Source organism: Schistocerca nitens, chromosome 5 (assembly GCF_023898315.1).
Source record: "Schistocerca nitens isolate TAMUIC-IGC-003100 chromosome 5, iqSchNite1.1, whole genome shotgun sequence".
Classification (NCBI taxonomy): Eukaryota; Metazoa; Arthropoda; class Insecta; order Orthoptera; family Acrididae; genus Schistocerca; species Schistocerca nitens.
Genome location: NC_064618.1, coordinates 88,367,427 through 88,511,605, shown reverse-complemented (window position 1 = coordinate 88,511,605; position 144,179 = coordinate 88,367,427). Strand labels below are relative to the sequence as shown.

Genomic DNA, 144,179 nt, shown 5'->3' with positions numbered 1-144,179 from the left:
ATAATGGATATAAACCCACAATAATAGAAAAACTCCACAACAAAATGCAGACAAAAACCACAGATCCACTTCACAGCAGTCACTTCAAGCCAAATCAGTGTGAAGCCAAACGTAAATATGCTACTCTCCCATACATAGGTCCACTTTCATACCAAATAGCAAACTTATTTGAAAACCACGTGGGCCTACGGTTATGATGTTGAGACCAAGGTTCAGTCTTCACAATGGGTCAGAAAACGTTTTCCAAGAGGAAAAAATGTCAAAGGTCAAATGTCAAAGCCACGCTGATAGTTTTCTGTGGCTTTGAATTCTTGACACGGGGACAAACTCTTAAATTATATTAATATCGGGATATGTTGCGACGCCTGAGAGAAAATGTGAGAAGGAAATGGTCTGAAATGCGGTGGGATAATTCATGGCTATTACATCACGATAACACGCACACATGCTCCCCACATTTGGCCCCTGCGTACTTTTTTTTTATTTCAGAAGCTGAAAACCCCGTTGAAAGGACGAGGATCTGCAACGATAGACGTGATAAAGGAAAATCCGCAGACTGCGTTTCGTGCGATCCAGCAAGCGGCGTACCAAGACTGCTTCCGGAAGTAGAAACGGCGCTGGGATTAATTGTGGATGAGAGACCATGCACAATAAGTAAAAGGTAAGCGTAGAAAAATTTTTTGGACAAAGTTCCGGAATTTTTTTGAAAAGACCTCGTAATTTTCGGAGGGAGGCATTTAGAACAAAATAACACGAATCCCTGTCCACACCTAATCGTTGTGTCTTCCATTCCATAACTGATAAGTCGAAATCTCCCCTCTGTTACTATAAAATAATCAAAACATTTACGCACTATTTTCTGCAGGTTTTCCGCGAAGAGTGTGAGTCTTTCCATGGACACTCATGCAGGCAACTTCTTCTTCTTCTTCCTAGCTTTATTCCGTACCTTCACGGGGTCGGCATGTTATTGTGGATTTGGAAATATTAGTGGTATGGGATGTTCGGATACCCTCTCTGTCACCATATCCTCTCTCCTTGGTTTCCTTTACTTCTTGCTTAATCAGTGTTCTGATAGCGGGGGATAGGGTACAACCCCTCTCTCCATTTGTAATTACTGCTTGTCTTTCATATCCTTCGACTCTTGTAACTCCAGTCTGTTTTTTGTACAAGTTGAGGACGAATTTTCGTTCTTTGTTGATGGTAAGAATATATTGCATTCTTGTTTAGCTTGAGGCTTTCACGACAGACTGGTTGTCTCGGACGAGGCATCGAATGTCATTATGAAATTCACACAATGTTTCATCGGCGCAACCGAACGACATTTTCAGGTATGACGAACACACTGCTGAGCTCTATTTCTTTATGTGGTATTTCGAAACAGCCCCGGACCTACGATATTTCCGAACCGGAGCAAAAACTTTACATTGGCTACCCCCGCCCCCAAGAGCGTTTGAGATAGGATGTAAAAATAAAAAAATAAAAAATAGATTTTTCAAAAATATGTTCATTTCGTAGCGCTCATCTTTCTGAAGAGTTTGTACTTACTACATATACGTTCGAGGAAGTGCAAGACCTGTTACTTGGTCTTATGTGTGCCGAACTGCAGTGCCACGCCTCTTCACTCAGCGTTCTTCTACGACACGGCACTATATTTCGCTCTGTGGAATTCAAACGCGTATATTTTGTTGTGGAAACCATGTAAGCCTATATTCAGGACGGTGGAAATTAAAATGTCATGTGGTGATGTGGTGCCTCTCCTGCTCCCAGTGTCAGCCGGTTTGACATCCTAACACCCTAACACCCCCCCACCCAAAAAAAAAAAAAAAAACTCAATTAATACTGGGTGGGACTATTTGAGACAGGGAGAATAAGAACTGGCAAAGACAAGAGATAACAACATAGTACACATTTCTTCAATCCTTAGATCGCAGCATTTTTTCTCTCTAATCTTGCTACAGCTTTACACAGCGTGCTTTCCTTTCTGCGAAAGAATCTATTACCTCCTCAAAGTTCGTCAAACGTATTGCTACCTGAAAAATAAAAATGTCGTTGTCTAATGCTGAAAAGCTGTTGATATGATCAGTACCTAAAACGGATGTGATTTCTTGATTTTTTTACGTCTATTTTGTCACTGTCTGCTAGATAAAACGAAATAGGCCTTTCTGACACTGCAGCATTGTAACACACGCCAAATTAACGAGACTATTTTGGTACAAATAGCCATTTTTATGTACCTCATTTACATAAATAACACGGCAGAATATAATTCACGAAGTACCAATATCAAATGACTATTAGGCCTACTACAAGCAAAAAGTTTTATGTTAGGAAATAGTTTCACATTGTCATCACTAATTCTGCAACTGTTCCTGCCATTTTCAAAATTTATTCTAAGTTTAACTTCGCTAGCTCTGCTGGATTCACCGATTCGGTTACCCCGCGTTTATTCTACAGTTAGGCGTTATTATGTGTCCGTGCAACGCGTTTTCCGCACTATTCGGAGACCAGAACTTAAATTGGCTGCTAACCTGTGACTCTACAACTGTTCCTTAGTAGTGTAGCAATCTGGCAAGGATTTTGGTCAACATTTCATTTACTTGGATACACCGAGAAGATAATACGCAATCATTCTTACCTATTATTACTGTTAGTCGTTTATTTCCACTCTGGTAGTCTGAATGTATGTATTTCGCTAGTAACAACGCTGATCGTTCGCACACCTAGTCAACCACATAAATCAACAGCGATTGTCATTCACCCGTTCGGGTTTACTCGGCTCAGCTCGAATAGCACCGTCCCCTTTTGTCTGCGGGAAGTAGTTTTTGTTTCTAGATGCGACGGGGCCGAGACATCACGCACGCTATGCACACATTCAAAAATCAACTTACGAATCGTCCAGAATTCAACTTACAATGTGTTCAAAAATGTTCAAAAACCACCTGGGATGCGTTTCAAAATCATATGGACAATCGAGAGACCAACTTGCGCTGGATGCTAGGTCAAACAAGGTTTTTTCCTTTAAGAATACGAATTTGGCTTCCCCTGAAATTGCCGCCCCCCTAGGTCCAGGCCTGTTTACAAAGTACCACCATTCGTGTCTTTGGACTTCTGGGGTGAAGGCAAATGGGTCAAGTACATTTTTATTAATCTTAAGCAGGATCTTGGGCTCTTTTCCGTAGACCATGCTGAGGTGGTGGTTCCTGGTTTATTTATTTTAACTTTCTTTATTTTTTCTTTGTGTTCACTCGGCTTTAAGTGGACGTCATTGTGGATTTTTCACGTCGGGTCGGGATATCTTGACCCTGTGCCACTGGGCAGGAGTGATATCCGAATCTGTTCCCTGAACAGCGGCATGTCCATCCAGTTTACAGTGGCGGTCCTGGATCCAGGCCCACCGAGGTGCGCGGAGCATGGCACGAGAGCCGCCGTTCTGGAATGCCTAGAGGAGGCAGAAGGACGAGGGACAACCAGCGCCCTATGTCGAGGAGCCCCCTCCTCATTCCTTGACCTGACTCTGTCTCCCCAATCGTCTCGCGGCTCATACTCCCAGCTCGTGATCTCGCGCTCACGACACTTGCAGCTCGCCACGCATTTTCACTTCAGGTTTATGTTTCCCTATTTCGAAATTTCGGTACGTTTGCAGAAATGTGCGTTCATAATTTGATACTTATCAGTAAGAGTCGTATTTCGTTACAGTTCGGACTTTTCTGGTTCGTAGTGATTCGTGTTCCAGCATGTATTAGTAATTTTAACATGCAGAGCAGAATTCTTAAAGTACTGCTGTTCAGTGCCTGATGTATAGTTGCTTTAGGAAGTCTACTCCCTCCTGTATTACCTTCGTTTTGTGACTTCCCGCCTCAAATAAGGCGGCTCCTCCGTAATGTCAGGGAACTTACCTTCAGTCGGCATGCTTCATCTACAGGTAGGCTAGTTTACTTCTATTCTCGTGCATCAGGGAAATTCACGCCGCCTTTTACGTGAGCAGTGGCGTGTGCAGTGATATTTGCGAGACTCGGTTTACTTCGGAAGAGAGTCTCAAACCTATCTGTCCATGTGTTCCTAAATTGCAAGTACACTCATGTTCATAAAAAACTGAACATCTTGAACGACTAGCGATAGGACGTTCATATTTATAGGATATGTGCATTAGTATATTCTGCAGAAATGATAAGCATTCCAGTCATCTCAGTTAAGCAAGTGTTCTGTTGCCTAGTAGGCACAGGGTCAAAAAAAAAAAAAAAAGTGTGTGAAATCTTATGGGACTTAGTTGCTAAGGTCATCAGTCCCTAAGCTTACACACTACTTAACCTAAATTATCCTAAGGACAAACACACACCCATGCCCGAGGGAGGACTCGAACCTCTGCCGGGACCAGCCGCACAGTCCATGACAGCAGCGCCTTAGACCGCTCGCCTAATCCCGAGCGGCGCACAGGGTCCGCCATGGACCCTGATAACTTGTTCCATGCGTGATGGCACTGACGCGTATAGAGGGGGAATTGCGTTTGTATCCATCCATGCTCCACTCACCTGGTTCCAAAGTTCACCTATGGCCGTTGGCATTGGGTCACAGTGCTGCACCCATTGCTTCACCATATCCCACAAATATCGATTGGCGACAGGTCTGGTGAACTGACGGACCAGGACAAAAGGCTGACATCCTGTGACTGCAAGAAGGCACGTGTTCATGCAGCAACATCGGGTCGTGCATTGTCTTGCTGAAAATTATGTCTGGGGTGTTGTGCAGAAAGCGTATGACTACAGGTCGCAGGATGTCATTCATGTAGTTCAGACCATTGCCTTGGGCACGAACTATGGTTGTACCCAATAGCACCCTGTAACACGGAAAATGCAGGATGCATGGCATGACTACCGATATATAATTTTTTTTCTTAATTGTATGTAAATATTTGTAATTTAAATGCTTTCTTTTAATAAGTAAGGACATTGTTTCACTGTATGTGTAAATTTAGGTAGAAGTCTGTTGACGTTTCATTGTGTTTATCTGTGTCTTACTGTGAAACTTATAAACTCTGGGAAAAAAGCCAAAGGATTTGTTATTTGCATCGACTAGCAATGGCAATAGCAGTGCTTGTGCGTTGTAAAATCTTTGGGTAGGGAGTTGTTGCCCAGAGCGCGTGGAGAGAGAGAGAGAGAGAGAGAGACGGGTTCCAGCGCTTGTAGTGTGCGGAAATGTGGTGTTAACGATCTCGCAGTAGAGAGTATCATTTTCCGCGACATCATGTACGCGCGCTGGCCAGATGACTACTAGCAGGACTACGGACAGTGGACTGGCAGAAGAGGCTGTATTAATTACGATTGCCCATTCCTGTAACTAGCCGTGGCTCCACAAGATGCTACCGTCTTCAACAACAGCAGCGGTTCCAGCAACACAGTTTCGTCGTCGGCTACGAGTTTCGTCGTATGCACAGCACTGAAGTAAGACTGTTCATTGGTAGAAAGTATTAATGGCTAACCCAGCAGCACAATTGAATGTGATCTGATTGATAAAATTTATTTAAATAATAATCAAATAAACTCAAGGTGATTGTGTCCTCATTGCTCCCAGACATTGTTACCAAGCAGGATCCTTGTTCCTTTCATTCCTTATCTGCTGTCATAAGAAACAAATTGATTAGTTACAGCCAGTTTATTAATGAATAATTTCACTTTTAAGAATTTTAGCCTCAGTCTACTTTCAATTAACTGTTGTATAACAGAGGTTTCAGTGTATGACGAAAGTAAAGCAATTTCATTTTTCAAGTTTGAGAATTAATCACTGGAAACAATCTGTTGTGTCGATTCCCTAAGGTCTCGACACAATGAGTGGCTAGGTGCACGCGAAACTAACGCAGACGGGCGTAAATTCTGAAACAGGAGACTGGATGAAAACTATAAAGAAAAGAAGAGAGATTTTAATATACTTAACTTTAATGTAGTCTTGTTCTTGTTGAAATACATCTCTTGCATAGTAGTAAGCGATTAGCACAGATACACATGGCGCCTTGCTAGGTAGTAGCGATGGACTAGCTGAAGGCTATTTAATCTGTCTCTCGGCAAATGAGAGGAAGACGTGATACGTCTTGTCGCAAGCTATGTCGTCCGTACAACTGGGGCGAGGTCAAGTCCGTGTCTTGTGACCTGCCCTGTGGTGGCGCTACGTTTGCGAATACACAGTGGCGACACGCGGGTCCGACATGTACTACAGGACCGCGGCCGATTTAAGTTACCACCTAGCAAGTGTGGTGTCTAGCGGTGACACCACATTCCTCCCCCGCAAATCGGCGAACGGTCGTGAGACAAGGCTTCCGCCCGCCGTGGGGAGGACCCCATGTTGACGTATGCGATGAGGTGGGGAGCCTAACAACAGGCGAGGCTGTGCCACCCGCACCCGGCCATTCGGTCCGAGGGGAGCTAGGAAACGCCTGCAAACCTAGTCCAGGGTGCACGTCAACATGAGGTGTTTGCGCACGTAATGATATAAGAGGAGCCGCGGGGTCGACCTCCATGTGGTCGGAGCACCCGACGGGCGAAGACGACATCTGGTCCGGAGCGGGCAAGAGGTCCATGGCGGAGGACGGCTGGTCACGGGAAGCAAGCGGCGGCGCGTGACCCAGGGAGGCGCGAGGCGGCTGCAGCGAAGCGTCCGCTGCTGGCGGCGCCGGCGGCGGCTGCGGCGGCGCGACGCCATGAGGCAAAATGGAAGGCATCGTCGGTAACACCTGGGGATGAGGCGAGCCAGTAGATGGGTCCCCAAGGCGCTGACCGGACGGCTCCGTCGCTGAAAGCAGACGGGGAGCGGCAGAACCCAGGCGACGACAGAGGCGCAGCTGATTGAGATGCCGACGCACCTCACCAGAGGCCCCCAAAACCAAATACATCGCGCGGCCGAGGCAGCGAAGAATGCGCCCTGCGAGCCAACGCTGGGAACCGCGATAGTTGCGATAATAGACAACGTCGCCAGGAGCAAAAGCAGGAGTCTGCCGCTGCACAGGAACCTGATGTGGCGGATGCAGCAAAGACATCAGAGTTCGATGAGGACGACCATGGAGCAACTCAGCCGGCGAGCGACCATCGCGGGGCTGAGAGCGATATGAGGACAAAAAGAGCAACAAAGCGTCCTCCCGAGAATGCGACTCTTTCAACTTCAACATCTGTGACTTGAAAGTCCGGACCAATCGTTCCGCGGCACCGTTTGACTGAGGCGAAAACGGCGCGGATGTCAGATGTTGAATACCATTGGCCTGGCAGAATGACTGAAATTCTGCGGACATGAATTGTGGGCCATTGTCGGAAACAATAGTCTGCGGAGGACCCTCAATGCAAAAGATAGCAGACAAGGCTTGGATTGTGGCAGAAGACGTCGTGGAAGACATCCGGACAACAAAAGGAAAATTACTGAAAGCATCAACCACAACCAACCATCGAGCATTCCAGAATGGACCAGCAAAATCGATGTGCAAGCGTTGCCAAGGGGAAGTGGCTTTCGGCCATGCAAAGAATTTCCGCGGCGGTGCGGATTGTTGTTCTGCACACGCCACGCAAGAGGAGCACATATTCGTAATCGCAGCATCGATTCCGAACCAAGTACAGTGCTGACGAGCAAGTTGTTTCGTGCGCACGATACCCCAATGTCCTTGGTGAAGAAGCTTTAAGACAGAGGACTGTAACGAACGTGGGACCACGACTCGGGATTGATCATTATCGGAACGCAACAACAAAACACCACGTCGTACAAAAAGTCTCTCCTTGTGAGCAAAAAAACGGCGAACCAAAGGATCCTCGATCCGTGACTTTGACAAGGGCCATTGCGTAGCAACAAAACGCAAAACGGGAGCAAGGACAGGGTCAGCAGCTGTGGCTGTAGCTACACGACGAAAATCCATCGGAAACGATGCGACCACGTCATCGGCTTCCGAATCAATGAACATGCAAGCAAGTTCGGAAGAATCGAATGCTTTATCCTCAGCAACAGGCAAACGGGACAACGCATCAGCGTTTCCGTGCTTAGCAGTGGACCGATACAAGATATCGTAGCGGTACTGCGAGAGAAAAAGAGACCAGCGAATGAATTTCTGCGCTGTACGTGGAGGTACAGGCTTGTTTGGATGAAAAAGTGATGTCAAAGGTTTGTGGTCCGTGATGATTGTAAAGTGACGACCATACAAGAAATCGTGAAACTTTGTTACACCAAACACAAGAGCCAAAGCTTCCTTCTCTATTTGTGAATAATTTCTTTGCGCAGATGAGAGCAATTTGGACGCAAAGGCAATAGGGCGATCATGCAAGCCATCCTTGTGCGCAAGCACAGCACCGATCCCGAAATCCGATGCATCTACCATCAACAAAAGGGGTTTTCGGGGATCGAATGGCGTAAGGCAAGTATTTGAAAGTAACGCCGATTTCAACTGGCGAAAGGCGCGTTCGCATTCCGTCGTCCAGACGAACGGAACACCTTTACGGCGTAAGCGATGAAGCGGAGCTGAAATGGAAGAAGCATTGCGCACAAATCGATGATAATAATTTACCTTACCCAGCACACTCTGTAGCTGTTTTAAGTTCTGCGGTGACGGCAAGTCCTGAATGGCACGAAGGTGCTCTGGACTCGGATGTATACCTTGGGCGTTAAGGACATGGCCCAGGTACGGTAAGTCCCGAGCAAAGAACACACATTTGTCCTTCCTCAAGCGAAGACCATTTTGTCGCAATACCTGAAATAACGTTCGGAGATTTTGCAAATGTTCTGCTTCTGTCTTGCCTGAGATTACAATATCGTCCAGATAGTTCGCAGCCGTAGGGACCGACGCACAAATAGTTTGTAAATATTGCTGAAATAAAGCAGGGGCGGATGCACACCCGAATGGCAGTCTTTTGAAGCGATACAAGCCAAGATGCGTGTTAACCACTAAGACGCGCTGGGATTCTTCGTCCACAGGTATTTGCAAGTACGCATCTGCTAGGTCCAATTTTGAAAAATATTTTCCCGGGCACAGTTTGTCAAAAAGATCTTCCGGGCGGGGCAAAGGAAAAGTAGCAGTCACTAGTTGTGGATTCACAGTTGCCTTGAAGTCCACGCAAAGTCTCAATTTTCCGGAAGGTTTTGGCAAAATTACTAAGGGTGAGGCCCAGAGAGAAGCCTGCACACGTTCAATTACACCTTGAGATTCTAAATCGTGCAATTTGAACTGATACAGGTACAGAAGCACTTGCGACTTTACGGGATTTCCGGCGACGTCGACGCACACTTTGGGTGGGACGAACACAGTCACTGTTAGCTAAAGTGTCACTGGACGGGTGGGAATGTACTACATGGATGTCCATGGGTGAAGGTCCACGAGCCTGATTGTCCTGGGTTCGATTCCGGCGCGAAGCAAAGGGCCTGGAATTTGTGTGATTGTCTGACCTAAGCTTTTTCTGGCAAACACTTTGTACATGTCCTTTCTTTTGACAGTAAAAGCAAATAGCTTGGCGTGACGGGCAATTTTCACGCGAATGTCTAGTGGCACACCGCGGGCAAGATTTCACTGCATTTGCTTGCTTACGCGGCGCACGTGGGTGCAAGCTAGGCGGCCGCAGCGAAGTCGGGCGCGAGGGCCGCTGAGCGTCCCGTGCAGCGGGCCGGGCGGGCCGATTAACGTGACACACTGCTGGCGAAGTTTCAAATGATTCCTGAGCAAAGTCAAGTGTGTCTTGCCTGTCCAATATGTCTATCACTTGTTGCAGGGAGGGATTAACGAGTTTCAAAATCTGTTCCCTTATGCGAACATCAGAAACGTTTTGTGCAATTGCATCACGCACCATAGTATCTGAATATGGGAGGCCACATTCACAGGCAAACGCGCAGTCTCTAGTAAGGCCTTGCAAAGTTGCTACCCACTCCCTGTTAGTCTGACCGGCGGTACGTTTTGTACGAAAAAACGTATACCGTTTGGCAACTACATTTACTGTTTCTTTGAAATAGGCATCTAAAGCCGACAAAATTTCCTCGTAGGACAGAGTTGCTACGTCGCGTCGGGGAAACAATTTCACTATCACACGGTAGGTAGACACACCTACACAAGAAAGCAAAAACGGCTGCCGCTCTTTACCTTGAATTCCATAAGCAGTGAGGTGGAAGTTGAACTGATCGGCCCACTCAGTCCAGCTCTCGTTATGGGCCTCAAAGGGCCGAAATGGCGGTGCGACAGCGTTGTGTGGCTGCGGTAGCGATGAAGCGGCTGCCGCCGCATCGGTTTGCAGCGCACGTTGACCCTGGACGAGCTGTCCAAGGGCTTCCAATAACGCCTGCGTCTGCTGATTCTGCAAGCGAAAAAATTCGGACAGTACATCTGGAGAATGCGGCGAAGCCATGACACAAGCAAATTAGAGCAAGTATAACACAAAGACTGCAACGTGGGCGCGGCATCCCATCCTCGTCGCCAAAATATTGTTGTGTCGATTCCCTAAGGTCTCGACACAATGAGTGGCTAGGTGCACGCGAAACTAACGCAGACGGGCGTAAATTCTGAAACAGGAGACTGGATGAAAACTATAAAGAAAAGAAGAGAGATTTTAATATACTTAACTTTAATGTAGTCTTGTTCTTGTTGAAATACATCTCTTGCATAGTAGTAAGCGATTAGCACAGATACACATGGCGCCTTGCTAGGTAGTAGCGATGGACTAGCTGAAGGCTATTTAATCTGTCTCTCGGCAAATGAGAGGAAGACGTGATACGTCTTGTCGCAAGCTATGTCGTCCGTACAACTGGGGCGAGGTCAAGTCCGTGTCTTGTGACCTGCCCTGTGGTGGCGCTACGTTTGCGAATACACAGTGGCGACACGCGGGTCCGACATGTACTACAGGACCGCGGCCGATTTAAGTTACCACCTAGCAAGTGTGGTGTCTAGCGGTGACACCACACAATCCATATCTAAAGAAATGCACAAATTAAGTGTGTGGAAGTTTTATTTATTTTACATATAGCTAGGTGCACATGGCTGCAGCGGAGTGTGCGCTGGTATGAAGCTGTGAGGACCGGGCGTGAGTCGTGCTTCGGTGGCTCAGATGGTAGAGCACTTGCCCGCGAAAGGCAAAGGTCCCGAGTTCGAGTCTCGGTCGGGCACACGGTTTTAATCTGCCAGGAAGTTTCGTATCAGCGCACACTCCGCTGCAGAGTGAAAATCTCATTCTGGAAACATCCCCCAGGCTGTGGCTTAGCCATGTCTCCGCAGTATCCTTCCTTTCAGGAGTGCTAGTTCTGCAAGGTTAGCAGGAGAGCTTCTGTAAAGTTTGGAAGGTAGGAGACGAGATACTGGCAGAAGTAAAGCTGTGAGGACCGGGCGTGAGTCTTGCTTCGGTGGCTCAGATGGTAGAGCACTTGCCCGCGAAAGGCAAAGGTCCCGAGTTCGAGTCTCGGTCGGGCTCACAGTTTTAATCTGCCAGGAAGTTTCATTTCTGTTTCAGTCTGCGATATTCCTTGGTTTTCTGATGAAATGTCGACTTCGGCAACTGTTGTTGTAGATATAATGAAATGTTTGCTTTGTTTAATGTTGATATTGCTCTGCTTTCTATCAACATCACTAGTACTGTAACACTGGTGTGAGTTACTCGTCGACTAAGCAGTTCAACTACGCTCCATAGCCTCGTGCTGTGGTCACCACTGCACACCTCCAGTCCCGCCCTCTGTTGCTATTAGCAGCCAATATTTTGGTTGCATCTTAGACAATATGTGGGGCGTCGAATGCCGTAAACATCATCGACTTTTTACGACCTCTCACTCAACGGGTTCCTTGTTAGTGGTATTAATAAAACAGAGAAGAAAGTGCAAAGGAAAAACTGAATGAGAATAGTCTAAGAAAGTTAGTAAACAAGGAAAGAAAAAGAAAAAAAGCTAAAGAAGAATGGCTGCAAGCCTTATGTGACAAATTAATGAAAACTACAAAAACGCTAACATAGAGTAGACACACCATCAGATAAGGAAGCATTTTGCAAAAAGGAATACAATACATTAGTTCAGTCTGCTCTTAGGAGGAAAAGATTCTCATAGAAAATAAGTATGTAGCTAACAGATTGGAAAAATATACTGAAAAGTTGTATTTCGAGCCAGAACAGTTCAGTGCAATAGAAGAAGAAGATAAGGTATAACAGATGGAAATGGGACCTGAAATTACATAAACAGAATTAAAATAAGCATTAAATGGTCTGAAAAAAGGGTAGTGATGCTGATTACATCCCAGGTGGAACGATGAAAGCATTAGACACAGAGAGAAAGCATCTGATATATGTGTTGTCAGTGATACATAGAACACTAGTATTATGCGAGAATACTTAAGATAAACAAAATGATTTCAAAGAAAAACAAACCTGCAATATGTGAAGATCACACTTCGAAGACATCAACAAGAATAATACACATAAACTTTAAGAATAGAATTGTAACCACTATATCTGAAGACTAATTTGGCGTCCAAGGAGGCAGAAGTACAAGAGGAACTATCGTATGTCGTCGCAGTGTAACTGAAGAAAGCTTTATGGTCAACAGAAGAACTTATATAGAGTTCGTAGATTTCAGGATGCGTTTGACACTGTCAACTGAAACAAACGGATAGTGATTCTAAAAATGAATGAAATAGGCTATACAGATGGAAGAATAATAAAATAACTATGCAAATAACACAGGAGAAAGAATACAGACGCTTAAATTTGAAGATGACATTATTATGACAGTTCAAGAGAAAAGAAATCGCCAAGGAATCTTAGAAGTCTTGGACACATTACTATGGGAATAGTATAAGTGATCTATAATATGTGTGAGTTTCTACCTAAGAATATAATAAGAAATCCATAAGTAAAAGCTAATTTCAAATTCACCATTATCTACAGGGAAAAATAATCAATAATTACAGTACTGTGCGGGTTTACGTCCCAGTAAAGTCACCATAATAAAGCAGCAGCTGACAGATAGCAAACATCATGCCAAGAAACGTCGTAGTACACGAAAAGCGCACTGGATAATGGGAATTATTTCTCTGAACGCGTGCAGAAAACAAATAAAGCAAAATCGCGTCGGGGAGAAGGAAATGTTATTTTCATTTGTTCCCTTTAACAGAGCACTTTAAATCAATATTTCAATTCTTTGCTGCGTAATTTTTCTTTCTCTTCGCTCCCATTGATTTCATATGTTGTGATCTTTCCTTCCTGAGCTGTTCTATGTTATGAAACTATTTTCTTTTTCTTTCCTGGTCGTCCCTGAAGATAACTTCCTGAATTTTATTCCTTAATAACTTGCTTGTTATGTGTGCAATATGTTTATGTTTGCTTCTTAAGGGTCATTTAGCGTCTGTGTAAAGCTTCCTAGTTGTCCTTCCAGCTTCCTAATTTTACCACAGATTTGCTTCGTCAGTCAGTCATCATCTATTCTAGCCAAATGTCCGAAGAACGTCACCGTTCTTTTGAGCATGGTGCGTACTATGTTCTCTACATTTTCTTATATTTCTTTGTTCGGTCGTCGCGTGTTGTAGTTTCTTTTGTTACTGGGTCAGCTAGTCTTCTAGCCAGTCTTCTTTATATTTGCATGATTTTGTTTATGCCGGATGTCCGCTTTGGCTTTTGTGTTTCTGCATCATGCAGAGCCTAAGGTCTCACTGCTGCATTGCAATCCTTAATTCTGGTGTCTCACGATAAAGCCTTCTTTTTCTGGTGTACTGGAATGCAATGCTCATCTAATTTACTCTTATTTCTAAACTATCCTTCTCACTGTTGTTTATGCATAGCCACTGACCTATATATTAGAAGGATCTGACTTACTTGATTTTTTTTTATTTATGAGTAATTTCAGTGGCCAATTTTTAACATTTTCTATAAATTCTGTCTTTCGGAAGAAACTTGTCAACCGTTTTTCCTGCTTGTTCATATACATTTTCTATTTGGATTTTGGCATTTCCTGGTATGTCTGTGATCAAGACAATGTCATTTGCGAATGAGAAGCAGCCCGCATCTGAGTTATCTTTTTGATTTCCCAATTTGATGCGTTTCGTGACGCATTTTCTCCACTTTCTAATCATCTTCTACCGGTCTCAGTTGGAAAACAAAGATAACAGACAGTCCATCCCCCTGCCTGATTCCTGTTTTTATTTCGAACTTCTGTTCAGAACCTGACTTTAAATGAAGTAGTTGATAACGGATTTAAACCGAATTCTTTCATGATATTGACGTGGGATTCTCTGTCAATGAAATCATATGCTTTCTTGAAATCTGCAGATGTAACTGTTGAGTCTTTTTCTCTCAGTTGTCTCATTTGTAGATCAGTTATCAAATCCAGATCTGTTCGATGCATGATCTATTTTTCTGAAATCTTTGACATCCCCTTAATTTTAGGTGTAGCTGGGTTTCTGGACGATTGAGTAGCAGTTCAGATAAAATTCTGTATGTCACTAGCAACAGTGATGTGCCTCTACAGTTACGCAGGTCTGTTTTAAGTCATTTCTTGGTCGAAGGATGTATGATGTCTATTTTCAGTCCTTTGGAATTTCTTCGTTCTCCCACATTTCATTTATTATATTTTTAAGTTTAACTACACTACACCACGAAGATGACGTGCTACAGACGCGAAATTTAACCAACAGCAAGAAGATGCTGTGATATGCATATGATTAGCTTTTCAGGGCATTCACACAAGGTTTCACGCAAGGTTGGTGCCGGTGGCGACACCTACAACGTGCTGACATGAGGAAAGTTTCCAACCGATTTCTCATACACAAACAGCAGTTGACCGGCGTGGCCTGGTGAAACGTTGTTGTGATGCCTCGCGTAAGGAGGAGAAATGCGTACCATCACATTTCCGACTTTGATAAAGGTCGGATTGTAGCCTATCGCGATTGCGGTTTATCGTATCGCGACATTGCTGCTCGCGTTGGTCGAGATCCAATGACTGTTAGCAGAATATGGAATCGATGGGTTCAGGAGGGTAATACGGAACGCCGTGCTGGATCCCAACGGACTCGTATCACTAGCAGTCGAGATGACAGGCATCTTATCCGCATGGCGGTAACGGAACGTGCAGCCACGTCTCGATCCCTGAGTCAACAGATGGGGACGTTTGCAAGACAGCAGCCATCTGCACGAACAGTTCGACGACGTTTGAAGCAGCATGGACTATCAGCTCGGGGACCATGGCTGCTGTTACTCTTGACGCTGCATCTCAGACAGGAGCGCCAGCGATGGTGTACTCAACGACGAACCGGGGTGCACGAATGGCAAAACGTCATTTTTTCGGACGAATCCAGGTTCTGTTTACAGCATCATGATGGTCGCATCCGTGTTTGGCGACATCGCGGTGAACGCACATTGGAAGTATGTATTAGTCATCGCCATACTGGCGTATCACCCGGCGTGATGGTATGAAGTGCCATTGGTTACACGTCTTCGCAACCTCTTGTTCGCATTGACGGCACTTTCAACAGTGGACGTTACATTTCAGATGTGTTACGCCCCATGGCTCTACCCTTCATTCGATTCCTCCGAAACCCTACATTTCAGCAGGATAATGCATGACCGTGTGTTGCTGGTCCTGTACGGGCCATTCTGGACACAGAAAATGTTCTGCTGCTGCCCTGGCCAGCACATGCTCCAGATCTCTCACCAATTGGAAACGTCTGGTCAATGGTGGCCGAGCAACTGGCTCGTCACAATACGCCAGTCACTACCCTTGATGAACTGTTGTATCGTGTTGAAGCTGCATGGGCAGCTGTACCTGTACACGCCATCCAAGCTCTGTTTGACTCAATGCCCAGGCGTATCAAGGCCGTTATTACGGCCAAAGGTGTTTGTTCTGGGTACTGATTTCTCAGGATCTATGCACTCAAATTGCTTGAAAATGTAATCACATGTTATTTCTAGTATAATATATTTGTCCAATGAATACCCGTTTATCATCTGCATTTCTTCTTGGTGTAGCAGTTTTAATGGCCAGTAGTGTATATCAACATCAAGGACTTTCCATAACTCTGACGTATTTCTATCCTCATCGACTGTTTTACTATTTTACAATAAGCATGTAATTTCTTCCAAAGTGGGGTTGTCGAATCGTCGTTTAAGTTTGATTCAGCTTCTTGAAAGTGACGTAAATCTTCAAAAAATCTTGCCGGTATTTCACTGGTTTCCAGTTTAGCATTAGACGTCAGGTTTGTTTTCAGGTTTACGAGTTTTAAAGTTGGCGGTATGAAATAGTGCTTGCACTGTAGGAAACGCTGCAACCAGACACAAGTTTTTTGGAAGATTTTATTGTACCATTACTAGTTTCGCCCATGAGCCTATCGTCAGATGGTAGCACTGATTTCTGTGCAAGATTTACATTTGTATCCTAAAATACAACAAAGTTTTTTCGAATGCATAGTTTTCAAAAGATTTTACATTTGCGTTCTAAAATATAACAATGTTTGTGTGATTACACTGTTTTTCATTTATACACGTTCTATACGTTATACTTAGTACATGGAAAGCCATCCTTTACATATTTCAAGAAGTAAGTGGAATGTATAGTGGATAACTAAGTGTAAAAGTACGTAATCTTAAATACTTTGCTATATTTTAGGATGAAAATGTAATAGTTTTGTGAATTATGCAATCACAAAAACTTTGTCATATTTTAGGAGACAGATGTGAAACTTGCAAAGAAACCAGCGCTACCATCTGACGATGAGCTGAGGCCCGAAGCTAGTAATAGTAGAATAAAATCATTCAAAAATTTATGGCTGGTTGCTGTATTTCCTACAGTGTGATTTACGAAACAGCTGCGGTGTTCTCTAACCAAAATGGATGAAATGAAATGATACTTTTTCCCATAAGTCCAGACTGGTCAGTAAGCACTTGGACTACAGATACTTTAAGAAATATCGGGAATCCGATACATCGATATTTAAAACAATGTCAATATATGCTATCGATATGTCGAAAAGAACTAACGATGTGTCAATATAACTACGGAACAAACAATCAGCGTAACGGCAAAAAAAGGGAAAAAAAGAAAAAATCGGCAGCACATTGTAAATATACTACCAATTTTAGAGCTGTGTATTTAAGTATTGGCTTATTATTAGATATTCTGTACATCAACAAAGTAGCAGCCTGCTTATCCCCCTTAGAGCAAGGATTGAAAGGAAAACGATGCACGTTCACGCTTGGCAGTAACCACTTTGCTAATAATGGCAACTGCATATAAGTGGCACGGTAAAAGGTTTCCCTTGGGTCTGTCCTTAGGCTTCGTCACTTATCGGATTTGTCTGGAACACTTCATGTCACCAGAATGAGATTTTCACTCTGCAGCGGAGTGTGTGCTGATATGAAACTTCCTGGCAGATTAAAACTGTGTGCCGGACCGACTCTCGAACTCGGGACCTTTGCCTTTCGGAGGCAAATAGTCTACCAACTGAGCTATCCAAGCATGACTCACGCCCAGTCCTCACAGCTTTACTTCCGCCAGTACCTCGTCTCCAAAGCTCCAAACTTTACAGAAGCTCTCCTGCGAACCTTGCAGAACTAGCACTCCTGGAAGAAAGGATATTGCGGAGACATGGCTTAGCCACAGCCTGGGGAATGTTTCCAGACTGAGAGTTTCACTCTACAGCGGAGTGTGCGCTGTTATGAAACTTTCCTGGCAGGTTAAAACTGTGTGCCGGACCGAGACTCGAACTCGGGACCTTTGCCTTTCGCGGGCAAAGGTCCCGAGTTCGAGTCTCGGTCCGGCACACAGTTTTAACCTGCCAGGAAAGTTTCATAACAGCGCACACTCCGCTGTAGAGTCCCGAGTTCGAGTCTCGGTGTAGCACATAGTTTTAATCTTCAGGAAAGTTTCACACTTCATGTCAGCTTCCCTGATTTTTTTCATTTCTGCAAACGCTAGCGTCCTAGTAGCTGTAGTGCTAAAATTGCGTGGTGAAGTTAAACATTGCAGAATCTGTTGGTAGCACTGATCGCCTATTACGTTAGCATTTCCCCTCACATGTCTCCGCCCACCCTTGCCATTTAGATTTTTGTTCATCAGTTTCAGCAGCTGTTTTTGAAGAATGCCGATGTGAAGAAATAGCACACTAGTTGCGTTATAAACTGATTTTTAACGCAACTGGTGTGCTATTTCTTCACATTCGATATCTTGTTACTCCATTCACACCGTCACTCTCCTGTGCAATCGGAATTCTTCTTTGTGCCGTTTCTACTTGCATTGCTCAGTCAAAGAGAAAGACTGGACGTGATGAAAGCTCCAAAAGTAGTAAGACTCCTTCACACAGTGCAAGTAAAGTTATGTTCTACTACAGTTTCAAAAGAACAACTTCAGATATTTATCGAAAATTACGAATAGAATATAATGTAAAATAACAATATCGGCCCCCCCATGAACCATGGACCTTGCCGTTGGTGGGGAGGCTTGCGTGCCTCAGCGATACAGATGGCCGTACCGTAGGTGCAACCACAACGGAGGGGTATCTGTTGAGAGGCCAGACAAACATGTGGTTCCTGAAGAGGGGCAGCAGCCTTTTCAGTAGTTGCAGGGGCAACAGTCTGGATGATTGACTGATCTGGCCTTGTAACATTAACCAAAACGGCCTTGCTGTGCTGGTACTGCGAACGGCTGAAAGCAAGGGGAAACTACAGCCGTAATTTTTCCCGAGGACATGCAGCTCTACTGTATGATTAAATGATGATGGCGTCCTCTTGGGTAAAATATTCCGGAGGTAAAATAGTCCCCCATTCGGATCTCCGGGCGGGGACTACTCAAGAGGACGTCGTTATCAGGAGAAAGAAAACTGGCGTTCTACGGATCGGAGCGTGGAATGTCAGATCACTTAATCGGGCAGGTAGGTTAGAAAATTTGAAAAGGGAAATGGATAGGTTAAAGTTAGATATAGTGGGAATTAGTGAAGTTCGGTGGCAGGAGGAACAAGACTTTTGGTCAGGTGATTACAGGGTTATAAATACAAAATCAAATAGGGGTAATGCAGGAGTAGGTTTAATAATGAATAAAAAAATAGGAGTGCGGGTTAGCTACTACAAACAGCATAGTGAACGCATTATTGTGGCCAAGATAGACACAAAGCCCATGCCTACTACAGTAGTACAAGTTTATATGCCAACTAGCTCTGCAGATGATGAAGAAATAGATGAAATGTATGACGAGATAAAAGAAATTATTCAGGTAGTGAAGGGAGACGAAAATTTAATAGTCATGGGTGACTGGAATTCGTCAGTAGGAAAAGGGAGAGAAGGAAACATAGTAAGTGAATATGGATTGGGGGGAAGGAATGAAAGAGGAAGCCGCCTTGTAGAATTTTGCACAGAGCATAACTTAATCATAGCTAACACTTGGTTCAAGAATCATGAAAGGAGGCTGTATACATGGAAGAAGCCAGGAGATACTGACAGGTTTCAGATAGATTATATAATGGTAAGACAGAGATTTAGGAACCAGGTTTTAAATTGTAAGACATTTCCTGGGGCAGATGTGGATTCTGACCACAATCTATTGGTTATGAACTGCAGATTGAAACTGAAGAAACTGCAAAAAGGTGGGAATTTAAGGAGATGGGACCTGGATAAACTGAAAGAACCAGAGGTTGTAGAGAGTTTCAGGGAGAGCATAAGGGGACAATTGACAGGAATGGGGGAAAGAAATACAGTAGAAGAAGAATGGGTAGCTCTGAGGGATGAAGTGGTGAAGGCAGCAGACGATCAAGTAGGTAAAAAGACGAGGGCTAATAGAAATCCTTGGGTAACAGAAGAAATATTGAATTTAATTGATGAAAGGAGAAAATATAAAAATGCAGTAAATGAAGCAGGCAAAAAGGAATACAAACGTCTCAAAAATGAAATCGACAGGAAGTGCAAAATGGCTAAGCAGGGATGGCTAGAGGACAAATGTAAGGATGTAGAGGCTTGTCTCACTAGGGGTAAGATAGATACTGCCTACAGGAAAATTAAAGAGACCTTTGGAGAGAAGAGAACCACTTGTATGAATATCAAGAGCTCAGATGGAAACCCAGTTCTAAGCAAAGAAGGGAAGGCAGAAAGGTGGAAGGAGTATATAGAGGGTCTATACAAGGGAGATGTACTCGAGGACAATATTATGGAAATGGAAGAGGATGTAGATGAAGACGAAATGGGAGATAAGATACTGCGTGAAGAGTTTGACAGAGCACTGAAAGACCTGAGTCGAAACAAGGCCCCGGGAGTAGACAACATTCCACTAGAACTACTGATGGCCTCGGGAGAGCCAGTCATGACAAAACTCTACCATCTAGTGAGCACGATGTATGAGACAGGTGAAATACCCTCAGACTTCAAGAAGAATATAATAATTCCAATCCCAAAGAAAGCAGGTGTTGACAGATGTGAAAATTACCGAACTATCAGTTTAATAAGTCACAGCTGCAAAATACTTACGCGAATTCTTTACAGACGAATGGAAAAACTGGTAGAAGCCGACCTCGGGGAAGATCAGTTTGGATTCCGTAGAAATGTTGGAACACGTGAGGCAATACTGACCTTACGACTTATCTTGGAAGAAAGATTAAGAAAAGGCAAACCTACGTTTCTAGCATTTGTAGACTTAGAGAAAGCTTTTGACAATGTTGACTGGAATACTCTCTTTCAAATTCTGAAGGTGGCAGGGGTAAAATACAGGGAGCGAAAGGCTATTTACAATTTGTACAGAAACCAGATGGCAGTTATAAGAGTCGAGGGGCATGAAAGGGAAGCAGTGGTTGGGAAAGGAGTGAGACAGGGTTGTAGCCTCTCCCCGATGTTATTCAATCTGTATATTGAGCAAGCAGTAAAGGAAACAAAAGAAAAGTTCGGAGTAGGTATTAAAATTCATGGAGAAGAAGTAAAAACTTTGAGATTCGCCGATGACATTGTAATTCTGTCAGAGACAGCAAAGGACTTGGAAGAGCAGTTGAACGGAATGGACAATGTCTTGAAAGGAGGATATAAGATGAACATCAACAAAAGCAAAACGAGGATAATGGAATGTAGTCAAATTAAGTCGGGTGATGCTGAGGGAATTAGATTAGGAAATGAGACACTTAAAGTAGTAAAGGAGTTTTGCTATTTCGGGAGTAAAATAACCGATGATGGTCGAAGTAGAGAGGATATAAAATGTAGACTGGCAATGGCAAGGAAAGCGTTTCTCAAGAAGAGAAATTTGTTAACATCGAGTATAGATTTAGGTGTCAGGAAGTCGTTTCTGAAAGTATTTGTATGGAGTGTAGCCATGTATGGAAGTGAGACATGGACGATAACTAGTTTGGACAAGAAGAGAATAGAAGCTTTCGAAATGTGGTGCTACAGAAGAATGCTGAAGATAAGGTGGGTAGATCACGTAACTAATGAGGAGGTATTGAATAGGATTGGGGAGAAGAGAAGTTTGTGGCACAACTTGACTAGAAGAAGGGATCGGTTGGTAGGACATGTTTTGAGGCATCAAGGGATCACAAATTTAGCATTGGAGGGCAGCGTGGAGGGTAAAAATCGTAGAGGGAGACCAAGAGATGAATACACTAAGCAGATTCAGAAGGATGTAGGTTGCAGTAGGTACTGGGAGATGAAGAAGCTTGCACAGGATAGAGTAGCATGGAGAGCTGCATCAAACCAGTCTCAGGACTGAAGACCACAACAACAACAACAATATCGGCACTCGATAGCGACCATTCCGATACTGGCATATCGATATGTTGATGTAAAAGTTATCGCCAAGTTTTAGGGAAAATATCTCTATGTATCGATATTTTATCAACACACTAGTGAGCTGCAACTGGTTCCGCGTGGTGACAGGAACCTTCCGGCAGCAACACGTGCCCACACTCGACCGGACCGCCTGGTGGCTGGATGACACGACGGCTAGGCATCTAGCGGCGCACTAGTCACCTTCTCGCTATAAGCGGCTCTCAAGTTGGCAAACAGTGGCTCCGCGTTTTTCCGTCTGTCCGAGCGCGACTCTGCCCACAGACGTGGCTGTAGGCAAATGTCCCACACCACTTGTCTCTGACGCTGCATTTCCCTACAGCTGCCGAGCCTGCAGGCTGCAAGACGGACGGGCAGCTAAGCACATCCCAGCAAAGTGTGTACTCAGAGCGACATCGGCGGGCTCTTCGCCTGACACGTGTGAGAGCTGCCACGTGTCCACTACAGTCAGTTCTGCTTCGCAGTTAAAGCTGTGCACACGAAACACAAGGAGTGAAACAACAAGAATACGGTCTGCCTAAGGCGCGATGCACAAAGAGACGCGCGATCTAAGAGAGATGGCGGTGACACAATTCGTTTCAACGCCTGGACACGCGGCAGCATCGCAGCGATAATGGCGCAGCAGTACTAGAATGGCAGCACTGTCTAATACACAAAGACACTCTCTGGTGCAAAACCTGTTACCGTTTGAAAGCTGGAGCGACACTAGCGCTCCAAGTGGTGCGGCTTTTCGCGGATGATGCTGTAGTATACAGAGAAGCTGCAGCATTAGAAAATTGCAGCGAAATGCAGGAAGATCTGCAGCGGATAGGCACTTGGTGCAGGGAGTGGCAAATAGACGTAGACAAATGTAATGTATTGCGAATACAGAGAAAGAAGGATCCTTTATTGTATGATTATATGACAGCGGAACAAACACTGGTAGCAGTTACTTCTGTAAAATATCTGGGAGTATGCGTGCGGAACGATTTGAAGTGCAATGATCATATAAAATTAACTGTTGGTAAGGCGGGTGCCAGGTTGAGATTCACTGGGAGAGTCCTTAGAAAATGTAGTCCATCAACAAAGGAGGTGGATAACAAAACACTCGTTCGACATATACTTGAGTATTGCTCATCAGTGTGGGATCCGTACCGGGTCGGGTTGACAGGGGAGATAGAGAAGATGCAAAGAAGAGCGGCGCGTTTCGTCACAGGGTTATTTGGTAAGCGTGATAGCGTTACGGAGATGTTTAGCAAACTCAAGTGGCAGACTCTGCAAGAGAGGCTCTCTGCATCGCGGTGTAACTTGCTGTCCAGGTTTCGAGAGGGTGCGTCTCTGGTTGAGGTATCGAATATATTGCTTCCCCTCTGCTTGTACCTCCCGAGGAGAACACGAATGTAAAATTAGAGAGATTGGAGCGCGCACGGAGGCTTTCCGGCAGTCGTTCTTCCCGCGAAGCATACGCGACTGGAACAGGAAAGGGAGTTAACGACAGTGGCACGTTAAGTGCCCTCCGCCACACACCGTTGGGTTGCTTGTGTAGTATAAATGTAGATGTAGATGTAGAAAGAAGACAGATGCGCAATGAGAAAAATGTTTGTTTTTACTTATTTTCAAAAAAATGGTTCAAATGGCTGTGAGCACTATGGGACTCAACTGCTGTGGTCATCAGTCCCCTAGAACTTAGAACTACTTAAACCTAACTAACCTAAGGACATCACACACATCCATGCCCGAGGCAGGATTCGAACCTTCGACCGTAGCGGTCGCTTCTACTTCATTATCAAAACAGCTGTTATATTTTAGCGTTCTATTCGTCACTAAATTAAGAAAAGACATGAATTATCGTGAAATACACGCTGAAGCGCCAAAGAAACTGATACAGACATGCATATTCAGATACAGAGATATGTAAACAAGCAGAATATGGCGCTGCGGTCGGCAACGCATATACAAGACAAGTGTCTGGCGCAATTGTTAGATCGGTTACTGCTGCTACAACGGCAGTTTATCAAGATGTAAGTGACTTTGAACGTCGTGTTATAGTCGGCGCACGAGCTATGGGACACAGCATCTCCGAGGTAGCGACGACCATTTCTTGAGTGTACCGTGAATATCAGGAATCCGGTAAAACATCAAATCCCTCTCGCTGCGGTCGGAAAAAGATCTTGCAATAACGGGACCAACGACAACTGAAAAGAATCGTTCAACGTGACAGAAGTGCAACTCTTCCGCAAACTGCTGCAGATTTCATTGCTGGGCCATCAACAAAATATCATTGATATAGGCTTTCGGAGCCGAAGGCCCACTTGTGTACTCGTGATGACTGCACGACACAAAGCTTTACGCCTCGCCTGGGCCCGTCAACATCGGCACTGGACTGTTGATGACTGGAAACATGTTGCCTGGTTGGACAAGTCTCGTTTCAAATTGTATCGAGCGGACCGACGTGTACGGGTACGGAGACAACCTCATGAATCCATGGACCCTGCAAGCTGGTGGAGGCTCTGGAATGGTGTGGGGCAGGTTCAGTTGGAGTAATATGGGACCCCTGATACGTCTAACAGGTGACACATATGTAAGCATCCTGTCAGATCACCTGCATCCATTCATGTCCATTGTGCATTCCGACGGACTTGGGCAATTCCAGCAGGACAGTGTGACACCCCTCACGTCCAGAATTGCTAAACAGGGGCTCCAGGAACACTCTTCTGAGGTTAAACACTTCTGCTGGCCACCAAACTTCCCAGACAGAACATTATTGAGCATATCTGGGATACCTTGCAACGTGCTGTTCAGAAGAGATCTCCACCGCTTCGTACTCTACGGACTTATGGACAGCCCTGCAGGATTCATGTTGTCAGTTGTCTCCAGTACTACTTCCGACATTAGTCGAGACCATGCCACGTCGTGTTGCGGCACTTCTGTGTTCTCGCGGGAGTCCTGAACTATATTAGGCAGATGTATCAGTTTCTCAGCTCTTCAGTGTACGACGTCTTTCTGCAAAAGGTTAGGTTTTCTCGTGTTCACTAGCAATTTGTTGTTATTAAAGGAAAACACACTATGTACGATAGTCGAGAATAGTAAATAAACTGTCCTGTAATGTACAATTTGGTACCTACCAGTTTCCTTAGGAAACTAAAGAATGAGAAATGTGGGCTCTTTTCCTAGTTTTTTTCGATTTTTATGGCAATACATATAGTCCTGATTGTAAAAACTATGATACAGATCAAAATAAATGTTAATATTCGACTCGTCCGATATCTTATTCAGAAGTGTCGCTTGTTGGCCGCTTAGGGCGCTGCTATCGCTGTGTGTAACGATAACGAGACGGAGTGTCGTGACTGTTGTGTTAGAGTGTGGTTGCAATCAAGGAATATGCGGGTAGGTAGATGGACGCAGACACTGTTGGCTTATTTCATTGATAAATATATTGAAATACGTTACAGGAGGTTTTGGACTCAACCACTGTTATTACTTCGCAGCTGCTGAAAAGAGCGTTCTTGACTGTCTCTAGACATTTAAGAGAAGTAAGTAAATTATTTATTTTGGAATGAAGGTGCAATCGTTTGACGAAGTAACAGGAATACAACAGCTTCGGCGTCAACTATTCATCTTCTCCAGATATCTGGATGCAGATAACTGATCTGCATTATCAATACATAATCGCTCACGCAACACTTGGTGAAACAGGAATCTTTATAAATCTGTGCGCCAAGTTCTGCACATGCCGAAATTCACAGATGGAAGGTGGCTGAAAAATGCCAGGGGTTTTGAAAAGCGTGCTATGTGATATGGACAGTGAAACACCGTAACCCAAAGACGTAATTCATTTAACAGTAGAAGAAATGTTTTCACTGATACCTTATAAACAATGCTGGCAAAGTAACACAGCAAGACAAAATGTGTAGCTAAATCTGGTCGGTAACAATCGTAGTGAATACTGAAGCAATTTATTCCCAAACTATTGAAACATATACTTTGTGGCTGCAGTACAATAATTGATTACAATGAACCAGTTCAGGTAACAGGATTTATTTTGAATTGTTATTGTTGACTGAAGCTTTGTTTATTCCAATGAAAGGATTCTTGCAGGGAGCAAAGTATTTTTCTGCTTAATGCTATTTCAAGTTTTGAACGGCCACACTCGAACACAAACGCTACCTCAAGAAGACAAACATACACTACTGGCCATTAAAATTACTACACCACGAAGATGACGTGCTACAGACGCAAAATTTAACCGACAGGAAGATGATGCCGTGATATGCAAACGCTCAGCTTTTCAGAGCATTCACACGAGGTTGGCGCCGGTGGCGACACCTACAGCGTGCTGACATGAGGAAAGTTTCCAACCGATACCTCATACACAAACAGCAGTTGACCGGCGTTGCCTGGTGAAACGTTGTTGTGATGCTTCGTGTAAGGAGGGGAAATGCGTACCATCACGTTTCCGACCTCGATAAAGGTCGGATTGTAGCCTATCGCGATTGCGGTTTATCGTATCGCGACATTGCTGCTCGCGTTGGTCGAGATCCAATGACTGTTAGCAGAATATGGAATCGGTGGGTTCAGGAGGGTAATACGGAACGCCGTGCTGGATCACAACGGCCTCGTATCACTAGCCGTCGAGATGACAGGCATCTTATCCGCATGGCTGTAACGGATCGTACAGCCACGTCTCGATCCCTGAGTCAACAGATGGGGACGTTTGCAAGACAACAACCATCTGCACGAACAGTTCGACGACGTTTGCAGCAGCATGGACTATCAGCTCGGGGACCATGGCTGCTGTTACTCTTGACGCTGCATCACAGACAGGAGCGCCTGTGATGGTGTACTCAACGACTAACCTGACTGCAGGAATGGCAAAACGTCATTTTTTCGGATGAATCCAGTTTCTGTTTACAGCATCATGATGGTCGCATCGGTGTTTGGCGACATCGCGGTGAACGCACATTGGAAGCGTGTATTCGTCATCACCTTACTGGCGGATCACCCGGCGTGATGGTATGGGGTACCATTGGTTACACGTCTCGGTCACCACTTGTTCGCACTGACGGCGCTTTCAACAGTGGACGTTACATTTCAGATGTGTTACGACCCGTGGCTCTACCCTTGATTCGATCCCTGCGAAACCCTACATTTCAGCAGGATAATGCACGACCGCGTGTTGCAATTCCTGTACGGACCTTTTCTGAATACAGCAATTGTTCGACTGCTGCCCTGGCCAGCTCATTCTCCAGATCTCTCACCAATTGAAAACGTCTGGTCAATGGTGGCCGAGCATCTGGCTCGTCACAATACGCCAGTCACTACTCTTGATGAACTGTGGTATCGTGTTGAAGCTGCATGGGCAGCTGTACCTGTATACGCCATCCAAGCTATGTTTGACTCAATGCCCAGGCGTATCAAGGCCGTTATTACGGCCGGAGGTGGTTGTTCTGGGTACTGATTTCTCAGGATCTATGCACTCAAATTGCGTGAAAATGTAATCACATGTCAGTTGCAGTATAATATATTTGTCCAATGAATACCCGTTTATCATCTGCATTTTTTCTTGGTGTTTCGCGGCAGAACCCTCACAAAACGCTACACGTACTTGCAACCGTGCGGCTCTCCTCTTAATCCTACTGTGATACCCTTTACGAGATACGTCCCATATATCTGAATATTTTTTCACCTCTTCCATCAAAAGTTCCGCGTCCAAAGCGGATGCATCCAAGGCAGGAGGACGGCAGCTGATGCTGCGGTTGCGAGCGAGCACGTGCGTTGCCCCTTTCACCTACGTCAGCGATGCGGCAGTGGCTGGCGAACACGAGTTCGCAACGTCATCTCTGCTGTGTGCTCGGCTCCATTCTCTCACGTGCCTGCTGACACGTGCCAGGAATGATTATGCGAGCGCGCGACAAAAAATCGCTCCTGTGCGTCGAGCCTTAATATTCATATGGATAGCGTGCCACTTTGACTGGACCGCCAACACAGAACTTGGCAAAAAGTGTGGCAGCGCAATTGGGTCCTGAAGCAGAGACACGTGGGTACGAGATCCGTAGCTCAGACAGGGTTACCATATATTAATCTGGCAGAATTCAGATTCCGGTAACGTGATTTATTTCATATATTTCTTATCGCCATCGATTTTTTTCAGGGAATATTTTTACGGATAGTTCTGTCGTAGTCCTGAATCCATGTTACATTTTTCATGTTGTACAGTGCGATCAATAACAGCTTCGTATTTTGAACAGTGAGCTTATTCCGCTCATCCGCCAACTGTACATTTAGATGAGAAAATATTCTCTTTACAGCTGCATTGTGTGCATGTGTAGCAAAACAGTACTGCAATACTTTCAACAAGTCAACACTATCACTCATATATTGACACCATTTTTCAGCAACAATTTTCCATAAAAAAAATTGCAGAGTTCATGATGTATTATGTTCTGAAAGCACTTAATTCATCAAAGAATACAGAGTCATCACAACAATACTAATACCTCTTAAAAATAACAGGTTTTTTCCACTGCTTGCCATTTTGTCCCCTTTTCCGGAGTTAACCACTGAAATAACGACATACCACTGTATTGGGTCATCCTCTTATATTGTACTTAACAGTGTAAGAAGTGTACATTTCACTTTCAAATACTTTATCCAAATTTCCGTCCTCACATTTAGTAATAATTTCCTTCAATTTTAAATAGACAAAATGGTTTTCTGTCCTTTCATGCAGACTAGAGGCAGAGCGCCGTATACCCAGAGTCGACTTCTACAACGGTTTTGTTCTTTCCTTCACTGTGCAGAATTTGTGTTTGCAAAAAGCCATCATACTCTGTACAAACCATAAGTAATCTTCTTGCAATAGATTTTCTAAAAGGAGCCGAATTGTTACAGGACAGTTTTGTTCAGATAAGAAAGAACTTGGTTCATTTGGTAACGCGACCACTTTTATAAGTGATTGATTAGGCGTGACGCAGTACATAACATTTTTTACAGTTCCACCCATTAATAGCCATAGAAACTGCTCGTGTTCCCGTAGACGGGTTCTCTTCAACGTGGCGCAGTACGGTCTGTTCTAGTTCGGGCGCGCGGCGTCTCCTTGTAGCACCACGGTCACGCCTGTTAACGGTGAAGGTACCCTTTCTCGAAGACGTTGCGGAACTGTGGCGAAACGGGTATGCGATGGAGTCGGACATTGTGGAGAACGATCTTGATAAAGGCGATGAGCAGCTCTTCCGTTATCGTGAACCTCGCCATTCAAGAAGGATCGTGTCGGTTTATTCTGCAAACGTGTACTCAACCGCGTTGCTCTAACACTCACAGAGACGTGAATGAGGCTCGAACCAGGTAGAGAGGTAGGACAGACATCAAATGACATCAGCCGATCCGCATAACCACCCCCTATCGTGACTACCCTGTTGCATACCTAGCGAACAAACATGTTTTCAAAACGGCTGTATCACGGAAATGTTACGTTTACATACATGAGTTCCTGTTCAGTATGTTATGTACTCACTCCCCTCTACAACTCCTAGAAGTTTGTAACGGGAATTTCCGAACACCCTGCATTCAACACGTTACGATGGCGTCAGTGAAAGTTAATAAGGATAGAGTTCATATCCAAAATCTATCCAAGAAAAGAATTCGTAACTAATTATAGGAACGCGTCATAGGTATATGTTCTATTATGATATTAACAACAATACGTGTATAATCGAGCAGACAAATGAGTAACAATACGATTATAAAAATAAAGTACCCATTGTGTGCATTTTGCTTTTATTCTGTTCTATCACGGTGCAGAAAAGAAAATTCAGTTCCATAATAAGCTTAAGAATATAATAATTCCAACCCCAAAGAAAGCAGGTGTTGACAGATGTGAAAATTAGCGAACTGTCAGTTTAATAAGTCACAGTTCCAAAATAATAACACGAATTCTTTACAGACGAATGGAAAAACTGGCAGAAGCCGACCTTGGGGAAGATCAGTTTTGATTTCGTAGAAAGATTGGAACACGTGAGGCAATACTACCCCTACGACTTATCTCAGAAAATAGATTAAGGAAAGGCAAACCTACGTTTCTAGCATTTGTAGACTTAGAGAAAGCTTTTGACAATGTTGACTGGAATACTCTCTTTGAAATTCTGAAGGTGGCAAGGGTAAAATACAGGGAACGAAAGGCTATTTACAATTTGTACAGAAACCAGATGGCAGTTATAAGAATCGAGGGAAATGAAAGGTAAGCAGTGGTTGGGAAGGGAGTGAGACAGGGTTCTAGCCTATCCCCTATGTTATTCAATCTGTATATTGAGCAAGCAGTAAAGGAAACAAAAGAAAAATTCGGAGTAGGTATTTAAAATCCATAGACATAATTCTGAGACAGCAAAGGACTTGGAAGAGCAGTTGAACGGAATGGACAGCGTCTTGAAAGGAGGACATAAGATGAACATCAACAAAAGCAAAACGAGGATAATGGAATGTAGTCGAATTAAGTCGGGTGATGCTGAGAGAATTAGATTTTGAAATGAGATACTTAAAGTAGTAAAGGAGTTTTGCTATTTGGGGAGAAAATAACTGATGATGGACGAAGTAGAGAGGATATAAAATGTAGACTGGCAATGGCAAGGAAAGCGTTTCTGAAGAAGAGAAATTTGTTAACATCGAGTATAGACTAAGTCGTTTCTGAAAGTATTTGTATGGAGTGTAGCCATGTATGGAAGTGAAACGTGGACGATAAACAGTTTAGACAAAAAGAGAATAGAAACTTCCGAAATGTTGTGCTACAGAAGAATGCTGAGGATTAGACGGGTAGATCACATAACTAATGAGGAGGTATTGAATAGAATTGGGGAGAAGAGATATTTGTGGCACAACTTGACTAGAAGAAGGGATCGGTTGGTAGGACATATTCTGAGGCTTCAACGCGTAACCAATTTAGCTTTGGAGGGCAGCGCGGAGGGTAAAAATCGTAGAGGGAGACCAAGAGATGAATACACTAAACAAATTCAGAAGGATGTAGGTTGCAGTAGGTACTGGGAGATAAAGAAGCTTGCACAGGATAGAGTAGTTTGGAGAGCTGCATCAAACCAGTCTCTGGACTGAAGACCATAACAAAAACAATAGTACTAACAGTATTTTCTGAAATAAAAACACAATTTAAATTACGACACTTACGTTATACAATTACGAGTGCCGTTTGGTTGCAACTCGTAAATGTATTAATAAAATAATGTAGTATTAATGGCGGTGTGGCAAAATACGTCCGATCTGGAGAAGACCTAGAAAGCAAAAGGTGCCTCTTCTTCTTCTAAGCATCTGACGATCAAAAATCTTCAAATGTTTCCAGCGGCTGGATACAATATTTATACAGCCGTGGAATATATCTATGGCTTCATTACATTACTTATAATCACGTTTGCTGCTAATAAAAGCTCAGCATGCAAATGTGCCTTAAAACTGCCCCCTGAGTTGCGAGGCAAATGGACACACCTGGTTCAAATGATTCAAATGACTCTAAGCACCATGGGACTTAACATCTGAGGTCATCAGTCCCCTAAACTTAGAACTACTTAAACCTAACTAACCTAAGGGCGTCACGCACATCCATGCCCGAGGCAGGGTTCCAACCTGCGACCGCAGCAGCAGCAGCACGGTTCCGGACTGAAGCGCCTAGAACCGCTCGGCCACAACGGCCAGCGGACACACCTGCACGTGAGCACCTCACTCCAGAGCACATTGCATACGTAAGTCTACTAATACACACACATATCATAATATTTACGCAAAACAGATTTTCAATGTTTGAATGCGGCGCGTACGCCTCTAACAGTTTTATGTTGTATTGCGCATACCGCGCATGCGCTGTCGCGTAAAGTTCAGCACTACCGCGGCCGTTGCGAAGCGAGTCCATCACACGACACATAGTTTATACTCAATCCGTCACAGAGGCAACATTTATCATCATGGATTTCACAAATGTGGATTAACATTTAAAACAGGTACAAAATCCTAAAGTTACATCATTCGTCAACATTAAATTACAAATTCTTATGGCTGATTGTCTCTTCGCACAGTATTGCGCTTGAAATGTCTTATTGTTTCAGAAATGGCTCTGAGGACTATGGGACTTAACATCTGAGGTCATCAGTCCCCTAGAACTTACAACTACTTAAACCTAACTAACCTAAGGACATCACACAAGTCCATGCCCGAGGCAAGATTCGAACCTGCGACCGTGGCAGTCGTGCGGTTTCTGACTGAAACGCCTAGAACCGCTCGGACATCACGGCCGGCTGTTTCAGATAAAAGTCTTCTCAGGACGTGTCGTCGTTCACAGTTCCATGAACCGAAAACATACGATAACTTTATAAATGTGTGCATTGTTTATGGCAGTTAAATGTCATAGTTCGCAGTTTTGATACAGATGCGTGTGCGCGATTACTCGTAGCACAGTTTATATTTTTTCACTGGTTACACTGTTTATTTAGACCGATGTCACCGGTTTTTTCCCCCCAGGTCGTACATCGCCTGATAGAAGATTGGTGGATTTCCATTCCACAGCATACGTTCGTGAAGGCATGGAAGCAGGTCCTCTGACGGCACGATGCTCGTTTAGACCAGGTAAGAGTGTCCGTCATTTCCGAGAACATTTTGCTCCCTGAGGACCGGTCCAAAATTTCTCCACCCGTCGAGTGTTCTTCATCGTTTTGGAACAAAGCGACCGTAGGTGCAGTAGGGAAACAATTCTTTCTATTCAGACTTGCAGAGATACAGAGATGCAGCGCAGTAAATGTCAATTTGTGATGCACTCAAAAGTATCGGACCACTTCACTATGACAATTTTTTCACGTACTCAGTTTGTCAGGCGATATACAAATATTCGTACGCAAGTAGTTGTGCCGCAGGACAAATGTCCGTTGACAAGTCTTTACGCTAACAATTCATAACACGACTTTACATTAACAGTTTGTAAACAAATTTGAAACATAAATAGTTCATCACGTCTATATACATGGCAATATATCATGAATAGTCCTTTTCAATTATGCGGTTTTGCACACCAGTTTCCCTCGTAGTTACAAGTTCAACGACGTATGGTAAAAGCCCACAAATAGTTTCAGGTTATGCAAATCTCCCATATGGACACATGTAACAAGTACAGATAACATATACAAGTGAGCATATATCATTTAGCTTTACCTAAATACAGATAAATACCGGATGATCAAAAAGTCAGTATAAATTTGAAAACTGAATAAATCACGGAATAATTTAGATAGAGAGGTACAAATTGACACACATGCTTGGAATGACATGGGGTTTTATTAGAACCAAAAAAATACAAACGTTCAAAAAATGTCCGACAGATGGCGCTTCATCTGATCAGAATAGCAATAATTTGCATAATAAAGTAAGACAAAGAAAAGATGATGTTGTTTACAGGAAATGCTCAATATGTCCATCATCATTCCTCAACAATAGCTGTAGTCGAGGAATAATGTTGTGAACAGCACTGTAAAGCATGTCCGGAATTATGGTGAGGTATAGGCGTCGGATGTCATCTTTCAGCATCCCTAGAGATGTCGGTCGATCACGATACACTTGCGACTTCAGGTAACCCCAAAGCCAATAATCGCACGGACTGAGGTCTGGGGACCTGGGAGGCCAAGCATGACGAAAGTGGCGGCTGAGCACACGATAATCACCAAACGACGCACGCAAGAGATCTTTCACGCGTCTAGCAATACTTTTTTTTTTTGGTTCTAATAAGACCCCATGTCATTCCAAGCATGTATGTCAATTTTTACCTCTCTATCTACATTGTTCCGTGGTTTATTAATTTTCAAATTTATGCTGACTTTTTGATCACCAAGTACATAGAAATATGTTACATATAGGTTTTTACATAGGTATAAATACATACAAAGATATTACGTATTGGATTTACGTAAACATAGAAACATATTACTCTTCTCTTCACACAAGTATGATCGGTGACACAGAAATATTTTTCCTATAGCTTTACATAAGTTTACAATATTTACAATCATTACAAGATTAGATCTGTGTTTTGCTTTTGCAAATGATGTCACCTGTATAGGTGAGAATTAGACTCGATATCCCACACCAGCAATAAGACCAAGTGCACAACTACAAATAAGCAAATAACAAAAGCAATGAACTAACATCAGACACAAAAAATACTCCAGACACGAGTGTAAGTGTGCAGTAAGCATGGCCTTAGCTACTCGTAAGTGTGTGTGTTCAGTGCTGAGATGCGTATCCAGTCAGTTTCACGGTGAAAGTGTAAGGGTGTAGGAAGATTAAGTATTCACGTCAATCAGTCGTTAGTAGTCGATGACTGACGATGCAGATATTCAATCTCGTAGGCTGAAAATACATCTTCTTCACACCTGTATAAAAGTTAATATAAAATTTGCTGTAAGTATTCGGCGAAGACGAATCTCTTCTTTCCCCTTCTGCTGCTGACAAGAATAGCTGAAATAAAACTCATATTCTACGTAGCTTCTCTGTAGAAGTACGGTGAGGTACGGGTACTTGATAGTTGTGTGTTACTGAAGCATGATCCATAGATGTGTTTACTGTTGAGCGTGGTATACTCTAAGATCACGGTGAGCGTATAGTCCAATAATTCTGTTTGTTTGAGGATGCTGCAGCAGATATCCACCAGGATGCGGAATGCTGACAATAACATAAGGACCGTCGTACAGCAGACGCCACTTTGCGTTGCCCCACTGAAGAGCAGACGACTTATGGTGAGTACGCAAAAGCCCTAACATACCAGCTTTAAATTCCTGCTTCCTCTTGAGAGTGCACGTATAAGTTTTGTTCCTAACTTTGGACTTCCCTTACCTTTTCGTCATTGTTTGCCGAAAAGAAAGTTTTGGTAACGGCGTTGTCCAATCGTTGTCTTCTTTACGGTCGAACATGAGCTCATTAGGAGTGTACGGAGATTCATACACATTGAGGTTGTTGGTACCTCTTCAAATAAAAACAAATATGTTACCCAGTTGGCATGTTTGGTAGAAATGTAGGTTCTCATAAATCTGTTAATCTCAAAGAACACACGTCAGTGGGATTACACTGGGGACGGTACCTTGAGATAAAAATACTCTTAATACTATTGTCTTTGAGAATTTTACGCCATTTGTGCCCAGTATAGTATGCAGCATTGTCGTATAAATAGCTTTCGGTTTTCCCAAGTGAGGAATGTAGTCACATGAGAAACGACGAATGATGGGAGTGGCAGTAGCAGACCTTATAACATACAGTTTAACATGCTTGGAGAATAAATCGTAAAATGCAAGAATATATTTCACACCATCACTCCTTGTGGGGTGTGGACCACTTATGTCAAAAATGGCTCTGAGCGCTACAGGACTTAACATCTGAGGTCATCAGTCCCCTAGAACTTAGAACTACTTAAACCTAACTAACCTAAGGACATCGCACACATCCATGCCCGAGGCGGGATTCGAACCTGCGACCGTAGCGCCTCTTATGTCAGAACTTACTAGAACTTACTAGAATAGAATGCAAATCAGTCTTCGTAGACAGGTTCAGTGGTTTAGCTTTTTGACAAATCCCACATGTTTTGAGTATAATGTGGATCTTACGTCTCATATTACTAAAGTAACAGTAGGTACTAACCTTTGGTAGGCACTTCTTGGTACCATAACGACGCCAAACAAAATGTGTGTGCCAAATTAAGTTGCGTTCGGAAGCCTTAGGCATACAAACACGCCAAGTAGTGGCTTCAGGGTGACGGCGATAAAATAACACATCATTATGTATCAAATATCGGTTGGACAGAGGATGGTGAGGTTGATTTGTCAGTAAAACACTTACCTTACTCCAGTGAGGATCAGATTTCTGCAACGCTGACGTATTTCTACATAAGTCGATATAATACTGGCGATATAGCTCATCCTGCATAAGAAGTATTCGGTAATCATTCACATTCTCCATGTCAACTCATTTAAGCCTTGAGGCAGACGAGACAAAGCGTCGGCAGTGATGTTGCCTTTACCTTTAATATATATAATTTCAAATGAATAGTTTTGCAAAGATAAAGTACAGCGTGATAATCTGGGATGTACAAGCTTACAAGTTAACAGAAATGCTAGAGCCAGTATAAATTTTAGTATGCTTACTATACAAATAATAATTGAATTTCTTAAAGGCCCACACTATAGAGAGTGTTGCAAGTTCTGTGTTAAGAGTAAGTGCGTTCACATTCACTAAGTGTGCGGCTCGCAAAACTAATAATTTTTACATGTTCTTGTTCTCCATTCTTTACAACTTGAAACAAACAACAGCCTAAGGCATAGAATAAGGCGTCACATGTCATACAAAAATCTAAATTAAAATCAAGGTGATCCAAAATGTTTGCGTTATCCAAAGCATGCTTGGTACTATGAAAGTCTTTCTGACACTGGTCACACCATATCCATATCTGATTCTTTTTGAGTAGGTTCCATTTATGTTTGCTGCTTAAAAGTTGTAGTGGTAAAAATCGTCGATTAAAAGAACAAAGTTCGAAGAAAGATTTCAATTACTTTCTAGTCCGCGGACTGGGGAAATTCTTGATTGCGTCTAACTTACGTGAGTCAAGTCGTATGCATTGAACATTAATAATATGCCCAAGATACTTAATTTCACTACAAGCAAATTTCGACTTTTTGAGATTAGCTATCACTCCAGCTTGTGCGAATTTATGCAGAATCTTTTGCAAAGTATCAATGTCTTCAGACCAAGTCTTACCTGCTATGAGCAGGTCATCAATGTAGTTCAACCAATTCATCACCAAATACAGTATCCAATAAGTAGATAAACACGCCTGAACTGACGTTCAGACCAAAGGAAAGGACACAAAACTGATAGGTTCACCCCCCCCCCCCCCAATATAAATTCAGTATACCTTCTAGAATCTGGAGTAATTGCAACCTGCCACAAAGAATTGGTCAGATCTGTCGTAGAAAAATACTTAGAATCTAAAAATTTACTAAAAATTTCTGGAGGTGCTCCTCTAAATTCTCAGGTTTCGTGCGAACAGGTAAAATAATCTCATTAATTGCACGATCATCCGAAACAACTCTGATATTCCCGTTGGGTTTCTTTACAACAAGTAAAGGGCCGCAGTTAGGTGACGTTGAAGATTCGATGATTTTCCACTCTAATATTTGTTTCAACTCGTGCCACACAGCAGGTCGTTGTGATAGTGGCTCATTGTAGGTTTTGTGGAACAAAATCTGGTGAGGCTCAACTTTTATTTTATACACATATGTGTTGATCACACCAGGTTGTTTGTTAAATACTTGTATATACTTGGACAAAACATCATAAGTTCATTACGTTCATCATGTGTGACAGCTGTGGTTTCTGATAACTTATTACTAATTAAAGTTTTCAAGTCTTCAAACTCGTCCTCAAGTGTGTGCGTCTGTGTGTCAGCAACATCAGTGTTCTGTATTAACTTGTACCCTGTACAGTATTTATCGTGCTTCAGAGTCCTGGTATCCAGGTCAGTTGAAATTTCACTGCCCTTATCTCTAAGTATACATTTACGTTGGGAGAAGTCAATAGTGCTGTCCTTCTCGCACAAGGTATATCTAAACCTAAAATATAATTAGTGACCAGGTTGTGGACGACGAGGAATGGCCATTGTACGATTCCGCTACCTACCTTGACTGTCACAAAATGCGTTTTTCTTAACCCTACAAGACCTATTGTCTACGGCAGTTAAAATTTTACAGTTCTGGACAGGATACTCTGGTATGGGTTCAGATTCACACATTTTCTTGTAAAAATCATAGGACAGGACTTTAACAGCCGCTCCTGTGTCCAGAATAATAGTTTGGGGAATACCACCCACAACACCAATAATTGAGACCAAAACAATTTCATTGGTCGATGAACGATATTGTGTGTTTTCTAGTAACAGTTCATCAGACAAGTTTTCGTCATGGTTATACCTTATGAATAATAATGGTTGCTGTATACAACTGTCAGGTACGTGATCATTGTGCCGTTGCAAAGTAGGTGTGTCAAATAATAAATTTAAATTGAAGTCGCCCGCCAAATCTTCCACAGCCACGATCTGGGGCACAGTGGTGGCTGTTTTTAGTTTGACGTCGTCACATTTGTAGTGGGTGCAGGCACAGCCGGAGGTCGAGTATCACTAGTTACTTCGATAACATTTACATTTGGGTATTGTTTATTACAGTCTCCGAACTGTAGCGGTTTTCATGTTTTGACTCACCTGCGGGTTTGTAGATGCATTCAGTTCTGAATTTGCATTTGCGGCGGCGGCGGCAGTTGCCATGGCCTGTATTATTCATTTGCTGCGGTAGAGTCGCAGTCTTTTGATATTGAGAAGCGTAGTCGTCGTTGCTCCAGGTCTGTTGCTGGTTTGGTGGGGATTGTTTCTCTTAAAATTTTTGTTTCCATTCAGATAATTATTATTACCGTTGTTGTAGCAGTAGTAGTAGTTGTTGTTGCTGTTGCGCTGTCTCCTATTTGGACTTCTGCCAATAGAATAAGAAGTGTTATAATTGCTGTTTGTACTGTGTTGAGCATGTTGGTTCTGTTGTGTATATACATTTGCCATTTGAAGCGGCTGATTCTGTTGGCTTGTGTGTCCGAGAGCAGCCGGCGCGCCGGAGTTGGGTTGGCTACCCTGCGTATTTTTCATGGCGCTGGTGTAAACATTGTAGCAATTATCAAAATATCCACGGGTGTACTGCCGGTCTACAGTGTCCAACGGGCACAATATTTCGGCGATCGTACATGTCGCCATCATCAGGTGAACTGACGGACTGAGCTCCTGTGAACGTGCCGGCACGGAGATCCGTACACTATGGCTGCTCAGGTGGAACTGGGTTCGGTCGCGGCGGCGGCGGATTTAAATACCCTCCGCCCGCGGCGCGCTCACTCCGCCGTCCGCGCCCCGCGCCACGGTCGCGCGGTGGAACAGATTGCGACGGCGTCTGAGATGACGTCGGTGTGATGGCTCCGTCCGCCGTGGTCGTCACAACTATACATTTGCTCGATTTACTCTTGATTAACCCAATCGCTGGTTCCCAAGCCTTGCTGAGATTATAGCCATAGTCACGATTTATGAGGTCGTCATTGGTGCGAATTTCGATGGCCTCTCTAACAACGCTGTCCCAGTATCTCGACGTCTGTACCAGAATCCTCGTGCGTTCATACTCCATAGCGTGATTTTCCGACAAACAATGTTCAGCGACCGCCGACTTGCTCGGATACATCAGTCGAGTGTGCCTCTGGTGTTCACGGCATCGATCCTCGACGGTACGCATCGTCTGACCAATATACGACTTGCCACATTGACACGGAATCTGGTACACGCCGGCCTTCCTCAAACCGAGGTCATCTTTGGCGCTCCCCACCAGTGCACGAGTTTTATTCGGAGGACAAAACACCGTTCCGACCCGGTGTTTCTTCAAAATGCGGGCGATCTTTCCCGAGAGTGCGCCTGTATATGGGATAAACGCAGTGCCTACCTCCTCCCTCGTGATTTCATCCATATCCACAGGTTGTGCTGTAGTGGTTGGGCGGAGAGCACGTTGAATCTGCCACTCTGAGTACCCATTTTTTCGAAATACAGTTCTCAGATGTTCCAATTCCTGGGGTAGACTCTCTGCGTCAGAGATAGTGCGCGCCCTATGTACTAGAGTTTTAAGTACCCCATTCCTCTGTGAAGGGTGGTGGCAGCTGTCTGCGTGCAAATACAGATCAGTGTGCGTTGTCTTCCGATACACCCCATGACCTAGGGTGCCGTCAGGCCTTCTCTTGACCAAGACGTCAAGGAAAGGTAGTTTACCCTCCGTTTCAGTCTCCATAGTGAATTTGATGTTGGGGTGTATGGAGTTTAGATGTGTAAGGAAGTCAAGGAGTTTATCCATACCATGTGGCCAGATGACGAAAGTGTCGTCCACGTAACGGAAAAAGCAAGTAGGTTTCCATTCGGATGACGACAGGGCTTCCTCCTCGAAGTTCTCCATGTACAAATTCGCTACCACCGGTGAGAGTGGGCTACCCATGGCGACTCCCTCCGTCTGTTCGTAGTATTCTCCATTAAAAAGAAAATACGTGGAAGTCAAGACATGCCTAAAAAGTTCAGTGGTCTTCTCGTCAAACTTCTGACTAATCAATTCTAGTGACTCTCGCAGGGGTACCCTCGTGAACAAGGAAACGACGTCAAAACTCACCATGATATCTGACTCACCCAACGTGAAGCTATCAAGGCGTTTAACAAAATCCACGGAATTACGGATGTGATGAGGGCATTTACCCACGTAAGGACTTAATATTCCCGTCAGGTATTTGGCCAACAAATATGTAGGTGCCCTGATGTTGCTGACAATGGGGCGTAATGGTACCCCCTCTTTGTGAACCTTCGGGAGTCCATATAGTCTAGGCGGTACCGGACCTTGGGGTAACAATTTCTTAGCGTCACCCTCCGGTAATTCTGCGTCCTTGAGAAGCGACCTCGTCTTGTTGTCCACCTTCTTTGTAGGGTCAACGCTGATCTTCCGGTAGGAATCGTCATTTAGCAGGCTCTGCATCTTATCAGTGTAGTCCTTATGGGAGACAACAACTGTAGCATTGCCTTTGTCAGCCGGTAAGACAACAATTTCAGAGCGCTCCCTCAGATCACGAATGGCCGCCCTCTCTTTACTAGTGATATTTGACTTCATCGGCTTGGATTTCGTCAACGCACGACAAGTTTCACGACGTATTTCCTCAGCTGATTCAGGCGGAAGTCGAGCTGCAACCTGTTCAACAGCACTAACAATTTCTGCGACCGGAGTGAAGAATCACGTTGTAGCAATTGTTTTGTCGTACAGAACGCTGGTCCTTGTAAAGCATATCAACAGAATCTAACACTGTGAGAACATACTCTGCGTCGTTGTCTGGGATGTGCAGAAGTTTTTCTTTGTTATAAACGGCAGTCTTGCCTTCAGTGCGCGAAGGATGTCACGCGTTGCAACCGGCTCGTCAAGGAAATGCCCCATATTTAAAAATACCGGCGAAAATTGCCGTGCTTAGGGTTGAATGGTCCAGGATCCACAATCTGCCTACGAAGTCGTTCCTGTACAAATTGTAACCAAAACTTAGATAAAAAGGCCCTCCCAAATTGTTCGTATGTCGGCTTCATTATAAGCCCATACAGAGGCGTCGCCTAGGATATAACCGACAACATAAGATATCCTCTTACGGTCACTCCACGTAGGAGGGAATGTATTTATGAAGGCTTTAAGAAAGATGACAGGATGTACGGTTCTTTTTTTAGGTATGTTGTTGTTGTGGTCTTCAGTCCAGACACTGGTTTGATGCAGCTCTCCGTGCTACTCTATCCTGTGCAAGCTTCGTCATCTCCCAATACCTACTGCAACCTACATCCTTCCGAACCTGTTAAGTGTGTTCATCTCTTTGTATCCCTCTACGATTTTTATCCTCCGCGCTGCCCTCCAATACTAAATTGGTGATCCCTTGATGCCTCAGAATATGTCCTACCAACCGATCCCTTCTTCTAATCAAGTTGTGCCATAAATTTCTCTTCTCTCCAATTATATTCAATACCTCCTCATTAGTTATGTGATTTACCCCTCTAACCTTCAGCATTATTCTGTAGCACCACATTTCGAAAGCTTCTATTCTCTTCTTGTCTAAACTATTTATCGTCCGCGTTTCACTTCCATACATAGCTACACTCCATACAAATATATTCAGAAACGACTTCCTGACACTTAAATCTATACTCGATGCTAACAAATTTCTCTTCTTCAGAAACGGTTTTCTTGCCATTGCCAGTCTACATTTTATATGCTCTCAACTTCGACCATCATCAGTTATTTTGCTCCCCAAACAGCAAAACTCCTTTACTACTTTAAGTGTAGCATTTCCTAATCTAATTCCCTCAGCATCACCCGACTTAGTTCGACTACATTCCATAATCCTCGTTTTGCTTTTGTTGATGTTCATCTTGTATTCTCCTTTGAGCACACTGTCCATTCCGTTCAGCTGCTCTTCCAGGTCCTTTGCTGTCTCTGACAGAATTACAATATCATCGGCGAACCTCAAAATTTTTAATTTCTTCTCCCTGGGTTTTAATTCCTACTCCAAATTTTTCTTTTGTTTCCTTCACTGCTTTCTCAATATACAGATTGAATAACATCAGGGATAGGCTACAACACTGTCTCACTCCCTTCCCAACCACTGCTTACCTTTCATTTCCCTCGACTCTTATAACTGCCATCTGGTTTCTGTACAAATTGTAAATAGCCTTTCGTTCCCTGTATTTTACCCCTGCCACCTTCAGAATTTGCAACACAGTATCCAGTCAACATAATTCAGGTATAAATGGCTAAAATTGTCTGTGTTTTATGAGGCTCTCCTCTTCCTTGGCATTTTAGTAATGTTTAGTTTCAGAATGATTACTGTAAGGTTCAAATGGCGAATGACAAGGAAAATGTTGTTGATAATTATCACGACTGCAATGCAGTGTGTCATGTCGAGGTGTGTACTGTTGTTGTTGTGAGTACGTAGTGTGCCGGGTGTATGCCTCATAAATGTACTTGTATTCATTGCCAAATTGTGTGTTTTGGTTGCTATTACGGTCATTACACACTGGTTGCACGTAGTTGTCAAACTGTTTCGATTGCGTAGCGGCAGATTGTGCTGCTTGACTGATTATGAGTCTGTTGTTATTTATAAATTCCGCGACAGTGTCGTTGAGAACAGCAGGCAATTTTTCTTGTAAGCACTCGTCGAAATATTTATCTCTTTGCTCTATCCAACTGTGAAATTCTCTATTAATGCATGAGAAATGGTTGTCAGTGCGTAGTCTTACTTTATGAGATTGTTTACTTGTGCTTGGACATCTGTCACATCTTTATTTGTGTTTCCTTGTTGTGATGTAAGCTCTGAAAATTTCGCGTTGAGGTCGGACACCTGTCCATTCAGTCTATTATTTATCTCCTCTGCTCGGCTACACACAAAGTGTCGTTTGACGTTTTAAGTGCAGCTAAATCTGATTTAATTTCATCATGTCGTGTTTTTATCTCTTCATGAGCAGTTATCAAAGCGGCGCGTATAGACATTATCTGTGCGTCAGTGGCCTTTTTATGCTGTGTCATTTGATTCTGAATAGATTCCGTCTGATTTTTGTTGTCAGTCATTATGTGTTTTTGTTCGTTCATCTGTTTAATAATAGCATCGAACATACTGGCAATACTAGTGATGTGCAACTGTTCCGCCGGCCAGTGTGACCGACCGGTTCTAGGCGCTTCAGTCTGGAACCGCGCGACCGCTACGGCGCAGGTTCGAATCCTGCCTCGGGCATGGATGTGTGTGATGTCCTTGGGTTAATTAGGTTTAAGTAGTTCTAAGTTCTAGGCGACTGATGACCTCAGATGTTAAGTCCCATAGTGCTCAGAGCCAGACGGTCTATTTTCTAAATTTACGTCACCAGAATAGGTCGCTCATTACTATTCGAGTCAACCGTAATGTCACTTTCATTATTTAATGGCATGTCATAGTCGGTTGGCGTCTGTGTTTGCCGTCTCTGGTTCTCAATCTTTGCTAATTGTTTTCTGGTAAATACCACGCCACACGTAATGCATGACACAATAAAAATTTAAACTCGTATGTGTAATCAGAATAACTTTAAAAATTAATCTCGCTGTGCGACAATGTCTAAACAAGAAAAAAATTGTCGTAAGTAAAGGTGAAATTTTGAACATGCCGTACTACATCTCACAGAATTAATGTCGGCCATACTGTGAACTGATAAAACTGTATTGTTGCACTGTATGTGTAATGAAAATAATTTTGGAAACCGCGATGTAGCTTAAAATCACTGCCAAGGAAACAAAATTGTGATAGATCTACCACCCAGCGCTTGGGCAAGTGTATCCGCGACTGCAGCGTAATTTCAGGTGTCGACATACAATTCGTCCAATGTATTCCAATGGTCTCGTATCCAGTTTGTTGTATCCAATAAACATGTAACGAATGGAAGACAATATAGTACATATAACAATGCGTCCAGACAGGAAATCGCAAATTTAATTTTTTTTGGCTTATTCGTACCTGGATCGAGACAATACAATGAATTATAGTAATGAACATTGAAGGTCATACAAACTCTCGGCCCTTGAACATGGCTTTTTTTTGTTAAAGGTCCGTTCATGTATTTTTTAACCGTGTTTCTTCTCTCTGTGTTTAAAATCGGACTTCATGATAAGACAGCACACGAAGACGACGGTGGATCGAACTGGACGACTTTTTGCTTAGAAGTACGGTGCCTTTTGCCATGTCAAGTCACTTACCTTACTGTGACTAAAGATACAAAATAAAACACACTTAGGTTAGTAACAACAGTATATTCTGAAATAAAAACACAATTTAAATTACGACACTTACGTTAGACAATTACGAGTGCCATTTGGTTGTAACTCGTGAATGTATTAATAAAATAATGTAGTATTAAAGGCGTTGTGTCAAAAGCGACCGATCTGGACAAGACCTAGAAAACAAAAGGTGCCTCTTCTTCTTCTAATCATCTGACGATCAAAAATCTTCAAATGTCTACAGCGGCTGCATACAATATTTATTCAGCCGTGGAGATCGCTCAAATTATTTCTTTATTTCATTACTTATAATCACGTTTTCTGCTAATAAAAGCTCAGCTGCTGGCAGCAGCACAATACGCCACTCTGCAGCCTACAGAAAAGTTAAAAACAGAATCAGGAGATATGAAAAACAAACAAAAGCAGGAGATAAAACGGTGACTGTTAAAAACTGAAACATGGAGAAAAAGATACCGTACGAAGAAAATATAAAAACAAAACGGTCGCGATGCTGATTAAAACACATAGTAGATAGACAAAATTTAAAAAACACGTCGACATTCTGGTTTCTGTTCGCACGAGATAAAAAAAGACAACTAGCGACAGTATAGTGGCTGTTTACAACAGTGCCAGGGGACGCACAACACTGAACACTCACTTAAAACAGCACTATACAGGCGACACGGCGGCAGATGGGCGGAGGAGGGGACCCGAACCGATGAGGGGGAAAAAGGGGTGATGAGGAGAGGAAAGGAAAAAAGGGGGGAGCCGACGGAGGGAGGGGATATAAAAAAAGGGGGGCCTGGGCGGACACGAGAGGGAGTGGGAAAGGCAGTGGAGGGGAGAGCAAAAGGACTCGGGGGAGGGGGGAGAGAAGGGAGGCAGAGAGAAGGTAGGTGGGGAGAGGGAGTTCAGGAAAAGGAGAGGGGAAGGGAGGGGGAGGTGAGGATCAGAGTTGATAGGAAGGATAAATGGAGGGAGAGAGGAAGAGAGATCATCATCTGGGAGGAGGACGGAAGCCACCTTGGGAAAGGAGATGAAGGGTGTAGAGGTGGAGGGTAGGGCGGACACAAAGATGAAGGCGTGGCAGAGGGCAGGAGTTGGAGAAGAGAGGAGGAACCAGGGGATGAGGGGGATCAAGACAGTGGGAAGTGTAGAGGACACGGATATGTTCGAGGAAAAGGAGCAGATGGGGGCAAGGCATCTTGTCATAGAGGATCTGCATGGGGGACGGGAGGTGTATACGGAAGGCAAGGCAGAGTGCACGGCGCTCAAGGATCTGGAGGGACTTATAGAATTTGGAGGGGGGGAGGGGGCGGATATCCAGGTGGGACTGGCATAACAGAGGATGGGATGGATTAAGGATTTGTAGGTGTGGAGGATGGTAGAGGGGTTCAACCCCCATGTCCAGCCAGAGAGGAGTTTGGGGAGTCAGAGGCAGTTGTAGGCTTTTGATTGGATAGAGCAGAGATGAGGGATCTAGGTGAGATGATGGTCAATGGTGAGGCCAAGGTAGGTGAGGGTGGGGGAGAGGCAGGCAGGACCGGTGCAGATGGTAAAGGAGAAATCATGGAGCCGGAAGGAGTGACTGGTATGACCTACGATGATCTCCTTGATCTTGGATTGATTTTTAGGAGCCACGGGTTACACTATGCGGCAAAAAGGTCAAGGTGATTCTGGAGAAGGCGTTGGGACCATTGAAGGGTAGGAGCAAGGGCAAGGAAGGCAGTGTTGTCGGCATATGGCAGGAGGTGTAGTGGAGAGGAGGTTGGGGCATATCTACCATGTACAGTAGAGGAAATGGGAGAGGACAGAGCCCTGAGGCACACCTGAGGAGGGGTAAAAGGTACAGGAATCAGCGTTCTGGATGGTAACATAGAAGGGGAGGTGGGGGAGGAAGGATGCAATCAGACGGACGTAGTTGACAGGAAGGGAGTAGGTCTGGAGTTTAAGCAGGAGACCGAGGTGACATACATGGTCATAGGCCTTTTCAAGGTCGAGAGAGACAAAAATGGCAGAGCAACAGGAGGGAGAGGAGATGAGTGAGGTGTAGGAGTTGGTCAACAGCAGTTAGGGAAGAGGTGGTGTAGATGGAGGTGGTGATGGATGCGCTGGGTAAGGATGGATTCTAAGAGCTTGCTGAACACCGAGGTGAGACATACAGGGTGATAGGAAGAGGTGTCAGATGGAGGCTTGTTGGGTTTGTAGAACATCAAGATACAGCAGGTTTTCCACAGGTCGGGGTAGAAGCTGGTGGCAAGGATGACGTTGTAGAGGGTGGCAAGGACTGCAAGGAAGGAGGGAGGGCAGTGTTTGGGGTTGTGGTAGGTAATGCAATCATGGCCGGGAGCAGTGTTGCATTCAGTGCAGAGTGTGAGGCTGATCTCCTGTGAAGTTCAGATGATGGTGTGTGGCCCAAGTACTAGAAGCTAGGAGCAAGGGAAGGAACAGAGGTATCTGTATGGCCGATGATGTCATGGAAGAGGGAATAATCAAATTGGGGATCATCTGGGATGGAAAAAGCAGTAGGTGGGAGGCAAAATTGTTGTCAGAAAAGGGACGGTCGTCAAGGAGGAGAGGTTACTGGGAGGTAGGGCAGCTCCCAGTAAGGCAGTGGAAAGCAGACCAATACTTGGACGAGTTTATTGGGAGTGTGGTGTTGAGTTGTGTACATGTCTGTCACCAAGCACAGCATTTCTTCGCAGTGCTGCGCTAGTATTAGTATTAGTCATAAAAAAGGGGAATTTTCTTAAAATTCAGTAAGGTGCGGTTGGGCAATGAAGTCTGGGGCCTCTGGTAGTGTGTGGTAATAGTCAGCAGCCAGTAGGCCAGACAGAGTAAACATGGCACGGAGCTGCAGCAGCGTGTTGCACGTACGATTTGTTTGGAGTGGAGCAACAGCAAGGCAAAGAACTGCAGTGTTGCTTTAAGTTATTGGGATGTATGAGGTGAGGCAGTAGGCCAGAGCTGGGAGTGGTGATGTGTAAGTAGCTGACTATGTCAGAAGTGAGTGGAAAAGCAGCATAAATAGTCAGGCACTTTTAGCTTGAGAGGTGTGTGCCAGGTAAGTCGAGAGTCGAGTCGGACCTGTGCTGGTCTACACTTATAGAGGCCAGTCTGGTAGCAATGTTGTAAATATTCTGTTTAAACCTGTACTTTGTTTCTATGCACTTGTTCGAGCTGTATTCCACCTCTGGGGACACAACACCAGGGTGGGACGGAATGGCGGCCGGGTACTTGAAGATTGCACAGTCTGCAGCTGATCCAGGACGGGCCTCGTTCGCTTCCCACCTGGCGTACCGGGGTCCAGGCGAGCTGTATGCTGCAGGAGGCGCAGCAGTGCTGAAACAGCATTGGGGACAGCGGCAGATGTTACCATCCGGCAAACACTACTAGCGGCAAGTTGTGGCACAGCGTCCAGGAGGGTCCTGGCCTGGGAGCAGTAGTGGCCAAGGGCCACGGGTGACCAGTACAATCACCTTCGTCCTATGGTCAGAAGGAGCAGGCCAAATGGGCCAGAGGGCGGCAGGGACCAGGGACTGTAACAGTCTCCGGAATCACAGGCAGTAGAGCGGCACACGTTGCTTTACCTCGGCAGGCGGCAGCCGGGCGAGTGCAGCTGACTTCCATCATTGGGCGACCTCGATGACTGCAGCAGCTGTGTCGGCAGTCCAGGAGTGCTGAGACGGCTAGACTTGTTGAACAGCGCGCAGGCGGCGAACCGACATTATACTTCTGTAGACTATCTGAATAAAGGAATACTTCCAAATACTGCTGTCTCACTCTGCACTGCCCCTTGGCACTATTGAACTTGCTCGGCCTCCTGACAAAATACATGGTGGGTCCTGGCTTCAGCTCGGACATCTGGAGCAGTAGTAGCATTGGACTGGGCAATGGGAGGGGTCCACTTTATGACGGTGATTGTATATGAGGGCTTTCTCTGTAAGGAGGTGGTCAGTGGAGGCAGAGGATTCGGTGAATATCGGCATTAGGTAAGTCAGCCCATCATCATTAAAGATTCGATGGGATGGGAGTTGAGTTCCGCCAACACCTCAGCCTCTGTGACCACGGGGCTAAGCTTCATGATAACGGCGGTGAAGGTCGGCGGACTTTGGTGGGGTTGAGGCTGTTGAGGAGAGAATGTGGTGTGGTGGGGGTGAGGGTGGCTCATTGGCCAAATTGGATACGTGGGATTCTGGAGAGGTGATCGGTGTGGAAGGAAGCATTGGGGGGTTTAATGAGGACTGAGTCCTTGCAAGGAATGATAAGGGAGATGGGGGCATTGTGAAAGTATTTACAGATGGCCAGGGTGATGGTGCAGGCATCGAGGAATTGAGGGTCAGGGTTGGAGAGGACAAAGGTGTGGGCAGCAGGTGTGCCAGGGGTGGGGATCAGGGTCACGTCCGTGGGGGTGGGTGGGCCGCAGGGATCAGGGGATCTCTTTGTGGAGAGGTCAGCAAGGTACAACATTAGGGCGTTTGGAAGGTTTCTTGGACAGGACAGGGTGGAGAGGGGGCTGGGGGATGGGTTGCAGGGGGGATGGCGGGGGACAGGTCCTCCATGAAGGGCAGGTGACGCAGGGGGTTAAAAGCTCAGCGTGAAAATGTGCCTTTAGAGTTTCCCCAACTGCTGCAAATCGGGGAGCTCTGCCGAACCTCCTCTGATGGCCTCACATCTGTGCCCATCGACTAACTGAACTTCTATCGACAGCAGGTGCTCCATAGACTTTGCACAAGATTTTGTGAATATTCCCCACAGTTTCTTTCTCTGCAGTGAGAAATTCAGTGATGGCACGTTGCGTGTAACGTACATCACCTACAGACGCCATTTTGGAACTGTCCTGCAGCTGCGCTATCTGTCGGACGTGACGGGAACTTGGCGTGCTCACTCAGGAGACTTCAAGTAATACTTACAGGTACGTAACGTTTAGCATTCGCAGGATTGTGTTCGGTTGAGAAAAAAAAAATGCGATGCATTACTTTCTGGTCAACCCTAGTAACTGTGGTGTAGGGGCAGCGTATTTGCTCAGTCATCAAAAAGTTATCGGTACCAGGTTCGAACACCTCCATTGTTTAAATTTTGAATAAAAATCGTCAGCAGTGGTGGCCGAAGACTTGCAACAGAAGAACCCGTCATTCTGTCAACAACCTTGTCACACAGGGCAGAGAACTGATTCAGTCTGCGATGTTAACCACTTGAAACGTTCCTTTCGTCCACCCCCAGTGCTTCCGTGGCATCACGCGGAATTACCAAAATCCATATATTCTTGGCGATGTGTGCCGCGCGACATAAAGTGCGCGAGGCACTCGTTTGCAGACTTAAGACCATGTTCTTATTCAAAACGGTCGAAAATTCGATTTTTATTGAATTTTTTTTGCAAGGTATGTGTGTTTAGAACGTTGGGACGAAAAGGTTTCTTAGTCCGTGCATTACAAAAGTTTGTACAGCCCATTGTTCGAAGCAGTGTCACGGCCGCCGTGGGACGCTCTCAGGTGGAGACGCCCGGCTAAGGTAGAAAACCTGTCGTGCCGTAACGCAAGTTCACAAAATGATTTATACTGCAGTATGGATGCAAACATATTCGCAGAAGAAGCTGACGAACAACGTGTGCAGGCTGCCGAGCGCAACTTATCGAGCTCAGCGAGACCGGCGTTTTTTAAAATAGGAACCCCCATTTTTTATTACATATTTTTGTACTACGTAAAGTAATACGAATGTTTTACTTGCAACACTTTTTTCACTTATGATATATGGCGCTGTAATAGTCACAAACATATATGGCTCACAATTTTTGACAAACAGTTGGTAACAGGTAGGTTTTTTAAATTAAAATACAGAACGTAGGTATGTTTGAACATTTTATTTCGGTTGTTCCAATGTGATACATGTACCTTTGTGAGCTTATCATTTCTGAAACGCATGCTGTTGGAGTGTGATTACCTGTAAATACCACATTAATGCAATAAATGCTGAAAACGATGTCCGTCAACCTCATTGTATTTGGCAATACGTGTAACGACATTCCTCTCAATAGGAAGTAGTTCGCCTTCCGTAATGTTCGCACATGCATTGACAATGCGCTGACGCATGTTGTCAGGCGTTGTCGGTGGGTCACGATGGCAAATATCCTTCAACTTTCCCCACAGAAAGAAATCCGGGGACGTCAGATCAAGTGAACGAGCGGGTCATGGTATGGTGCTTCGACGACCAATCCACCTGTCATGAAATATGCTATTCAATACCGCTTCAACCGCAAGCGAGCTATGTGCCGGACATCCATCATGTTGGACGTACATGGCCATTCTGTCATGCAGTGAAACATCTTGAAGTAACATCGGTAGAACATTACGTAGGAAATCAGCGTACATTGCACCATTTAGATTGCTATCGATACAATGGGGGCCAATTATCCTTCCTCCCATAATGCCGCACCATACATTAACCCGCCAAGGTCGATGATGTTCCACTTGTCGCAGCCATCGTGGATTTTCCGTTGCCCAATAGTGCATATTATGCCGGTTTACGTTACCGCTGTTGGTGAATGACGCTTCGTCGCTAAATAGAACGCGTGCAAAAAATCTGTCATCGTTCCGTAATTTCTCTTGTGCCCAGTGGCAGAACTGTACACGACGTTCAAAGTCGTCTCCATGCAATTCCTGGTGCATAGAAATATGGTACGGGTGCAATCGATGTTGATGTAGCATTCTCAACACCGACGTTCTCGAGATTCCCGATTCTCGCGCAATTTGTCTGCTACTGATGTGCGGATTAGCCGCGACAGCAGCTAAAACACCTACTTGGGCATCATCATTTGTTGCAGGTCGTGGTTGACGTTTCACATGTGGCTGAACATTTCCTGTTTCCTTAAATAACGTAACTTTCCGGCGAACGGTCGGGACACTTGGATGATGTCGTCCATGATACCAAGCAGCATACATAGCACACGCCCGTTGGGCATTTTGATCACAATAGCCATACATAAACACGATATCGACCTTTTCCGCAATTGGTAAACGGTCCCTTTTAACTCGGGTAATGTATCACGAAGCAAATACCGTCCGCACTGGCGGAATGTTATAGCGCCATCTATCATAAAGCGAAAAAAGTGGTCCAACTAGAACATTCATATTTCTTTCCGTACTACAGGAATATGTAATAAAAAATGGGGGTTCCTATTTTTTAAAAAACGCAGTTGATATTCGTTTGACCTATGACAGCGCCATCTAGCGGGCCAACCATAGCGCCATCTGGTTTCCCTCTTCAACCTAGACGAGTTTCGTTCTCTGTAGTTTTTTCGTTTGATGCTTATTTCGTGAGGCATTTGGTCCGGTCACTATCAATGGACCACCCTGTATAGAATGATATGTAGAGTAAATTAATTTGAAAATAGCGTATTACTTTATTTTTATTAAAGATCGTCCAATATCGAGTGCCAATACATGAAGTACTTGTAGGCGTTTTATTTCTGGAGAAAAATGTTTGGCTGAGCTGGCAGTTTGACAGACAGACAGCAGGTCAAAGCAGGCCGAAGGGCACCATTAACTTAACGCAGGCTGCCGAAGTGATGCAGGCGCAAGGTAGGACAGCGTTACGTGCACTGGGCAGGATGAGCGGACACCCGTAGCGAGCTGACACAGTGCCGACAGCAGGTAACGCTCCCATGTTCCTAAAGCGTCTTTCTGCGGTTAGGGCGTTGGGAAGTACAGTAAAAGATCCCGGAAGGCGGGCAACCATCATCCTTGGGCGGAGAATGCAGAGAAGACGGCGCCAGTCTACCCATAGGAGAGCAATGTACAGGTGGACACTACGCAGGCTGTGTGAAAGCTTCAGGTATTTATGGCTCTATGCTCTCGGCGGAACACGACTGGCAAAGTGAGAAGATTCTTTAGTAAGTGTGCGGTGCGAATGCAGCTTTCTCTTCCCAAAAGCAGTCGCGCTTCCCAGCATGAGAATCTCTAGTCTCTCAGGCAGGGCTTAGGCCGTACGGTGCTCGGCCGCGTGTAATCCTCGCGCCACACAGAAGAACAGGGAGTGTTCGTCGCCAGCGTCGGAAGCGAATGACAGGCGCTGCACCGAGTATTGTCTCAAGCACGCACGTGGGGACGAGCCTGCTGATTCGCGTCTGGGCCCTCAAACAAGGTGACACCGAAAACCGGGAACATTCCAACAATCCGATAAAACTAGACGTGATGAAGGAAAGAAATTGCATTCATGGTAATTGAAACCTTACAACTTCGCCATTTAGGAAACATTGATGGCATTTACCATTTTTTTAAAAAAATTACGTGCTTTAGTTGGCGTCCTCCTGTACGAATACATTCGTGAAATCTGCAGTTGAGATCCCTCATTTACCGCTGCAACATATCAGCTGGGATACTGTGAATTGCATCCCGAATTCTCTGTTTTAACTCATCCAGGGTTCTTGGTCGAGTCGTGTAACCCCACAAGCAAAAACCACAAACGGATAAATCTGGCGATCTAGGGGGCCAGGGAATGTTACCGAATTGTGAGATCACACGGTTGCCAAACACATATGCCATTGATTGCCGTGCCGTGTGTGATGTCGCTTCGTCCTGTTGAAATCAGAATTCTTGAACGTTTGGAAAGTTTTTCAGTGCAGGTGTAACGATCAGCATTGACAGTTATTGTGTTTCCCTGTTCTTTTGCGAAAAAATATGGTCCGATAATCCCATGTGATACTGTCACTTTACTTGCGTGTAGCTGGCCGATGTGGCCGAGCGGTTCTAGGCGCTTCAGTCTGGAACCGCGCGACCGCTACGGTCGCAGGTTCGAATTCTGCCTCGGTTATGGATGTGTGTGATGTCCTTAGGTTAGTTACGTTTAAGTAGTTCTAAGTTCTAGGGGACTGATGACCTCAGATGTTAAGTCGCATAGTGCTCAGAGCCACTTGCGTGTAAAGGTCGCTCGTGAACGTCATTAGGATTTGTGTTTGCCCAGAAACGGTAGTTCTGTCTATTCACATAACCTGTGTGATGAAAATGTGCCTCATCTGACATCCACAACTTGTTTAGAAATTTATCGTCATTGATTATTTTTGTTAGAATTTGTTGACAGAATCCTAATTGTAACCGGTAATCGTTGTCCTTCAATTTTTGCACCATCTGTAGTTTCTATGGATGAAATTTTAAATCAAGATGAAGAATTCTGCGAACACTCTGCCGGGATATTCCAACCACTGCTGCTTGCTTACGAATTGAACGCCGTGGGCTTTGAAGGACAGATTCGCGTACAACACCAATCTCCGCTTTAGAACGCACACTTCTTGGTCGTCTTGTTGGTTTCTTCTTGAGGGCAGATCCAGTCTTTTCAAAGTTATTAATCCAACATTTTACAGCGTGTTCCGACGGAACGGCATCATGAGGTCCTAAACTATAAAAACGTCGAGACTCCCCTTTCGCCGCTACCAAACTATGATGGTTTTTATAAAATATTTTTATGGCTAACGCTCGCTGTTCTCCGTTCCACTTATCCATGATTACTGAAATGGCGAACTGTTTACTGGGTGTTGCGTGCTGTCCTTAGGTTAGTTAGGTTAGTTCTGAGTTCTAGGGGACTGATGAACATAGATTTAAGTCCCATAGTGCTCGGAGCCATTTGAACCATTTTTTTTTGAACTGTTTACTCGCTGCCACGAACCCGTAGTGCTGCCACCTGCCCAAGACTACCACTATTCATTTCAAACATTCCCGTTATCCTGTGCCACCCTGTGTAAAGTAGACTGGGATCTTTGGAGGGTCGTAGGAAACAACATGGTAACGCGCTCCTTTGACGCACCAACAGGTGTAGGCGTCTGGGCGGGAAAATGCGGGGATTACATTGGTCAGCCTGGTCTGACGTGGCAGTTTTGGAAAGTTATTGAGGTGTGGGAGGACGCTCCACGAGAATTGAGTCTTGTGATTCGATGACCACTCGTGAGAGGCTAGGGTTGGCTCTCGAAGAAGGGCGAACATTACGAAGAAAGACAGGAGGAAAAAAGGTAGCACTTCTCCGCTGTTAGCGTGAGAACCACTTCGAAAACTCTGCTCGCAGAATTCTGTGTGAGAAGCCGTCATTTCACTTTTCAGCTCCAACTGGAGCATGGCGTTAAGTTCGCCTTAGGCAGCTTTTCGGGTTTCACAGCCATCGTCCGACGCAGCAGCGCTGCCGGACAACACAACGACGCTGTTGAGAGGAATGGCAAGGTCTGCAATCGGCTTCAGCGTCTGTATGTCACAGTGTACTCAGTAAATGTTAGAGTGTTAATGAGTGGGAAGAAGACGCCCTTCTGGAATGCACAATTTTACGAACTCAAATTTTGGCAATCACTTTCGACAGATCGCGGAAACGGGTCAGAGTCCTAATAGTTTAGTAACCCACTTACCGCTTCCTTGTCTTCAATCTCCGCCAACCTTAGTCACTTGTACCTGTTACAACTTTTGTGATAATTTGTCAGTGAATAGGATATTATTAAACATGTTCGTATCACACTTCAGTGCAACTACTGCGCTCTCTTTGTGTCAGGACTTACAACAAACAACAGAACTTATGTTAACTTTCATTACTTACGTATCTCACCTGGTCACAAAATTAAATTACTGTGTCACTAATTCACCACCCTTTCGAAGACTGTAGGACCATAATTTAGTGTCAATAAAAAGTTCTTGCATAACAAATGATAGTTCACCGTGTTCATTTGGCATCTACATACCGCTACAGTTTAATTACCTACAGGCTTTGGTAGTGGGGTAGTACAGTCATTACTCTACGAAGATCTACTGTGAAGCGTTTACTCTGCAAAGGCCTACAGTGAAGTCATTAGTCCGAAAAGGCCTATACTCATTCTGGGTGCCCGGAGACTTTGCTGCTTTTCGTCAGAGTAGGAACTCGCTCGCCAGTGGTGGCAAAGAAGGCGAGTGCCGATCGGAAAATCTCAAGTGAAGATGTTACACAATCTCCTACTCTCGTATATTTTCTCTGTGTTGAACCAATACGGCTCACAGCTGTGGGGAAAGGCAAAAAATCTCTGCCTCTCCATGGCATAGTTCTGAAATGGGCCTACCCGATGTGTGTATGTAGAAACAGCGAGAATGAGCGGGATCTCCAACCAGGAAGCTGGATTCTTAAAGTTTACACCAAACATTATTCTGAGGTGTCGTAACGGAAATTCACACGCCCTGTGTGGGAAACCACCTGCCTAGAAGTCTCCTATCTTGCTAAAAGCCTTCTGCGAAGTATTATATGTTTCTTTCGACAGAAAAAATCGTGTCCAGTATACCGGTGGGGTGAGGCTGCGAACTGGGAAACGAGGATGGGCGTGAATGTCAGTCTGTCTACCTGAGGCTGCGCCTCTGCTCTGCGCTCAACATTTTTATGACGGCGAATTCCTCTTAAAAGGGCTTCACTCTCGCACAGTCAGCTTGCAAGCTTTCAGCTCTTCAAAACCTCCTCCGTACTACATAAGAAAGGCAGAAAACAAACAGTGAAAAGAAAACTGCCACTGGGGCTGCTAATCCAGATCTGCAGTTGTCGAGCAGTGCAACTGAACGACTACTTTATCTAGGGAATTCGTATGTCATCCTTTGAAATGAGTCAGCAGACAGTTTCAGAGAAAAATGGCCACGTTACACTATCCAACAACGCCCAGAAAGATTCCGAGACCCGACTACTGGACTGGAACACATGTGGCCTAACACTTGGCACGTCGCCTCCAACTGGCTCCTAGCAACTTGCGGCGATAATCTCCACGCCAAAACAGGAATAGAGAACAGAATCAATAGCAAAAGAGTCACACAAAATAACACACTTAAATTTACACAGAAGAATGTAATTTTCTGGCTTAATGAAAACCCCACAAAGACAAATTCCCTCAGTAAACACCACTTTCTAGCTAGCTAATTGACTCCACAACCTAATTTGAGGCAGACTCGCTTTTCGGCAACACTCGCCCGGAAAACCGGTATTACACAACACGAAATTCACGCCTGCACTTAGGAGTGTACTTTCGGATTGTTTCAATTTTCTAGGCTGTAAATAATAACTTGCTTGAACACAGAGGATCACTTTCTCCCGACTGATGAAATACGTTATGAAAACGCCAGCTCCACGCCAGAGGGCAGAGGGCTTGCACTCTGCACGAGGGCTGCTAGCTGACTGCCGATATTGCGAGCTCCCAAAACGCTCCTACAAAGTATTTAGGCTGCCTCTAGCTCACGGGGTCCCGGGTTCGACTCCCGGCCGGGTCGAGGATTTTCTCCGCCGGGGGACTGTGCGTTTGTGTTGTTCTCATCATTTCATCATCATTCAGGAAAGTGACGAGACTGGACAGTGCAAAGATTGGGAATTTATACCGGCGATGATAATTACACAGTTGAGCGCCCCACAAAACAAATATCATTATCATCAAAAACTCGTCAATTTAGCCAATCAGAAGCAGAAACAGGCATTTTCGTCGGTCATATCCTGCTGTCACTTATAGCCGTTCTCTAAGGTGCTGCATCCCTCCGGGAGTTCCACTGCAGTGGATGTTGGAAAGCAATCGCCATAGTGGGCAACCACAAATCTGTAAGCCAACCATGTAGGCTCCAGCCACAGCCCACTCAGGAGGATTAGGGAAAGACTGGACCATCAACTCCACCCTGGAGAACACACCACTCCACGAGATACCGGCTCTGGCATACAGAACAGCACCTTAGTAACTCACAGGCATGGCCAGGAAATGACACACTACGTAATCAAAATTTGTGCCAGTATTTAACGACTTCCGTGTCAAACCGATCCTATACGACAGGACTGGAAACGCTAGTTTAAAGTGACGTAGTTTAAAGGTACATCACGACCAATGGTGAATACTAATTACTGGGAACAGTGGACTATAGCCAGCTTTCTGGCTACAAGTACCCGAAAAGCCATTAGAAGACATTAATATGGGGCGTGTCCACCATCTTTATGACGGCTCGAAGTCTACTGGTGTCACTTTCAACGAGGTGTCTGAACATTTGTAGAGAAACTGCAGCCTATTGTTCCTCATGAGCCGAAGCCAAACAAGGTAATGATGTTGGACGCTGGTGTCTAAAGCGAAGTCGATTTTATGCCACATCCCAAAGGCGTTCCACTGGGTTCAGGTCGGGGCTCTACGCACGCCAATCCTTTTCAGGAATGTTATTGGCAAAAGTATTACCTCATAGATGGTGCCCTATGACAGAGTGGATTGTTACGTTAATACAAACAACTCTCGTCTCTGAACTGTTCATCTACTGTAAACATACTGTAACACAACTTCCTCTTTGCTTGACTGTTTGCACTACACATGATGGCAGGGAACGTTCTCAGGCATTCACCAAACTCAAACAAACCCTTCCATCAGATTGCCACATGGTATATCGCGATTCATCACTCCAACTCGCTAGTTCATTGTCATCGACGGTCCAATGGTGTCACTCCTTACACCGCCTCAAATGTCACTTAACAATGAGGAGCTGCTCAACATTTGTTTCATTCTTTTTTAGCTCTCTAGGCACAGTAATTGTGCTAGTTGGACTGCTAGTAGCATGTTGGATCTCGTGAGTGATTCCTTCCGCTGATTTCATGCGGTTCTTTAGAACCACACTCCGTAATGTTCGAGGGCCTCTGTGCGTCAGTGCATGAGGCGACATCGTCTTCATTTGGCTGTGGTTCTTCCTTCGCTTTTTACTTGACAATCACACCACCGATAGTCGATTTGGGCAGCTTTAGAAGCGTTGGAATGTCGCAGACGGATGTGTTACTCAGGTAACGTTCAGTGACTGTAGTTCAATTAAAATTACTTGGTAATTGACGAAAGATAGATACTGCCTACAGGAAAATTAAAGAGACCTTTGGAGAAAGGAGAACCACTTGCATGAATATCAAGAGCTTTGATGGAAACCCAGTTCTAAGCAAAGAAGGGAAAGTAGAAAGGTGGAAGGATTATATAGAGCGTCTATACAAGGGCGATGTACTTGAGAACAATATTATGGAAATGGAAGAGGATGTAGATGAAGATGAAATGGGAGATATGATACTGCATGAAGAGTTTGACAGAGCACTGAAAGACCTGAGTCGAAACAAGGCCCCCGGAGTAGACAACATTCCATTAGAACTACTGGCAACCTTGGGAGAGCCAGCCCTGACAAAACTCTACCATCTGGTGAGCAAGCTGTATGAGACAGGCGAAATACCCTCAGACTTCAAGAAGAATATAATAATTCCAACCCCCAATTAAGCAGGTGTTGACAGATGTGAAAATTACCGAACTACCAGTTTAATAAGTCACAGCAGCAAAACACTAACGCGAATTCTTTACAGACGAATGGAAAAACTGATAGAAGCCGACCTCGGGGAAGATCAGTTTGGATTCCGTAGCAATGTTGGAACACGTGAGGTAATACTGACCCTACGACTTGTCTTAAAAGAAAGATTAAGGAAAGGCAAACCTACGTTTCTAGCATTTGTAAAGAAAGCTTTTGACAATGTTGACTGGAATACTCTCTTTCAAGTTCTGAAGGTGACAGGGGTACAATACAGGGAGCGAAAGGCTATTTACAATTTGTACAGAAACCAGATGGCAGTTATAAGAGTCGAGGGGTATGAAAGGGAAGCAGTGGTTGGGAAGGGAGTGAGACAGGATTGTAGCCTATCCCCGATGTTATTCAATCAGTATATTGAGCAAGGAATAAAGGAAACAAAAGAAAAGTTCGGTGTAGGTTTTAAAATCCATGGAGAATAAATAAAAACTTTGAGGTTCGCCGATGACATTGTAATTCTGTCAGAGACAGCAAAGGACTTGGAAGAGCAGCTGAACGGAATGGACAGTGTCTTGAAAGGAGGTTATAAGATGAACATCAACAAAAGCAAAACGAGGGTAATGGAATGTGTAAGGGGTCCGCAGGCCCTTACTACTAAATTTGCACTCACACAGGTCGACAGGGTAACTATCGATTAGTGTGTGTCAGGTCGCGAGAGCGAAAGGGGGTTCACCGGAGTGCCGAGTGCTGCTTGGGTAGATTCCCGCGAGGCGGAGAGCAGTAGTGGAGATGTGCCGAGTCAGGGTGTGGTAGGTTCCCGCGAGGCGGGCAGAGCTGTGCAGAAGCCAGCAGTTGAATTAATGCAAATTACCGACAAAGGGAGTGGCCATCGCCGTGGTTTAACCCCTTTGTGTTACTATTATACGGGAAAGTGAGAAAGTCTAATTACAGAGTGGTTTCAGTGATATTAAGTGTCATTATTGAACTTCCGCGTCTACCGCGCCGGCATTACTTGGATTACAGTGATTGTATTTTGCGTGTGACGATTAAAAATAGCTAAAGAAACCTGTGCTGAGATTAGCCGTCATTAACAGTGTATTGACGAAGGCAGTGGCTGTCTCCTTATTTTTGTGCTTTTGCTAAGAATATAGGTCTTGTTTGTGAAACTGTGTTTGTGTCCTTCTTACCACCAAACTGTACGTATTACAGTATTTGCGAAGGACAATACGGAATGTAACATCTCCTGAGCAGTCCAATCCGATTGCCAGCCCATTAGGTACACGGTCACATTAATTAATTATCTAATTTTGGGCTGCTATTCAGATCCCGAACGAGCGGGAACAAAGAATAATAAGGGAGTGTTACACCCTTGGCTTACCGTGAAAGGACAAGTGCAATTTTCGGACGAGTCGTAATGAACAATAGGTAATTTACCTTGCTTAACGCCAGAAAACTAATTTTGCAATGTGGAATCGGGACAATGCATGAACGTTAAAATCGCGACAAGGAACAGTGCATTTTTTGAGCAATACGAAGTAATAATATCTTACGATTGTGACTAAACTGTTTTTCTTGCCATATTAAATAGAACAATAATATCAATAAACTGTGTTGTAAAGTGCAAATGCGTAAATTCGCGCGAAAAACTGTGAAAAGTGGACGCTAAAGAAAGACACGTGTGAACAGTAAAATAGTGAGACGAGCCAAGATTTCGTCATACAAGTTGTTAGAAAAGTGTTTTGTGGTAATATGTTGACCGAAATTGCCTTTTGAACAGTGAAAATCGGACAGTTTCGTGTGGACCCATAAACTGTTATGCTAACGACAAGGTATTGTGGTGACGCAATTAGTGAGTGACGTCACGCAGAGCCGCGTAGTAATTGCACCAAAGAGCTTCGATCCGCGAGGTGATTTCACACGACACCACGGCGAGTGACGCGACTTCGAGACAACGAGCGCAGTCCCGGCATCTAGTGGCCGAACTACAAACTACGCCCGCCTATAGCGCCACAGAGCGGCCGACGGGGAACTACGTCGCCTTGCAGCTGATCTTCAACTTTACGCGAGCTCCAGCGGCGGCACAGCCACGCCCATCTCAAACGTCAAAACATCTCAACTCGCGGTAACGTCGGTTGGTGAGTGAAGATGACGGGTTAACATAACAGTAAATTGCAGTGTGCAGTATTCGCGATAAATAAACAGTTTTTAACTGGTATTTACATTAGGAAAAGTGCTCGATTGCAGTAATTTCAGAAAAGTTGCGAAACATACTCGGAAGTATAGCATGCTTATTTATGCACACTGCACTGTATAAATGGTAATTGTTTTGATGAATTTGCATTTTTAGATTTTGTGAATGTTGTGATTATCTTGTTTAAAACATTTTTACATAAACTGTGTATGTGGAAATAGTTATTGGAAATTATTAGGTTTTTTGAGAGTTGTGATGTTCGATACTCGTGCATGTTGTATCATTTTGGGAATTTACTGAAAGGAATGCAGGTACTGTTTGATTAGTTTCATGATAATCAGGAGTGTTTTGGGTTATTAGAGATTATTTTGTATTACTTGCCTGTGCATTAGAAATAAACCAAACATGTCTACCAAAGATAAGCAGATCTGTGAGGCAGTAGTTGAAAGGAAAGGGATAGGACAGGAAGACAGAGATGATTCAGGAATTAGTGATTGTGGACTGTCATTAGGAAGCCCATCAGCACATTCAACTAGTTACCCTGAGACACCGGAACAAGCGATGAGAGCTAGGCCAGTTTCAGAGGATGCAGATATGCGGTCGATGTTGGCGGCCTTGCTAAAAGAAAGTAGAGAGAGGGAAGAAAGGTTACACAAATTAGTAGAGAAGAGTTCACAAGAAACAAGAGAATCGTTAGAGAAGCGTATACAAGAAAATAACAAATCACTAAAGGAAGATTTACAAGAATCGTTAGTGAAGAGTTCCCAAGAAACGAGAGAATCACTAAAGGAAGATTTACAAGAGATCAAAACATCACAAATGGAGATGGAATATAATTTGAAGAAGGAAATGCAGGAGTTGCAAGAACGAATGAAGATGGACATCGACGAGAGAGAGAGGAAGCTACAGAAGAGCATAGACCAAGTCCAGCGAGACGTGGAGAAGGTAGAAGGAAAGTTAACAAAAAAATAGAAGTCGATATTGAAGAAACGAAAGCCGAATTGGGAGAAAGACTCAACGAGGTGGAAACAAATTGCAATCATCGAATCGCAAAGGTGATGCAGATGCAGAAACAATGCAATGAGGCGGTTAAGGGGATAGGAGATAGGCAGAACCAACTAGCTGTCAATCTGAGAAATGCTATAGCCGTGCAACGAGAAGAGGATAACAAGAGAGTGCAGCAATTGGAGAGCAAGACAGAAGAAATTGATAAGCGAATTAGCAATGCCACCTTAGCCATTGGGGGAGGTAAGGTCGTTACATTGATGAGCAGTGATAATCGGTGCATCCAAAGTAATACAGGGCAGAAATTTAGACCGAAAGGAGGATTGCACCCAATGATATTTATGAAATGGCTAAAAGGAGTTTTCCCAGCACACCTTAAGGACTCAGACAAGATTCAATTTGCAATAGATAGAATGGAAGGTGAGGCCTTCACTTGGGGAGTCAGGAAGAAGGAAGGGACTACTAGTTATGACCAGTTTGAAGAGGAATTCTTGAAGAAATACTGGTCCAAAAGCCATCAATGTGCAGCAATTGAGGACCTACTCCATCGCAAGTCACTTAGTACATGGAGGGGAACGTTGAGAGAGTTTGCTGAACATTTGTGGGAATTGAACGAGACCCTGGAACAACCCCTGAGTGATGACGTAATGATATCTGCAATAAAAAGAAGAATGAGCCAGAGAATGCAAGAAACTGTATCCGGGAGCCTGATTGAAGATAGGGAGGCTTTGATGAAAATACTGGAACAGTTGGAATCTGTTCGATCACAGGGACACAATCAAGCTGATGATCAGAACCGAGGGGGAAGCAATGACCCAAGGAATCATTTTGGTAATTCATCTAATTATAGAGGAAGAGGTGGTCATAGATACAGGAACCATGGTGGTGAACGGCAATGGAGAAATGACTGGAGAAGGAGTGAAGAACCAAGAGATCATGAGAGAAGATGGGATAGGCGAATGAATGACACGATGCATATAGAAGAGGAGGAGAGACCGGAAAACTGAATAACACTCCAGATGAGGTCCGATCGGGAGTGAGAGCTACGAGGACCAGGATAAACCTACTAAGACACGACAATGGTGGAGACCTCAGAGAAGATCTACTGGAGGAAAGAAGTGGGATTCCCAAAGAACCCATGCTACCCATGATAGGGATTAAGTTATGTGGACTGAATATCGAGGCATTAGTTGATACAGGAAGTGAAGCGTGTGCAATATCCAAAAGGTTATATGAACAGGTACTAAAAGCGAATGTTAGCTTGCCTAGTTTCCCAGTGAGTGGAGTGAGAATTGTGAACGCGTTGGGTGCAAAGAGTAAACCTATTAAAGAACAAGTGTTGATTACCTTCGAGATAGAGGGAGAAGAATACGAAGCAACGTTTTTGGTAGTGGCCGGATTGAACACATCAATTATTTTAGGGATAGATTGGTTGAATGAAGTTGATGCAGTAGTGAGTTTTGATGAAGGTACTATCAAGGTCAAAGGAAAAAAGGGAGAAGAGAAGAGGTTAAAGTTTGCTGAGGGGAATGCGATCGAAGAAGAGGAAGAATTCAGAAGAATAAATTTGTGTCACGAAGAGGAACCCACCACGGGATACGGGGAAGAGGAACCAGGAGAAGAAGTGTTGATATACCTTGAGGGAGTAGCACGAGAGGATAGACATAAAGGGGACAAGATCAGAAAAAAATTGGAGGAGATGACGCACCTAGATGAGAGGACTAAGAAGAAATTAGCCACAGTATTATACAGGCGTTGTAGGCCAGGTATCATGCAAGGAGTGGAGTGTAAGTTAAAGATAAAGAACCATAAACCGTTCAACATAAAACAGTATCCCATTCCCCAAGCGAAACGAAGAGCAGTAGATGAAGAAATACAGAGGATGATGGACCTTGGGGTTATAGAACGGGCCAATAGTCAATACAACAACCCCCTATTTGTTGTTGATAAGAAGGATGGAAAGGTGAGGATAGTTTTGGATGCCCGAACGGTGAACAAAATCATCGAACCGGAGAGGGACAAACCAGAAACTATAGAAGAACTGATTCAAAAATTCCGAGGAGCAAAGGTGCTTAGTAGTATCGATTTGACTGCTGGGTACTGGCAGATACCATTGGCCACAGAGTCTTGCCAGTATACAGCATTTATCTATGGAGGAAGGTGCTATCAATTTAGAGTGTTGCCATTTGGACTTAATGTGTCAGTGTCTGAGTTTATAAGAGCGATGGATAAGATACTAGGCGAGGAGTTACTTAAGAAGGTCACCGTCTACGTGGATGACCTCTTGATAGCAAGCGAATCATGGGAAGAACATTTGGATAGACTGGATGCAATCTTGGCAGCTTTTGAAACCGCAGGGGTAACTGTAAACCTGGACAAGTCGGAATTTGGCAAATCAAAGGTAAAATTTCTGGGCCATATAATATCCGAGGAGAGTATCTATCCCGATCCTAGTAAAATGGAGGCTATTAAAAATTTTCCAGCTCCCCATAGTAAGAAACAGTTGCGAGCATTCTTTGGAGTTTGCGAGTTTTATAGAAAATTTATCAAAGGATCTGTGCTTAATGCCGCGAGTATGAGGGAATTGACCAAGGCAAGGATGCCGTGGCATTGGAGTGCAGAGTGCCAAACCGAGTTCGAGAAAATTAAGGAAGCACTATATAATGCAGATATATTGACCCACCCGGATTTTTCCAAGGATTTTTATTTAGGAGCAGACAGCTCTGACTATGGACTAGGAATACATTTGTACCAGATAGAGAGGAGCGGAAATGGTGAGAGTGTGAGAACAATAGCGTTCGGTAGCAGAAGTTTAAATGCTTGGGAGAGAAAATAGTCGATTACTGAAAGGGAAGCATTGGCAATAGTGTGGGGCTTTAAGCGTTTCCGGTATTATTTGGCCGGGAGGCATGTGAAAGTCGTGACTGACCATAAGGCCCTTACATTTCTGACTACAAGCAAATTGAGGCATAGCAGACTAACGCGATGGGCCCTAGCATTACAAGACTATGACTTCGAGATAATTTATGAACCAGGAGCAACACATATAATACCTGATGCTTTGTCAAGATTACCAGCTGACTCAAGAGGAATGTTGGTGGACAGGCCGGAAGGAGAAGGAGTTAGAACTAACCTGATGAAGGGAGTACAGTATGAAGAATTCATAAGGAAGTTCCTAAAGAATGTGCGCAGGGAACAGAACGAGGACGAGAAATTAAAGACAATTAAAAACAAATACAGGTGTGCAGGAGAGGAAAGAATTCGCACATTTTATTATATTCACAATGGGATACTTTATAAAAGAAACAAGGAGAGTGAGGAGAGCTGGAAACTCTGTGTGCCTGAGCATGTGGTAGAAAAATTAATTTGGTATACGCAATATAGTAATGCGCATTATGGACCGAAGAAGTGTCTGGAAAAGTTGAAGTTGGATTGTGCTTTCAACAACATGGGAAGGCGTATACGTAAAATACTGAGTACATGTGACACCTGTCAGAAATCTAAGACGACTACAGTACAGCACAAAGGATACATGCATCCGATTGTACCAACAGCAATTAAGGACATAGTTGCAGTGGATCTATTTGGGCCACTTCCTGCCTCACGAGGGAATTACACACAAATCTCAGTAGCGGAAGAACTGGTTTCCAAATACATAAAATTTTACCCGTTGAAGAAAGCTACTAGTAGAGCCATCATTAACCAATTCGAGAAAGACTATTTTCAAAAGGTGTGTATACCTAAGCGAATATTGAGTGATAATGGGTCACAGTTCAGGTCAAAGGAATGGACCGAGATGCTAAGGGAGCACGGAATAGAGCAAATTGCCATTTCTAGGTATAGGCCAGCTTCTAACCCAGCAGAACGAACAATGAAGGAATTGACCCGTTTATGCCGAACCTACTGTCATAGGAAGCATGGTTCATGGAAAGAATATCTGGAAGAATTTGAGCGGGTTAGGAATCACCTCCCACATGATTCTACAGGGTTTGCACCATGTGAAGTATTGCTCAATCAGGAACCCGATAGTATTTTTCGTGAGTTGGTAGTCTACCCACCAGGGAGTTCATTGACCTGGGAAAGGAAATTGGAGCTAGTGGAATTAAGTATGAAGGAGAAGGCTAGGAAAAGACAGGAAAGACACGACAAACTAGTGAAACCGATAACTTACCGAGTGGGAGACCTGGTATTAGTAAAGGTTCATGCTAGATCAAAGAAAATAAACTCTGAAATACATAAGTTTAACCACGTTTATAAAGGACCATACAGAATTATAAAAATTGGTCATCCTAACACTGTGGAGTTGGAATATGCACGGACAAAGAGAGTGCATGGTAAAGAGCATGTGGAAAACATAAAAAGGTACTACTTGCACGAGAACAGAAATAATCCAGATGAGGAAGAGGAACTCGATTAGGGCAAATGTATGAACTGAGAGTGTCTAAGCTCCTTGAAGTAGTGGCGTAGGACATGGTTAGAATAGTTAGCTGTAAAATGGACATTTGAAAGAGGGAAAAGTTTATTTACATTGTGTTTTGTAATGTATTACAATTAGAGTTGCATATTTCATGTCAAAGATTATCTAGGGATGAATGTAAAACCTGTAATAACTATTTTGTTGTAATAATTCATATGTTCTGTGTTTAGGTAATAATATTTGAGTGTATATGTTGTGTGTTTTTATTTGATATTGAATTAGAGAGGACTATTGCTGGTTTGATGTAAAAGTTGTAATTTTGGACAATGCCATTGATGTGATGTAATAACCTTTTGTAAAATTATTGTGGAGGCAGCCCACTACCGGAGTCCAGGACTATTTTGACAAATTGTAAATCCATTAATTATTTGTATTGTATGTTCTATGCAAATGTAGCCATGTTTTAATCCCTTGCCGATTCTTTTTCGCCTGCGGTTCAAAAGAAGTTTTTGAGGGCGGGGATGTAAGGGGTCCGCAGGCTCTTACTACTAAATTTGCACTCACACAGGTCGACAGGGTAACTATCGATTAGTGTGTGTCAGGTCGCGAGAGCGAAAGGGGGTTCACCGGAGTGCCGAGTGCTGCTTGGGTAGATTCCCGCGAGGCGGGAAAAGAACTGGGCGGAGAGCAGTAGTGGAGATGTGCCGAGTCAGGGTGTGGTAGGTTCCCGCGAGGCGGGCAGAGCTGTGCAGAAGCCAGCAGTTGAATTAATGCAAATTACCGACAAAGGGAGTGGCCATCGCCGTGGTTTAACCCCTTTGTGTTAGTATTATACGGGAAAGTGAGAAAGTCTAATTACAGAGTGATTTCAGTGATATTAAGTGCCGTTATTGAACTTCCGCGTCTACCGCGCCGGCATTACTTGGATTACAGTGATTGTATTTTGCGTGTGACGATTAAAAATAGCTAAAGAAACCTGTGCTGTGATTAGCCGTCATTAACAGTGTATTGACGAAGGCAGTGGCTGTCTCCTTATTTTTGTGCTTTTGTTAAGAATATAGGTCTTGTTTGTGAAACTGTGTTTGTGTCCTTCTTACCACCAAACTGTACGTATTACAGTATTTGCGAAGGACAATACGGAATGTAACATCTCCTGAGCAGTCCAATCCGATTGCCAGCCCATTAGGTACACGGTCACATTAATTAATTATCTAATTTTGGGCTGCTATTAAGATCCCGAACGAGTGGGAACGAAGAATAATAAGGGAGTGTTACAAATGTAGTCGAATTAAGTCGGGTGATGCTGAGGGAATTAGATTAGGAAATGAGACACTTAAAGTAGTAAAGGAGTTTTGCTATTTGGGGAGCAAAATAACTGATGCTGGTCGAAGTAGAGGGGATATAAAATGTAGACTGGCAGTGGCAAGGAAAACGTTTCTGAAGAAGAGAAATTTGTTAATGTCGAGTATAGATTTAAATATCAGGAGGTCGTTTCTGAAAGTATTTGTATGGAGTGTAGCCATGTATGGAAGTGAAACGTGGACGATAAATAGTTTGGACAAGAAGAGAATAGAAGTTTTCGAAATGTGGTGCTGCAGAAGAGTGCTGAAGATTAGATGGGTAGATCACATAACTAATGAGGAGGTATTGAATAGAATTGGGGAGAAGAGGAGCTTGTGGCACAACTTGACTAGAAGAAGGGATCGGTTGGTAGGACATGTTATGAGACATCGAGGGATCACCAATTTAGTATTGGAGGGCAGCGTGGATGGTAAAAATCGTAGAGGGAGACCAAGAGATGAATACACTAAGCAGATTCAGAAGGATGTAGGCTGCAGTAAGTACTGGGAGATGAAGAAGCTTGCACAGGATAGAGTAGCATGGAGAGCTGCATCAAACCCGTCTCAGGACTGAAGACCACAACAACAATAACAACAACTGACGTTCGTCACTTGCGGCTACAGTGTTGCGACATCGACTGCCGGCCACTGATTGGTTATAGGCAACACACAAACATGGCGGGTCACTCCACAAGTGCTGTTAATGTGTAACGCGGATCAGTGTTGGCTGTGGCCGCCGCGAGGTATATCGGAAATGCGAGATACTCTGCCGTCAGCTGATTTTATTAAGTGAACAGTGACTGAATTACAGCAGATGACATGTTTCCTTGCCCTGTATTTAAACTCATGGCCTAAGCTGACCATAACCTCATGATGTGCAATGTATCCGAGAAAACTGCGGTCAATAATCTGCGGCAGGGCTAAAATCACGATCGCTTTGTCCATGGTGGTTGAAGCTAACCTCAACGAGCAAACTCGAGACGGAAAAATTTCAGTTTCAGCGCTAAAAGGAAACTGTAATTTCTTGGCTATCGTTGGGTAACTGAAACTATCCTCACACTGCCTACACGAGATGCCGCGTTACCAACCGACGAGCAGTCCTCGTCAGCACCTGGTTGCAGATTGTAGGCGACACTGGCAGATTCGCAGAGGAATAAAGAATGATAAGAAGAAAAGTAAGAGCAAATGAAAACGTAAACACAATGATGAAAATGACGCATCAAAGAATTAGAAATACGTTTACAAGAATTAACTCAATAATTTTGGTTAGATTTAGAAATTGAATAAAAATATTCGCTCCATTTGACAGGATTCGAACTTGTAACCTTCTACATATCAGATTTATGTGAACCACAACACCACGTTACAACACTGGATAAGACAGCTATAATTATGACTGTAGTAACCCAGTCGCATCAACGAATTGCAGTCTTCAAGAATTCGGCTTGTTGTGCGAAGTTTATCTAATGTATGGCGATCTCTGTAATTTTGATAACTGTATAAATGACGCTGAATCACATCTTGTGCGAAAGAATCCAGTAGTGGTTGGTTAGTGCTGTGTATGAAACGTGTGTATTTCATTGGCATCGTTGTATGTGTGTTATTTTGCTGTTGTTATCATGTGTAAGTAGACACGAAGTAAAAGTGGCAGGTCCATGATTCGTGAACGAATCACCACTTCAAGGAAGAATGTCGGAAAGGGATTTGGGAGTGAATTGACCAGTTGTTGTGACAGTCTGGCAACAGCGAACCGTTAGGGCGTAGCGTTGAGCGCTCTGATTTGGGAAACAAGCTCCAACGTGTGGTGTGTCACCTATCAAGTAATTTTCATCCGGCTTTAACCCACGTTCGAAATCACTCAGTTCTGCTGACAGACCCACTTTGCTGCTACTGCTTCTCTACGGTGACAGGGTATAGTTTAGTTTTCACCATTTTATTGCACTTGGGAAAGAGCTGTAAAGGCCATAGGTCTTTCGAGGGTTTGTTTCTGTATTTTTAGTGTCTCATTTCTAATTTTCTATCCAAATATAGTCTTGGGGACTCTGTACCGATGCCACAATTCTGCACTGGTGGTACCTACTTCTCGGATATGACATATCACACGTCTCAGTTGGTATAATATTTGATGAATTTTTTTCGACCTGGATATGGTCATTTCTATAAGATGTTTCGTATTGTGCTCTTCATGCAGTATGTGGACGCGAGTGTATCGTGAAGCCCGAGGTAGTACGTGGATGTGTCCTATTTCGGTCTCGCTAGCGAGTCTCCATGATGTGCTGCCATTAAGGATTTTTGATAGTACATTTGCCTTCTAGATTCTTTCTTGAATGTTGAACTCCCTGCTGCGGAATAGTGGCATCAGTTCCCTCGCCAAGCCAGAGACTTTAAGCTGTAAGTCTTGCAATTGTCTCTGAAAAGAAAAAAAGGTGCCGATCCAGATGCTTGACAGCTGAACAACATGGTACCTCTTGCTCCCGGATACTAACATTTCTGTCTAGTTGTGGACGTTTTTTGCTAAAGTTTGTTGGAGTTGTTTTGGCTGGGCTAATTTTCACCTTGTTACGTCTGCACCACTCTGAGGTGAGGTTGAGTTGCGTCTGTAGCCCTCTGATGTTGGCGTTATGCTGACGTCCACTCAACCGAGCGAGGTGGGTCAGTGATGAGCACTCGGTTGGCACAGTTTTTCATCCAGGGTTACCTCTAGATATTTCACTATTCCATTCACTGGTAGGGTTTCATCGAGAAGTTTGAGAATCCAATATGTGTACTGGATCTGCTTCCTCATAAATGGTACTACAACAGTCTTCTTAGGACTGACCCTTAGGTCCTGTTTCCTGCACCAATTCTGCACAATGTTCAATGCTCCTTGTGCCATAGCTCTGACTGCACTTGAAAATTTGCCAAGTATTACTATGACAAGATCGTCAGGGTATCCCTGGCAAATGTACTGTCTAGAGTTTAATTCTACAGTGAGTGGACAGCCTCTGGTGGTGTTACCATTTATCCTTGCATCGCGGTGGTTTCTACCTTTCTACCACCAAGCATGGCTCTAATCCACCTGCAAATGGTGGTCTCCATGCCATGTACCTCTGCTGCCTAAACCATAGATTCGAAGGTCGTGTTGCTAAAAGCCCCTTCGATGTCCAAGAACATGCAAAGGGCTATTTCCTGAAAGTGTAGCACGTTCTCCACCTTCCCAACAAGTTGGCGGAGTGCACTTTCACACGATTTTCCTGGTTGGTTTGCATATTGGTTTATGTGTCGAGGGACCCTAGTTGACCTCCTCTCCCTAACATGCACATTGACCAGTTTTTCTAATGTTTTACGAAGAAAGGAGGACAGACTGATTGGTCTCATTTCCTTGGCCTTCGTATGATCAGTTCTCCCTGGCTTTAAAATGAAGACAACTTTCTCTGCCCTCCAGACGTCAGGAATTATTCCTGCTGCTAGGCTAACTCTAAATAAACCGCATAGGAACTTTATTAAGTTCACTCCTGCTTGTTGCAGGAGCGCTGGAAAAATTCCATCTGGGACAGGTGACTTGAACGGTTGGAATGTTCCCACCACCCATTGGATTTTACTGTGGTCAACACGTTCCCTGGTACATTTCCAGGTCTCCCTTCGAATAGCTGAAAACCGATGTCTCGCAGGGATCTCTTCCTGGTCTGTGTTCTCTGTCAGAGTACATTGAGGAAAATGAGTCTTGAGGAGTAGTTACAGCGTGTCATGTGCTGTCCTTGTATACTCTCCATCCTCTTTCCTTAAAGTTCCTCCTGGATTAGTGGTATCCTACTGAGGGTTTTGTGAAGTCTGGCCTGAACAGCCGTGCCCTTTACCTCCTCACAGAGTACCTTCCAGGACGCCTGTTTTGAATGCTTAATTACAAGATTGTATTTGACAAGGGCTTCTCGATATTCTGCCCATTGTACTTTCCTTCTCGCAAAAAGTCTTCATACCTGTTTCCTCTATGATTCCAGGTTGTTGTTTCACCAAGGTACATTCCTATTCATGCACTTCTTAGTGATTGAGCCGTTGTCGCGGTATGACGTCATGATAGCAGAGGCCACTGCCTCTGCTACCTCCTCAAACTCTACTGGATTCCTTACCAAAGTACTGACTTCCGATAGGCTTGAGTCGAGGCCCCTCCTATACGCCTCCCAGTCCGTTTTCCTGGGACGCCTATAGGACATGGTCTGTCTAATGCCCATTTCAACCACGAACTTAATAGAAAAGTGTTCTGATGAGGATGGCTCTAAAGCCACATGCCATTGTTTGACATAACTACCTATTAAATTGGAACCGAAGGTTATGTCATTTAGCTCTTCCCCTCTTATATTCCTAAACGTAGGTTCCTTGCCTGTATTGAGGATCGAGGATCTCTAAGTTATTAGCTAGTAGAAATTCTAGAAGGTACTCACCTCTGCTGTTGGTGTCGGTGCTGCCCCACACTAAACTGTGGCACTGGCAACGCATCCAACCAACGGTTGGTCGCCCTGTTGTGCACAGGCTTCCGTCAGTCACCTCACCTCCTGATAAGGAGGAGCACTGTCCTCGTAAAAAAATGTCGTGTGACTAGGGCTTCCCTTCGGGTAGACCGCTCGCCGGGTGCAAGTCTTTCTATTTGACGCCACATCGGTGACATGGGCGTCGATGGGGATGATTATTAGGACAACACAACACCCAGTCCCTGAGCGGAGAAAATCACCGACCCAGCTGGGAATCGAACCCGGGCCCTTAGGATTGACAATCTGTTGTGCTGACCACTTTTTTTTTTATTTAGCAGCGCGTTAGCGCGCTTTTTTTTTTAAAGAAAAAGTAAAATAAAAATAAAAACGCGGTTCCTTCACTTTACGGTCCAACAACGCGACCAGTTTTTTTGGTAACAGGAAGGCTGGGTAAACAAACAATCTTTATTCGTACAATTGTGCTGTCCTAGGGGAAAGTATCGAGACAGCAAAAACAATTTGGAAACCATAAAATATAAAATCAACATAAAGGCCGCCCTCTTTTTTATTCTATTTTTGTGACATGAATAAAGTAAATGACAATCCTAGTCACGGGCGGGAGTGAAAATGAAGTTATCATCTGCATCACAATCCCTGCAGCACGCAGTGTCGCGTCATAAATCTGGCAGCAAGCCATATAATCTTGACCATCTCTGCCAATGTGGGCGGCATGTATTTCTCCTGCGTCGACCATTCGAAGGACCATTATCAGAGGCGGTTTCGGTGTTTACCATCGTTGTGATTTTTTTTTCACGTGAACATAATCCAGTCATAACTGGCGCCAACAGGTAGGGGCCAGTTTTCTTCTCAGTGTGCCATGTGCCAGTTTAATTGAACCGCACAGTACTGTCTCTAGTCGTTCTGCTGCAGGAGTCTTCTCAGTTCTGGGACACCCCAGCTGTCGGGCGGATTGTGAAAAACACTTCCTAAAAATTGGAAAATTAAGTCCTGTATTTCGTATGACTCCGTATGAGCTCGTGTTGTTCTTGTAAATATATCCAATAATCCATCACGGACTTAATATCGTACGAATACAAATATTTCGTCGCATATCCAGTGATCCAATTGACCGCATACGTCTTTTGTTTGGGAAAAAAGGTCTTGCCCGGTAGAAAGAGTACATCCGATGTGATTTCTGTGTAGGTAGTGCGCCGAAGGAAGGTCAGTATTCGACGCGTCAGCGTCCAGACGTCCCTCGCTGCGCCACACACTAAACCATGTTCTTCCGTTGCTAACAGTCCACAGTTTGTGCAAAGAGGAGAATCGACCATATGAATTGTATGTAATCGACTCCTGGTCACAAGTTTACGGTTTATAAGAATATACCACATCGATCTCGCTGCTGTTGACAGTAACGGAGTATGCGCTGCACACCAAATGTGGTTCCACGTTCTTGACGGATATTTGAATTCCATTATGTTGCGGCCATGTTGATCCATCAAGCACCTATAGATCTCCCGAGTCGTGGGTATTCTCGTCGAAGGTACTTTCAGACGAACGTAACTGTAATCAACAAGAAATGAGGCAATGTGTGCAAGAGAAGGCGAAATATTGCCCACCGCAATAGGGGGTTCGTACGAAGGCGGAACAAGTACTTCTATCAGAGCTGACGTTATGGTATGCTTACGTTGTTGCCAATTTCGTATCATCGCTCGCATGTAAAGCGCCAGAGCTTTGTTTCGCACGTTTGTGAGGTTGAGGCCACCGTTCCGGAACTGTAGCGTTAACGTGTCATATTTGATCTTAAATAACACCCCAGTACTAACATAGTAACCAAAGGCAGCCATGAGGCGGTCTGCAATACCCTTCGGTATTGGCAGGATCTGCGCTAAATGGGGCAGTCGTGACGCTATGTGCACGTTAGTGTATGCCACACGTTGGATCATGTCAAAGGCTCTCAGTGAGTTGTTGCCTATCGTCAGACGAACATTCTGCAGAAGCCGCCGATAACTCGCCGCCGCTGACCGCCGTAGTGAACGGGTAAATGTGATCCCCAGACATCTCAGCGATTCCACCGTCTGAAACGGTCCCGGTATGTCTTCCAGACCCCGTCCAATGTGCATAATTTTGGATTTCGTCATGTTAACGACACTGCCTGCCGCCGTCCCGTCTAGTTGTTCAACAGCCTGACGCACTTCATATCCTGATCTGACGAGAAGGATCAGGTCGTCCGCATATGCGCGACAAACAAAACAGTTCTCATTAAGCGCTATCCCAGTAAGTGAGCGCCTCATAACACACATCAGCGGCTCAAGTGCTATCGCAAACAGCATCATGGAGAGTGGGCACCCTTGTCGGACTGAGCTGTTAATAGGAATCGAGCCCGCTTCCCGACCATCTACAATCAGCTTCGATGTAGCCCCTCGTATGAGCCTCATAACGATGGAGATGAAGACAGATGGAATCGCCATTCGGCTCATGACTAACGACAAGAAGTTATGGTTTATCCTGTCGAACGCATGATCGGAGTCCACAGATATAATCGCTGCTCGCATTTTACACGTTTCCGCAAGGGCGATAACGTCACGGTATTCACTTAACGCCGAGGAGATGTTGCTTCGCACCCCTAGGCAAGCCTGATCAGGGGATATTGTCCTGGATATCGCCAGCTCGAGACGAGACGCTAGTAGTCGTGCAAAGATTTTATAGTCGGTGTTTAGCATAGTGAGAGGCCGATATTGATTAACACTGCGACTCACCGCCATCTTCGGGATGGGAAGAAGAAAGCCCGTCACAAAATCCGACGGTAGCCGCATGTCCGGACGCATCGCCTCATTGTACATCGACACCAACTGTGGCATCATCATGTCCACGAATCCTCGATAAAACTCCAGCGTAATCCCATCTGGTCCTGGTGATTTATGGGCCGCTCCTTTTGTGAGTGCCACCTTTATATCGTCTTCTGTGAGTGGCTCCATAAGCGCTGCCTTATCCGTCTCTGCCAGTGTCGTTTGCAGATGTTGCAGTATCTCTTCCTCCACCCGACAGTCTGTCGGTGTACCGGCATAGAGATGGCGGAAATGCTCTAAAAATTCTTTTGCAGTGTCCTGTTGTGTTGTCAGTTGACGGCCATCTAAACCGTGGAGCACTGTTACCAATGCCCGGCGGTAACGTTTGTGTTCCCACGACACATGGTGCATCGAGGTACGTTCCCCAGTGATGGTGTCGAGAGATCTTGCCCGTATTGGGATGCCACCCAGTCGTCGTGATCGATAGGATTTGTGCCTTGACACGATGAACTTACGCATGATGTTCTGCAGACGGCACCTGGAATGACAGCTCACGAAGTATGGTGTAATAGTAATAAAGAGTGTCTCTTTGCCATCTCGTCTTATCCCGACCATACTGTATTAGAGCTCGTCTTATTGCCGGCTTAGTACACTCTAGCCACCATTGAAGCACCGAGGTATATGTTGGTAGACGGCGTTGACATGTGGTCCATACCGCCTCGACTCTCTGACGACATTCGGGGTCCGCCAAAAGTGACGAATTGAGCTTCCATGTCCCGCGGCTTCTCCACACACTTTGCCTAGGGAGAGATATGGTACAAATGTAAGCCAGATGATCAGTAAATGCCGCAGGCCATCGTTCCGCGTCGACCACCTTATCCTGTAGGCCAACCGAAACATATATTCGATCGAGTCTGCTCGCCGAGTGACTGGTAAAAAAAGTATATCTCTCACGGTTCCTGTGCATCAAGTCCCAGGTGTCGCTTAACTCCAGATCCCGGCATAGCACACGCAATTCACGACAGGTATTGTAATGTGGAGTCTGGTCTTTTCGGGCTAAAACACAATTGAAGTCACCACCTATAATGAAATGATCGAATCTTCCGGTAAATAAGGGCACAATCTCTTCCGAATAATATCTCGCACGCGCCCGTCTGTTGTCTGTGCCGGAAGGGGCATAAACATTGAGAATGCCAATTCCATTAACAGTTATCGCCAGTCCTCGTGCCGAAGGTAGATAAGCCAGGTCGCGAACCGGAATCCCGTCCCGGACCAATATCGCCGTTCCACTGTCGTTGTTCGAGTGCGGTGAGGTGTAGGAGATGTATCCATGTACTTCCTGGAACTCAGGAATGTAAATTTCCTGCACCATCAGTATATCCACATCCGACGCGTATATCATGTCCCTAAACAACTGCTGTTTCACAGGCGATCTAATGGTATTTACATTCACTGTCCCTATTCTGTATGCCTTGGGTCGAGTAGCTGTCATCTCCACATGATGTTAAAATGGCACAGTTTCACCGTATCGATAGTCCGTTTGCACATCCGCAGAGGGTCGCCCGACGGACGTGTCCCTGCGGCATTAGGTGTCTTGAGATGCGGACGGATGCAAGTCCCCACCAATAGAATGGTCCGCATCGGTGATTTCGTCGTCCTGCTCATACCAGCTGATATTATTGGGGGTGCTCCAAATTTTCCAGTGCGGCAATGATGTGTGACATCTGTTGTTCTTTCGCAGCATTAGACTCCGCCACAGAAGGGGTATCAGGCCCCTGAGCGGATGCGTCGTCTGAACGACATGACATCTTTTCACCGTCCGAAGTTATATGCGACATCCGAAGCTTGTGGTTCCAAGTCAGACAGGTCCATAGAGTTAGACTCATCTGCGCTCCCAAGAAGAGAAGGGAGCGTCTCCGCAGAGTTTAGTCGGCGCTTCTTGCGGCCCTTTGGCGAGCGTTGTTTGCGGGCCCTAACCCCGGCCTCTGGTGTTGGCGAATCTTGTATCTCCTGCTGTCTCGCCACCGCCACAGCGCCCTGGGGCCGTTCCACTTCAGCTTCCATGCCTACTGGGATGCTGTCATCCTCTTTCTGCACCGCCTGTAGTGTCTGAGATTGGAGGTTGGTCGGAGCCATTCCTTCTTCAGTGGGGTCCGAAGGCTTCTCAGTCAACTGCGGCGTCGGTTCGATAGTGCGCTCCGACCTCGGCGTCACCTCCCCGCGAAGCGCCGTCACGTAAGTCATCGGCAGTGACGTCGGTGTAGTCGGATTCTGGAAGTCTCCGCTGGGGAGTTGCACGAGTCTCCTCTGCATACACGCAGACCGCAGATGTCCTTCACCACCACACCCGGAGCATGTCCGGGGCTGTCCATCATAGATGACAATAGCTCTACAGCCGCCGATGTTTATGTACGATGGCACATGTTTCGTAAGGGCAATTCGCACCTGTCGGACACCATTGAGCACTGGATACGTGCTAAAACTTGTCCAACGTTCGGCCGTATGACTAATAACTCTGCCATATGGCTGGAGTGATGCAGTGACCAATGATTCGGGTACCTCGAAAGGCAGCTCGAAGACTCGAATCGTACGCACTCCCAGGCCCGAATGAGCGACTAAAACTTCGCCAATATGACCATCGGAGTGTCGGAACTGGAATCCTCGTTTGGCGGCTTCAATGATCCTATCGCATGCTGCGTCGTCAATCATCTTTACGTAAAGAGTGCTGCTCACGATTGATAAATGAATTCCAATAATCTCCGTGTAATTAAGATGCACTTCGTCCCTCAAGAAACGTTCGATTTCGAAAGCCTTCGGTCTTGCATACTCGTTACAGAACGTGAACTGTATCGTGGTTTTTCGGAAATTGTGTGTCATTGCGTTCGATTCAAACAGTAACACACGCGAGTAACGACGGTGTAAACACCGCTTCTTCCGCGAACGTTCGCAGCCGGGACGTAAACAAGTCCGAGCTGCTCCGCGGCTAAAGGCGGACTAGCCACTCAGCTACCGGGGGGCGAACACTGTCCTCGTATGAAAGGTATGTCGTGGCCATTACAAACTCCCTCGTGATTCCTTCCTCACGTTGCCGCAACCTGATGGTCACTAAGTCCCTAGAACAAAAGTCCGCCATCGGCATGAAGGGGATCCCATTTTTTACATAAATGCACGTTCTGGAGGTTCTTATATTTCTAATATAAACCAGCTTACCTCCAGTGCGGCCGAGGCCCGATACACCCCCTTTATATAAATAGGGTTCCTGAATCAGGTCCACGTCCACTTGTTGTCTTCCCAGAAGACGACTCAGGACAGCAGTGGCCCCTCTACTGTGGTGCAGATTTATCTGCAGCACGTTCAGTCTCCATCTTGCCGCCATTGTCGCTTCTGATGTCTTTGATTACCCTGACGGCAACCTGCCAGAACCACAAGAATAGTCTCAGGTCCTGTTAGCGCATTGCCTTCAGGGACTTCTCTCCGACTTCCACCATAAGGGTTTGCTTACTTTTGAGGCAGACACTTTCCGTGTATGTTGTATTTTGCTACTAGTGGGAATGGCTACAAATGAAGATAAAGAATTTCTGCCATTGTCTCTAGCACTGAGTTTACAGAAGAAGAAAACAAGACGCTGATTTAAAATGAAATATTTACATCTGGAAACCTGTTAATGGAAATGCTGCACTCAGAACCTCATGATCACGTCAACTTTCTGCTGATGGACAGTGAAACGTTTGATAACTTGTTTAGCGTTACTTCACTCAAACATTGAAAAACAAGACACAAGTACGCGAAAATTTACTCTCTTCTACTAGATCCTCTAATGACAGGAAATTAAAATACTGCAACGTGGGAACACATAGCCCACGGCGTCGGTGGAAGGACCGAAGAACTTCGATTTCTTTTATTTCATTGCACTCCACTTGTATGCCATTGTATGACTAAAATACTGATTTTGCTCATAATCTCTTCAGGTGTGATATGTGGCTGGGAAAGACGTGGTATGTAGTGTCGGCAGACTTGCCAACACTACGCACACTGATTGAAAGAGGCGGCCAAGATGCACGCGCTAACTCACGAAGGATGGAGTGAGGTCTGAAACAGGATACGTAATGAATGCTATAAAGAAAAGTACGTAGCTTCTTGAATACTTAACTTTAATCCATCCTTTGTATACATCGTTCTTGATGAGACATCTGGAGATTGTGGCGATACAAGTGAGACTCTTTAGATACAAGCTATCTAAGGCTAATGGCGCCTTGCTAGGTCGTAGACATGGACTTAGCTGAAGGCTATTCTAACTGTCTCTCGGCAAATGAGAGAAAGGCTTCGTCAGTGTAGTCGCTAGTATAGTCGTCGTACAAATGGGGCGAGTGCTAGTCAGTCTCTCGAGACCTGCCGTGTGGTGGCGCTCGATCTGCGATCCTGACAGTGGCGACACGCGGGTCCGACATGTACTAATGGACCGCGGCCGATTTAAAGCTACCACCTAGCAAGTGTGGTGTCTGGCGGTGACACCACATGGTACGTCTACAATTTCGGTAATTGTCAGTGCTGTTTTGTTTTTATACTCGAACGTAGTTTTCGTAGTTGTGCCGGCCGGAGTGACCGAGCGGTTCTAGGCGCTTCAGTCTGGAATCGCGCGATCGCTACGGTCGCAGATTCGAATCCTGCCTCGGGCATGGATGTCTGTGATGTCCTTAGGTTAGTTAGGTTTAAGAAGTTCTAAGTTCTAGGGTACTGATGACCTCAGATGTTAAGTCCCATAGTGCTCAGAGCCATTTGAACCATTTTTTCATAGTACTGGAAATTCACGATACAGTAAGATAAATAATAATAAAACAATTTTTCAGTAAAAATATACGGCGAAAAGTGGAAATAAACAACGTCCGCCATCTTACCAAACTTTGTGGCAATCAGAATTTCTCTTAAACATGTCAAACACAATGTATGCTTGACAAAAGCGTCAAACCGCACAGCACACGGTCAAATGCACTTAAGCGACAAAGAAACTAGTACAGACATGCGTATTCAAATACAAAGATATATAAAAGGCGGAATAAGGCGTTGCAGTCGGCAAAGCCTACATAAGACAACAAGCGTCTGGCGCAGTTGTTAGATAGGTTACTGCTGCTATAATGGCAGATTATCAACATTTAAGTGAGTTTGAACGTGGTGTTATAGTCGACACACGAGCAATGGGATACAACATTTCCGAGGTAGTGATGAAGTGGGGATTTTCCAGTACGACCATTTAACGAGCGTACCGTGAATATCAGGAATCCGGTAAAACATCAGATCTCCGACATTTCTGAAGCCGGGAAAAGATCCCGCAAGAACGGGACCAACGACGAGTGAAGGAGTGAAGAGAAGGTTTCAATGTGACGGAAGTGCAACTCTTCGGCAAACTGGTGCAGATTTCAAGACTGGGCCATCAACAAGTGTCAGCGTGCGAACCATTCAACGAAACGTTATCGATATGGGCTTTCGGAGCCGAATGCCCACGCATGTATCCTTGATGACTGCACGACACGAAGATTTACGCCTCGCCTCGGGCCGTCAACACCAACAATGAACTGATTATGACGGGAAACATGTTGCCTGGCCGGACGAGTCTCGTTTCAAATTGTATCGGTCAGATGGACGTGTACGGGCATGGAGACGATCTGATGAATCCATGGACCCTGCATGTCGGCAGGGCACTGTTCAAGTTGGTGGTGGCTCTGTAGTAGTCTGGGGCGTGCGCAGTTGGAGTGTTATGGAATCCATTATGCAGGGTGTCCGAAAAGTCTTTCCCTGATTACATAAATTGATAAATCAGGCTAGAAGTAAGATGCAAATATGAAACTGGTATCAAAGTTTTTTTCACACATCAGTAAACTTCCACATGAGCACCTTTGGTAGCACGTAGCACATCTAGGCGATATTCAATTTCCGTCCACACATTAGCCAACATCACTGGAGGGATCGATTCAACGACTGTGGTTATCCGTTGCCGCAGGATTTCAAGATCTGGTATGCGTGTTCGGTAGACCTCGTCCTTGACATAACCCCATAAAATGAAGTCTAATGGGGTTATGTCAGGAGAGTGTGGAGGCCAAACCGCTGGCCCATCACGACCAATCCATCGCCCAGGAAAAGTCATATCGAGATAGGCACGGACGTCCAAATCCCAATGAGGCGGTGCACCGTCTTGCTGCAACAAGACATCGGGGTGATACTGAAGCAGCTGAGGAACAGCATACAGTTGAAACATGTCCAGATACACTGCAGATGTGATGGTAGCCTCAGCGAAGAAGAATAGCCCGATAATTCGATCGTGCAATAGCGCGCATCAAACATTCACCTTTGGACTGTCTCTGGTGCACTCCATGACCTCGCCAGGGGGTTGTGAACCCCAAATGTGCACATTATGGCGATTCACTACTCCACTGACAAAAAAGGTCGCTTCGTCGTAAAAGGCAATTCGTCTGAGATAACCATCATCGTCCTCAATACGTGATAGCATTTGGACCGCAAAGTCATATCGACGTGTACTGTCATTGGAAACAATGGAAGTGGAAGTTTACTGATGTGTGAAAAAAACTTTGATAGTTTGCAAACAATTAGACACCAGTTTCATATTTGTATCTTTCTTCTAGCCTGAGTTATCAATTTATGTAATCAGGGAAAGACTTTTCGGACACCCTGTACTTCTAGATACGACTCTGACCAGTGACACGTACGTAACCATCCTGTGTGATCACCTGCATCCATTCACGTCCATTGTAAATTCCGACGGACTTGGACAATTCCAGCGGGATATTGCGACACCCCACAAGTCCAGAATTGCTACAGAGTGCCTCCAGGGACACTCGTCTGCGATTAAACACTTTCGATGGCCACCAAACTCCCGAGACATGAACGTTATTGAGCATATCTGGGATGCCTTCCAACCTGCTGTTCAGAAGAGATCTCCACCCCCTCGTACTCTTACGGATTTATGGACAGTGCTGCAGAATTAATGGTGTCAGTTGCCTCCAGCACTACTTCAGACATTAGTGGAGTCGATGCCACGTCGTCTTGCGGCACTTCTGCGTGTTTGCGGGGGTCCTACACGATATTAGGCAGGTGTAGAGAAGTTGCAGCATTAGAAAATTGCAGCGAAATGCAGGAAGATCTGCAGCGGATAGGCACTTGGTGCAGGTAGTGGCAACTGACCCTTAAGATAGACAAATGTAATGTATTGCGAATACATAGGAAGAAGGATCCTTTATTATAAGATTATATGATAGCCGGCCGGTGTGGCCGTGCGGTTCTAAGCGCTTAAGTTTGGAACCGCGTGACCCCTACGGTCGCAGGTTCGAATCCTGCCTCGGGCATGGATGTGTGTGATGTCCTTAGGTTAGTTAGGTTTAAGTAGTTCTAAGTTCTAGGGGACTGATGACCTCAGAAGTTAAGTCCCATAGTGCTCAGAGCCATTTGAACCATTTTGATTATATGATAGCGGAACAAACACTGGTAGCAGTTACTACTGTAAAATATCTGGGAATATGCGTATGGAACGATTTGAAGTGGAATGATCATATAAAATTAATTGTTGGTAAGGCTGGTGCCAGGTTGAGATTCATTGGGAGAGTCCTTAGAAAATGTAGTTCATCAACAAAGGAGGTGGCTTACAAAACACTCGTTCGACATATACTTGAGTATTGCTCATCAGTGTGGGATCCGTACCAGGTCGGGTTGACAGAGGAGATAGTGGTTGGTTGGTTGGTTTGGGGAAGGAGACCAGACAGCGAGGTCATCGGTCTCATCGGATTAGGGAAGGACGGGGAAGGAAGTCGGCCGTGCCCTTTGAAAGGAACCATCCCGGCATTTGCCTGGAGCGATTTAGGGAAATCACGGAAAACCTAAATCAGGATGGCCGGACGCGGGATTGAACCGTCGTCCTCCCGAATGCGAGTCCAGTGTCTAACCACTGCGCCACCTCGCTCGGTCCCACAGAGGAGATAGAGAAGAGCCAAAGAAGAGCGGCGCGTTTTGTCACAGGGTTATTTGGTAAGCGTGATAGCATTACGGAGATGTTTAGCAAACTCAAGTGGCAGACTCGGCAAGAGAGGCGCTCTGCATCACGGTGTAGCTTGCTGTCCAGGTTTCGAGAGGGTGCGTTTCTGGATGAGGTCTCGAATATATTGCTTCCCCCTACATATACCTCCTGAGGAGATCACGAATGAAAAGTAGAGAGATTGGAGCGCGCACGAAGGGTTTCCGGCAGTCGTTCTTCCCGCAAACCATACGCGACTGGAACAGGAAGGGGAGGTAATGATAGTGGCACGTAAAGTGCCCTCCGCCACACACCGTTGGGTGGCTTGCGGAGTATAAATGTAGATGTAGATATAGATGTACCAGTTCCTTTGGCTCTTCAGTGTACTTGGCAACCATATTTACGTTTGGCAGAATATTTGATCGTTTACGGAGGCCTTTACACACTGTCCTCCCCGTCAACGACAGCGTGAAAAAAATTTTCCCCTCTCAACTTTGACGTTGACGCTGCGTCGCGTGCCGTTCGGTTCTGCCGCCCTGCGAAATGCGCTGCGGCAGTTTTTGACGTCTCCGTTCCACCGTCCCCGTGCCGCCCACTGTCGGCTGGTCCTTGAGCCGCGGAGTGTCAGACAGCTGCGAGGCCTTGAACTCGGCGCCGGCGCCGGCGCAGCCAGGCGAGGCGAGCTGCGGCCGTGTGCGCTATGAGGCGCTAGGCCACCGTGGGCGCCGCTCGCTGCTGCTGGCGCGCGGCGGGTTCCTAGCGGCGGCGGAGGCTGCCGCGTTGCGCAAGCGGGCGGGCGGCGAGCGGCCGACCGAGGTGAAAGCGGCCGCCGTCTGCCTGGCTGTGCAGCCCCACCACACAGCCAGCCAGCCGCGCAGTCCGCCACAGTCTGCGCGGCCGAGCACGGACAGGTAAGTCGCTGCCTGATCGCTGAGCCGCCTGCACCTTATAGTTCCATCCTCCATGGCTCATTTCAACGATTCTTTTATCGAAACGTTGTGGAACCAATCATTTCACAGTATAGGTATATATTGTTAGCGTTAACAATAGGAAAAACATAATTTTCTAGCACAAGTCCACGCAATTAAACTCAAAAACATTTTTTTAAAATTTTATCTCATTAGGTTGGTGCATAACTCCCTTGTGTTTCTATTTCGCATGTTTGTATTCCCACTCACTATGCGTTTATTTACCCACTGTCATTTTTTATTTGAAGTTCGTCGGTGCTATCAGAGTTTACGTATTGTCTACATCTACATTTATACTCCGCAAGCCACCCAACGGTGTGTGGCGGAGGGCACTTTACGTGCCACTGTCATTACCTCCTTTTCCTGTTCCAGTCGCGTATGGTTCGCGGGAAGAACGACTGCCGGAAAGCCTCCGTGCGCGCTCCAATCTCTCTAATTTTACATTGCTGATCTCCTCGGGAGGTATAAGTAGGGGGAAGCAATATATTCGATACTTCATCCAGAAACGAACCCTCTCGAAACCTGGACAGCAAGCTACACCGCGATCCAGAGCGCCTCTCTTGCAGAGTCTGCCACTTGAGTTTGCTAAACATCTCCGTAACGCTATCACGCTTACCAAATAACCCTGTGACAAAACGCGCCGCTCTTCTTTGGCTCTTCTCTATCTCCTCTGTCAACCCGACCTGGTACGGATCCCACACTGATGAGCAATACTCAAGTATAGGTCGAACGAGTGTTTTGTAAGCCACCTCCTTTGTTGCTGGACTACATTTTCTAAGGACTCTCCCAATGAATCTCAACATGGCACCCGCCTTACCAATAATTAATTTTATATGATCATTCCACTTCAAATCGTTCCGTACGCATACTCCCAGATATTTTACAGAAGTAACTGCTACCAGTGTTTGTTCCACTATCATATAATCATATAATAAAGGATCCTTCTTTCTATGTCTTCGCAGCACATTAAATTTGTCTATTTTAAGGGTCAGTTGCCATTCCCTGCACCAAGAGCCTATCCGCTGCAGATCTTCCTGCATTTCGCTGCAATTTTCTAATGCTGCAACTTCTCTGTATACTACAGCATCTTCCGCGAAAAGCCGCATGGAACTTCCGACACTTTCTACTAGGTCATTTACATATATTGTCATTTGGAGGTAACGAGTGGAGCTGTGGACGATAGAAGATGCAGTGCCGAGAGGACAAATTGGAACATTTTCGACATTTTCTTCTGTTTGAGTTCAATAGAGGGATAAACAGCAGCGGGGGGCATCCACAAACGGTGTACTGAAAACGGCGCCCACTGAAATTTGCGCCCAGAAGGGACAGAGAAAGGACCCACTAATCCCTTTCCTGGCAGGCAGAAGAGCTGAGGGACGTTTCCGTACTGGCATACTCATGCCACACTATACAGAATGCTGCGAACTTTCGAGGCCAATATTAGCAGTGCATCGACAGCTTTCTACAAGAAATCGATTCACTCTGCAAAGCCATAGAACGTATGTCAGATCTTGTTTCAGATCCCAGTCATTTGAGTCAAAATCCAGACACGAAACTTCCCACGATCATACTAAAATCAGTTGACAGATATCATGAGATTCCTGAAGACGGCATCTCCGCACAATTTTGACGGCTAAGAGGATTTCTTTCGAAATCCAAACTTTACTTTGGTGCTAAGATTTCTGTTTCGACAGCTCTTGGTAAGAGAATTCTTTTATTCAAAAGTCAAATTAATTAAGAATTATCTCTGGGCCACTACGAGTCAAGCACGACTGTCAGATTTAGCAGCTAGCTAATAAAAAATGGGCTCGCTAAAGATATCGATATTTTTGAGGCAATTTCAAATTTTGCAAATGAAAAGGAGGGAAAAATTGTAAGATAGTGCTAGCCGCCTGTTACTAAGGGTTTCTTGGGTAACTTATTCTGCTTCCTGAATAATCAGTTAAACTGGTGTGCTTTTTTCTCTTTAATGCGTTTTACTTGTTATTTTCCGGCCATAAAAACTGTTTGCGGAGTACTTAACATTATACTTCGAGTACTTAATCACGCCTATGAAAAGACACCTACACAGAAATGTTGTATTTTATGCTTTTGTGAGGCTGACAATACGGGGGCATGACAAAAGTCTGCACCGGATACCAACTTAAGTAGGGGCGCCACTGTGTGAACGTCACCCTGAATGGTCGCTAAAACTCCCTTATCGGAACTGTTGTGAGAGAAATATACAAGTCGCACGATGTCAACTCTTACGACAGCTAGAGCGGTACTAGGCCATCTGTTGGGACAGTCGGCTACTGTGATGTGATAGAGGAGGTCTATCGGGGAGCAGATCGACCATGTCTGAGGAGCAGGTAGTTTGTAGTAATTGCGACGGTCCGGGTCCGTGACACAAAGGGGACAGGTACCATTAGTCACTCTCCACGTTCAGGAAGACCTTTGCGTTTTGATGAAGATCGTTTAAACTCATTAATCCACAATGATCGACGTCAGTAAACTCGAGAACTGACAAATGTGATGAACTGTGATTATTTCAAAATCGTGTGACATCTGCATGCAGTGGGGAAGGTTCGAGAACAGCGTGGGTGGGTACTGCATGCTCTAAGCTAAAATCATAAACATCAGCGGGTGGCTGTATGACCATCTCTGCCAAGGCCTACAGTGAACTGTTTACTCTGCGAAAGCCAACAGAGAAGTCATTACTCTGCAAAGGCCTAGGCCGAAGTAAACACCTTCTGGCTGCTCTCGAACTTAACTGCAATTTTTCTCCGGAGCAGGATCTCGACTGCCAGTGGTGGCAATGATTCCGAACTCCGACCAGTAAAACTCAAGTGAAGAACCAACATGGCTCTTAAGTGTGGAGGAAGCAGAGAATCTCTTCCGCTCGACGGCATAATTCTGAAAAGGACCTAATCGATGCTCTACTCTGCATGTTGACAGTGAGAAAGCGCAGGCTCTCCAGAAAATAACAGTATGACCCAATCAGGAAGCCGGATTCTCAAAGTTTAAACCGAACGAGGTGTCGTAATGAAAATCCACACGCTCTGTGGGAAACCACACATACTTTCTTGCCAAAAGCCGTCTGCGAAGGCTCTCATTTTTCTTTCAACAGAAAAAGCCTCGCATGTCCAGTCTGCAGAGTGTATCCTGGGGAACTAAGATGGCCACGAATGCCGGTCTATTCATCTCAAGCTCTGCATCTGCCGAGAACAATATTTTTATGACGGCAAATCCGTGAACAACACCGACCATTCCTATCCTCAATGGTTGAGCCCAAACAAACCAGCAACTCCCCATACAGAGATTTGCAAGCAACCACAAAAGATAATCTTAAGCATCTGGTGGAAAAGCGACGTTGAGGGGTACTACGAATTGCTTCCTCGAGGTGTAACCATCACTGCTGATAAACGAGACGTCTTTCAGACGCAATCCAAGAGCAGGATTTGGTGAAGTGATGCTACTCCTCGATAACGCCCACCCGCATCTCCTAGACCGACAGAAAACGCTATACAGGAGCTGGGTTGGAATGTCATTCCGCACCCATCTTATTCAGCCGATCTTGCACCCTCAGATTTTCATCTTTTCTGCTCTCTGTCGAACAACCTAAAAGAAACTTCCTTTCTGGATGAAAAGCTCTCCGAAAACGGCTTGACGAGTTCTTTCACCTCAAAACCACGTGATTTCCACGGTCGCGGAATCTAAAAGTTGCCCCAGGGTGGCAGACTGTTGTAAATAGTGATGGAGAATACACTAATCAGGGAGAACATTATGGTCATGAACCTAATAGCCAGCATGTTCACCTTTGGCACGGTTAACAGTGGCGGCGCGTCGTGGCTAGGAAGCAGTGAGGCATTGGTAGGTCGCTGGAGGAAATTGACACCACATCTGCACACACAACTCATCTAACTCTCGCAAATTCCGTGGAGGGGGGGGGGGGGCTATGAGGTCTGATGCCACGTGGGGCTATGAGTTCTGACGCCACGTTCAATCACAATCCAGATGTGTTCAGTCGGGTTCACATCTGGCGAGATGGGGGCCAGTGCATCAATTGGAACTCGCCACTGTGTTCCTCGAACCACTCCATCACATTGCTGGCCTTGTGACATGGCGCATTGTCTTGTTGAAAAACGTCTCTGCCGTTGGGAAACATGATCGTCGTGATGGAAGCTGTTCGCCTGGAAGACAACGGAGTTCGCGCTGTCATGTCTCCATCGGCATCAGACCGTGCAACGCTCTGTCGCTGCGCCAACGTCCAGCGCCGATGGTCACGTGTCCATTTCAGCAGTTGTTGCCGATGTCACGGTGTTAACATTGGCACATGCATGTGTCGTCGGCTGCGGAGGCCCATCGTTTGGAGTGTTCGGTTGGTAGCCCATATGATCCAACTTAAGTTGATGAGCGTTAGTGCAGTAGTAAGTAATATGGTTTACAGTATTCAAGAATCACTGAATATACCTGACCGCGTTGATCCATGGCTTTCAGGATGTGATGTGAGAAAAGCGCCAGTAGGGTTTCATATGATCCATGTTTTCGGCATCGCTTCTGGAGGGAGAAGTCATTCAATTAGAAATATCTCTTTTTTAACATAGCATATATTGTAGCATTCTCCATCAGATAGACATCGGCTAGACTGGACGATAGTCTTGTGGATCACCTCTACTTTTCTTCTCGTAGACGAGTGTGACCTATGCTTTCTCCCAATCATTGGGCAAGGGATCGACAGGATATTACATAAAAATGGGAGCTCACTCTGCAGCAGCTAACTTGTTTAATTTTGGTGTTCAGCTGTTTTTGAACGCCATAGATATTCCAGTAGTCCAGCGACGTTGTTCGTTCTCCACTTAGAAGCCGCGCCTCTTCATTGCTTATTCGATCCACCAATCAAATCTTCAGCATTGTTAATATATAATACAATGAAGAGGCAAAGAAACTGGTACACCTACCTAATATCGTGTTGGATCCCGCGAACACATAGAAGTGCCGCAACACGACGTGGCATGAACTCTACTAATGTCTGAAGTAGTGCTACAGGGAACTGACATCGTGAATCCTGCAGGGCTGTCCATAAATCCATAGGAGTACGAGGGGGTGGAGACCTCTTCTGAACAGCACATTGCAAGGCATCACAGATATGATCAATAATGTTCCAGTCTGGGGAGTTTGATGGCCAGCTGAAGCTTTTAAATTCACAAGAGTGTTCCTGGAGCCACTCTGTAGCAATATGGGACATGTCGGGTGTGACATTGCCCTGCTGGAATTATCCAAGTCCGTAAGGAATGCACACTGGACATGAATGGAAGCAGCTGATTAGACAGGGTGCTTACGTACGTGTCACCTGTCAGAGTCGTATCTAGACGCATCAGGGGTCTCATATCACTCCAACTGCACACACCCCACACCATTACCAGCTTGAGCAGTCCCCTGCTGAAAGGCACGGCTCACGGATCCACGAGGCTTTCTCCTTACCCGTACACGTCCATCCGCTCGATACAATTTGAAATGAGACTCGTACGAACAGGCCACATGTTTCCAGTCATCAACAGTCCAACGTTTGTGATGACAGGCCCAGGCGAGGCGTAAAGCTTTGTGTCGTGCAGTCATAAAGGGTACAAGCCCATATCGATGATGTTTCGTTGAATGGTTCACACACTGACACTTGTTGATGTCCCAGTATTGAAATCTGCAGCAGTTTGCGGAAGGGTTGCACTTCCGTGTCGTTGAACGATTCTCTTCAGTCGTCGTTGGTCCCGTTCTTGCGGGATGTTTTCCCGGCTTCAGAAATGTCGGAGATCTGATGACTTACCGGATTCCTGATATTCACGGTACAGTTGTTAAATGGTCGTACTGGAAAATCCCCACTTCATTGCTTCCTCGGAAATGCTGTATCCCATCGCTCGTGCGCCGACTATAATACCACGTTCAAACTCACTTAAATCTTGATAACCTGCCATTACAGCAGTATTAACCGATCTAACAACTGCGCCAGACACTTGTTGTCATATGTAGGCGTTGCCGACCGCAGCGTCGTATTCTGCTCGTTTACATATCTCTGTATTTGAATAGGCATGCCTATAATAGTTTCTTTGGCGCTTCAGTGCGATAAGGAGATAATGAGAACAAAAAAGCAGAAGATGGTTGAAACACAGATGTTTAAAAACCTGTTCATGCTAAACTGTTTCATTATATCCGGCCAGAACACGTGGGTTGTGGAAAAAGTACGAAGTGGTCACTGGTGAAACGCTATTATACTGTCGCATTCCGGAGACCTAGAATGTTTAAAACATTTCCGAATGAGTAAAGACGCGTATTCATTTCTTTCAACAGGTACCGATTGTTACGAGAGGCTTTCTACTGAAAGTGAGTGCGGGATAGTAATTTACGGATTGCCCAGCCATGAAGAATGCAAAATACACTATTGGCCGTTACAATTGCTACACCACGATGATGTGCTACAGACGCGAAATGTAACCGACAGGAAGAAGATGCTGTAATATGCAAATAATTAGCTTTTCAGAGCATTCACACAAGGTTGGTGCCGGTAGCGACACCTACAACGTGCCGACATGAGGGAAGTTTCCGACCGATTTCTCATACACAAACAGCAGTTGACCGGCGTTGCCTGGTGAAACGTTGTTGTGATGCCTCGTGTAAGGAGGAGAAATGCCTACCATCACGTTTCCAACTTTGATAAAGGTCGGATTGTAGCCTATCGCGATTGCGGTTTATCGTGTCGCGACATTGTTGCTCGCGTTGGTCGAGATCTAATGACTGTTAGCAGAATATGGAATCGATGGGTTCTGGAGGGTAATACGGAACGCCGTGCTGGATCCCAACGGCCTCGTATCACTAGCAGTCGAGATGACAGGCATCTTATCCGCATGGCTGTAACGGATCGTTCAGCCACGTCTCGATGCCTGAGTCAACAGATGGGGACGTTTGCAAGACAACAACCATCTTCACGAACAGTTCGACGACGTTTGCAGCAGTATGGACTATCAGCTCGGCGACCGTGGCTGCGGTAACTCTTGACGCTGCGTCACAGACAGGAGCGCCTGCGATGGTGTACTTAACGACGAACCTGGGTGCACGAATGGCAAAACGTCATTTTTTCGGATGAATCCAGGTTCTGTTTTCAGCATCATGATGGTCGCATCGGTGTTTGGCGACATCGCGGTGAACGCACATTGGAAGCGTGTATTCGTCACCACTATACTGGCGTATTACCCGGCGTGGTGGTATGGGGTGCCATTGGTTACACGTCTCGGTCACCTCATGTGCGCATTGACGGCACTTTGAACAGTGGACGTTACATTTCAGATGTGTTACGACCCGTGGCTCTACGCTTCATTCGATCCCTGCGAAACCCTACGTTTCAGCAGGGTAATGGACGACCGCATGTTGCAGGTCCTGTACGGGCCTTTCTGGATACAGAAAATGTTCGACTGCTGCCCTGGCCAGCACATTCTCCAGATCTCTCACGAATTGAAAACGTCTGGTCAATGGTGACCGATCAACTGGCTCGTCACAATACGCCAGTCACTACCCTTGATGAACTGTGGTATAGTGTTGAAGCTGCATGGGCAGCTGTACCTGTACACGCCCTCCAAGCTCTGTTTGACTCAATGCCCAGGATTTCTCAGGATCTATGCACCCAAACTGCGTGATAATGTAATCATATGTCGGTTCTAGTATAATATATTTCTCCAATGAATACCCGTTTATCATCTGCATTTGTTCTTGGTGCAGCAGTTTTAATAGCCAGTAGTGTAGCTTTATTATTAAACAAATACACTGCCTGACAAAAAAGTGAAGCACTCAGAATGGGAGGACGAAACGTAATGGAACTTCACTGATTGAGAGAGTATGTGTTTACAAAATCGTGTCATATTTGAAAGACCTTGGCAGTGTGAGCCCACATATTAGTATGACGCTGCACCACTTCTGGCCTGGATCCACGCACTGATTCACTTGGGAAGAGCGTTGTCCTGAGGCGAGCTGAGCCTCAACTGTTGTTACTGATCCTTGATTCCTGGATACTGGTACTGGTACAGAGTTGATGTATAGCTGCTCCCACACATATTATATCGGGGGCAGGTCTGTATACGTTGCTGACCACGGGAGTATGCATGAGACTTACAGATTATAGAGGCACGTGTCACGTGTTGTTCTGTTGAAGAAATGATACCACGAAACTGTAGGATACGAGGTAACAAACGATGAAACAGGATTTGCCGTCTGAGTTCCCTCAGCCACTACCACCAGTGATCTGGAGTCATACCCAGTGACTTCTCACACCATACTGCCAATAGCGACACCATTGAGCTTCTCCAAAGCATTGGGAAAAACGGGACCCCTCTCCAGGTCGCTGCCGACGGTGGTCGTCTGGGTAGGGCAGAACTGCGATTCATCGCTGAACACAATGCGACGCCTTTCATCAGCAGTCCATGCTTCCTGGTCATGGAATCATTCCAAACGTAGCTGTTTGTACTGTGGTGTTGACGACCGGCTTTGCATGGGACGGTTAAGTAACTAGTCCGGCTACTGGTAGTCTGTGACCAATGACATGGGATGACACAGAATGTTGCAGGCGCTTGTTCTCGGGTGTCAGGGGCAGGTGTGAAGGGGTTACGATGTGCTCGGTATACAATACGGCGACCCTCCCGTGTGGTGGGCACACATCGTCGACAGGAACCTTGACGACGAATATGCCTGCCTTCACGTTCCCATGCAGTCCAACGTTGGGCCACTGTCACATCTGAAGGCGTCTCAGATCTGGATTTTGCACGACTCGACCAGACCGCCAAATGGAGAACCACAGCGAGGTCCCTATCAAACTCTGTCAGGTGGTGATGACACCGACACATACTATTATGCGGCATCTCCATGCCATTCAGTGTGATCATGCAACATTAGACGCTATTCTCTCCCCTGAGATGCCCTAGCGGATCTGGTAACAACTGTTGAGTCTTCGTCGTCACTGCATTGTACCGTAGGAGGCAAGGGATAGGATGTTGTTAAGGTGATCAGTGTCGTCTTTTGACAACAAAACTGCACACTTGGATTAACATGGTTCTTTATTTACGCGAACAGATAGCTGCTACTTAACTTTAATAGAGTCCATTTGTTGTGGTACAAGGACCCGCCAGGGTAGCTGAGAGCGGTAACGCACTGCTTCCTGGACTTGGGTAGGCGCGTCGGCCCCGGCCCCGGATCGAATCCGCCCGGTGGATTAACGTCGAGGGCAGGCATACCGGCCGGCCTGGATGTGGTTTTTAGGCGGTTTTCCACATCCCGCTAGGTGAATACGGGGCTGGTCCCCCAGTTCCGACTAAGTTACACGACTCACAGACATTTGAAAACGTTCGCACTATTTCATGACTTACACTAGACACAGACAGCTGGGGTACACTGTTTCCATCCCGGGAGGTACGGGGTGGCGGCAGGAAGGGCATCCGGCCACCCTTTGCAATTAACACTGCCAAATCCGTCAAAACAAAGCCGATCTCGCGTTGGAGAGGGACAAAGGCCCAAGAAAGAAAGAAAGAATTTGTTGTGGTACAAGCTATTCTATAACACTAGTTAACAAATTTAAACTTTTTTCCTGCATATGGTTTGTAAATGGGTGGATTTACCTATTTACACTGGTAAAATCAGTTTTTCCCTATGACGTCACATTTCCTAGATACACAAAAAATGGTAATAGCGAAAATTGACACAATTAAGTCTAACGAAAATGCACATTGAGAACGTTTGAAATCAATACTATTTTGTATGTATATATGGGCATGATGCCAAGAAAAGGTCCAAATTAATTCACGAGATATTTTCACCTTTAATCGTCTTTGGTTTTTGAAAAATGCGACGACGGAGCTCTTCTTTTGTTCACCGTTTCATTACTCTCCCTAACAAACTCCAGCAGTAGTCACCCATCATTGAAGGGTTCCAATGGCCTTGGTAACGGTGCTCCATGGTATGACTGTCTTGGTCAAAGCGTTCACCATGCTCATCGCTTACGGCTCCCAAATTATCCGGTAAGAAATCAAGGTGAGAATGTAAAAAGTGAATTTTAAGCGACATTGTACACCCCATGTTCTTATAGTTGTCCAACAGATCATTCACAATGGTAACATAGTTTTCGTCTTTTCTGTTACCCAAAAAGCCCTTCACAGTTGCTTTAAAAGAAGACCAAGCAGCTAAATGGATATCTGTGAGTTTGGTATTAAAGGTTGGATCTTTCAGCAATTTTCTTATTTTTGGTCCAAGAAATATACCCTTTTTCAGCTTTGTCTCACTTAATTTCGGAACTTTTCTTTTAAGTGATTGAAGGCTTCACCTTCTTTATCCAGATCTTTTACAGAGTTCGTGATAAGGCCCAACTTGATATGAAGTGGAGGCAAAATGATTTTATCGAGCTCAACCAATGAGGTACTGTTGACATTTACGTTTCCAGGAACATGTGACTTCCTTGTAAGTCATTAATTGACTGTGTAGTGGTTCTTCGTGTCATGGCTGTCCCAAAGGCCCAAAAGCAGCAATATTTCGTGAACCCAGCCTGTAAACCTGTAAGGAGTGCAACAACTTTTAAATCACAGCAAAGCTGTAGCAAAGCCATGGTTTCATAAGTTTCTTTCATGTATACTGCGTAAGCCAAAGGTACCGATGGAAATGCATTGCCATTATGCAGTACTATTGCTTTCAAGCTGATTTTACTGGAGTCAATAAATAGTTGCCACTCGTGTGGATTATGTTGTACACCTACCTGCATCATCAGACCATTGACATCTCTACATACACACACTGAATTCTGCATATCGAAATATTGAGCGAAGGAAGCACCTCTTGATCTGAAACAGGAAATTTTTGTCCCTGGAGCCAGAAGGTTCCGTTGTTGGAGTCTCGACCCCGAGAGTTCAGCTTGCTGTTTCGAAAGTGTTAGATGGCGAACCACATCGTTCAATTCCTTTTGATTAAAGAGCTGAGGCGAAGTGTCATGATTGAGGGCAGTACTCGTCTATATGTTCAATACTTTCTGATTCACTTGACATGGTGTCTGGTTCCGTGGCTTTCAAGTTACACACAGGAACAGACAACCCTTCATCATAGGGCACAGGTAAATGCACTGAAGATACATTTGGATACTTCATTTTATGTCTAGTTTTGCTTGAATCTCCCGAAATATTTGTAAGACAGAAGTAACTGCCTGAATAATGGTCATTAGGCTCACACCACACCATCGGAACAACGAATGGCATGTCTCGGCGTTTTCCTTTCAACCACTCGGTTAAGGTTGTAATGTAGGTTATGCAGGCAATATGAGGTGCAATATTTTTATCTTTATCACCAACAAGACTATCAAAATACAATTTATATGCCTTCTTAACCAAATCAGTGGTTGGTTTTCTTTGGGCTTTTGGAGTGAATTTCTCACACGCATAACAAAAGTTGTCAGGGTGATTTAGACAGCAACGAGATTTACTAGCTGCCATTTTTCTTAGTGTAAAACAAAACGTTTGCACTATCTTTCACTGGAAACACTCACTGAGGATCTCTTTCACACCACTGGATTACCACACCAACCATTTACTGACGATTTGTAGATCTTCTAGCTCTCCTCTGCAAATCACAAACAAACAATTATACATCAAAACAGAAGAACAGCAAAAAGCTAAATACTGAATACGAAAAATAAAAAACCTTTAAAAACTCAGAAACGGTACGTGCTAGAACGTTTTCAAGGTATATTCGGATTCTACACACCAAAGTACAAACTAGTTGATGTATCACATCCCAGATGAAAAATGGCTGTTGGTTAGTGTAATAGTCCTCTTGCAGACAGTATCGGTAACCTTGCTATTACACAAATGTGGACGCTATGAACTGTCGTAGCCAGCGATAACTGTAATGATCCGCGAGTGGACTGACAGAGGCCAACCTGGAGTAGTGAGTCGAATCAGTGACTGCGTGACTGAGGCCCTCTGGTCAGCGGCGAAGATCTAAATACCTACGATCGAGAGGGCGTTGGCGGCGTGCTGCTTGCGTGTGTGTGTCTGACCTCTGATAGGCCTGCTTGATCCAGCGCCTACTATCGATCTTCGCACTACATCTTTGCCCACCGGTGCGCTGGCAACAGCTTACGCCAGCACAACAACAGTCAACACCAACAACACTAATGCATTGTGGAAGCCTTTTACCTGTCACAGAGAACTGCAACTCAAATCACTTACACACCCACCGATGGCGGGTATCTGTACAATGTTATATTGACATTCATCCATTTTTAGATGTTGCTGAGCAAGTCATGCACTATTTTTTAAAGTAACACACTGTCATTTGACTCCTTTATTGTTTATTTAAGTATAACACAGTTTCTGATCTTTTATGCCATTCCAAAGTATTTGATTTTAAATCTTTAATATACAGGGTGGTCCATTGGTCGTGACCGGGCCAAATATCTCACGAAGTAAACGTCAGACGAAAAACTACAAAGAACGAAACTTGCCTAGCTTGAAGGGGGAAACCAGATGGCGCTATGGTTAGCCCGCTAGATGGCGCTGCCATAGGTCAAACGGATATCATCTGCGTTTGTTTAAACAGGAACCCCCATTTTTATTACATATTCGTGTAGTACTTAAAGAAATATGAATGTTTTAGTTGGACCACTTTTTTCGCTTTCTGATAGAAGGAACTGTAATAGTCACAAACGTATGGCTCACATTTTTAGACGAACAGTTGGTAACAGGTAGGTTTTTTAAATTAAAATACAGAACGTAGGTACGTTTGAACATTTAATTTCGGTTGTTCCAATGTGATACATGTACGTTTGTGAACTTATCATTTCTGAGAACGCATGCTGTTACAGCGTGATTACCTATAAATACCACATTAATGCAATAAATGCTCAAAATGATGTCCGTCAACCTCAATGCATTTGGCAATACGTGTAACGACATTCTTCACAACAGCGAGTAGTTCGACTTCCGTAATGTTCGCACATGCATTGACAATGCGCTGACGCATGTTGTCAGGCGTTGTCGGTGGGTCACGATAGCAAATATCTTTCAACTTTTCCCACAGAAAGAAATCCGGGGACGTAAGATCCGGTGAACGTGCGGGCCATGGTATGGTGCTTCGACGACCAATCCACCTGTCATGAAATATGCTATTCAATACCGCTTCAACCGCACGCGAGCTATGTGCCAGACATCCATCATGTTGGAAGTACATCGTCATTCTGTCATGCAGTGAAACATCTTGTTGTAACATCGGTAGAACATTACGTAGGAAATCAGCATACATTGCACCATTTAGATTGCCATCGATAAAATGGGGGGCAATTATCCTTCCTCCCATAATGCCGCACCATACATTAACCCGCCAAGGTCACTGGTGTTCCACTTGTCGCGGCCATCGTGGATTTTCCGTTGCCCAATATTGCATATTATGCCGTTTTACGTTACCGCTGTTGGTGAATGACGCTTCGTCGCTAAATAGAACGCGTGCAAAAAAACTGTCTTCGTTCCGTAATTTCTCTTGTGCCCAGTGGCAGAACTGTACACGACGTTCAAAGTCGTCGCCATGCAATTCCTGGTGCATAGACATATGGTACGGGCGCAATCGATGTTGATGTAGCATTCTCAACACCGACGTCTTTGAGATTCCCGATTCTCTCACAATTTGTCTGCTACTGATGTGCGGATTAGCCGCGACAGCAGCTAAAACACCTACTTGGGCATCATCATTTGTTGCAGGTCATGGTTGAAGTTTCAAATGTTACTGAACATTTCCTGTTTCCTTAAATAACGTAACTATCCGGCGAACGGTCCGGACACTTGGCTGATGTCGTCCAGGATACCGAGCAGCATACATAGCACACGCTCGTTGGGCATTTTGATCACAATAGCCATACATCAACACGATATCGACCTTTTCCGCAATTCGTAAACGGTCCATTTTAAAACGGGTAATGTTTCACGAAGCAAATACCGTCCGCACTGGCGGAATGTTACGTAATACTACGTACTTATACGCTTATGACTGTTACAGTGCCACCTATCACAAAGCGACAAAAGTGGTCCAACTAAAACATTCATATTTCTTTACGTACTACTCGAATACGTAATAAAAAACTGGGGGTTCCTATTTTAAAAAACGCAGTTGGTATCGGTTTGACCCATAGCGCCATCTAGCGGGCCAACCATGGCGCCACCGGGTTTCCCCCTTCAAGCTAGATGTGTTTCGTTCTTTGTAGATTTTTCGTGTGATGCTTATTTCGTGGATACTTGGTGTAGTCACTATCAATAAACCACCCTGTATATTGCAGAACACTTAACATGATGCCATGCTCAAATTTCGGCATAAATTAAGAATAATATTGGCTCCTCACGAAACGCCAGATGTAAAATTAGTATCATCATGACGTGCTCCCACGATTATTTTCTGCTCTGTTACAAGATGGTGATTTTACATATGGCATTTCGTCGGGTGCCAATATTTTTCTTAATTTATGGGGAGCTTTGAGCTTACAACATGCTGAATGTCCTGCAATATATATTAATGACATAAAATCAAATAATTGAAAATGGCGTAAAAGGCCGAAATCTGGGTTGTACTTAAATAAACAATAAAACAGTCAAATGGCGGCGTGTTTCTTTAAAAAACATTCAACCATGTCTTCTGAGTGCTTCACCTTTTTTTATCAGAAATTGTGTATCAGCATTTATAACTCCCTTTCCATCGAGTCAAGATAAAATGCACGTCTCTTCAATTCTATAAAGGAAATGAGTACGCTCGTGATCAGTAAAGCACCACACATTTTCCCTCACTTCACTCAAAATCATTTCGTCCACATTACGTCAATTCGGGAATCAAACAACATACGAAATGTAGTGGAGAGTATACAGGGACTGAAAATCGTTTGTGAGAGCTGGAATGCGGCAGTCAAACCATCATTTGCGAAATCGAAGTAGATGTTTTTATACGACCAACCAGGACCGGTTTCGAGAAATCGCTACACCGAAAACCGGATGTGGGAGTCCGTGTGAACTGCTTCTCCTTCTGCCTACTTCCTCTTACCCCACCTCAGTTTGCTACCCATCTGTCTGTCGACTTGCTCCTACCGAATATTTTCTGCTGTTTTCCCCCACCCTCGACTGTGGCGATAACGGTTAACATAAACTGATTTTTGTAGTTCGCAGTTTCATTTGTTTTTCGTAACAGTTACGGTTATGTCTAAACTAAAATGTTCGTACTTGAACTTAACTTCTTGTTAAATGAACTAAACACGCATCTGATACTTGTGTAACAAAGGGCACTGTGTCCAACAAAGAAGTAAATCGTTTCATCTTCGTTCTTAAATACTTTAACATTTGTAAAGTAGGCATAATGTTCTGTTTCATATTCTTATTTGTATACCCAGCCTTGTATTGTTGTCTCTGTATGAAATTGCACCTTTAAGTTTTTACATGGCTTTCCGTCAGGTGATGAGCTTCTCGGATTAAAATCGAACATTATCCTTTTATCTCTACAAACAATCCATGTTCTGCGTTCATAGGCAGCACACCGCACGTAGTACGCGTTCACCGCGGCGCTCGGGGACCAAGCACAGTTGCGACACCTGAGGATGGCCTTATGAGAGCCCGAAACCGGTAGTGATAATAAAAGAAATTTACAACTGAAACGGTATTTTCAACCTCTGGCCTTTTATCTCTGTTATTTTTATTTACGAGGCGTATTTTTTTAAAAGTAAGTACCGTTTTGAAATTTAAAAAAGACGTGCTGAGATATCTCAATAATTTTATTTTTACATGAAAGCCTGTACTTTGATCTACGCACTGACGCTATTACAGTCTGATTCTTCCTTGTTTACGTTGTGTACTGAGTGTTTTAGATGCCACGGATAATCGTGAGTCCCGCCGACTGTGAAGTACGGGCTGTTATAAGATTTCTTAGTGCTAAAGCCCTAAAAGCGATCGATATTCATCGTGAGATCTGTGCAGTTTACGGAGAAAACATTATAAGTGATGGAATGGTAAGAAAGTGGATGAGAGCATTTAAAGATGGCCGCACAAATGTGCATGATGAACAACGGAGTGGGCGTCCTTCGGTCGTTAATGAAAGTTTGGAACAGGAAGTGGACAATAAGGTGAGAGAAAACAGACGCTTTACGATTCCCTCCTTGCGGGATGACTTTCCTAAGGTTTCTCGTGGTGTTTTGTATAGCATTGTGACCGAGCACTTGAATTACCGAAAATTGTGCGCACATAGGGTACCGAAAATGTTGACGAATGTGCACAAAACCAAACGTTTAGACAGTGCACTGACTTTCCTTGAGCGGTACCACAACGACGGTGATGATTTCTTAAGCCAAACTGTTGCGGGCGACGATACGTGGGTGGCCTACGTCACAGCAGAATCAAAGCAACAGTCCATGGAAGTTGAGCAAGGGCATCGTTTTGCTGCAAGACAATGCCCGTCGGAATGTGGCGAATCAGACCAATATCATCACATCTTTTCGATGGGAAACTCTAGATCATACTCCGTACAGCCCCGATCTTGCACCCAGTGACTACCATCTGTTTCTGCACTTGAAGAAAACCTGGGCGGTCAGCGTCTTCAAGACGATGACGAACTCAAAACAGTGGTGATGCAGTGGTTAACAAGTCAGGCGGCAGACTTCTATGACGAGGGTATTGAAAAACTGGTATAACGTTGTGACAAGTGCCGCAGTATTGACGGAAATTATGTAGAAAAGTAGATTAAGGTACAGGCTTTCATGTAAACATAAAATTATTGAGATATCTTAGCACGTCTTTTTTTAATTTCAAAACGGTACTTACTTAAAAAAACACGCCTCGTTCAATCCGCCTTCTTGGCCCAAAACCCATTTTTTATTCCACGTTTAAGCTCTCTTTTGTAGCTTACAATCAGCTTCGTGATAGAACTGTTTATATTTAGACGGGGAATATGGTGGTGAGATGCAGTTTCTATCTCCAATGAGTTAACTAAAATGAACGAAGAGCGTAATGTAGACGCAGTTATAGATGATAGATGCGAAATGAAGTCGGACACTTTGCAGTCTGGTTAGACGTTAAGTCCGTGTGGTTCAGTAGCAGAGGGCCGCGACTGCTAAGGTCTGCAGCCTTGGCATGGCCTTCGGTCATGTGTGTATGTGTGTGTGTGTGTGTGTGTGTGTGTGTGTGTGTAAACGTGTGACGAGCGCTGCGCATCCGTGGTCCGCATTCCATACGGCATTTGTGGCGCTGTGCGAATGTCTGTTGGGAAAGCCGCAGGCGTAGTGCTTTCCTGCGGCGATCAATTGCGGATGTGCGTACAATGTCAGCGATATAGGGAGCGTTCTTACGTGACTGATAGACAAACCGTATCAGAAGATCGCTAACAAAACATGTGAAGCGAACACGTCTGGATAAGTTATGTTATGACATAATTGTATTCAACTCTCCGCGATTTTCATAAATTCGAGATCTAAGCTGGAAACTCCCTTGTAAACTATAACCTAAAATTCTACATAATGAAATTTGATTCTGATTTAACATTGCAGACGCTTTCGGCTCCTACGTAAAATTTCTTGAAATTATCCACCTGTTTCCATATTGATCCTTTTACTTTTCGTATAGTTCTAATTTTCGTATTTGATTTCTGTTTTAGAAATTATCTCCAGCTGTATTAGCATGTATTGGAAGTAAGTACAACTCCTTATTCCCTGTGAATAATCGTTTTTGTTGGGGTGCAACGGTCGCAGGTTCGAATCCTGCCTCGGGCATGGATGTTTGTGATGTCCTTAGGTTAGTTGGGTTTAAGTAGTTCTAAGGTCTAGGGGACTGATGACCTCAGAAGTTGAGTCCCATAGTGCTCAGAGCCATTTGAACCATTTTGTTGGGGGGGGGGGGGGATATCTGCCATCACCTACCCTGTAAAGTCAGATTCGGGAAAACTGCTCATTTTAATGTTCACATAAAAAACCCCTTTCAAGTTAATGATGTTTTTCCGTCAAAGCGCCGGCCGAGGTGGCCGAGGGGTTCCAGGTGCTACAGTCTGGAACCGCGCGACCGCTATGGTCGCAGGTTGGAATCCTGCCCCGGGCATGGATGTGTGTGTGATGTTCTTAGGTTAGTTAGGTTTAAGTAGTTCTAAGGTCTAGGGGACTTATGACCTGAGAAGTTAAGTCCCATAGTGCTGACAAGGGAACCTCCCCATCGCACCCCCATCAGATTTAGTTATAAGTTGGCACAGTGGAAAGGCCTTGAAAAACTGAACACAGATCAATCGAGAAAACAGGAAGAAGTTGTGTGGAACTATGAAAAAATAAGCAAAATATACAAACTGAGTAGTCCACGTGATAGATAAGCAACATCAAGGCCAATTAGAGTTTAGTAGCGCCGTGGTCCCGTGGTTAGCGTGAGCAGCTGCGGCACGAGAGGTCCTCCGTTCAAATCTTCCACCGAGCGAAAATTTTAATTTTTTATTTTCAGTTTGTGTCAGACTCTTATGTTTTCAACGCTTTTTTGGGAGTGGTTATCACATCCACAAGAAAACCTAAATCGGGCAAGGTAGACAAATCTTTTTACCCATTCGCCAAGTGTACAAGTTAGGTGGGTCGAAAACATATTCCTGTCATGTGACGCACATGCCGTCATCAGTGTCGTATAGAATATATCAGACGTATTTTCCTGTGGAGGAATCGGTTCACCTATGACCTTGCTATCAAATGTTTTCTGTTCCCATTGGAGAGGCTCGTCCTTCCGTCTACTAATCGCACGGTTTTGCGGTGCGGTCGCAAAACACAGACACTAAATTTATTACAGTGAACAGAGACGTCAATGAACGAACGGACAGATCATAACTTTGCGAAAATAAAGAAAGTAAAATTATAAGTCGACGGAAGACTTGAACCAAGGACCTCTCGGTCCGCAACTACTCACGCTAACCACGGGACCACGGCGCTCCTTGACTTCCACTGTCCTTGACGTTGCCTATCTTAGCATGGACTACTCAGTTTGTATTACTAATTTTTTTCATAGTTCCACACAATTTCTTCCTGTTTTCTCGATTGATCTGTGTTCAGTTTTTCAAGGCCTATCCACTGTGCCAAGTTATAACTAAATCTGAGGGGGGTGCGATGGGGAGGTTCCCTTGTCAGAGCCATTTGAACCATTTTTTTCCGTCGAAGCAAAAGGTCAAAATACATCGATTCTTGTAATAGGTATTGCTTAAAAGGCGATGTTTTAATTTCTGTTAATTAAAGAAACCTAGTACAGAGGCATAAAGACAGTTGTTTTTCCCTCGCTCCGTTTGCGAGTGGAACGGGAAAGAGAATGACTAGCAGCAGTACAAGAAATCATTCGTCGTAGGCCTGAGAAGGCATCAGCCGCTACTTCTCAGTCAAGTAGCTCCTCAGTTTGCCTCACAAGAGCTGAGGGCACCCCACTTGCCAACAGCACTCGGCAGACCTGGACGGTCATCCACCAATATGTTTTTGTATCCTTTTGATTAGAAGTCTTGGAGACCACGGCCATTCACTATTGTAACAAAATGAAACGCATACAGCCTTCCTTGTGATTTTATTTATTGTGTAGCTACCAGTTTCGGCGCTTCAACACTCCGTCTTCAGGCCTTAGTTGAAGCTAAAGTGGTTATCACGATCCATACACAGGCTGCATTAACTGTCAACTGACCGCTCCAGTCATTTGGCAGCTGATGGTTGGAATGCTGACATCACAGTTAGCCTGCGTAAACCAGTTATGTTGACCACTGACGCAGCCTATATATGGATCGTGATAGCCCCTTCAGCATCGACTAAGGCCTGAAGGTGGCGCGTTGAAGCGCCGAAACTGGTAGCTACACAATGAATAAGATTATAAGGACGGCTGTAGACGTTTCATGTTCTTACATCCAAGTGTTAGCCGAGCCGACAGCACTTAACTTTGGTGATTTTGTTGGAACTGGTGTTACCATTGCTACAAGACCGTTGACTAAGTATTTATTACGGGTCCCAGAAAGTAATGTCGTTTCTGCGCATGTCGACATTCGTTTGTCATTTATCAGCTCATTGTGTACTTTAGAGTTCTGCCAAAGACATTTTAAGGTTAGAGTGATTTGATTCCTCGTAAATAATTAAATCTTACATCTTTTTGCAATTTATGGTGAAGTGGAAACCAAGTATCAGAAGAGGTTCTTATACGGCATTGAATGCTTTCTAGTTTCGCAAGTTACTACCAAAAACATTTGCGATGTTTATCCAAGTGCATTAGGCGGTCGTAAATGCCAAAGGTGGTTTTCTAAGTTAAAATTTGGTAATTTTAATCTCACTGAACCATATCGACCTGGAAGACGGAAACATGTTAAGGGAGAAAGTGTAAGCAAATTCGTGTCATACAATCGAGGATCAGTCAAACACTCTTAATTAACCTTGGTCGAGCATCCAAGAAAGTTTGCAGCAGATCGGTAATGACCAACTGAGTTAACCGATCCACCACATGCAACTTATAGCTTCACAGGCACGGTACGGAAACCCTATTTGATCGTTTGATCAGTGAAGATGAAAAATAAGTCTTCTTTGAAAACCCAAAACGCAAACGGCAGCGGCTCTCTCGGAATGAATCGCCACGAAATACAGCTAACTGAGTTTTACACCACAAAATGAGGCTTTTCTGTGTTTGGTGGAATATTAGCGCTGCTGTTCATTTTGAAGTGCTGAAACCTCGACAAACTGTGTATGTGGACGTTTACTGTGAACACCTACATTGAGTAAATCAATCTTTAACTGAAAAGCGCGCAGCGATTGACATCAGAAATGGCGTTGTTCTGCTACACGATAATGCAAGAGTGCACTGCGCAAGACTAACTCCGGAAAAAAATTAATTAATTGGGCTGGGAGGTATTGCCTCACCCACAATGCTCGCTCGATATTCCGCCAACGGATTTCCGTGCACTCCGATCTTCACATTTCTAGGTGGCAAAAAACTTGGAAATGTGGGTGATGTCCAGAATGTCATCTCCAGATATTTTGCTCAAAAAACAGTGGATTTTTGTCGACCCGGCATTGAAAATTTGCACACCAGATGACAAAAAATCGTTGATAACGACGGCGATTACATCACTGATTGAAAATAGAAATTTGTAACAGTCTGTCTGAATTTAATGTAAAAACCGACGTTACTCTCCGGTCCCCCTAGTAGACGTGAACATAGTTGTAGTGGGCTGCGAGCTGCCACCGAGTTTCACCCTCACCCTTCTCTCATATGGGCGCAACACAAGCATGAGGCCTGACTGTACGCTCATTAATGACAGTCATCTACAGGCTCTCTGATAGGTCAAATCGTTCAAATGACTCTGAGCGCTATGGAACTTAACTTCTGAGGTCATCAGTTCCCTAGAACCCCTAGAACTTAGAACAACTTAAACCTAACTAACCTAAGGACATCACACACATCCATGCCAGAGGCAGGACTCGAACCTGCGACCGTGGCGGTCGCGCCGTTCCAGACTGTAGCGCCTAGAACCGCTCGGCCACAGGGGCCGGCTCTGGTAGATCACTCCCTTTTTCTTAAACAGTTATAATTTTTTTATTTATGTACCAATTTTCTTACAACTACTTTTGTTAGAAACTTCCAAATAAGATCCACCAGTCTCTACGCATTTTTTAAACGAACTGGTATGTGCGAAACTGCTGCCTGCAACATATTAGATGGAACATTGGCTAACACATCGGATATTACTGCTTCCAATTCATCAGAGCCCCGCGGCTTTCTCTTGCAAGCCTCCTCCTTAGTCCACGCCCAGAGAAAAAAATCGCGAGGCGTCGAATCAGGGCTGCAGGTAGGACATTCGTGTGCACCACGTCACCCAGTCCAACGACCTGCAGTCATTCGCGGAAATCATTTGCAGAATGTGCAGGTGCTCCGTCCTGCATGAAGTGAAGTTATGGGTTATTCCATTGTGAAAGTACTGGTCATACGCAATATTGCAGCATTTCCAGCTATCTTTCGCTATTCACTGTGTTCCACGGAAAGAAAGGACCAACAGTTTCGGATGACGGGATACCACACCATACTATCACCTTCGGACGCCCCTGCGCTTTTTCAACACATTCGTAAGCGTTTTCGGTTCCCCAGTAATGGCAGATATGCCTGTTTACAAATCCTCCAATGTGAAAAACTGACTCATCAGTTCACATAATGCTCTCAAAAAGTTCAGGCTAATCATGTCAAAACCAAGAAAACTTCTCCAAACTCCATTCTTCTTTCACCGTCATCAGGAAACGACTACCGCACATGATGTGGCTTCCACGGGTTAAATTGAGATCTTTCTGAAGAATTATTGAAAGCATATAACATGAAAGACCACTTTCACGAGATACATGCTGCAGTGATTTCTTAGGGCTCCTCGTGAACATTTGACGAACTCTGTCAGCATTCCCCGGTGTCCTCGAAGTTTATGTTTTCCCGATCTTCTTACATCGGTGACACTCCCTATTGTTAGTAATTTGGAATGGTGATTTTTAACTGTTTTTACATCCAGTGTTGCATGGATCCCTAGTTCAGCCCTCCACCACCTTTGTACTCGCACCTTAGATCCCTAAACCTCATCTCTCTCTCTCTCTCTCTATTCGTTTAGCCGGGTCCGACTCTTCGTGACAATTTCTTTCGCCCTGCAATTAATTTCTCCCGTAGTCTTTCCAGGCTGGAACACATTACTTTTGTGATGCCATCGATACATCCCATCCTCTGACGTCCTCTTTTTCTAGTGCCTTCGATCTTCCCCAGCATTAGTGTCTTTTTTCAGTGAAGCATGTCTTCTCATGATGAGTCCAAAGTAGGTCAGCTTTTGTTTTATTATCAGAGCTTCCAGGGAGCACTCTGGTTTTTTTTCTCTAGTATTGACCTATTCATTCTCTTTGTAGTCCATGGGATTTTTTTCTCCGTTACGCCTTTCTAACGGTCCACGGTCCAGGTCTCATATCCATACAAGCCTAATATGGAGCTGCTATTTTGGCCCGTTCTACCACAATCAACACAGGCGGCATTTTAGAACAGAAAAAAAAAGAAAAGAATGATGTTAAAGACAACCTCGAGGAGTGCTGTTTCTAACATAAATGGCTCTAAGAATATTGGGTCGTAAATAAAGAAATTATAAGTGTTTAAAAATAGGGAGTGACTTCTCAGACACCGTGAACACTAAATAAAACACGACAAGACACAAATCTTATATACCGCATTGAAACGTCCCGTTGTGTGCAATGAAAGAAAACCCTTTCTGGTTAGGCAGCTGAACAAAGTCCCGGGGTCCGTCAGCCAACAGTGCTTCACGAACCGTCCTTTCTTTTCCTTTGAAAAGGACAAGGCCGCTTTCCTTCTCCATTTCTCCATGTTTACTCAGTCCAAACATGTACTAAGGCGTGGATCCAGCGTTAGGTTAAGGGGAGAGGGTCACTGTGGGTTAAGGGCCCTCACAAGCTCTTTATTTATTGCACAATAATATTGTGTCAGTATATTTAGCGAAAGTTTGAGGCCAAGAACGGCACAATGTTATGGCGCAGTATTAATGCCCGGGACGCGCCAGTTAGAATTCAGCCTTCGTAGCGAACGTGTCGGCACTTGATGACGTAGTACTCGCATGTACTGCAGTTGCAATCGCCACACGCTGCAAAAAGCAAAGCAACAGGAAGCGGCGATAGGCGAAGAAAGCGTCTTCGAAGGCGTTCTGCACACGGCCATACTAACATACTAAGGGCTAAGAGAAGACTTGCAACAGAACCAGGTAACTATAGGAATTTTTTAAGGATGAACGAGTAATATTTCAACGAACACAGAATGTATACTGCCCATATACTCGTCGGATTTCACTTTTCACAATGCTGGAAGCGATCTATAAACCTGAAAAGAGTAAGATACATTATTGTAGAATCTAGAGGATCGGTAGATAGCGCTGTTATGTATTTCTGCAATAAATAATCCAAATTTCTGAAACGATAAAATAAGCAGTTGCACTATTATTTGCCTTCAGTTTAACATTTTTGTTGACTGTTTCTACAGCTAATTACTGACAATTTTAAATATTCAATCAAACCATTCCCCTTAATGCGCTTGAAAAACGTTTAGTTCATCAGCCCTTCCTGATGTATTCACATTCATGTGGCGTCACTGTTTGAGTTGTTTTCATGTCCTCAAATGACGAAGTCTCGCTAGGAACTGCCGTGCAGTGCACGGTACAATATATTGCGCAATATGTTGAACGATAAGGATGTAGAGGCTTGTCTCACGAGGGGTAAGATAGATACTGCCTACAGGAAAATTAAAGAGACCTTTGGAGAGAAGAAAACCACTTGTATGAATATCAAGAGCTCAGATGGAAACCCAGTTCTAAGCAAAGAAGGGAAGGCAGAAAGGTGGAAGGAGTATATAGAGGGTCTATACAAGGGCGATGTACTTGAGGACAATATTATGGAAATGGAAGAGGATGTAGATGAAGATGAAATGGGAGATAAGATACTGCGTGAAGAGTTTGACAGAGCACTGAAAGACCTGAGTCGAAACAAGGCCCCGGGAGTAGACAACATTCCATTAGAACTACTGCTGGCCTTGGGAGAGCCAGTCATGACAAAACTCTACCATCTGGTGAGCAAGATGTATGAGACAGGCGAAATACCCACAGACTTCAAGAACAATATAATAATTCCAATACCAAAGAAAGCAGGTGTTGACAGATGTGAAAATTACCGAACTATCAGTTTAATAAGTCACAGCTGCAAAATACTAACGCGAATTCTTTACAGACGAATGGAAAAACTGGTAGAAGCGGACCTCGGGGAAGATCAGTTTGGATTCCGTAGAAATGTTGGAACACGTGAGGCAATACTAACCTTACGACTTATCTTAGAAGAAAGATTAAGAAAAGGCAAACCTACGTTTCTAGCATTTGTAGACTTAGAGAAAGTTTTTGACAACGTTAACTGGAATACTCTCTTTCAAATTCTGAAGGTGGCAGGGGTAAAATACAGGGAGCGAAAGGCTATTTACAATTTGTACAGAAACCAGATGGCAGTTATAAGAGTCGAGGGGCATGAAAGGGAAGCAGTGGTTGGGAAAGGAGTGAGACAGGGTTGTAGCCTCTCCCCGATGTTATTCAATCTGTATATTGAGCAAGCAGTAAAGGAAACAAAAGAAAAATTCGGAGTAGGTATTAAAATTCATGGAGAAGAAGTAAAAACTTTGAGGTTCGCCGATGACATTGTAATTCTGTCAGAGACAGCAAAGGACTTGGAAGAGCAGTTGAACGGAATGGACAGTGTCTTGAAAGGAGGATATAAGATGAACATCAACAAAAGCAAAATGAGGATAATGGAATGTAGTCGAATTAAGTCGGGTGATGCTGAGGGAATTAGATTAGGAAATGAGACACTTAAAGCAGTAAAGGAGTTTTGCTATTTGGGGAGCAAAATAACTGATGATGGTTGAAGTAGAGAGGATATAAAATGTAGACTGGCAATGGCAAGGAAATCGTTTCTGAAGAAGAGAAATTTGTTAACATCGAGTATAGATTTAAGTGTCAGGAAGTCGTTTCTGAAAGTATTTGTATGGAGTGTAGCCATGTATCGAAGTGAAACATGGACGATAACCAGTTTGGACAAGAAGAGAATAGAAGCTTTTGAAATGTGGTGCTACAGAAGAATGCTGAAGATAAGGTTGGTAAATCACGTAACTAATGAGGAGGTATTGAATAGGATTGGGGAGAAGAGAAGTTTGTGGCACAACTTGACTAGAAGAAGGGATCGGTTGGTAGGACATGTTTTGAGGCATCAAGGGATCACAAATTTAGCATTGGAGGGCAGCGTGGAGGGTAAAAATCGTAGAGGGAGACAAAGAGATGAATACCCTAAGCAGATTCAGAAGGATGTAGGTTGCAGTAGGTACTGGGAGATGAAGAAGCTTGCACAGGATAGAGTAGCATGGAGAGCTGCATCAAACCAGGTACTGGGAGATGAAGAAGCTTGCACAGGATAGAGTAGCATGGAGAGCTGCATCAAACCAGTCTCAGGACTGAAGACCACAACAACAACAAACATGTTGAACGAGCGTCAATGTTTTGAAAGCTCTGCAATCTCGTTCAATACATTTCGCCAACCGAAAATGCTGCTCTCAGACGGTCAATATTATTGTGCAATACTCAGTACTGCGCAATAAATATTGAGCCTGTGAGTGTCTCTTTACAGTCCTTACCTCTCTTCACCCCTTGAAACCAAATCAGACTTCCTTCAGATTTTAACACGCCGCACTCCTTCTCCGTAGTAAATGCCGGTTACGCACGCGTGTACGGTAGAACTCAGCTCCGAGACATGCTCGTTGAAATTCTGGTGGTTCATGAAACTTTGACTGCCATTATTTGGCCGTCAAGGTTAGAAGAGTCGCTGGCGTAAAGATTCTGTACTCGACTTCTCAACAAGGACCTGGATTCATCTCCAAACCTCCCCGCATTGCCTCATGAAGTGGGGGATGTAACACTGTTCACGGCGACCCGTGCATGCGATGGGGACGTTGAACTTGGAGGCCCCCTTGGTGCTATTCGAGAGGCGTAGTAGAATATGTGCCGGGATTGGGTTTTTAGTATTTATTCATTAGATTTCCTTTCAGTGCAGGATGTTTCTGTGGCTCTTCTCCATATCAACATCTCTATTGCTGCAAAATTTTTCTTTTCTTCGTTCCACAGTGTCCACCCCTCACAACCACAGCTTTACATACTCCAAATAACTGTCTTTATGAATTAATTTCATATTTCTATATTAAGACGATTGTTTCTTGATAAATTACTCATATTTCTGAATGCTTCTTTAGTCATTGCAATTCTTGATTTAGTGCCCAACATACTTCTGTTGACACCTGTGATTGTACTTCCCAAGCAGCAAAATTCGTTTGCGTCTATTAGCATTTCATTACCCTCAGTTGTCTGTGCGATTTAGCTATCTCCGTTATATTAGTCTTGAATGTGTTTGTTTTTATCCAAGGCAACAGCCAATTTTTTTGACATATAGTAGATGTAATACACTACTGGCCATTAATATTGCTACACCAAGAAGAAATGCAGATGATAAACGGGTATTCATTGGACAAATATATTATACTAGAACTGACATCTGATTACATTATCACGCAATTTGGGTGCATAGATCCTGAGAAATCAATACCCAGAACAACCACCCCTAGCCGTAATAACGGCCTTGATACGCCTGGGCATTGAGTCAAACAGAGCTTGGATGTCGTGTACAGGTACAGCTGCCCATGCAGCTTCAACACGATACCACAGTTCATCAAGAGTAGTGACTGGCGTATTGTGACGAGCCAGCTGCTCTGCCACCATTGATCAGACGTTTTCAGTTGGTGAGAGATCTGGAGAATGTGCTGGCCAGCGCAGCAGTCGAACATTTTCTGTATCCAGAAAGGCCCGTACAGCACCCGCAACATGCGGTCGTGCATTATCCTGCTGAAATGTAGGGTTTCGCAGGGATCGAATGAAGGGTAGAACCACGGGTCGTAACAAATCTGAAATGTAACGTCCACTGTTCAAAGTGCCGTAAATGCGAACAAGAGGTGATCGAGACGTGTAACCAATAGCTCCCCATACCATCACACAGGGTGATACACCAGTATGGCGATGACGAATACACGCTTCCAATGTGCGTTCACCGCGATGTCGCCAAACACGGATGCGACCATCATGATGCTGTAAACAGAACCTGGATTCATCCGAAAAAATGACGTTTTGCCATTCGTGCACCCAGGTTCGTCGTTGAGTACACCATCGCAGGCGCTCCTGTCAAGGGTAACCACAGCCATGGTCTCCGAGCTGATAGTCCATGCTGCTGCAAACGTCGTGCAGATGGTTGTTGTCTTGCAAACGTCCCCATCTGTTGACATAGGGATCGGGATCCGTTACAGCCATGCGGATAAGATGCCTATCATTTCAACTGCTAGTGATATGAGGCCGTTGGGATCCAGCACGGCGTTCCGTATTACTCTCCTGAACCCACCGATTCCATATTCCTCTAATAGTCATTGGATCACGACGAACGCGAGCAGCAGTGTCGCGATACGATAAACCGCAATGCGATAGGCTACAATCCGACCTTTATCAAAGTCGGAAACGTGATGGTGCGCGTTTCTCCTCCTTACACGATGCATCACAACAATGATTCATCAGGCAACGCCGGTCAACTGCTGTTTGTATATGAGAAATCTGTTGGAAACTTTCCTCATGTCAGCACGTTGTAGGTGTCCCCACCGGCGCCAACCTTGTGTGAATGCTCTGAAAAGCTAATCATTTGCATATCACGGCATCTTCTTCCTGTAGGTTAAATTTCGCGTCTGTAGCACGTCATCTTCGTGGTGTAGCAATTTTAATGGCCAGTAGTGTATAAACGCTTTTGCATAGGGACTTCAGGAAGGAAGTTACACGTGTTATTGCTGAACAAGAGTGGCGCATGGTCAAAACTGGGTACATAATATGGATTGTACGGAGACAGTTCCGCTACGGTAGGGATAACAGGTACAGTACAGGGCGGTACAACTCTAGTAGGCAAAACGTCCAAGTTGCACTTAGATTCACCGTGAAATTCTGACAATATATGTGCCAAATGCAGTTTTGCGGCCAGCTGTAGAGAAACGGAGCAACAATCTGACCAGGGGCGCACGGACGTCGGTGATGCTGATCGAGAAGCGAAGCCATCGACGTCGGCCACAGGCGATAATGTCTGGGCAATCGAGGATCCGATTCGCAGCAGTCGCTGGGTAAAGAGATTTACTGACAAACAATGGTCCTCGAACGGCTCCGTGACCAAGTTACGTATTTCTGCTGTCGAAGAACTAAATTATTTGCAGGACCTTTCGAGGGTTACAAAGCCATGAGTACGATGAGAAATAGTGTCATGTATCTGTGTCACTTTGAACTGTAGTGAACCATACAATAAAAGTTATTTTGTCTTGCCATGATACAGAACTTCCCTTTCAAACCTCCCACATTTCGAAGGCCTAGGTAAGAAAAAGACTACAGTAGATATGATAATGAAGTGCACTGTATGGTAGAGGTCACAGCTCGTGATCTAGTGGCTAGTGTTGCTGCCTCTGGATCACGGGGTCCCGGGTACGATTCCCGGCAGGGTCGGGGATTTTCTCTGCCCGGAGACTGGGTAATTGTGTTGTCCTCATCATCTCATCATCATTCAGCGAGTGCTGCGACTGGAAATGGGAAAATTTGGGACTTGTACGGTCGCTGATGAGCACGATATTGAGCGCCCCACAAACCAACATCATCATCACGGTATGGTAGCGCGTCTCAAAGGATATACAGGGCTATTACAAATGATTGAAGCGATTTCATAAATTCACTGTAGCTCCATTCATTGACATATGGTCACGTCACACTAGAGATACGTAGAAAAACTCATAAAGTCTTGTTCGGCTGAAGCCGCACTTCAGGTTTCTGCCGCCAGAGTGCTCGAGAGCGCAGTGAGACAAAATGGCGACAGGAGCCGAGAAAGCGTATGTCGTGCTTGAAATGCACTCACATCAGTCAGTCATAACAGTGCAACGACACTTCAGGACGAAGTTCAACAAAGATCCACCAACTGCTAACTCCATTCGGCGATGGTATGCGCAGTTTAAAGCTTCTGGATGCCTCTGTAAGGGGAAATCAACGGGTCGGCATGCAGTGAGCGAAGAAACGGTTGAACGCGTGCGGGCAAGTTTCACGCGTAGCCCGCGGAAGTTGACGAATAAAGCAAGCAGGGAGCTAAACGTACCACAGCCGACGGTTTGGAAAATCTTACGGAAAAGGCTAAAGCAGAAGCCTAACCGTTTACAATTGCTACAAGTCCCGACACCCGATGACAAAGTCAAACGCTTTGAATTTGCGGTTGCAACAGCTCATGGAAGAGGATGCGTTCAGTGCGAAACTTGTTTTCAGTGATGAAGCAACATTTTTTCTTAATGATGAAGTGAACAGACACAATGTGCGAATCTGGGCGGTAGAGAATCCTCACGCATTCGTGCAGCAAATTCGCAATTCACCAAAAGTTAACGTGTTTTGTGCAATCTCACGGTTTAAATTTTACGGTCCCTTTTTCTTCTGCGAAAAAAACGTTACAGGACACGTGTATCTTGACATGCTGCAAAATTGGCTCATGCCACAACTGGAGACCGACAGCGCCGACTTCATCTTTCAACAGGATGGTGCTCCACCGCACTTCCATCATGATGTTCGGCATTTCTAAAACAGGAGATTGGAAAACCGATGGATCGGTCGTGGTGGGAATCATGGTCAGCAATTCATGTCATGGCCTCCACGCTCTCCCGACTTAACCCCATGCGATTTCTTTCTGTGGGGTTATGTGAAAGATTCAGTGTTTAAACCTCCTCTACCAAGGAACGTGCCAGAACTGCGAGCTCGCATCAACGAAGCTTTCGAACTCATTGATGGGGACATGCTGCGCCGAGTGTGGGAGGAACTTGATTATCGCCTGATGTCTGCCGAATCACTAAAGGGGCACATATCGAACATTTGTGAATGCCTAAAAAAACGTTTTGAGTTTTTGTATGTGTGTGCAAAGCATTGTGAAAATATCTCAAATAATAAAGTTATTGTAGAGCTGTGAAATCGCTTCAATCATTTGTAATAACCCTGTACATTACCGCATCAGACGCGCCAACTATTCTCGTGACAGTGCAGGGCGATCGCATGAAGCGATTAGTGTCCAACAAATTATCGGAGATTGTGTGGATGTGACTCAACTTATGTGGAAACGACTAAGGAATGGTATCGTGCCGAGGGAGGTGGCGCAGTGGTTATCACACTGGACTCGCATTCAGGAGGACGACGGTTCAAACCCGCGTCCGTACATCCTGATTTAGGTTTTCCGTTATTTCCCTAAATCATTTCAGGCAAATACCGGGATTGTTCCTTTGAAAGGGCTCGGCCTACTTCCTTCCGCGTCCTTCCCTAATCCGATGGAACCGCTGACCTCGCTGTTCGGTCCCCTCCCGCGAATCAACCATCCAGCCAATGGTATCATAAGCGTCTGACGACTGGAAGTGTTCTGAAGCGTTCTGGCGATACACGTAGTAATGTTTCGGAAGAGACGGTGGAGGACATCGGACAAGAAGTTCTCAGAAGCACGAAACACACGTAACTCAGTTCGGCAGGCATCCAGACAACTTAATGCACCTCTTCAACATTTATACCAACGACCAGCCATTGACTCCAGGCACAAGGAGATTCTTATATGCAGATGACCTAGCCCTTGATCATGCTTTGAAAGAGTGGGAAGAAACCTGACAACAGCACTTAGAACACTGTCAAGCTACTACAATCGCAACCAACTCAGATAAAACCCTTCGAAGACACAAGTGTGTGCCTTTCATTTAAGGAACAGGGAAGCTAATTGTGAGCTACATATTGCATGGTCAGGCATTGGCTCCAGCATCATCACGCACCTAAATACTTGGGAGTCACTCTCGATAGAACTCTGACATTCAAAACTCACTGCAGGAACACCAAAATGAAAATCTCCGCTCGAAACAACCTAATTCGCAAACTAGCGGGGACACAGTGGGGATCACATCCACAAACTATTCGCTGTTCTGCAATGGCACTGTGCTTTTCTACTGCTGAATATGCTTCTCAAGTCTGGTACAGGTCATCTCATGCCAGACAAGTAGAAATTGCTCTCAACGAAACCTGCAGGTTGATCACAGGTTGCTTAAGACCTACCCCAACTGATAAGCTCTACTGCCTGGCTGGAGTAGCGCCACCATGGGTACGCAGTACAGTGGCTGCCAACAAGGAGAGACTGAAAGTGGAACAGGACAGTGCCCATCCACTGCACGGACATAATCCACCACAGCAACGGCTGAGATCGCGAAAGACCTTCCTGAGAACATCCGAGAAGCTCACCATTTCACCAGAGAAGGCAAGGCTGGAGTTATGGAGGAAGTCGACGAGTCACCTGCAGACGCCAGAAGCTGAAGAATTAGCACCTGGACACAACGAAAGCTGGCTGGTGTGGAAATCTTTAAACAGATTACGATCAGGAGCTGGACGATCCAGAGACAACCTGAAGAGATGGGGCTTCATAAAAGAAGATACGTCCTGTGATTGTGGACAAGGACAAACCACAAGCCACATGCTCCAGTGCTCCAGTGCCTCTTGTGCCCTACATCCTGCACGAAGATTGATCACTTGCAAGCCACTCCAAGCGCCTTGTAGCTTGCAAAGTACTGGGCACATGTAAAATATATATATATATATATATATATATATATATATATATATATATATATATATATATATATATGTATATGTGTGTGGACATGTGTCCGGAAACGCTTACTTTCCATGTTAGAGCTCAATTTATTACTTCTCTTCAAATCACATTAATCATGGAATGGAAACACAGAGCAACAGAACGTACCATCGTGACTTCAAACACTTTGTTACAGGAAATGTTCAAATTGTCCTCCGTTAGCGAGGATACATGCATCCACCCTCCGTCACATGGAATCCCTGATGCGCTGATGCAGCCCTGGAGAATGGCGTATTGTATCACAACCGTCCACAATACGAGCACGAAGAGTCTCTACATTTGGTACCGGGGTTGCGTGGACAAGATCTTTCAAATGCTCCCATAAATGAAAGTCAAGAGGGTTAAGGTGAGGAGAGCGTGAAGGCCATGGAATTGGTCCGCCTCTACCAATCTATCGGTCACCGAATCTGTTGTTGAGAAGCGTACGAATACTTCGACTGAAATGTGCAGGAGCTCCATCGCGCATGAACCACATGTTGTGTCGTACTTGTAAAGGCACATGTTCTAGCGGCACATGTAGAGTATCCCATATGAAATCATGATAACGTGCTCCATTGAGCGTAGGTGGACGAAAATAAAATGAGCTCTAACATGGAAATTAAGCGTTTCCGGACACATGTCCACATAACATATTTTCGTTCTTTGTGTGTGAGGAATGTTTCCTGAAAGTTTGGCCGTACCTTTTTGTAACACCCTGTATATATTGACGTGTATGGCTGCTGTAAATTTGTATGTTTCTGGCTCGAGAATAAATAAATAAACACTGCATCGCGTAGTACACAAGCGTCTTCCTTTGTACGTTTACATAGTACAAATTCTGCAACATCTGATGCCGAATGGTGAACAATGGCGCCAAAAATCTGCTACGGACATGCTAGTGCAGATCGACGTGAATGTCAGCTTCCTGGAAGGATGTTTCTTCCCAGATGAGGCAAACTTTCATGAACCAAGAACGTTTAACTCGCTTCGCGCTACAAATGGTTCACGTGTAGAGGTGTACTGATGAGTAGTAAATAGAATCTTTGAGAAGCAGTATAATGTGGTGCAACTTCAAACCATACCTAGTGTAGCTCTTTTCGCTGGGCCTTTGAAATGTGTGTGTGTCTGTGGGGGAGGGAGGGGGGAGGTGTTTTAAAGGGTCACCCAGTAATGTGTAAGTTACTTCTTGAAGTATGAACTCCACGACACCTCCTCCCCCCCCCCCCCCTCCACCTCTTGGATCCACGCCTGCTGACTTCTGATGGCCTCATGGTAAACGGGACTTTAAACCCTAACCAGGGTGTTGGTTTTCCACTTAGCACCAGCGTACAACTTGGGCCTGTGAGCGTTGCGCAGTGCGGACCAGAGTCCAGCGCTGACCTCGGTCCACTGCGGTCCACCAGCGGCCGTTCTGGACGCGTCGGCACGCCGCTGCCGGGTGGCGGGTGGGGTTACTCACTAATTGGGCGGTCGGTGACCCCGGCCGGCCAGACGGCATTCCTGGGGCTGCGGCCGTAATGAGGCGGCCACTCCCTAATTGGGGCGCCCAGCCTCGTCTGCATACGCTCTCACACCTCCCACGGGCCCCCTAATGGACGTGCGACCGCCAGCCCTAAAAATGTCACTCCCCGCGTTCCTGTCACCACTGGACGAGGGCCGGCCTAGGAGGCACAGGTGGGCAAGTTACGCAGCAACACGAACTACACAGGCAACGCCGTTCCTACACCTCCGTCCGCCGCGCATGTTTCGGACTGTAGGTTGACGTATTAGCAGTGGTTTTAACGTACCACATAGTAAGTGATTGGGGCGGAACACAGTTTACGCTAACATATTGTGATTCTCAGACTTCGCCGGCCGTTGTGGCCGAGCGGTTCTAGGCATTTCAGTCTGGAACCGCACTGCTGCTACAATCGCAGGTTCGAATCCTGCCTCGGGCATGGGTGTGTGTGATGTCCTTAGGTTAGTTAGGTGTAAGTAGTTCTTTCTAGGGGACTGATGACCACAGCAGTTGAATCCCATAGTGCTGAGAGCCATTTGAACCAACCTGATCGTAATCTGTTTAAAGATTTCCACACCAGCCAGCTCTCGTTGTGTCCAGGTGGTAGATCTTCAGCTTCTGGCGTCTGCAGGTGAGGCGTCGACTTCCCCCATAACTCCAGCCTTGCCTTCTCTGGTGAAATGGTGAGCTCCTCGGATGTTCTCAGGAAGGTCTTTCGCGATCTCAGCCGTTGCTGTGGTGGATTATGTCCGTGCAGTGGATGGGCACTGACCTGTTCCACTTTCAGTCTCTCCTTGTTGGCAACCACTGTTCTGCGTACCCATGGTGGCGCTATTCCAGCCAGGAAGTAGAGCGTATCAGTTGGGGTAGGTCTTAAGCAACTTGTGACCAACCTGCAGGTTTCGTTGAGAGCAATGTCTAGGCGACTGATGACCTCAGATGTTAAGTCCGATAGTGCTCAGAGCCATAGCCAATTTTCAGACTTCAACCAGAGCAGCATAATTCCAGTTGCAAAGACGGCAGGTGGTGACAGGTGTGAATACGAATGCTGGACATTTGCCACGCCGGACATTTTCCACACTTGCCCCTTCGCCAGGTAGCGATCCCTCAGGTAAGGGACGCCCTTCCTACTTCTGTCCGCTTTCAAACTGCCGTCTCCACATCTTACTCGATACAACCAGTACGTAAGGGACCTTCTTCTTGGACATCTTAGTCAAATACAGAGCTTCTTCTCCGAAATAGAAATATTTATTGTGGTGTCACCGCCAGACACCACACTTGCTAGATGGTAGCCTTTAAATCGACCGCGGTCCGTTAGTATACGTCGCACCCGCGTGTCACCACTATCAGTGATTGCAGACCAGCGCCGCCACACGGCAGGTTTAGTCTAGAGAGACTCCCTAGCACTCGCCCCAGTTGTACAGCCGACTTTGCTAGCGATGGTTCACTGTCTACATACGCTCTCATCTGCAGAGACGACAGTTTAGCATAGCCTTCAGCTACGTCATTTGCTACGACCTAGCAGGGCGCCATATTCAGTTACTATGTCTTCTGAACAGATAATATTGTGACTCATGTACCGTCAAGAGCGACGTTCATCATTAATGGATTAAAGTTAAGTATCAAACTAATTACGTTCGCTTTCTGAATTCTAATTCCTTGTCATGTTCCATACTTCACGTCGGTATAGTTCTTCCCTCCTCACGCCAGCCTGCGTGAGCTAAAACGCGTGTCTTTCGCCCTCCACTAGTAACACGGTGTTGGCTCTTCTACCAACACAACGTTTATAACTTTTGGGAAACGAAACCAATACCGACAATTATGTCAGTATGTAATTAGTTCTGCCAAGTATAAATATAGATCCCTCTGTCTGGCCGGTAGCTTCCTTTCACGCTTACTGATTGCAATAGAAACAGTCCATCACCATGAGAGCAACAAGAAAGGAACGATATAAAGAGAATGCGAATGTACGCTAATCATTTCTTTTTGATCACTGCATTTGTGCCTACTTTAATTACTACAACTGCATGCCCAAAAGACAATAAGGACAGAAGAAATGGGTATGTGAATGTTTGAAAGGAAGAACGACATACTCCATATTAATTTACTCTGTATCCACTACATCTACATCTACATTTATACTCCGCAAGCCACCCAACGGTGTGTGGCAGAGGGCACTTTACGTGCCACTATCATTACCACCCTTCCCTGTTTCAGTCGCGTATGGTTCTCGGGAAGAAAGACTGCCGGAAAGCCTCCGTGCGCGCTCGAATCTCTCTAATTTTACATTCGTGATCTCCACGGGAGGTATAAGTAGGGGGAAGCAATATATTCGATACCTCATCCAGAAACGCACCCTCTCGAAACCTGGACTACAATTTCTAAGGACTCTCCCAGTGAATCTCAACCTGGCACCAAGTGCCTCTCCGCTGCAGATCTTCGTGCATTTCGCTACAATTTTCTAATGCTGCAACTTCTCTGTATACTACAGCATCACCCGCGAAAAGCCGCATGGAACTTCCGACACTATCTACTAGGTCATTTACATATATTGTGAAAAGCAATGGTTCCACAACACTCCCCTGTGGCACGCCAGAGGTTACTTTAACGTCTGTAGACGTCTCTAACTTTGAGAACAACATGCTGTGTTCTGTTTGGTAAAAACTCTTCAATCCAGCCACACAGCTGGTCTTTTATTCCGTAGACTTTATCAGGCGACAGTGCGGAACTGTATCGAACGCCTTCCGGAAGTCAAGGAAAATGGCATCTACCTGGGAGCCTGTATCTAATATTTTCTGGGTCTCATGAACAAATAAATCGAGTTGAGTCTCACACGATCGCTGTTTCCGGAATCCATGTTGATTCCTACAGCGTAGATTCTGGGTTTCCAGAAACGACATGATACGCGAGGAAAAAACATGTTCTAAAATTCTACAACAGATCGACGTCAGAGATATAGGTCTATAGTTTTGCGCATCTGCTCGACGACCCTTCTTGAAGACTGGGACTACCTGTGCTCTTTTCCAATAATTTGGAACCTTCCGTTCCTCTAGAGACTTGCGGTACACGGCTGTTAGAAGAGGGGCAAGTTCTTTCGCGTACTCTGTGTAGAATCGAATTGGTATCCCGTCAGGTCCAGTGGACTTTGTTGAGTGATTTCAGTTGCTTTTCTATTCCTTGGACACTTATATCGATGTCAGCCATTTTTTCGTTTGTGCGAGGATTTAGAGATGGAACTGCAGTGCGGTCTTCCTCTGTGAAACAGCTTTGGAAAACGGTGTTTAATATTTCAGCTTTACGCGTGTCATCCTCTGTTTCAATGCCGTCATCATCCCGGATTGTCTGGATATGCTGTTTCGAGCCACTTACTGATTTAACGTAAGATGAGAACTTCCTAGGATTTTCTGTAAAATGCGATATCCTTTGCGGCGAAACGATAGTTAATAAAGCATAGCGGGACAATGTTCAAAACATAACTGAAAATACGTTCACTAAATAGAAATAAGAACATCTATGATTGACATGTCATCTAAAGTCGACATACAATTTTAAAATGTTAGAAATAAGGAAACGGAGTAATACAGAATGCTATGCTTGTAACGTACGTTGTTGTTCTACACTGTTTAGCTCTGATATTTACAGGGTCACAGAGAAAGCATCCTAGGTTTTGGAGGGAAAAGCAGTAATTATATTGATCTGCACTACAACAGACACAAGAAGCTCAACTTACAGAAAAATAATGTAATGTGTATTCCAGCTCACAAGCGACATTGAAGCAGATAGTTCCTGTGACTTAGTATGGGCAGAGATTATATTCGACAACCGGAATAAATTAATAACTGGCTCCTTTTACCGACCCCCGGTCTCAGATGAAACAGTTGCTGAACAGTTCAAAGAAAACTTAAATCTCATCACAAATAGGTACCCCACTCATACAATTATAGTTGGCAGTGACTTCAATCTACCTTCCGTATGTTGGCAAAAGCCGGCCGCGGTGGTCTCGCGGTTAAGGCGCTCAGTCCGGAACCGCGAGACTGCTACTGTCGCAGGTTCGAATCCTGCCTCGGGCATGGATGTGTGTGATATCCTTAGGTTAGTTAGGTTTAATTAGTTCTCAGTTCTAGGGGACTGATGACCACAGAAGTTAAGTCCCATAGTGCTCAGAGCCATTTGAACCATTTTTTGTTGGCAAAAATACATTTTCAGACCCTATTGTAGATAGGAAACAACTTCCGTAATTGTTCTAAATGCTTTTTTTAAAATTATTTTGAACAATTAGTTCACGAGGCCATTCAAATTGTAAATGGTTACGAAAACACACTTGACCTCTTAGCCTCAAATAATCCTGAGCATCACGACGGATACAGGGATTAGTGAACACGCAGTCGTAGAGAGGCTCACTTCCGTAACAAAGAAATCCGCCAAAACTAAACGCGAAATATATCTATTTATAAAAGCAGCTAAAAATTCGGGTGACGTCTTTCTAAGAGATAGTCTCCAATCCTTCCAAACTATGTAAGTGAAGACCATATGTGGCTTAAGTTCAAAGAAATAGCATCAACAGCACTCGAGAAATTCATACCAAATAAATTAATAACAGACGGAACTGATCCCCCATGGTACACAAAACACGACAGAAAGCTGATGCAGGAGCACCGAAAAAGGCAAGTATAATTTAGACGAACGCAAAATCTCCAAGATTGGTGAAGTTTACTGAGGCTAGAAATTTGGTGCGGATTTCAATGCGAGATGCATTTAATAGTTTCCACAACGAAACTCTCTCTAGAAATGTGGCTGAAAATCCAAAGAGATTCTGGTTCTATGTTAAGAAAACCAGCGGAAAGGCTCAGTAACCGATGAGGAGGAGGAGGAGGGGGGGACAAGGGACCCAACCCTTCGGAGCAGGTAAAATCGTGGCAAATGTCCGCACACCGTGCATACTACCGACTCATCTGTACAGTACACTGAGGTGATAAAAGTCATGGGCTTCCGATATGCACATATACAGCAGTAGCGGCTCGTGAGTATTCATTCTGGGTGTTTACAAATTTTTTGATTCAGATAAATCTGAGAGTGTGAAATTAATAGCATCTTCTGTATATCAGTTATGCTTATCACCAAACTTATACAACTACAACCACTGTCAGTTATAATAGAAACAGAAATAATAATACAGTAATAATAATTATAGATCACTACCGAGGGAGGTGGCGCAGTGGTTAGCACACTGGACTCTCATTCGGCCATCTAGATTTAGGTTTTCCGTGATTTTCCTAAATCACTTCAGGTAAATGCCGGGATGGTTCCTTCGAAAGGGCACGGCCGATTTCCTCCTCAAACCTTCCCTAATCCGAGCTTCTGCTCCGTCTCTAATGACCTCGTTGTCGACAGGACGTTAAACACTAATCTCCTCCTCCTCCTTATAAGATGCCTAACTTATCGGACAAAAGAAGGAATTGATTTTGTTGTTTTGTGCATAATTAAGTACCGTTCAGGTCAATGACGAAATAATGTGTAAGCTTTCGCAACTCTCCGTTTCGCATTTTTGTGTACGTGGGAGTTTCCGTGCTTTTCCATTTTTTCGTACAAATATACAATATTCCTAACCGACGTATTAGTTCACGAATTTACTTCCGAGCTACACTCACACAACAACTTGGGCTAACGGAACACTTGCTTGTTAAATGTTCGCTTTTGGTCACGCTTGATTTCGTCGCTCTGTTCTCAGAGGCCCTACTTCTTTGCGGCGAACTTTTTCTGGTAATTTCTGTTCCCAGAATGAGATTATCAGTCGGTGTGTGCGCTGATACGAAACTTCCTGGCAGATTACAACTGTGTGCCGGACCGAGACTCGAGCTCGGAATCTTCGCCTTTCGCGGGCAAGTGCTCTACCGACTGAGCTATCCAAGCATGACTCGCGAAACGTTCTCTCAGCTTCACTTTTCCGTTAGCATTTAAAGTAGATTCAACATAGTTCATGTTTACACTGCACACGAAAGCCGAGTCCCGCACAGTAAACGACCAACTCCAAACACAAAGTGCCGTTCATGGAACTCAAGTAGTAATGTCTACCAACACGGTCACCTGAATACAAATGAGGCGCTAAGACAGATAAGGGCCTTAAGCACTCCGCCGTCGATCGCACATTTAACCGAATATCAGAGAAAACAGTGATGCAGCTTTTCGTGAATTTTCATATTATACAGTGTGGGCCTACAGTACAGATAAACCTGACTTACCATAGGATCAACAGATTTCAGAAGCATGAATAAACGCTGCAGTCTCACAACTGAAAAACTTTAACGTATACTGACGACCGATCTAATTTTAGTACAGTGTATAGTGAATGAATCCGCACACCTGAGGAGTGTGCTGTCATCTAGCAGGATTTATGGTGGCACTGACGTAAACTTCTAGTTGAGTGGCAAGGGCTAGTCGTGCACTTGGAGAACCGTACACGTTCATTATCAAATTCGTATGTATTTAGCCCATAAGGCAATTACGTCACGTGAGTTGCTCACGTGCAAAAGCTCCTTAAACCGTGCACAACTGAGGGTGTGCTCGCTATCCCGATGCCAAGTTTTACGGAGTCTAGAGGAGCGGTAGCGCGGTAGATGTAAGTGCCGTATCGTTCAGATTACAGCAATTGCGTTACATATAAGAGCATTCAAAGAAAAATAACCAATAAATCCGGAAGGTGTCAAAAGTTACGGTGCTCTTACACACCAGCCGCCACGATATACAGACGGCCCTAGCATCGCGTACGTAAGATATGAAAGGGCAGTGCATTGGCAGAGCTGTCGTTTGTACTCACGTGATGCACGTGAAAAAGTTTCCTCCTATGGCTGCACTACAGTAATTAACAGACTTTGAACGCGAAATGGTAACATGAGGGAGACGCATGGGACATTCCGTTTCGGAAATCGTTAGGGAGTTCATTATTCCGAGATCTGCAATGTCAACAGTATGCCGACAATTTCAGGCATTACCTCTCAGCCCACAGAAAACACAGTGACCGACGGGCTTCACTTAACGACCGAGAGCAGCGACGTTTGCCTAGAGTTGTCAGTGCTAACAGACAAGCAACACTGCGTGAAATAACCACAGAAATCACAGTAGACGACCGACGCGAGTGCCATTGCTGACAGCACGTCGCCTGCAGCGCTTCTCCTGGGTTCGTGAAAATATGGGTTGGACGCTAGACGGCTGGAAAACTGTGGCTGGACAGGCGAGTCCCGGTTTCAGTTGGTAAGAGCTGACGGTAGCGTTCGAGTCTGCCACAGATCCCACGAAGCCATGAGGACAAGTTCTGAAGAAGGCACTGTGCAAGCTGTTAGTAGCTCCATAACGGCGTGGTCTGTGTTTTCATGGAATGTACTGGGTTCTCTGGTGCAACTGAACCGATCATTGACAGGAAATAGTTACGTTGGGTTGGAGACCAATTTAACCCACTCATGGACTTCATGTTTCCAATCAACGATCGAATTTTTATGGATGACAATGCATCATGTCACTGGGCCAAAATTTTTGCGATTAGTTTGAAGGACGTTCTGGACAGTTCGAGCGAATGAGTTGGCTGCCCAGATCACTCGGCATGAATCCCATCGAACATTTATGGCACAAAATGGAGAGATCACTCTTTGCAGAAATTCCTGCACTGCCAACACTTTCGCAATTATGGACGACTATAGGGACAGTATGGCTCAACATTTTTGCAGAGGACTTCCAACGACTTGTTGAGCGTATGCCACGTCGAGTTTCTGCATTACGCCAGGCAAATCGAGATCCGACACGATATTACACAAGACATCCCTTGACTTTTGTCAGCTCAGTGTAAGTCTTCGTCGCAAGATATTGACACGAATTATTTACAGAGGAATAGAAAAACTGGTAGAAGACGACCTCCGGGGAAACCAGTTTGGTTTCTGGAGAAAACTAGACTCACGCGAGGCTATACAGACCCTACGACTTATCTTAGAAGATAGACTCAAGAGAGACAAACCTCACTTCATAACTTTGCAGGTTTTAGGAAAGCTTTCACCAGTGCTGGCTGGACTACACTCTTTCAGATGTTGAGTGTAACAGGGATAAGTTACTGGGAGTGAAAGGTTATTTACAACCTATACTCAAACCCCAGTGCACTTCTGAGAGTCAAGGGACATAAAACGGAAGCTATAGTTGAGAAGGGACAGAGACAGGGTTGTTCTCTCTGTACGTGAGCAAGTAGCAACGAAACCAAGGAGTACTTGGAAAAGGGAATTAAGGCTCAGGGAAGGAAATAAACCTTTGAAATTTGCCGATGACATTGAGAGGCAGCAAAGGACTTGGATGAGTAGCTGAAAGGAATGGATAGTACCCTAAAAAAAGCTTTTAAGATGAACATCAACAAAAGTAAAACACGAATAGTAGAGTGTTATCGAATTCAGTCAGGTGATGCTGAGGGAATTAGATTAGGAAATGAAACAAAAAAGTACCAGGTCAGTTTTGATATTTGGGTACCAACGTAACTGATGGTAGTCGATACAGAGAGTACAGAAAATACGAACTGGCAATAGCAAGGAAAGCATTCCTGAAAAGAGGAATTCGTTGACATGGAACACAAATTTAGTTCTTAAGAAGTCTTTTCCGAAGATTTTTGTCTGGAGTGTAGCCTTGAGTGAAAGTAAAACGTGGACAATAGGCAGTTCAGACAAGAAGCGAATAGAAGCTTTTGAAATGTGCTGCAGAAGAATGCTGAAGGTCAGATGAGTAGACAGAGTAACGGGTTGGTACTAAATAGCATTAGCGAAAAAAAGAAACAAAACTTGTCTAAAAGAGCTGCTGTGTTGGTGGGACACATCCTGAGTCATACAGGAATAGTCAGGCGGGTGGTGGACGGAACAGCGGTGGGGAGGCCTAGACACGAATAGAGTAAACAGGTCAAAATAGCTGTAGGTTGCTGTAATTACTCAGAGGCGAAGAGGCTTGCACAGGATGAACCAGCGTGGAGAGCTGCGTCAAACCTCTCTGCACTGAAGACCACAACAACAGCACCAGCAAATATTTCCGAATGTCGTGCCTATATCTAAAAAAATTGAGGTTATTTTATTTGTTTTTTATTTAATTCGTTTAATTATCAGGCTAAGTGGAGCCACGAGAGCTAAAGCTCTTTGGTCATGGATTTAGTCATTATATAGCTAAGAGATTACTGTTAAAAAGCTTATAAATACGAGAAACTAAAGAACTGAAAAGAAAATAAATTTTTTTAAGATTCTGTACTACTAACTAACACATTGCAGAAGAAAGTTCTCAAATATTTCAAGGAAGTCGTCTACGTTTGTTTTTTATGCAAACAACTTTTCAGATTAGCTTTAAAGACTTGGGTTATATATTCCTTTTTTTCAGTTTTCCTAGAGGCCTATTGAAAATTAAACGTACTGAACAGCGAACATCTTTTTGTACAATATTTAAGGAGGTGTTAGCCAATGGCAAACCGTTTTTTCCCACGTAGTGAATGCCACAGTTTCTTGTCAATGAGCCAATATTGTCAACAATCCCATGATGGAATATACGTACAGGGGCAGCAGTATTATACGAGGCTAATCCGGAAAGTAAGGTTATAAGAATTTTTTGGAGTATAAAAATTGAATTTATTTTATTAAAATTCTCATGCATTGTAGTACAGGTCTTGAGTTATTTTTTCACATAATGAACATTTGTACCTAATTCATTTTGCCATCTGTGGGACGACTTTTTCGATTCCCGCGTCGTAGACGCCTCTCACCGCCTTTTTTTACTTCGTTTTTCACCTCATCGTCGTCGCAAAAGTGTTTTCCAAGAAGGTGTTCCTTTAATTTAGTGAATAGATAATAGTCACTGGGTGCGAGATAGGGGCTGTGACAGGCGCGGCTTCAAACATCTCTACCAAACGAAGTCAACAACTCTTCTGTTGCACGAGCAGTGCGCGCACGCGCGTTGTCATGAAGCAGTACAGTCTCCAGTTGTCCACATCCCGCGACGTTTGTTTTGTATGGCTCTGCAAAGTTTCTTCACGGTCTCACAGTATCTTGCAGTATTTATTGTTTCACCTCTTTCGAAAAAAATCAACGAGCAGAACCCCTTTTCTGTCCCAAAACACTCACACCATGATTTTCCTCGCCGTTGGCTGAGTTTTGAGTATTTTTCCTAAAGGAGAATGCGTATGGAGCTACTGCACTAATTGTCAGTTGCTGTCTGGAGTGTGGTGATAACCCCAAGTTTCAACTCCTATCACTATAGAGTTGGGAAAAACCTCACCTCCAGCCTAAAGACGGTCAAGAAATCCTCGAGCTCACTGATTCTGTTCATTTTGTGTGCTTTGGTAAGCGTCCGTGCACGCATTGCACACACAATTTGCGATAATTTCATGAAAAACAATTCGTGAAATGTTTGGACCAACTGCATGCAGGTCGTCAATTGTCGAACGGCGATCAGAGAGAAGATATTCTTCAATTTTCTACACCACATCATCAGTCACAACAGACGGCCTTTCGCTTCTGTCTGCATCGTGAATTTCCGTTCTTCCATAATTTAAATTCCGTACACATTTCGTCACATGCTGCCTTGACATTACGTCCTCTCCATAAATTGAAACAATTTCGCGCTGAATCGCAGCGGCTTTCACGCCGTCAGCGTTTATAGCGTATTGCAGCGCGCACTTTCCACTTGGCGGGAGTCGGAATGAAAACGCTGATTTCTAACAGTCTAAAAGTAAACTCCGAACAGGCCGTGAAGGCCCAACGGTACCCACCGGCCGCTGTGTTATCCTCAGCCCACACGGCAGTGGTACCAACAACCCCATGCACATTCCACGCTAAAGCTACATGCTTTGTAACCTTAGTTTCCGGATAACCCGAGACAGTGGCCTATACCAAGTTCGCGAATTGACGCCGCACGTCAGACTGGCCGCCTTTTTTGGGTTAAGAATATTCTTGTGGGGGTCCACAGAGTTGGCCCAAATATAAAACCATACGATGGGAGACAGTGAAATTAGACAAGGTGAACAGAGCTTCTTGTTTCCGTGCCGGAGACATTGGAGAACATTCTTATAGTCAGGGTAGCGGCATTCCATTTTCACACAACATTTCGATTGTGATTGCAGTCTCCGTCCCAAGAATTTAAAATGGTCGATTTCACTGTTTCACCATCTTGGGGCGTTAAAATATCCCTTTTAGAAGAGTATCGCATTAGAAACTGTATGCATAGCGTTATGTTTAAGATAGGCCTTAATCTGTTCTCTTAAGCCATATGCCGGCCGGAGTGGCCGAGCGTTTCTAGGCGCTACAGTCTGGAACCGCGCGACCGCTAAGGTCGCAGGTTCGAATCCTGCCTCGGGCATGGATGTTTGTGGTGTCCTTAGGTTAGTTAGGTTTAAGTAGTTCTAAGTTCTAGGGGACTGATGACCTCAGCTGTTAAGTCCCATAGTGCTCAGAGCCATTTGAACCATTTTTTTAAGCCATATGCTACATCATTTGCTTAATATTACACTACTTTTCCGAAAACAGCTATGTCATCTACAAACAAAAATAATCACTCATCTTTTACGTTTAGTGGTAGATCATTGATATACACTCAGGGAAAAAAAAGTGACAAACCACGAAGGAATTACCCGAAGAGGAAGAAAATCGGTGGATGTGATGTGCATGTACGGACAAGGAAATAATTACAACTTCAGAAAAATTGCACGATTTACTCAAGAGAAAGAGGTTCACAAATTAAGTCAATAACACGTTGACCCACATCTGGCCCTTATGCAAGTAGTTATTTGGCTTGGCATTGATTGATGGAGTTGTTGGCTGTCTTCCTGAGGCATGTCGTGTCAAATTCTGTCCAATTGGTCCGTTAGAGCGACAAAATCCCGAGCTGGCTGCAGGGTCCTGCCCGTAATGCTCCAAACGTAGATATGTAGAACTCTTACGGGGCGACAACTATTGAACTATATGAAATAAAATCGTCATAGCTTCTGCACGGTTTGCGTTAGGACGTTCAAATTGCACGGCTGGCCGCGGGGCATGATGGGAATTAGTATGCGCAATCATGGCTCGGTTTAGCGACGAAGCCCACTTTCATTTGGATGGATTCGTCAATAAGCAAAATTGGCTCATCTGGGGGACTGAGAATCCGCATTTCGCGATCGAGAAGTCTCTTCACCCTCAACTGGTGATTGCGTGGTGGTCAATGGCCAGTCACGGAATAATCGGGGCGATATTCCTTGATGGCACAGTGACTATCGAGCGGTACGCGAAGGGTTTGGAAGACGATTTCACTACCATATCCAAAGTGACCCCGAATTCGACAGGATGTGGTTCATGCAAGACGGAGTTCGACCTTATCGAAGCTGGAGAGTGTTTGATGTCCTGGTGGAGCACTTTGGGGACCACATTCTGGCTCTGGGGTACCCAGAGGCCACTGGCATGGGGCTCGATTGGCTACCATATTCTCCGGATGTGAACACAAGCGACTCATTTGTGTGGGGCTATATTAAGGACAAGGTGTACAGCAATAACCCCAAAACCATTGCTGAGCTGAAAACAGCCATTCAGAAGGTCATCGACACCATCGATGTTCCGACACTTCAGCGGGTCATGCTGAATTTCGCTATTCGTCTGCGCCACATCATCGCGAATGGTGACAGGCGTATCGAACATGTCATAACATAAATCCGAATATATGTAGAGACGATTATATGTTGAATAAAGTGTGTGCACGCCGTAGCTTGTAACTGATTCACGTTTTTTTCATATAGTTCAACAAGTGTCACCCTCTAAAAGCTGTTTCCAAACAACTATACCACAGATAGATACAGAAATTAAGCAAAAATGAAAGTGAATCAGTTATTAAATTGCTAAAGATTAAAGACTAGCATAAGCGAGACGAAATATCAGGTGCGTTATGAAGACTGGATGCACCTCGTATTACTACTGTATTCCGCCACCTGCGCAATGTGTCTCTCAGGAGTTGTCGGTTCTTGACAGATTGAAATGCTGCTTCGTGAGACTACTTTAGAAAAAAGGAGAGAGAGATAATTTAGATAATTAACAGTGAAGTTATTTGCAGCACGCTTTTTTAATTTTTTTTGTTTAGCCGAGCGATCTAAGGCGACTGTGCGGCTGGTCCCGGCGGAGGTTCAAGTCCTCCCTCGGGCATGGGTGTGTGTGTCTGTCCTTAGGATAATTTAGGTTAAGTAATGTGTAAGCTTACGGACTGATGACCTTAGCAGTTAAGTCCCGTAAGATTTCACACACATTTGAACATTTTTGAACAATTTGTTGCCAGGTTCGCAGTGCCGCTACAGGGAAGGAGTATCGACAGGAAAAGCAATTTATGTTTTCATTGCAAGGCACTTGAAGGACAATAGGTATTTTCTTTGATGTAACAAAAGCATTTTATTAGGTGGACAACGCAGCTGGTTGCGGAAGTTGGGACATTATGGGGTTAGTGAAGAACTCAACAACGCAGTAGGAAGCAGAACAAATATGAGCTGACTGGGGTCAAATAACGTTGGAGGTTCCACAGTGTTTTGGGTTGGGCACGACGAAGGAATTAATCGACTCGGACGGAAATCGGTAGATGCAATGTACATGTACAGACAAACAAATGTTTACAATTTCATAAAATTTGCATGATTTACTCAAGAGAAAGATTCACAAATTGAGCAAGTCAGTAACGTGTTGGACTTACTACTCGCTATTTTGCAAGCAGTTTTAGGCTCGGCATTGATTGTGTTGCTGGATGTCGTTCTGAGCGATATCGTGGCAAATACGTCCGATTGACAGTTAGGTAGTCAGAACCCCAAATTGTTTGGAGGGCCCTGCCCATAAGGTTCCAAACGTTCTCGATTGGGCGATCTGGCTGGCCAAGGTAGGGTTTCTCAAGTTCGAGGACAAGCAGCAGAAAGTCCCTGGTCAACGTGATTCCTGACCGAAGACATATCTGTAAACGCCCCGGACAGCGGTGAAGTACCAGCATGACTGTCTCCCGCCACACCGCTCGACAACCAGGAGTGACGGTCTGGGGTGCCACTTCATTTTATAACAGGACCCCTTGGGTTGTCATCCTCTACAGTCTTACAACAAAGCGGTACGTCGACGATATGCTACTCCCCGTTTTGTTGACCTTCATGGCAAGCCATCGTGGGCTTACATTTCAGGAAGACATTGGCCGCCCGCACTCAACTAGAGTTTCTACTGCTTGTCTCCGTTCTTTCCAAACCCTGCCTCAACCAAAAATGTCGCAGGATCACTCCCCAGTTGAGAACGTTTGGAGCATTATCTGTATCAGTAAAATTATGACTCAACTTGCCGACTACGAACAGGAACTGATTATTATGTATTTTGCGCTATTCTGATGGATCACTAACAGTTTTTATTTCAGATAGATCTAATGTGTTGAGCACTGACATTCCCAACGATAACTCATTCACAACTGACCATACAATTTTAATTTGGCTCATAGCTCTTTCTGTTATCCTGGTGTAATGCGTTACTTTAGTCTGTTTTGTGACATTCTTCAGTCCTTTGTGGTATTTTTTGTGGCGATGTTCTGTAGTTGGGCTGTGAATGACCTTCATATTACGATACAGCTCCCGTTTTCTCCTGTATGGTGTCTCATGCCATTAGTTATCGAAACTGGTGGATTAGTATTGCATATCTGCTATCAGTTTTTAAGAGGTAAGTTTCTGCTTTGGTTCATTCTTCTACTCTTGTTACTGCTGGGGTTTATTTATTAATTCGTTTTAGACCAATATTAGATACTTTTAAAGATTTGCAGAAATCTACTATATTCTTCGTTTACATACTCTGTACGGTAGACTTTGTAATCTCCCACCTCCTTCCAATTTTCATCTATTGTCTACGTTATACTTTTATGAACATATGAGAGGATCCAAGATCAAAATAAACTTTCTAGTTTACTTAGCTTGTCATGTAGAGTTGGCTCCAGTTCTTCTTGTCTAGGGGTCTGATTCTTGAAGCTGAAAATGTCACATTTTAGGTCCTCACTGTTAGATTGATCTTAATAAATTTGAAGATTGTTGTTGCAGAATTTTTTAATTACGTAAATCTGTTTTCTCATATTTTAGTGTATCATACAGACTTTTGATTTTTCACATTAACAAATCCGAAATTACACTGTTCGCACAAAATACAAAAATACGTCCGATCACATCAGAGGCATGCTTGCGACTCTCACACTCTGGAGCCATAACCATATTCCAAAGGGTTTACAGTGTTTCTTAACAAATGAATTTCTACGAGTTTCTGTTGCTTTTGATTATTATTTCATAAATGAATCCAGAAATAAACATAGCAACCAGTACAGTATTGCGTAATTTATAATAGTACCAATAGTTCGTAATTTCAAATGTTTCTAAAAACATAATTTAAACTGTACATTCAGACTAGTACTTATCGATTATAACATCGAGACTAAAACATTTTATAAAGTAAAAAGGCGGGAGAACCGTGTGTGCCTGCGCCGCCGCGTGGCTCCGACGACGATTTGCAATAACGGCCAGAACAGCAAGCTAGATTTCGCCATCTTGGGCGTTTTCTATATTAAATAAAAGGGGAATGGTATTATTATTCTGCCCCCTCTAACCGATGGTCCTCTTCATACACAAAACTTCGGTAGTGTTTGTGGACTTGGGAAAATTAATTAATTATTCGACTGGTCGGAGTTAGGTATCAGTTTACTTTAGGTAGTGCCGGCACGGTAGCTCAGCGTGTTCGGTCAGAGAGCTGGTTCGCCTCTGTAATTGAAAAAACTGAGTGAAAGGATCAACAACGAACTTAAACGGATGTCATGTGACGTCCGCAACGACCAAACACAACGACAACAACGAAAAAAAAAAAAAGTAGCTAACTGCCGTACGATTCTACTGCCGCCAACATACATTGCGTTTAAGGACCACGAAGACGAGGAATTAGGGCTCATACAGAGGCATACAGACAGTCGTTTTTCCATCGCCCTGTTTGCGAGTGGAACAGGAAAGGAAATTGTAGTTGTACAGGGTACCCTCCCCCACGCACCGTACGGTGGATTGCGGAGTACCTATGTCGATATAGATATAGATGTATAATGCTGGTCCATGAAATTTTTCCGTTCCTAACGTTTCGTCCAGACCTACCCTCGACATTTTCAGAGGTGCTTCTGGTTCTACTGAGTCTTGCCGACTGACGGGTCGGTCGTACTGTGACAAAATTTGCATGGCAGAAGTTTACACGTGATCGGCAGAGATAACATTGTTCAGTGACTTCGAATGTCGACTGGTCATCCGTCAAGGCAGAATTACTGAAACAAGCTGCCTCTATACCCATCCATAATTGCGAAAGTGTGACTGGTTCTGGATTTTGTGCACGAGCTGTGCTCTCGATTATGTCCCATAAATGTTCGTTGGGATTCACGTCGGGCGATCTGTGTGTCCAGAGAATTCTTCAAACCAATCAGTAACAAGTGCGGACCGGTGACACGGCACATCCATAAAATGTCCGCTGTTGTTTGGGAACATGAAGTCCATGAATGTAAATGGTCTGCAAGTAGCCAACATCACTGAGGACCCAGTCCAATTCATGAAAAACACAGCCCGCACGATTATCGAGCCACCAGCAGGTTACACAGTGCCTTGTTGACAGTCTGGATCCATAACTTCGTGGGGTCTCCCCCGCACTCGAACCCTACCATCGGCTCTTACCAACTGACATTGGAACTCATCTGAGCAGACCTCGGGTTTCCAGTAGTGCATGGTCCAAGTTTACGAACCCAGGAGAGGTTCTGTGGGCGATGTTGCGCTGTTAGCAAACGACTCGCGTCGGTCGTCTACTGTCATAACCCGTTAACGCCAAATTTCGTCTCACTGTCCTAACATTTACGCTCATCGCACGTCCCACATGGGTTTCCGTGGTTATTTCATGCAGTGTTGTTTGTGTGTTAGGATTGACAACTCTACGCAAAGGTCGCTGCTCTCGGTCGTTAACAGAACTTCGTTATCTGTCGTCAGAGCTAATGCCTGGAAATTCGTGCTCTTGACGCTGTGGAACTCTGCATATTGAATTCCAGCTCCAACTACTACTTCGCGTTTAAAGCCTGTTAATTCCCGTCGTTCAGCCATAATCTCGTCAAAAACATCTCCGTTTGAACCACCTGAGTGCAAATGACAACTCCATCACTGCACTTCCACTTTATACTCTTGTGAATGCGATACTACCACCATTCGTGGATCTGTATATCGCTATTCCTGCTAGAGTTTGTACACTACTAGCCATTAAAATTGCTACACCACGAAGATGACGTGCTACAGACGCGAAATTTAACCGACAGGAAGAAGATGCTGTGATATCCAAATGATTATCTTTTTAGAGCATTCACACAAGGTTGGCGCCGGTGGCGACACCTACAACGTGCTGACACGAGGAAAGTTTCCAACAGATTTCTCATACACAAACAGCAGTTGACCGGCGTTGCCTGATGAAACGTTGTTGTGATGCCTCGTGTAAGGAGGAGAAATGCGTAGTATCACCTTTCCGACTTTGATAAAGGTCGGATTGTAGCCTATCGCAATTGCGGTTTATCGTATCGCGTCATTGCTGCTCGCGTTGGTCGAGATCCAATGACTGTTAGCAGAATATGGAATCGGTCGGTTCAGGAGGGTAATACAGAACGCCATGCTGGATCCCAACAACCTCGTATCACTACCAGTCGAGATGACAGGCATCTTATACACATGGCTGGAATGGATCGTGCAGCCACGTCTGGATCCCTAACTCAACAGATGGGGACGTTTGCAAGACAACAACCATCTGCAGGAACAGTTCGACGACGTTTGCAGCAGCATGGACTATCAGCTCGGAGACCATGGCTGCGGTTACCCTTGACGCTGCATCACAGACAAGAGCGCCTGCGATGGTGTACTCAACGACGAGACTGGGTGCACGAATAGTAAAACGTAATTTTTTCGGATGAATCCAGGTTCTGTTTACAGCATCATGATGGTCGCGTCCGTGTTTGGCGACATCGCGGTGAACGCACATTGGAAGCGTGTATTCGCCATCGCCATACTGGCGTATCACCTGGCGTGATGGTATGGGGTGCCATTGGTTACACGTCTCTGTCACCTCTCGTTCGCATTGACGGCACTTTGAACAGTGGACGTTACATTTCAGATGTGCTACGACACGTGGCTCTACCCTTCATTCAGTCCCCGCGAAACCTTACATTTCAGCAGAATAATGTACGACCGCATGTGCAGGTACGGGCCTTTATGGATACAGAATATGTTCGACTGCTGCCCTGGCCAGCACATTCTCCAGATCTCTCACCTATTGAAAACGTCTGGTCTATGGTGGCCGAGCAACTGGCTCGTCACAATACGCCAGTCAGTACTCTTGATGAATTGTAGTATCGTGTTGAAGCTGCGTGGGCAGCTGTACCTGTACACGCCACCCAAGCTCTGTTTGGCTCAATGTCCAGGCGTATCAAGGCCGTTATTACAGCTAGAGGTGGTTGTTGTGGGTACTGATTTCTCAGAATTTATGCACCCAAATTAAGTGAAAATATAATCACATGTCATTTCTAGTATAATACACTCCTGGAAATGGAAAAAAAGAACACATTGACACCGGTGTGTCAGACCCACCATACTTGCTCCGGACACTGCGAGAGGGCTGTACAAGCAATGAACACACGCACGGCACAGCGGACACACCAGGAACCGCGGTGTTGGCCGTCGAATGGCGCTAGCTGCGCAGCATTTGTGCACCGCCGCCGTCAGTGTCAGCCAGTTTGCCGTGGCATACGGAGCTCCATCGCAGTCTTTAACACTGGTAGCATGTCGCGACAGCGTGGACGTGAACCGTATGTGCAGTTGACGGACTTTGAGCGAGGGCGTATAGTGGGCATGCGGGAGGCCCTGTGGACGTACCGCCGAATTGCTCAACACGTGGGGCGTGAGGTCTCCACAGTACATCGATGTTGTCGCCAGTGGTCGGCGGAAGGTGCACGTGCCCGTCGACCTGGGACCGGACCGCAGCGACGCACGGATGCACGCCAAGACCGTAGGATCCTACGCAGTGCCGTAGGGGACCGCACCGCCACTTCCCAGCAAATTAGGGACACTGTTGCTCCTGGGGTATCGGCGAGGACCATTCGCAACCGTCTCCATGAAGCTGGGCTACGGTCCCGCACACCGTTAGGCCGTCTTCCACTCACGCCCCAACATCGTGCAGCCCGCCTCCAGTGGTGTCGCGACAGGCGTGAATGGAGGGACGAATGGAGACTTGTCGTCTTCAGCGATGAGAGTCGCTTCTGCCTTGGTGCCAATGATGGTCGTATGCGTGTTTGGCGCCGTGCAGGTGAGCGCCACAATCAGGACTGCATACGACCGAGGCACACAGGGCCAACACCCGGCATCATGGTGTGGGGAGTGGTCTCCTACACTGGCCGTACACCACTGGTGATCGTCGAGGGGACACTGAATAGTGCACGGTACATCCAAACCGTCATCGAACCCATCGTTCTACCATTCCTAGACCGGCAAGGGAACTTGCTGTTCCAACAGGACAATGCACGTCCGCATGTATCCCGTGCCACCCAACGTGCTCTAGAAGGTGTAAGTCAACTACCCTGGCCAGCAAGATCTCCGGATCTGTCCCCCATTGAGCATGTTTGGGACTGGATGAAGCGTCGTCTCACGCGGTCTGCACGTCCAGCACGAACGCTGGTCCAACTGAGGCGCCAGGTGGAAATGGCATGGCAAGCCGTTCCACAGGACCACATCCAGCATCTCTACGATCGTCTCCATGGGAGAATAGCAGCCTGCATTGCTGCGAAAGGTGGATATACACTGTACTAGTGCCGACATTGTGCATGCTCTGTTGCCTGTGTCTATGTGCCTGTGGTTCTGTCAGTGTGATCATGTGATGTATCTGACCCCAGGAATGTGTCAATAAAGTTTCCCCTTCCTGGGACAATGAATTCACGGTGTTCTTATTTCAGTTTCCAGGAGTGTATATTTGTCCAATGAATACCCGTTTATCATCTGTATTTCTTCTTGTTGTAGCAATTTTAATGGCCAGTAGTGTATAATGCTTTCATATTTTCTTTGTCAGTAATATCGTAAATCCCCTTATGCTTCCTATATGGAGAGTGCTGATCGGCTGTCGCTGCGTTGCAGATGAGAGCGACAGCGCTAGTGGTGGTGGCAGCGGTGGCGGCGGTGGCGGTGGCGAGCGGCTACGACCCGGAGGACGAGTCCCTGGCGACGGTGCTGCCGCCGCGCGGCCAGTTCGAGGCGTTCTACGGCGGGCGCGCCTTCGGCGTGGAGGACGCGGCGTCGCGGCCGGCGCACGGCCACGCCTCCTACTACGCGGAGCGCAGCCCGGCGCTCGTCAACGCGCCCAACGCCGCCGCCTACGGCTTCCGCTTCGACGGCGGCCGGCGCTTCAACTACGACCGCCGCCGGCGCCGCTAGCCGCACTCACCGGCCCGGGCCGGGGGCTCGCCGTACTCCGCCTCGTCTCGGGTTCTCCTCTAAAGACCTCAACTCGCGAGACAGGTCTCTGCCGGTGACTGCGACAGAAACTACAGTGGTGCACAGCAGAGAAGGCGAGTGTGTTTGCATTTCCCAGAGTATGGCACAGAAACTTGGCAGTGCCGTCACTTAGCTCTCTGCCTTGCGTCACTCAGCGTGCTCCAGCTGTTCTCTTTCACGGCAGTTGGCAGCCCTGGTCCAGGCTCATTGTGGGCGGTGCAGTTTCAGCTTCTGACGCCTTTCTCATGAAACTGGTGTACACGGGACGCCATTGCTGCAGTGGTAAAGACTTGTGAGATGAGCTATGCTTTTCAGAGGCGCTATACAACCAACAGGACAATTTTCAGGCCGTGATGTGGCTATGCCCTGATAAGGTAGACAATTTTGTAGCTTTAGGCTGTAACTCATTATTTCACTGACCTCATGGGACTCTAATATTTCCAAAATACTTGTCACACACTCTGTGCTGACTCTTACAGGATGACAATGTAAGAATCACCTGAAAATGACAGTTATCATCTGTCTCTGATTATTATAAACGAAAGATACATGTATCGCGATTTACAGGGTGAACCAAAAAGATGTTCACATTAAATGGGTGTTTAATCATGTGAAATTACGAGGCAGGGATTACATTACAGGGTTTCAATTTGTCACCCATCTCGCTCAGTGTAGTTGTAGAGACTGTCCATTGTTGACTATGAGGCCCACTGGACCATCTGGGCATTAATGGAAGGATCTCACTGTTGGGATGCTTCAGGTCGTTGATGGCGTAGACACGATCCTTGACCGTGCCCCACAGTCAAAAAACGCATGGCGTCGGGTCGGGTGAACGTGCTGGCGAGTGGAAAGGATCACCTCTTAGCAATCCAACGTTTACCGAACGTGTCCTTCAGGTAACCCCGATCCATATGACTGTATTGTGGAGAGGTGCCGTCTTGGTGAAAGTACTCTCGCTGCAGGATGGAAAGTGACGCGTTCTCCTCCATGAACGTGCTGAACATGGCAAGTAAATTCTCTCTCCTGATTGTCTGTTCTTCAAAAAAGAAAGATCCAGTCACTCCAGATTTACTCATTACACAGCAAACGTTCACCCTGGGAGAATCCCGCACGTGCTTTCGAACTTCCAGGTGGTGCTCGGTCGTCCAGATGACACAGTTATGCTTGTTCACACGACCACTGATATGGAATGTTGCTTTGTCAGAAAACGTGAACAGAATGTCACGCTCCAAGTGCACCATTTCCAACATAATTTGCGCAGCAATCACACGTAATTACTTGCCTGCGTTTGTGAGTTGCTGCACAATCTGCAAGTGGTTTGGCTCCATTCCTAAATCGTAGTGCAAAATTCTAAGCACTGTCCTTTGAGAAACGTTAGCCTCTAGAGAAAGTCTGCTCGAGGACTTGGTTGGGCTGGCTATCGTTGGTCCTTGGATGAGGATGATATTCTCTTCAGTTTGGACAGATCTCTTGCTACCGCTGTTTCCCTTTCAATCGTCTTGAGCAGACAAACTTCTTGTAGATCCTACCAACTGTCAGGCGCGATGACGCATCCCGTCCGATCCAGGCCTTGAAATTTTCTTGCATGATGCTTGAGAACTGAAAACCTCCAGCCAGGCAATTATCTTCCTTCGTTCCTCACTGGAATATCGGGACGCCATGGTTTAATCAGGGGAAAAAAAGAACACCCATTTAATGTTTACATCTTTTGCTACCTATTAGTAGACTGAAACCCATTGCCAGACTGATATTGAGGCTGGGTCATTATCTTAGAGGGAACTGAAATCATGTATTGTTTGTGTGAATTCATGAACTGTGTCTTGTTTACTTTTGGGACCAACAATAAAAGAATTTTCATAATGTTCCAGTTTTGATTCTTTAATTTTACAGATTGCTTTCCGAGTTCAAACAGCTCATGGAAATATCTTAGAATAAAATAAGCTGAAGCTACAATGCAAATTACAGTTGGCAGTAAGGTTTAGAGGTTTAGTTTAGAAATAAGAATATAGCTCTACAAGAAAATTTTGTTTATTTCGAAATCATAGAATAGAGGGAGTGAGAACAAATGAATACACGCATCAAAAGAAGTTTTGCATCACCTCGGTTCCGAGAGTTCCGGAATCTGTACAGAAAATTGGAACAGAGATAAACACCATTTCCGCCCTTTTTGTTGCTCATGAAAACCACACTTTGCATGTTGTACCACCATACACTGAGACCTTCAGAGGTAGTGGTCCAGATTTCTGTACACACCAGTACCTCTAATACCCAGTAGCACATCCTCTTGCACTGATGAATGCCTGTATTCGTCATGGCATACTATCCACAAGTTCATCAAGGCAATGTTGGTCCAGATTGTCCCACGCCTCAACGACGATTCGGCGTAGATCCCTCAGAGTGGTTGATGGGTCATGTCATCCATAAACAGCCCTTTTCAATCTATCCCAGGCATGTAGCCGGCCGCGGTGGTCTCGCGGTTCTAGGCGCGCAGTCCGGAACCGCGCGACTGCTACGGTCGCAGGTTCGAATCCTGCCTCGGGCATGGATGTGTGTGATGTCCTTAGGTTAATTAGGTTTAAGTAGTTCTAAGTTCTAGGGGACTGATGACCACAGCTGTTAAGTCCCATAGTGCTCAGAGCCATTTGAACCATTTGAACCAGGCATGTACAATAGGGAGAACATACTGGCCGCTCTAGTCAAGCGATGTCGTTATCCTGAAGGAAGTCATTCACAAGATGTGCACGATGATACCAATCCTGAGCGGCCCATTCGTCATATTGTTGGGCCCATATGTACCACGCTGCATGGTGTCGTGGTTGCAAAGATGGATCTTGCCATGGACGTCGTGAGTGAAGTTGCGCATCATGCAACCTGTTGCGCACAGCCTGAGTCGTAATATGACGTCCTGTGACTGCACAAAAAGCATTACTCAACATAGTGGCGTTGCTGTCAGGGTTCCTCCGAGCCATAATCCGTAGGTAACGGTCATCCACTGCAGTAGTAGACCTTGGGCGACCTGACCGAGGCATGTCATCGACAGTTCCTGTCTCTCTCTATCTCCTCCATCTCCGAACAATATCGCTTTGGTTCACTCAAAGACGCCTGGGCACTTCCCTTGTTGAGAGCCCTTCCCTTGTTGAGAGCCCTTCGTGGCACAAAGTAACAATGCGAACGCGGTAGAACCGCGGTATTGACTGGCTAGTCATGGTTGAACTACAGACAACGCGAGCTGTGTACCTCCTTCCTGGTGGAATGACTGGAACTGATCAGCTGTCGGACCCTGCCCATGTAATAGTCGCTGCTCATACACGCCGGCCGGACTGGCCGAGCGGTTCTAGGCGCTTCAGTCTGGAACCGCGCGCCCGCCTCGGTCGCAGGTTCGAATCCTGCCTCGGGCATGGATGTGTGGGATGTCCTTAGATTAGTTAGGTTAAAGGAGTTCTAAGTTCTAGGGGACTGATGACCTCAGATGTTAAGTCCCATAGTGCTCAGAGCCATTTGAACCATTTGTGATACAATATCCACAGTCAACGTCTGTCTTCAGTAGTTCTGGGAACTGGGGTGATGCAAAACTTTTTTGATCTGTGTATATTTCACAAGAACAAATAACATTCGATTCAGTGTGCATTCCACGCAACTATGTTGCCATCTAGAAGGATATGGAACAAAAGAAAAAATTAAAATTCATTATAACCTTTTTATACAGTAGTTTCTACATATACTTCAACATATAAAATAATTCATAATATGTTATAGCCAATTATTTCCAAACAAAAATGATGACAACAGTTACTTTCACTGAACATATTACACTTTAGGTTTAGTATTACACAGCAGTCAAATTATGTAATACCATTATTAATTGCGCATCAATTCACAAGAAACTGATTGGCAATCTACAATCCCTCAAGTTCTCCTAAAATTGTATTTTATTCATACCCAAACTTGCCTTTGAGTCTTCCTGAATATTGTTCTTATTTCTGATATGTATTCTTGAACTGAGCAGTTGGTTGAAAAACAATTTCATTCACAACAAATTTTATTAAAGAATAAATTTATTGAGGTTTACACAGGACATTTTTGTGTTCATCCCCAAAAATAATTTTTATCACATGCTTTTGGAAACAGGAAACTTATGTTTTTTTGAAATATTATCCTATGTTACTGTAGTATATGACATTATACAATAAAAAATAAGCACAACATACCAGCTTTTGTATGTTATCTATCTTGAGAACATCTGCATAGAAAATAGAGATTTGTTTTCGTTTTTAAGGAGTTTTGTGGTATATTCCTCTTGACTGATTTTATGGTCATATGGTAATTCCAAGTATTTAATGCTGTCAGTGCCTTCCATCTCCTCAATTGTATATTTTGTCAATATTCTCAGTTGAAATCCCTTACATATAGCACAAAATATGGTTTTAAGTTTAATGACAATGAGTTAGTTACAAACAACTGATTACATCCTTTTGTAAAATTGCATTTGAATGACATTTGTATTATGTGAAAGAAACGTCTTAACATCAAGAAACATAACCACCAAAATGTCATTACAGTACAAAAGGAAAATCAATGGCTCCAAGATGGAACCTTGGGGAAAATCTCTTGTAATTATTTCCCAATTAAATAATGACTCATAGCTTATTTGATGAGTCTTTAGTACTGATACCTTTTCTTTGTTAGAACATGAAACATTTTGAAACTTTACTTCTGATAAAATGATATCTTAATTTATTTACAAAATTTTATGAGTTGTGAAGTTTAACACCTTTGAGTAATCACAAAAAAGACTAGTAGAATGACATTTGTCACGAAATAAATTAAGTTCATACTCACGATATGAACAAATAACATTATCAGTAACAAAAACTTCCCCAGAAATCCAAATTGTGATATGGGCATCACATTATTTGTGGTCAGAAGGTTAAGAAGACATCTATGCATAGCATTTCCTAAAAAATTACACTATATTGGCAAAAGGGAACTAGAATGGAAACTGTGTAGTATATATGTATCCACTTTCCTGTACAGTAGCTTAATGTTAATATAGTTGAGCCAATCAGAAAATGTTCCTTTGACAAATGAGTGGTTACACATTCAAGCTAGGAAATTATTTGACAAGATAATTATTTAATGAACTTGACAGATATTTGGTTCCAGCTATTACTTTTTCTTTAATTTTAAATATTTGGTAGTAGTTGGTGAAGTAATTACCGTATAGTGTTACTGAAGTTATTTTCGAATACTAGTGTCAGATAACTACATGTATCAGAATTGAGTCACTGGTAGCAGTCTGCCAACAGGTAAGCCATTATTTCAAGACTCCAGATCACTATCTACATAATACTGAAATCAAAAATGAAGCACTTTAGGTGCTAAGATATACATAAAAGGTACTCAAACATTTGATTATCAAAATAATTTTTTTCTTCTAATCAGAATAACTAAATTTTTTGTATAGTTAGGTGCATTTTTTATGATAATAGATAACATTATTACAATACATTTTAATTAATGTACACAATTTCTCATGAAGTACTGTGATTAGAACCAGAAAAATGGCTAAACTCTGTTAAGTTGACAATGGCACATCTGAGTGTGTATATGGGGCACAGGGGGAAGGGGGAACAGTCATGGTTGCAGAAATCATCTCCAAATTTTCTTGAGATGGAAATTGTGGACCCCAACAGTAACAAACCTCTCAGTGGTAACAACATTTCGCAACAGTGGTATCTCACAAGATAATGCAAACTTGGTGTGACTATGTTCTGGCAAACAGGATACTCTATGATGGTTCAGGATGCAGCTGGTCCTCATTTGATAACCAGCCATCGTTATGTGAGTAAGTAGGGACAGACAAACGCTTCCCGTGTGGCACTTTTTATTAGCAAATTGCACTTTGTATACTCATCGTGACTGTATCAAAAGGCTATCCATACTAGCAAGTGATGGGGACAGTGTCTTCGTTGGTGGAAATTTAAAATTCATATGTCTCAATAAGGGAAAAAGATTATGATTTAATTGTAATGATATCTATAGCTCAAAGAAAAAAAAAGATGTGGTAGTAATTTAAGAACTTAAGACAATGGTTCACCTCAACCACATTTATAACATTACTCATATTAAGATTGATCACAGTGAAACGAAGAGCTTTAATGTTATTAACATTATAAACCCAAATATCCTCATAGATAGTAGATTTTAATATACTTTCAATGATGCATTTATTAGATATGGGGAACAAGCTCAGACTGGGAACGGAAAACACCTGTG

At 44.7% G+C, this 144,179-nt stretch overlaps 1 protein-coding gene across 1 annotated transcript; it reads left to right on the top strand.

Annotated features, from left to right (window-relative positions):
- The first annotated feature begins 83,273 nt into the window (after positions 1-83,273).
- On the top strand, positions 83,274-139,763 carry LOC126259342 (uncharacterized). The gene is made up of 2 exons (XM_049956052.1): positions 83,274-83,465; positions 137,547-139,763. Exon 2 carries the CDS (start codon positions 137,547-137,549, stop codon positions 137,841-137,843), a length of 297 nt encoding a protein of 98 aa, XP_049812009.1. The 5' UTR covers positions 83,274-83,465; the 3' UTR covers positions 137,844-139,763.
- Positions 139,764-144,179: the final 4,416 nt, after the last annotated feature.

What these genes read in the sequence shown, in the direction of transcription:
- LOC126259342 (XM_049956052.1), top strand. Translation starts at nt 137,547, where the DNA reads ATGAGAGCGACAGCGCTAGTGGTGGTGGCAGCGGTGGCGGCGGTGGCG.